Source organism: Anolis sagrei, chromosome 1 (genome assembly GCF_037176765.1).
Source record: "Anolis sagrei isolate rAnoSag1 chromosome 1, rAnoSag1.mat, whole genome shotgun sequence".
In the NCBI taxonomy this organism is placed as follows: domain Eukaryota; kingdom Metazoa; phylum Chordata; class Lepidosauria; order Squamata; family Dactyloidae; genus Anolis; species Anolis sagrei.
In genome coordinates this window covers 340305152-340449330 of record NC_090021.1, presented here as the reverse complement: position 1 = coordinate 340449330, position 144179 = coordinate 340305152, and the positions used below count along the sequence as shown (strand labels likewise).

The window sequence follows — 144179 nt, the reverse complement described above, 5'->3', positions numbered from 1 at the left end:
TCACTATTTTATCGAGACTGGACCTTGCTCTCCTCCCAAGAAGGAAGCATCTCCTGATTTCCTGGCCACAGTCTGCATCTGCAGTAATCTTTGCACCTAGAAATACAAAGTCTGTCACGGCATCCACGTTTTCTCCCTCTATTTTCCAGTTGTCAATCATTCTTGTTGCCATAATCTTGGTTTTTTTGATGTTTAGCTGCAACCCGGCTTTTGCGCTTTCTTCTTTCACCTTGATTAGAAGGCTCCTCAGCTCCTCCTCGCTTTCGGCCATCAGAGTGGTGTCATCTGCATATCTGAGGTTGTGAATGTTTCTTCCAGCAATCTTAACCCCAGCTTTGCATTCCTCAAGCCCCGCACATCCTCGCATGATGTGTTCTGCATACAAGTTGAAAAGGTTGGGTGAGAGGATGCAGCCTTGCCGGACGCCTTTCCCAATCTTGAACCCGTCTGTTGTTCCGTGGTCAGTTCTGACTGTTGCCACTTGGTCCTTGTACACATTGTTCTGTGTCCTAGTCTCCAGGGAAGCAGAAAGGAAGCTTGCTCCCTCCTCCTCCCTCCTCCTCCCTGTGGCTTCCTCTCACATATTTATACATGGCTATCATATCTCCTCTCAGCCTTCTCTTCTTCAGGCTAAACATGCCCAGCTCCTTAAGCCGCTCCTCATAGGGCTTGTTCTCCAGACCCTTGAAGTATCATAGCGATGAAGGTGGAGAATAAAGTTGGGGCAATAATAAACCAGGGTTAACCAGCTCTTTAAGGTGCGTCTACACTGTAGAATTAATACAGTTTACAGGATTAACCACGAGTGAAAATAAATCAGGATTAATGGTGCATCCACACTGTAAAATTAATGCATTTTAAGACAGCTTTGACTGCCAGTGAGGGAGTTTTAAAAGGGAATTTTAATCCTGGGTGTTGTAGTTTCACAAGGACTTGAGCCTCTACTCAACCAACTGCCAACCCCACCTTCCCTGCTTTTTTATGTCTTCTGGCCCTTTAAGAGGGAGTTGAGCCCCGCCCGGCGCATAGGCGATGACGTCGATGGCGTGTCCTCGGCTCATAGGCATATGACCACGCCCCCGATCGTACGCATGCGCGCTCTGCATCCCAGCCAGCGCGAGCATGCGCACAAGAGTTAGTGCGACGTTAGGTCAAGATTGGGAGGGCAAAAAAAATTTATGGTGGTGCTGCGCATGCGCACGAGAGTGAACGGCAGGCCCTCGGCTCATAGGCATATGACCACGCCCCCCCGATCGTACGCATGCTCGGCTTCACCTTTTCGAGCCCGTCTTGCGTCCCGGCCAGCGCGAGCATGCGCACAAGAGTTAGGGCGACGTTAGGTCAAGAAAAAAAAATTAAGGTGGTTCTGCGCATGCGTACGGGAGTGAAGGCGTGGGCCAAAGGAGGGCGTGATCGCGTGAACGGCTTAGTGCGCACGCGCAATTGGAAGAAGAAAAAAAGCCGGCTGCCACTGCGCATGCTCAATCCCGTCCACTCCTTTTTTCGCAAATCGGCCGACAGGGGGAGGGAGGCCTCGGAAGGTGTACGCATGCGCGCGGAAGCGAGGCAGTCAAGCCGGAGTTTGTGAGGAGAAGAGGCGGAGGAGAGGCCGGCTCGGGCCTCGGAGGACCCGCGGCGGCTGAGGTAAGCCCCCTGAGGGGCCCGAGAGGGGAAGGGGACGGTTTCAGAGCCCGAAGAGCGGCCGGTTTGACTTGTCCGCCCCTTCTTTCCCCACAGTGCCGGAGGAGAAGGACTAGGCCGCAACTGAGGCGCCGGGAAGCCACGCCCCCTTCGAGGCCAAGCCACGCCTTCCCCGATGAGGCCACGCCCCCGGCCCGCCCTCTCCGGAGGCCCCGCCCTTCTGCGCGCTCCCTCCTGATTGTGGGCCCAAAACCCATCCATTGGCGCCCCTCTCTTGCCTTGGGGCCCATCACCTCCTTCTCAGGACCCAGAACCACCCCTCTTCCCGTTTTGGTGGTTATTTTGGCTCCTGACCCACGCTTTGGGGGCTCTCCTGGCCTAACTTGGGGCCTAGGACAAGGGGAAAGGGGCATAAGGCTATTTCCCTCCTTCTGCCTCCCTCTCAACGCATCCCCATTCATTGGGACCCCTTTGGAGTGCCTCTCAAAGGGAGAAAGGAGGCCTACTGTCATCCCCCCCATAACTTCCTTCTTTACAGCCCTTTTTTCTCCCTTTTTTGTAGTATCAGATCCATTTCCTCCCTTGTCTCTCTTGCACAAGGGGTTTTGGGGGTCTTTTGGCCCTCCCAGGTGCATCTAAAGAGAGGTTCTCTCCCTTTTGCACCCCCATATCCTTCCGCTTGCACCTCCGTATCCTTCCTCTTGCACCTCCGTATCCTCCCCTTTGCACCCGCCTATCCTCCCCTTCACACCTCCATATCCTCCCTCTTGCACCCACCTATCTTCCCTTTTATAACACTATATTCTCCCTTTTGTACTCCCATATCTTCCCCTTTGCATCCCTCTATTTTCCCCTTTGAACCCCTATATTATCTCTCTTGCACCCTCATATCCTCCCTCTTGCATCCCCCTCTTCCCCTTTGAACCCCTATATTATCCTTCTTGCACCCTCATATCCTCTCCTTTGCACCCTCAAATCCTCCCTCTTGCATCCCCCTATTTTCCCCTTTGAACCCCTATATTATCTCTCTCGCACCCTCATATACTCCCTCTTGCATACCTTACCCTTCCTCTTGCATCCCCCTATCTTCCCCTTTACACCCCTATATTATCCCTCTTGCATCCTCATATCCTCCCCTTTGCACCCTCAAATCCTCCCTCTTGCATCCCCTTTTCTTCCCCTTTGAACCCCTATATTATTTCTCTTGCACTCTTATATCCTCCCTCTTGCATACCCTACCCTCCCTCTTGCATCCCCCTATTTTCCTCTTTGAACCCCTATATTATCCCTCTTGCATCCTCACATCCTCCCCTTTGCACCCCCATATCCTCCCTCTTGCACTCCCATATCTTTGCATTACCCTATTTCCCCTCTTGCATCCCACCCATCCTCCCTTCCTACCCCCCCCCCCAAATCCATCTCTGCCCCTCCCTCCCCCTTCATCGCCAAGCCCGCCCCCGCCTGAGGGTTTGGGGGGCCGTCGGAGGCACCGTTGCCGCCCCCCGTGGATGCCGCCACCCCTCCGCCTGCCACCATGGGCAAAGTGCTGTCCAAGATCTTCGGCAACAAGGAGATGCGGATCCTGATGCTGGGCCTGGACGCGGCGGGCAAGACCACCATCCTGTACAAGCTGAAGCTGGGCCAGGCGGTCACCACCATCCCCACGGTGGGCTTCAACGTGGAGACGGTGACCTACAAGAACGTCAAGTTCAACGTGTGGGACGTGGGGGGCCAGGACAAGATCCGGCCGCTCTGGCGGCACTACTACACCGGCACGCAGGGTCTAATCTTCGTGGTGGACTGCGCCGACCGGGACCGCATTGACGAGGCCCGCCAGGAGCTGCACCGCATCATCAACGACCGGGAGATGCGGGACGCCATCATCCTCATCTTCGCCAACAAGCAGGACCTCCCCGACGCCATGAAGCCCCACGAGATCCAGGAGAAGCTGGGCCTGACCCGGATCAGGGACAGGAATTGGTATGTCCAGCCCTCCTGCGCCACCTCGGGCGACGGACTCTACGAGGGGCTGACGTGGTTGACGTCTAACTATAAGTCCTAATGGCGGCTTTTACGCCAGGGACGGACAGGACTACGGTTGGTCTCCGAGAGGGTTTGGAGGGGCAGAGGAACACTGTGGCTTCCTGAGAAAACAAACAACAATGAATGATTCTTCGTACTTAAACCGTTCAGAAATTCAGCATCCGTAGGATATTAACGAGCGCTCACTTCGCCTCCCGTTTTCCTCCCCTTTTCTCTTGCGCAAAACTTCAATACGATTCTTGCTTGGTGTTACGACGCTCTCATCTTCTGCTGTGAATGAACACAAATACTAGTTTCTACGCCAGACTTCCAGCAACGTGGGATGTGACAGGCAGGAGGCTCACGTTGTAGCTTTGCGAAGTAACCTTTCTCCTGTTTTACAAGCCCTTGTTATGAAGGGTTGGTTCGTTGGAGTCCTGGGGCTGTCACTTCTTAAAATGTATGGTTTCTGGGTCTGTTTTGCTTTGTTTCTTCAACCCCTTCCTCTCCATTATCATCCGCTGTAGATTGGCTTCTTTTTTGCAACCATGGAGAATATGTTGATAGGTCTCTTGTTGTCTAGTAAACTGAAAACTGTTGCTTATGAACAAACTGCAGTCTGTCCTCTTTATGGCAAAAGTTTACAACTTCAGAAGGGAATTTGGAGCTCCTTTATCTGGCCTTAGATGGACCAGGAAGGCAGCGCTTGAAATAAAGGTATGGCTAGGTTGTTGTAGTTTTTTTTCGGGCTCTATGGCCATGGTCTAAAGGCATTCCCTCCTAATGTTTCGCCTGCATCTATTGCAAGCATCCTCAAAGGTAGTGAGGTCTGTTGGAATTGGGAAGCTGGGTTTATATATCTGTGGAATGACTAGGGTGGGGCAAAGAACTCTTGTCTGCTGGAGCTAGATGTGAATGTTTCAACTGAGCATCTTGATTAGCATTTGATAGCCTGGCTGTGCCTGGGGAAATCTTTTGTTGAAAGGTGATTAGATGTTCCTGATTGTTTCCCCTCTGCTGTTTTGCTGTTGTAATTTTTGATTTTTTTTTAATACTGGTAGCCAAATTTTGTTCATTTTCATGGCTTCCTCCTTTCTGTTGAAATTGTCCACATGCTTCTTGTAGATTTCAATGGCTTCTCTGTGTAGTTTGACATGGTGGTTATGAGAGTGGTCCAGCATTTCTGTGTACTCAAATAATATGCTGTGTCCAGGTTGGTTCATCAGGTGCTCTGCTGTGGCTGACTTCTCTGGATGAAGTAGTCTGCAGTGCCTTTCATGTTCCTTGATTTGTGTTTGGGCGCTGCATTTGGTAGTCCCTTCAACCAGAGAAGTCAGAGGAGACCATGAAAATGAACAAAATCTGGCTACCAGTATTAAAAAAACTCTAAAATTACAACAGGGGGAAAACAATCAGGGACATCAAATCACCTCTCAACAAAAGATTCCCCCAAGCACAGCCAGGCCATCAAATGCTAATCAAGGTGCTCAGTTGAAACATTCACACCTAGCTCCAGCGTAGAATCATAGAATCAAAGAGTTGGAAGAGACCTCATGGGCCATCCAGTCCAATCCCCTGCCAAGAAGCAGGAATATTGCATTCAAGACAAGAGTTCTTTGCCTCACCCTGGTCATTCCACAGATATATAAACCCCTTTTCCTAGCTCCAATAGACCTCACTACCTCTGAGGATGCTTGCCATAGATGCAGGCGAAACGTCAGGAGAGAATGCCTCTAGAACATGGCCATATAGCCCGAAAAAAACCTACAACAACCTAGTGATTCCAGCCATGAAAGCCTTCGACAATACAAAGGTATGGCTGCTTCCTAGACTTGGCATTGGCCAGGTAACGAGAGGACAACTTCCGAACATTAGCCGTAGGTGTTAGGAGCCAATTCCCATGCATGATCAAGGATGCAAATTAGCGTCTCTTCCTAAGAGTAATCGTGCGCAACTTAAAACGAGACTGATCTCAAAGCACAGTCCCCTAGACTTGCATCGTAATGTTGATTTTTCAGTAATTGCATCGATTTCCAGTTTAAGCACGCATATATACTTTCATTCCATGATGTGCAGCAATAATTTGCAGGCATCACCATGTCACAAACGTTGCTCTTAAAGTCCTAGGCCTCTTGTCCAAACTTGAATGTGAACGTTTTGTTTTTCCCCGTCGAAACAATTGAGGCAAGACAATAGAATCACAATGTTGAATTCTCAAATCTCTAGGCGAAAGAAATATTTGTAGATTTTTGTTTGTATGAACTGAAGGGGATGGAGGGAGCTTGCACCTGCTTCTGTGTCATCATGACTCAAATAATAAGTTATTCTTAGCATTTATTAAGATGTATCAGAAGGAAGGAAGGAAGGAAGTGACAACTCGGTTTTGCAGGTGCCGCTGGGCTGGGTGAAGCAGCCAACTATTTTTGGACATTGAGGTCCTTCTGCCTCCTGCAAAACCACACTGAAACCCTGAAGGGAAATGTCAGAGGAGCTCCAGCCTTCTGCTCTGATAGTATCGTTATTTAATAATCATCAACAGGAGGCCTAAAGTTCATTAAGCCCTTTAGACAGGTAGCTAAAGAGTGGGGAGGAGAGTGAGCAAACGACGATGAATGTAAACTTCGACATTCTGTGCTTCAAGGGCAAGCGGGGATCTCATTTTGCCATATCGTAGCTTTCAAACATCCGAGTAGTTGTAAGGCATGGGTGGGGGTGGGAGTGGGGTGGGGGTGCGATTGTGTGAATCCAGGTTCGCATAAAACGGTTTCAATCAAGTATTATTAAAACTGGGTGCAAAAATGTAGAGCAGCTGGTTCTTATTCAGCCTTAAGGATTAATTTTGGATTTCCTCGAGGAGTAAGACTCGTTTGAGGAATTTTAGGAATGTATTGCTACAAATCCAGAAGAAAAAAATTGCATTTCTTTTATTATTATTATTATTATTTTCTCTTGAAGGGTATATAAGTTTAAAAAATAAAATTGGGGGGCATTACGCTACGCCCCTTCGGTGTTGATTTTGCTGTTCAAATTGTGGGTTCTCAAGCTTGTACCAAAGATGTTTGAGGGCAATTAAGTAGTGACAAATTAATTTTCTTCAAAGTGCTTAGCATCACTAACCAGAAAAAAAATCAGTGAGGCTCTGATTCTGAATAAGCATGTCGTGTCTTTGCTTGATTATTTTTTTTTATTTTAAAAGAAATAGAATCCCAAATTCAGCAGGGATGTTCACTTTGATCATTTGTTTTAGAGTCAGAGCCACAGTATGAAGAAAGACAGCAGTGGTTCAATAAACAATTCTGCTAAATTACAATAAATCACGTCCTGGTTTGTTCTAAGTATATATCTAAGAATCTTGAGTTTCTGGTGGCGGCGGCGGCATCATTGTTAAGCATAGTCATGCAAAAGAAGTCCGTAAACAGTTAATTATCTTCTGGAATCACTCAAGCCAAGCACAAAATAGTTGCCTAAACTGGAAAACTTGAAGATCTGTTACTGGTTCTCAAACTTTCATGTGAACTTTATTAATCGCGGTAAAAACATGGTGGGGTTTTGCCTTCGGTGTAAGAGTTCGTTGTGTTTCTTTTCCCCTCTGACCGAGGCTGAATCGAATCTTCATATGCGTTAAGTTGGATACATGCCTTTTGTATGTGCTTTGGTTTTGTTCTTCAAGTATGCTGGCTTTGTCAGTGGAAAGGATAAATGCAATTCTGTCTCTGTTTTCCCCCCTTTAAACCTTCCGTTTTGGGTGGAAAACCACAAAGGTGAATGAAATCTGTCGCAAATTTGCTGCAGAACAAAAAAAATCAGTTTCTTTAAGTGGCCTCTTTCAAGGAAACCAGGTTTTTGTCTTCTCTCTGGCTCAAAACAATGGCTTTCGGCCTTTTTTAATTTTCAAACAGCTTGCAGGATCTGAATGCAGTCTGTTTGAATTCCACTTCTTTAAAGGAAAAGAAGAAGAAAAATACCAGTACATCCGACTTATATGTTCACGTGACTCTATAAAGTGCAACTGAATACGTTTTTGAATGGCGTTAAAATTTGTCTGATAAGTGAATGAGTCTGTAGACTGTGATCTCCCTAAATAAAGTAAACAGGAATTTTTGTGTCGCATTATGGTTGTAGTGTTGGTAAAAGAACTAATAATAATAATAATAACAATAAGCAGAAAATAAAACAAATATACAGCACAGCTGTCCTGTTATGTTTGAATGCTGAAGATCTTTTCTGTAGCAGGTGTTCAGGGTTTGCGCAAGGCAAGGCCGAAAGGAGGATGGCAGGGAGCAAAAGGCCCAGGCAATACCTGAAACATCTCACCTGTCTCTTCTCTGGGAAGTCAGGGGAATATTGGGCAAACATGCTGCTTTACGAGTAAGTACGTCTCCCTGTAGTAACACTTGTATTTCTCCTGCACTCCTGAAGAAATCAACATAAAAAGAGTTAGTGCATGGAAGGAAGGATGGCTTGAAAAGTTAAATGATGAGACGGGAGAACAAGCCATATGAGGAGCGGCTTAAGGAGCTGGGCATGTTTAGCCTGAAGAAGAGAAGGCTGAGAGGGGATATGATAGCCATGTATAAATATGTGAGAGGAAGCCACAGGGAGGAGGGAGCATTCTGCTTCCTGGAGACTAGGACGCAATGGAGCAATGGCTTCAAACTACAAGAGAGGAGATTCCATCTGAACATGAGGAAGAACTTCCTGACTGTGAGAGCCGTTCAGCAGTGGAACTCTCTGCCCCGGAGGGAGTGTGGTGGAGGCTCCTTCTTTGGAAGCTTTTAAACAGAGGTTGGATGGCCATCTGTCAGGGGTGATTTGAATGCAATATTCCTGCTTCTTGGCAGAATGGGGTTCGACTGGATGGCCCATGAGGTCTCTTCCAACTCTTCGATTCTATGATTCTACCTGAAACAATACTAATTGAGGGAAATACTCATTAAGACAAACTGTAAATGGTCCAGCAAAAGAGTTGGAACAAATAGATATTTATTATTGACTAGCTGTCCCCTGCCATGCGTTGCTGTGGCTGACTTGGGGGTTCTATTTGGGAGGTTTGGCCCAATTCTATCGTTGGTGGGGTTCAGAATGCTCTATGATTGTAGGTGAACTATAAATCCCAGCAACTACAACTCCCAAATGTCAAGATTCTATTTCCCCCAAACTCCACCAGTGTTCATTTGGGCATATTGAGTATTGGTGAAGAGTTTGGTCCAGATCCATCATTGTTTGAGTGCACAGTGATCTCTGGATGTAGGTGAACTACAACTCCAAAACCAAAGGACACTGCCCACCAAACCCTTCCAGTATTTTCTGTTGGTCATGGGAGAAGTGTGTGCAAAGTTTGGTTCAATTCCATTGTTGGTATTCTCTGTGATTGTAGGTGAACTATAAATCCCAGCGACTACAACTCCCAAATGACAAAATCATTTTTTTTTTAGTGAAGGACATACATTGGGTTGTTAGGTGTCTTGTGTCCAAATTTGGCGTCAATTCATCCAGTCAGTGGTTTTTGAGTTCTGTTAATCCCACAAACGAACATTACTTTTTTATTTATATAGATAGATAGACTAGCTGTACCTGCCACGCATTTCTGTGGCCAACCTTCCCTCTTTCTCTCCTTCTTTCCCTCCTTCTTTCCCTCCTTCCTTCCCTCTTTCCTTCCTTCCTTCCTTCCTTCCTTCCTTCCTTCCTTCCTTCCCATCTTTCCTTTTCTTCTTCTTCTCTCTCTTTCCTTCCTTTCCCCCTTTTCTTTCTCTTCTGCTGTCTCTCTTTTCTTCCTTGTCTTTCCTTCCCTCCCTCTTTCTTTACATCTTCCCCTTCCTTCACTCCCTCTTTCCTTCCTTCTTTTTCTTTTTTCTTTCCTTCTCTCCTTCCTTCCTTCTCTAACATTCCCTCCTTCCCCCTTTTTTCTTTCCCTCCCTCTTTCTCTCCTTTTTTCCTTCTCTACCTCTTTCCTTCCTTCCTTCTCTTTTTGCTTCCATGCTTCCTTCTCCCTTTCCTTCCTTCTTTCTCTCTTTCTTTCTTTCTTTCTTTCTCTCTCTCTCTCCCCCCTTCCCTCCCTCTTTCTTCCCTTTTTTCTGTATTGTCATTTAGCTTTTCGCCATTTAGCTTTTGGGGGCTTCTTAAGTCCCTTCTGCTGTGTTTTTCAGTATTTTTATGAGTGAAGGACATACATTGGGTTGTTAGGTGTATGCCATCCAAATTTGGTGTCAATTCGCCCACTGGTTTTTGAGTTCTGTTAATCCCACAAACGAGCATTATATTTTATTTATTTATTTATTTAGATCAGTGTTTCTCAACCTGGGGGTCGTGAGGAGTTGCCAAAGACCATAAGAAAACACACTATTTTCTGATGGTCATGGGGATTCCATGTGGGAAGTTTGAGCCAATTCTGTCGTTGGTGGAGTTCAGAATGTTCTTTGATTGTAACGAACTATAAATCCCAGCAACTACAACCCCCAAAGGTCAAGATCTATTTTCCCCAGACTCCACCAGTGTTGCCATTGGGGCATATTGAGTATTCTTGCCAACTTTGGTCCAGATCCACCATTGCATGAGTCCACAGTGCTCCCTGGATATAGGTGAACTACAACTCCCAAACTTCCAGTGTTTTCCATTGGTCATGGGAGCCAAGTTTGGTTCAAATCCATTGCTGGTGGAGTTCAGAATGCTCTTTGATGGTAGGTGAACTATAAATCCCAGGAACTACAACTCCCAAATGACAAAATCAATCCTCCCCCAACCTCACTAGCATTCACATTTGGGTGTATTGGGTATTTGTGCCCAGTTTGGTCCAGTGAATGAAAATGCATCCTGCATATCAGATATTTACATTATGAGTTATAACAGTAGTAAAATGACTGTTATGAAGTAGCAACGAAAACAATGTTATGGTTGGGGGTCACCACAACATGAGGGACTGTATGAAGGGGCCACGGCATTAGGAAGGTTGAGAACCACTGATTTAGATAGATAGATAGATAGATAGATAGATAGATAGATAGATAGATAGATAGACACATACACACATAAACACCACTTTCAAATGGGACTCAAAGCGACTCAAACTAAGGAGACGCTTAATATCTAAATAAGCCTTTGGACCACAAAATCACGAGTAAATATGAACACTTGCTGTGCTTTATTCCTTCCAAATTGGAAGTTGCTTTGGTATCTCCTAACCTTCCCGTCCAGCAGTCGGGCTGGAAGCGCGGAGGATACCGTCTTGAGAATGTGATTATTGCCCCCGTTAAATTATGGAAATTAAGAGGAGTTTTATCCCGTGGCGGTTCATAAATTCAAGCCGGCGTTGCAGTAAAAGTTTATGCGTCGTAATACTGTTTGCCATCAAAAGGGCGTTTATTGGTTTTTTTATAGAAGCTTTTTTTATCGCTTGCCATAAACAAACGCTGGGTCTTGAGCTTGTGTTTTGCGGCTGCGTTGTGATCTTGTGGGATGAGAGAGAAAAGAGAACAGGGATTGCAAACCGCAAGTTCACTTTTGAGGCGAGAAAGTGGTTCATCTATTTTTACATTCGATTCCAGACTGAAAAGAGCACGGCTCCCATTCGATGCTACTCTCAGCCCTATTAGGAATCATTGAGCAGAGTGCAGTGTCCCAATGGATATACATTGAAGTTCCTTATGTATGTATGTATGTTTATATACACTGAACATCGAGAAAACCAAAGTGCTGATCCAGCAGTCACCGGCCAACCCTCTCCAATGCCAGAGATACAGCTTAATGGTGTAGCATTAGAAAATGTGGACCATTTCCGCTCCCTTGGCAGCCACCTCTCCACCAAAGTCAACATCGACGCCGAAATACAACACCGCCCGAGCTCGGCAAGTGCAGCATTTTCCCGAATGAAGCAGAGAGTGTTTGAGGACTGGGACATCCATAGGGATACCAAGGTGCTTGTCTATAAAGCTATTGTCCTCCCAACCCTGCTATACGCCTGTGAGACGTGGACTGTCTACAGACGTCACATGCAACTCCTGGAACGATCCCATCAGCGCTGCCTCCGGAAAATCCTGCAAATCTCCTGGGAAGACAAGCGGACAAACGTCAGTGTGCTGGAAGAAGCAAAGACCACCAGCATTGAAGCGATGAACCTCCGCCATCAACTCTGCTGGGCTGGCCACGTTGTCCGGATGCCTGACCACCGTCTCCCAAAGCAGTTGCTCTACTCTGAACTCAAGAATGGAAAATGGAATGTTGGTGGACAGGAAAAGAGATTGAAACCTTAAAATCTCTGGCATAGACACTGAGAACTGGGAAGCCCTGGCCCTTGAGCGCTCCAGCTGGAGGTCAGCTGTGACCAGCAGTGCTGCAGAATTTGAAGAGGCACGAATGGAGGGCAAAAGAAAGAAATGTGCAAAGAGGAAGGTACAACAAGCCAACTCTGACCGGGACCGCCTTCCACCTGGAAACCAATGCCCTCACTGCGGGAGAAGATGCAGAGCAAGAATAGGGCTCCACAGCCACATACGGACCCACAAGGAAACCCATAATGGAAAACCATCTTACTCGTCCAACGAGGGATCGCCTAAGTAAGTAAAGTTATATACAGGCATGGGCAAACCAGTCCTCCCTCCACGTGTTTTAGACTCCAATTCCCACAATTCCTAACAGCCAACAGCTGGGACAACCCACAGTTTGTCAGCATTGAAATATACCAAAATATAATGCATCCGTACCCGAAATATTTCCCTAAACCTAAATGTAACCCTGTGTCTAACCCTAACTCAAGGCATAACCTAGACCAGGGGTCCTCAAACTTTTTAAACTGGGGGCCAGTTCACTGCCCCTCAGACCGTTGGAGGGCCAGACTATAGTTTTTTTTAAAAAAAAATCAATTAAAAATTCCTCTGCACATGTCACATATCTGATTTTGCTGTGTGGAAGGGTTCTTTCTAGCCCTCTTTAGGTAGTAATTCCAGGAGCAGAGAATGGGAAATCTTCCTATTTCTAGTCTGAACAAAATCTGGCTACCAGTATTCAAAAAACTCTAAAATTATAACTGTAAATAAAGAACAACACTCAAACAGGGGAACTCCAGACAAGAAACAATCAGGGCCAGCTAATCACCTCTCAACAAAGGATTCTCCCTAAAAACAGTCAGGCTATGAAGTAGTAATCAAGGTGGCCAATTGAAACATTCATACCTACCTCCAACAGACAAGAGTTCTTTCTCCCACCCTGGATCTTCCACAATTTTCCTAGTTAAAGGTTTTCCCCTGACATGAAGTCCAGTTGTGTCTGACTCTGGGGTGTGGTGCTTATCTGTATTTCTAAGTCGAAGAGCCGGCGTTGTCCGTAGACACCTCCAAGGTCATGTGGCCGGCATGGCTGCATGGAGTGTTGGGGGGGGCTCTCCTCCTCCGTGGGCCAGATAAGTGCCCTTGGCGGGCCGGAAGTGGCCCACGGGACATAGTTTGGGGACCCCTGACCTAGGCCGTAATCTTAATTCCAACTTTTGGCCTGTTTCTAACTTCAAGCAAAAGTCCAATTCTAAGCTAAACAGTTACTCTAACCCTGATTCTGTTACTCCTTCTAACCCTAACCTTGTGTATAATCTAATTCTAACATGGTTGGCAGTGCCTCTCGCACTTGCTGTGTCCTCGCGCAGGAGTTTGTTTGCATGCCTGCTCTGGATCTTCTTCTACCTTTTTTTTGGATTTTTAAGTTCTTTTCACTTTTTTGGTGATTTTTTTGAGTGATGGTCACTCCTTGCTTTAGTAGGTGTCCTGTGGCCAAATTTGGCGTCATTTCGTCCAGTGGTTTTTGAGTTATGCACGTCCCACAAATGAACAATCTATATAAATAAAAATGTAATGTTCGTTTGTGGGATTAACGGAACTCAAAAACCACTGGGCGAATTGACACCAAATTTGGACACGATACACCTACCAAAGCAATCTATGTCTTTCACTCAAAATTGATTTTTTTTTCATTTGGGAGTTGTAGCTGCTGGGATTTATAGTTCACCTACAATTAAAGAGCATTCTGAACCCCGCCAATGATGGAATTGAACCAAACTTGGCGCACAGTTCTCCCATGGCCAACAGAAAATACTGGAAAGGTTTGGTGGGTAGTGTCCTTGGATTTTGGAGTTGTAGTTCACCTACATCCAGAGAGCACTGTGGGCTCAAACAATGATGGATCTGGACCAAACTCTACACGAATACTCAATATGCCCAAATGTGAACACTGGTGGAGTTTGGGGAAAATAGAATCTTGACATTTGGGAGTTGTACTTGCTGGGATTTATAGTTCACCTACAATCACAGAGCATTCTGAACCCCACCATCAATAGAATTGGGCCAAACCTCCCACACAGAACTCCCAAGTGGGCCACAGCAACGTGTGGCTGGGGACGGCTAGTACATTATATATATATATAGAGAGAGAGAGAGAGAGAGAGACTAGCCGTCCCCTGCTACGCATTGCTGGCCCAATTCTATCGTTGGTGGGGTTCAGAATGCTCTGTGAGTGTAGCTGAACTATAAATCCCAGCAAGTACAACTGCCAAATGTCAAGACTCTATTTTCCCCAAACTCCACCAGTGTTTACATTTGGGCATATTGAGTATTCGTGGAGAGTTTGGCCCAGATCCATCATTGTTTAAGTCCACAGTGCTCTCTGGATGTAGGTGAACTACAACTCCAAAACCCAAGGACACTCAGTCTGGTGATCTGGAAAATAAAGTAATGAGAAAGTGTTTTTTTCTAATATATTCTCTCCTGACGTTTCACCTGCATCTATGGCAAGCATCCTCACAGGTAGTGAGGATGCTTGCCAAAGATGCAGGTGAAACGTCAGGAGAGAATGCCTCTAGAACATGGCCATGCAGCCCGAAAAAACCTACAACAACCCAGTATTTCCGGCCATGAAAGCCTTCGACAATATGTTGAATTGGTTGAGTGTGATGAGATATTCATTGCAAAACGATCGCAAAACGTGCTGTAGGGTGTCCTTTCTGCAAAGACAAAGTTTTTGCAGTTAAATAAACTTTTCCATGCTTTTATGACAGAACCAATTAGGAAATTACATTGTGTCACAGAGCGTTATTCTTAATAGGACTCCCGGCAGCAAGAATGCCGCTTGGAAGCAGTAATTCTGGACTGGCTTCTTTCTGAAGCGTAGGCTAGATCTACAATACTATCTAATGCAGTTCAAACTGCATTATCTGGCTGCACAGGTATATATAATGCAGCTTGGACTGGACTGCATTATATGAGTTCACACTGACTATATAAAGCAGTTCAAACTGCATCATCTGGCAGCAGCAAACGGATTCTAGCCAACGTCCCAGACAAGAAAAATGAACAGAAAAATCCTTACTCTTGATAGCAAAGATGAAACATGAACTGTATTCTAAAACCCATACAGTTATACCCCACGGGGCATGACCAAAGCTTGCTGGTTGACCTACATTACCAGCTGCATATAATAATTACCATCATAAGTTTTTTTCAACACACACATACGTTGTTCTGCTACAACTCACTATAACAATGTCAAACTGCATTAATTGTACAGTGGAGAAAGCTTGCTGGTTGACCTACATTACCAGCTGCATATAATAATTACCATCATAAGGTTTTTCTTCAACACACACATACTTGGTTCTGCTACAACTCACTATAACAATGTCAAACTGCATTAATTGTACAGTGGAGAAAGCTTGCTGGTTGACCTACATTACCAGCTGCAAATAATAAGTACCATCATAAGGTTTTTCTTCAACACACACATACTTTGTTTTGCTACAACTCACTATAACAATGTCAAACTGCATTAATTGTACAGTGGAGAAAGCTTACTGGTTGACCTACATTACCAGCTGCATATAATAATTACCATCATAAAGTTTTTCTTCAACACACACATACTTGGTTCTCCTACAACTCACTATAACAATGTCAAACTGCATTAATTGTACAGTGGAGAAAGCTTGCTGGTTGACCTACATTACCAGCTGCAAATAATAAGTACCATCATAAGGTTTTTCTTCAACACACACATACGTTGTTCTGCTACAACTCACTATAACAGTGTCAAACTGCATTAATTGTACAGTGGAGAAAGATTGCTGGTTGACCTACATTACCAGCTGCATATAATAATTACCATCATAAGGTTTTTCTTCAACACACACATACTTGGTTCTGCTACAACTTAGTGTAACAATGTCGAACTGCATTAATTGTACAGTGGAGAAAGCTTGCTGGTTGACCTACATTACCAGCTGCATATAATAATTACCATCACAAGGTTTTTCTTCAACACACACATACTTGGTTCGGCTACAACTCACTATAACAATGTCAACGTGCATTAATTGTACAGTGGAGAAAGCTTGCTGGTTGACCTACATTACCAGCTGCATATAATAATTACCATCATAAGGTTTTTCTTCAACACACACATACTTGGTTGTGCTACAACTTAGTGTAACAATGTCAAACTGCATTAATTGTACAGTGGAGATGCACCCAACGAAATCCGTGGTTGTGTAGATTCAAGCCCACGCTTGTGCTAGAAATAATTGGGAATTCAGTCTGGTTTCTGGCACGTTTCTAAGGGTGCATCTACACTGTGAAATTGATGCTGTTTGACACCACTTTCACTGCTATGTGATCAAGGGAGTTGTCATTTTACAAGTCCTTGAGCCTCACCAAACTGCAAGGATTGCATGGCAGATAAAGTGGTGTCAAACCGCATTAATTCCACAGTGTAGATGCATCCTGAGACTCGAGATACCAAGTTTACTGGAGAAGCAGAACTGGAATCTTGTTGCTGAAGCAGAACTCGAAAGCAAAGCTGAGCTGGGATTCAGATGCAAATGCGGGATTTCCCAATTCGGTTTGCAAGAGGCGGCCTCTCCTGCTCATTCCCACCACTGTTTCCCATCGCTGAGGTTGCCGGGCCCTTGCCTTGAGCAAACAGGAGCCGCCGAATCCGGTGCCAAGTTGCCAAAGCAGAACAAGTCCTTCCAGATTGCAGTTGCCACTTCTTGTCTGCTGCCGGCAAAAGATGTTAATCTAATTATTGCATTAGCTCAGCACCTGCCTCTGAGAAGGGCTGGGCTGGTCCGGCTTCGCAAAGCCTTTGCAGACTCCGAGGTTCCCTCCATCTACACTGGAGAATTAATGCAGTTTGACACCACTTGAACTGCCGTGGCTCAATGCGACGGAGCCCTTGGAAGTTGGAGCCCTTTCACAACATCTTTAGCCTTCCCTGCCTAAGAGTGCTGGTGCTTCTTAACGCAAACTCCCAGGATTTCACTGCAATTAAAGTGGTGTCAAACTGGATTAATTCTACAGTATAGATGCACCCTTATTCTCCGAACAAGAATATATTTCCTTTTCCTGGTTGCCTCTGTGTTTGCATTTACAAGCAAATAACAATAGTAGTTTGTTGTTTATATTGTTGTTGCCTGTTAATAATAATTTCAATAATAATAATAATAATAATAATAATAATAATAATTCATTGCGACACACTCTCAGTTAACCGGCACCCTTTGGGATTGGTAGACATCGTTTCGTTGCTTGAGAGTTGCTATTAAAATAATATATAATAATAATACTTTATATATAACCCACACTATCTCCCTGAGGGAATATAATATACCCCATAATAATAATAATATATTATTATTATTATTTGTAATAATTCAGTGTTCAATATTATTTATTTTAATTATTTTAGCATTATTTTGGTATTATTTCTTTGATTTTTTTGGTCAGTTGCATGAGGGTTCCAGTTAACTGAGAGTCCACTTATTATTGTTGTTGTTATTATTATTATTATTATTTGAAATAATTTAATGTTCAGTATTTTTGTATTATTTATTTTAATTATTTAAGTATTATTTTGGTATTATTTATTTGATTTTTTTTTATCAATTGCATGAGGGTTCCAGTTGACTGAGAGTCTACTTATTATTATTATTATTATTATTATTATTTGAAATAATTTAATGTTCAGTATTTTTGTATTATTTAATTTAATTATTTTAGCATTATTTTGGTATTATTCCTTTGATTTTTGGGGGGAGAATCAGTTGCTTGAGGATTCCGGTTAACTAAGAATCTACTTATTATAATTATTATTTGTAAGAATTCAATGTTCAATATTATTTTAATTATTTTAGCATTATTTTGGTATTATTTCTTTGAAATTTTTTTGGTCATTTGCATGAGGGTTCCAATTAACTGAGAGTCTACTGTATTATTATAATTATTATTATTACTACTACTACTACTATTATTATTTGTAATAATTTAATGTTCAATATTATTTATTTTAATTATTTTAGCATTATTTTGGTATTATTTCTTTGGGAGGTTTTTTTTGAGGGGGGGGTCAGTTGCATAAGGGTTCCAGTTAACTGAGAGTCTACTGTATTATTATTATTATTATTATTATTATTTGTAATATTTTAATGTTCAGTATTTTTGTACTATTTATTTTAAATATTGTAGCATTATTTTGGTATTATGTCTTTGATTTTTTTGGGAGTCAGTTGCTTGAGGGTTTTGGTTAACTAAGAGTCTAATTATTATTATTATTATTGTTATTATTAGGTTCTTGTGGGTTTTTTCGGGCTATATGGCCATGTTCTAGAGGCATTTCTCCTGACGTTTCGCCTGCATCTATGGCAAGCATCCTCAGAGATAGTGAGGTCTGTTGGAAATAGGAAAATGGGTTTATATATCTGTGGAATGGCTGGGGTGGGGCAAGGAGCTCTTCCCTGCTGCAGTTAGGTGTGAATGTTTAGCTGATCACCTTCATTAGCATTTGAAGGCCTGCCTGAGCCTGGGAAAATCTCTTGCTGGGAGGTGTTAATCTGTGCCTGGTTTTTTCCTCTCTGTTGTTTAGCTGTTATAATTTTAGAGTTTTTTAATACTGGTAGCCAGATTTTGTTCATTTTCATGGTCTTTTCCTTTCTGTTGAAATTGTCCACATGCTTGTGGATTTCAATGGCAGGCCCAAAAAAACCCACAAGAACCTAGTGATTCCAGCCATGAAAGCCTTCGACAATACATTGTTATTATTATTTGTAATATTTTAATGTTCAGTATTTTGTATTATTTAATCTACTTTGATTTTTTTGGGTCAATTGCATGAGGGCTCCAGTTGACTGAGAGTCTACTCATTATTATTATTATTATTATTATTAGTAGTAGTAGTAGTAGTAGTAGTAGTAATATTTTAATGTTCAGTATTTTTGTATTATTTATTTTAATTATTGTAGCATTATTTTGGTATTATTTCTTTTTGCATTATTTAATCTACTTTGATTTTTTTGGGTCAATTGCATGAAGGTTCCAGTTGACTGAGAGTCTACTGTATTATTATTATTATCATTATTATTATTATTTTATATTATTGCACTATTATAGTTACCATAATTATATTATTAATAATAGTAATACATAATGCATAATACTTTTACTTGATGGGAACATTTCTGTGGCCGAGCCAAGATTTGAACCCGCGCCCGATCCCCAAAGTCCCCTTGGGAGCATAGCCTGCCTTTTGTATTCCTTTACATACATAGTGGAGCATTTATGGATTGGCGCATGGGGCGCATGGAGGGCTGTGTTCTTTGTCCATGCGCTTCCCGACAATGGCTTTTTCCTCTGTGTTTAATGAGCTGGAAGATGGGAGTAATGAGGCCGAACTTCCTGGCCGGACAAAAGGGCCTTTCTTCTCCGCCAAGAGCAGATCCCCTTCCATGTCGAAAACAGGATTCCTATAAAGAGAGCATCATCATAATCATCATCTCCCATCTCTGCCCAAAGGGCAAAGGATTTGGGATTTGCTTCTTTTGCTTTTCCCTCTTCTCATGCTTTTCATGCCGTGGTGCCGAACGCATTCTTCTTCCTCTCCTTGGTCAAAACAGACATTATAATTTACAAGTTTTTAACGAGGAAGCCCAATCAGCTAAATTTCCTACTTGACAGATGCAACTGTCTTTCGGGCTGCATAGGTCGACAGCAAGCTAGACTATTAATGGTCGAGAGTTTACTCCAACCTGGGCTGGCTTCGATCTCATGACCTTCCTCATTCTTCTGCATGCTGCTGGAAGGTTTTACAGTGTCGTAAATTAGTTAAATTAGTCTCCCCTCATAAAGCGATACCTAAATTTCCTACTTGACAGATGTAACTCTCTTTCGGGCTGCAAAGGTCGACAGCAAGCTAGACTATTAATGGTCGGGAGCTTACTCCAAGTCAGGCTGGCTTCGAACTTGTGACCTTCCTCATTCTTCTGCACACTGCTGGAAGGTTTTATGGTGTTGTAAATTAATTAAATTAGCCTGCCCTTGTAAAGCGGTACCTAAATTTCCTACTTGACAGATGCAACTGTCTTTCAGGCTGCATAGGTCGACAGGAAGCTAGACTATTAATGGTCGGGAGTTTACTTCAACCTGGGCTGGCTTCGAACTCCTAACCGTCCTCATTCTTCTGCATGTTGCTGGAAGGTTTTATGGCATTGTAAATTAGTTAAATTATCCTCCCCTCATAAAACGGTACCTAACTATCCTACATGACAGATGCAACTGTCTTTCAGGCTGCATAGGTCGACAGGAAGCTAGACTATTAATGGTTGGGAGCTTACTCCAAGCCAGGCTGGCTTCGAACTCGTGACCTTCCTCATTCTTCTGCATGCTGCTGGAAGGTTTTACAGCGTCGTAAATTAGTTAAATTAATCTCCCCTAATAAAGCAGTACCTAAATTTCCTACTTGACAGATGCAAACGTCTTTCGGGCTGCATAGGTCAACAGCAAGCTAGACTATTAGTGGTCGAGAGTTTACTCCAACCTGGGCTGACTTCGAATTCCTGATCTTCCTCATTCTTCTGCACGCTGCTGGAAGGTTTTATGGTGTTGTAAATTAATTAAATTAACCTTACCTCATAAAGCAATACCTAAATTTCCTACTTGAAAGATGCAACTGTCTTTCTGGCTGCATAGGTTGACAGCAAGCTAGACTATTATTGGTTGGGAGGTTACTCCAACCCGGGCTGGCTTCAAACTCGTGACCTTACTCATTCTTCTCCATGCTACTGGAAGGTTTTATGGTTTCGTAAATTAGTTAAATTAACCTCCCCTCATAAAGTGGTACCGAAATTTCCTACTTGACAGATGCAACTCTCTTTCAGGCTGCATAGGTTGACAGCAAGCTAGACTTAATGGTCGGGAGCTTACGCCAACTTGGGCTGGCTTCGAACTTGTGACCTTCCTCATTCTTCTGCATGCTCCTGGAGAGTTTTATGGTGTCGTAAATTAGTTAAATTATCCTCCCCTCATAAAGCGGTACCTAAAATTCCTACTTGACAGATGCAACTGTCTTTCGAGCTGCATAGGTCGACAGCAAGCTAGACTATTAGTGGTCGGGAGCTTACTCCAACCCAGGCTGGCTTTGAACTCATGACCTCTCAGTCAGTAGTGATTTAAATGCAGCTGGCTACTAACTAGCTGTGCCACAGCCCAGTCCTATAATTAGAGTAAGATCAAAATATCCTTAAAAGCACTGATCTTGGAAGCTAAGCAGGGCCAGCCCTGGTTAGGAACTGGGTGGGAGACCACCAACAAATGGAAGGTGTTTGTGCTTATATTTCAAGACTAAGCAGCCCACTTTCACTGCCATATAATGCAGTTTGAAACTACATTATACAGTTGGTCTAAACTCCTATAGTGGTGCAACATGAGGCAAGCTGGGTGGCCTTGCACCATTGTTTCCTTTCTAGTCTGACCTACTTTGCAAGGATGTTGTGAGGCCAAAAATGGGAGATCCGCATCAAACTGACCGCATGAGAAGCAGAAGGCTTGGTAGAATATCTCCTTCCCGTTGCAGTTGAATCCGCCTGGAATGATCATAGAATCCTAGAATCAAAGAGTTGGAAGAGACCTCATGGGCCATCCAGTCCAACCCCATTCTGCCAAGAAGCAGGAATATTGCATTCAAATCACCCCTGGCAGATGGCCATCCAGCCTCTGCTTAAAAGCTTCCAAAGAAGGAGCCTCCACCACACTCTGAAGCAGAGAGTTCCACTGCTGAACGGCTCTCACAGTCAGGAAGTTCTTCCTCATGTTCAGATGGAATCTCCTCTCTTGTAGTTTGAAGCCATTGTTCCGCGTCCTAGTCTCCAAGGAAGCAGAAAACAAGCTTGCTCCCTCCTCCCTGTGGCTTCCTCTCACATATTTATACATGGCTATCATATCTCCTCTCAGCCTTCTCTTCTTCAGGCTAAACATGCCCAGTTCCTTAAGCCGCTCCTCATAGGGCTTGTTCTCCAGTCCCCTGATCATTTTAGTCGCCCTCCTCTGGACACATTCCAGCTTGTCAATATCTCTCTTGAATTGTGGTGCCCAGAATTGGACACAATATTCCAGATGTGGTCTAACCAAAGCAGAATAGAGCATGGGGAGCATGACTTCCCTAGATCTAGACACTATGCTCCTATTGATGCAGGCCAAAATCCCGTTGGCTTTTTTTGCCGCCACATCACATTGTTGGCTCATGTTTAACTTGTTGTCCACGAGGACTCCAAGATCTTTTTCACACGTACTGCTCTCGAGCCAGGCATTGTCCCCCATTCTGTATCTTTGCATTTCATTTTTTCTGCCAAAGTGGAGTATCTTGCATTTGTCTCTGTTGAACTTCATTTTGTTAGTTTTGGCCATCATCTCTCTAATCTGTCGAGATCCCTTTGAATCCTGCTCCTGTCCTCTGGACTATTGGCTCTCCCTCCCAATTTGGTGTCATCTGCAAACTTGATGATCCTGCCTTCTAGCCCTTCATCTAAGTCATTCATAAAGATGTTGAACAGGACCGGGCCCAGGACGGAACCCTGAGGCACTCCGCTCGTCACTTCTTTCCAGGATGAAGAGGAAGCATTAGTGAGCACTCTCTGTGTTCGTCCACTTAACCAATTGCAGATCCACCTTACCGTAGTTTTGCCTAGCCCACATTGGACTAGTTTCCTTGCCAGAAGGTCATGGGGGACCTTGTCAAAGAAGGCCTTCCTGAAATCCAGACACGCCACATCCACGGCATCATTCCCCACATCTACCCAGCTTGTAACTCTATTGAAAAAAGAGATCAGATGAGTCTGGCATGACTTGTTTTTGATAAATCCGTGTTGACTATAGCATAGTAAGTTCGGAAGCAAGACTTGCTTTCCAGACCACCCTGCGACTGTGTTGTCGTTTGGACAAAGATGTTGTGGGAAGGAAAGAACCGCTAATTAAAACCTCTTGGCAGAGAGCAGGATGCCTATCATTCCTGCACTAATTGCAATTAAAATGGGGTCCAGAGTTAGGGTGTGGGGGCTTCCCAAGGTCCTGTATCACATGCATAGCTAAGTGCAATAAGATCTCATACTTGCTGAACCCATATTTGTGGTTTCACTTACCCTTTGAGGAAATTATCTCTAGGTGCTTTTCACCTTGAGAACACCCGCCTCATAGGAAACCTGCTACAAAACAGGAGCTTTTTTGTTGAGTTCCAGGGCCAGAGAAGCAGATGGCGGAAACAGAAGAACGGCCTGCCTCAGGGGAGCGTGCTCGCTCCATCCATGTTCAACATCTGCACAAATGACCAGCCACTGCCAGAAGGGACAGAGAGCTTCATCTATGCTGATGATCGTGCCATTACCGCTCAAGCAGGGAGCTTTGAGATGGTTGAACAGAAGCTCTCCGAAGCTCTAGGTGCTCTTCCTGCCTATTACAGGGAAAACCAGCTGATCCCTAATCCATCTAAAACACAGACATGCGCCTTTCACCTTAAGAACAGACAAGCATCCCGAGCTCTGAGGATTATTACCTGGGAAGGAATCCCACTGGAGCATTGCAGCACACCAAAACACCTGGGAGTCACTCTGGACCATGATCTGACCTACAAGAAGCACTGCCTGAATATCAAGCAAAAAGTGGGCACTAGAAACAATATCATACGAAAGCTGACTGGCACAACCTGGGGATCACAACCAGACACAGTGAAGACATCTGCCCTTCCGCTGTGCTACTCTGCTGCTGAGTATGCATGCCCAGTGTGGAACACATCTCACCACACTAAAACAGTGGATGTGGATCTGAATGAGACATGCCGAATTATCACGGGGTGTCTGCGCCCTACACCACTGGAAAAATTACACTGCTTAGCCAGTATTGCACCACCTGACATCCACCGGGAAGTAGCAGCCAATAGTGAAAGGACCAAGGCAGAGACATCTCCAGCTCATCCCTTGTTTGGGTATCAGCCAGCACGTCAACGACTTAAATCAAGACATAGTTTTCTTAGATCTACAGAGACACTCGCTGGAACACCTCAGCAAGCGAGAGTCCAAAAGTGGCAGGCTCAAACCCAGAACCTCAATCAATGGCTGATAACCAATGAGAGACTTCCTCTTGGGCACACAGAGAACTGGGCGACTTGGAAGGCGCTGAACAGGCTGCGCTCCGGCACCACGGGATGCAGAGCCAACCTCAAGAAATGGGGCCACAAAGTGGAATCCTCGACATGCGAGTGTGGAGAAGAGCAAACCACTGACTACCTGCTGCGATGCAACCTGAGCCCTACCACATGCACAATGGAGGACCTTCTTGCGGTAACACCAGAGGCACTCCAAGTGGCCAGATACTGGTCAAAGGACATTTAATCAACTACCAAGCTTGCAAACTTTGTGTTTTGTTTGTTTGCTTGTTTGTTAAAAATGCAATATAACTGTTTGGTTTGCTCCTGACATGATAAATAAAATTTTAAAAATCTCTAGGAATTTGTTAGGTCTGACAAGTGATTCTAAGGCAGGCATGGGCCAACTTGGGCCCTCCCTCCAGGTGTTTTGGACTTCAATTCCCACAATTCCTAACAGCCGGTAGGCTGTTAGGAATTGTGGGAATTGAAGTCCAAAACACCTGGAGAGAGGGCCCAAGTTGGCCCATTCGTAATCTATATAATAGGCAAAGCAAGAACCACGGGTTCAGTGCCGGGCGTGACAAGCTCCCAAAGGACCAAATGAGACACAGATGGGATGAAGGCGAAGAACTGAGGCTTTTATTCTCCTTGGCCAAAGAGGATGTCAGCAGAGCCACTGCTCTGAAAACTGGCATTAGCACAATTGCAAAAATGCAGATTTGTTTATGGCACTTTGACAATGATTCAGAACAAAGAGGCTTTGCCATTTTGGTTGTTGATTGGTCAAGATTGGTGCTGGCTAGGATCCATCATCATCATCATCATCATTATTTGAAACAGAACAAGATGAGTCCACAGCAGACACTCTGCTGGCTGTTGTATTGGATCACACGTCAGAAACTTCCCAAGTGTCTAGGACTGTGTGATGTATCGGCGAATAATGCATGCAGATCCCAATAAGGTGGTCTTCTGGTAATTTTGTCAGTGCCGATTGTGTTTAAGTGCAGGCCAAGGTCTTTAGGTACTGCACCCAGTGTGCCAATCACCACTGGGACCACCTTGACTGGCTTGTGCCAGAGAATTTGCAGTTCAATTTTTAAATCCTCATATCGCGTCAGCTTTTCCAGTTGTTTCTCTGCAATCCTACTGTCACCTGGGATTGCGACATTGACGATCCATACTTTGTTTTTAAACACGATCATGAGGTCAGGAGTCTTGTGCTCCAAAATTCTGTCTGTCTGAATCCAGAAGTCACAGAGGAGTTTGGTGTGTTCATTCTGTGTAACTTTTTCCGGCTTGTGATCCCATCAGTTAGTTGTCGCAGGCAGATGGTATTTGGGGCACAAGTTCCAATAGATCATCTGAGCAAGGGTGTTGTGCCTCTGCTTGTAGTCTAGCAAACAATGCACAAATATCTATAGTAACATAGAAACAAGAATGTATGTATGTGTATTTTATAAGACTCTCAAGAAAGTAATATAAATCAGGATTATATGTTCTCTAATGGAGTCAATTGTCTAGACTTTATAGCATTTAACAGTAATATTATCAGCACATTATAAGTAAATGTAGATTATCTTGTCAACATAGAGAAATGAACAGTAGACTAAAGATAATAAAGTTCATCCTTTCCTGGAGTCGGATTTCAGTGAAGGAATTCAACAGTCTCTGTCTTTATCCTCAAAAGAATTCTTCTTTTGGCAACACAGTCTTAAGGAGTACTTCTTAGGCAACAGAGTCTTCCTTAGGTAACAAAATTTCTACAAGGTCTCCTGGTATGTTTTCCTTGTTTCGAAAAATTATCTTCTTCAGGATGTAGTCTGTTATCACATTATACTTAATGCACTAAATAAAGGAGTAAAAATAACATACACAATAGATACATGAAACTCCCAAAATCACATTTCTAGTGAAACATTCTATAATAACAGTAAAGAAACACGCTACTCTACTTACACTCTCTTCAGTAGTACAGGCTCTGTTCTGGTAGGAGTTCTATAACAATCAATGAGTCATACCTAGGCTACCTCTTAAGTAGAACTACATTTCACAAGAAACAAGTGTATTCAATTTTATCATTTAGTCCTTGTGGAACCAGTGTTTGTAGTTTAAAGATCCAAAAAGATTCTCTTTGCAGAAGGAGTTTTTTTTCATTTGCATTAGGTCTGGGTAATATTTTTTCTAAAGCGCAAAATTTAAAACTATGGTGTGTATGAGCTTTTTCATTGAAATGTACATATAATGAAGAGTCAGTGGACCCATTCCTTATGCGTGAACGATGTTCATTTATCCTGGTTTTAAGGGGTCTCTCTATGTTGACAATATAATTTCTCTATGTTGACAAGATAATCTACATTTACTTATAATGTGCTGATAACATTACTGTTAAATGCTATAAAGTCTAGACAATTGACTCCATTAGAGAACATATAATCCTGATTTATATTACTTTCTTGAGAGTCTTATAAAATACACATACATACATTCTGCGCGATCTTCTTGCAGCAGCTGAGGAAGTGATTATTATTATTATTATTATTATTATTATTATTATTATTTATTTACAACATTTCTACCCTGCCCTTCTCAACCCCCCAAGAGGGGACTCAGAGCAGCTAATACTGGCAACAATTCGATGCCACAATCACAGTAAACAATTTTTTTTTGTCGTGTCAGGAGCAATTTGAGAAAATGTAAGTCGCTTCTGGTGTGAGAGAATTGGCTGTCTGCAAGGACGTTGCCCAGGGGACGCCCAGATAATTTGATGTTTTTATCATCCTTGTGGGAGGCTTCTCTCATGTCCCCGCATGAGGAGCTGGAGCTGGTAGAGGGAGCTCATCCGCCTCTCCCGGGATTCGAACCTGCGACCTGTCAGTCTTCAGTCCTGCCAGCACAGGGGTTTAACCCACTGCACCACATAACAACAATATAAAACAACAATATAAAAACCATAAATACACAGTAGATTAAAAACAATAACATTACTTATGCAGTCATAAAGCTGTTTCCATTATCATAACAATCATATGGTCCAGTTCAATGACTGCATATTGTTGTTTACTGTGATTGCAATCATATGGTCCAGTTCAATGTCCAAGGTGTCATTGCGCCTGGTTCCAAAACCACAATTTCAGTTTTTTCCTAAAGGTAAGGAAGGAGGACATCGATCTAACCTTGCTGGGGAGCAAATTCCACAAACGGGGGGTCACCACCGAGAAGGCCCTGTCCCTTGTCCCCACCAGACGCATTTGCGAGACTGGTGGGACCGAGAGCAGGGACTCCCCAGTAGATCTTAGACTACGAGTTGGAACATAGAGAGAGATACGTTTGGACAAGTAAGCTGGGCCGAAGCCGTATAGGGCTCTATAGGTGAAGACCAGCACTTTGAATTGTGCTCGGAAATGTCCCGGCCTGTCCTAGATCCAAACAAAATGTGGAGGATCAAAGGTTGAGAACCACGAACAGAAAGCTTTCTCTGCAGAAAAGAGACCTTTATTTGGACTGTAAATCCCAGAATCCCCAATCAGCACAACCACTTTTTCACCTTTCTAGTTACGGAAGAGCGAATGCACCCAAGCGGGTTGTTTCCCATTCCCACCGTAAATCTCGCAGCAATTATAGCCTTGCTAGCCACAAGCGGTAACTACTTGCCTGCAAGGATCTGGATTCCCAATAGAGTCCTCCAGGAAGCTCTGGCAGCAGCTGTTCCTCTTCTGCTAGCTCTCAGTGGGCTACTAAAGCGACCGTGGAGGCTAGTAATGTTTGCCGGATAATTTAGGAGTCTGAATGATTGCCGGCTGGTCTCTCGCAATCGGCAGGGTTTCCTTAGCAGCAGAAACAGGCTGAAACTCTCTGTTGGCTGCTATGTTTACAACTCTTCTATGTCTAGCTAAGGAAAATTAAATGCCATTCTGCCTTCAAACAAAGATTATTTGGAAATGGAATTCCTCTAGCACCAGCATGGGCAAATTTGGGTCCTCCAGGTGTTTTGGACTCCAACTCCCAGCATTCCTAATAGTCTCGGGCCCTCTTGGCATGTTTCTCTCTTTCGCCCTCCATTTGTGCCTCTTCAAATTCTGCAGCACTGCTGGTCACAGCTGACCTCCAGCTGGAGTGCTCAAGGGCCAGGGCTTTGTTCAGACCTCTTCACCTGGACTATCATTGTGTCCAATTCTGGGTCACACAATTGAAAAGAGAGATTGACTCTAAGCTGGAAGGAGTCTATAGGAAGGTGACTAAAAGGGCCAAAGATCTGGAGACCATGATTCCCTATGAGGAGCGTCTTAAAGAGCTGAGTCTGTTTAGATGCAGAAGAGAAGACTGAGATGAGACATAAGAGGGACGATGTTTTTTACTTCCTTAGGCGATCCCTCGTTGTCCGAGTAGGATAATCATAGAATCATAGAATCAAAGAGTTGGAAGAGACCTCATGGGCCTTCCAGACCTACCCCATTCTGCCAAGAAGCAGGAATATTGCATTCAAATCACCCCTGACAGATGGCCATCCAGCCTCTGTTTCAAAGCTTCCAAAGAAGGAGCCTCCACCACACTCCGGGGCAGAGAGTTCCACTGCTGAACGGCTCTCACAGTCAGGAAGTTCTTCCTCATGTTCAGATGGAATCTCCTCTCTTGTAGTTTGAAGCCATTGTTCCCTTGCGTCCTAGTCTCCAAGGAAGCAGAAAACAAGCTTGCTCCCTCCTCCTCCTCCCTGTGGCTTCCTCTCACATATTTATACATGGCTATCATATCTCCTCTCAGCCTTCTCTTCTTCAGGCTAAACATGCCCAGTTCCCTAAGCCGCTCCTCATAGGGCTTGTTCTCCAGACCCTTGATCATTTTAGTCACCCTCCTCTGGACACATTCCAGACCCACTCCAAGGGTGGGTCCGCAGGTGACTGTGGAGCCCTATTCTTGCTCTGCATCTTCTCCTGCAGTGAGAGCATTGGTTTCCCGGTGGAAGGCGGTCCTGGTCAGGTTTGGCTTGACGTGCCTTCCTCTTGGCACGTTTCTCTCTTTCGCCCTCCATTTGTGCCTCTTCAAATTCTGCAGTACTGCTGGCCACAGCTGACCTCCAACTGGAGCTCTCAAGGGCCAGGGCTGCCCAGTTCTCAGTGTCTATGCCAGAGTTTTTAAGGTTGGCTTTGAGCCCATCTTTCAATCCCTTTTCCTGCCCACCAACATTCCATTTTCCGTTCTTGAGTTCGGAGTAGAGCAACTGCTTTGGGAGACAGTGGTCGGGCATCCGGACAACGTGGCCGGTCCAGTGGAGTTGATGGTGGAGGACCATCGCTTCAGTGCTGGTGGTCTTTGCTTCTTCCAGCACACTGATGTTTGTCCGCTTGTCTTCCCAAGAGATTTGCAGGATTTTCCAGAGGCAGCGCTGATGGAATCGTTCCAGGAGTTGCATGTGACGTCTGTAGACAGTCCACGTCTCACAGGCATATAGCAGGGTTGGGAGGACAATAGCTTTATAAACAAGCACCTTGGTATCTCTATGTCTGCCCCGAGTCCTCGTTGGGGAGATGGTGGCGGGATATTAATAATAATAATAATAATAATTATTATTATTATTATTATTATTATTATTATTATATCCCGGTCCTCAAACACTCTCTGCTTCATTCAGATAAATGCTGCACTCGCAGAGCTCAGGCGGAGCTCTGCGAGTGTAGCATTTATCTGAATGAAGCAGAGAGTGTATTTCGGTGTCAATGTTGACTTTGGTGGAGAGGTGGCTGCCAAGGTAGCGGAAATGGTCAACATTTTCTAATGTTACACCATTAAGGTGTATCTCTAGCATTGGAGAGCGATTGGCTGATGACTGCTGGAAGTGGACTTTGGTTTTCTCGATGTTCAATGACAGGCCGAGCTTCTCGTATGCTTCTGCAAGAAGCTTCTGCGAAGAGCCATGTATGAATATGTCAAAGGATGCCATCAGGAAGAGGGAAGAGCCTTCCTTTCTGCTTCCCTGGAAACTAGGACTCAATGGAGCCATGGGATCAAATGACAAGAAAGGAGATTCCACCTGAACATTAGGAAGAACTTCCTGACTGTGAGAAGAGCTGTTCAGCGGTGGAACTCTCTGCCTTGGAGTCTAGTTGAAGCTTCTTCCTTGGACGATTTTAAATAGAGGCTGGATGGACTATGGACATACTTGATGGCGTCTGTAACTACAGAATTCGTCTCAGATATTGAAACAGAAACAGATTTTAATTAATTAATGTGATTTAATGTTTTAAATGTATGTAATTATTGCATTTTATTATGTGTACATTGGAGGCATCGAATCGTTGCCGTCTGGAAGCCGCCCTGAGTCCCTACCCAGGGGTTGAGAAGGGTGGGGTACAAATATCTGAAAATAAAAATAAAAATAATAATAATAATAATAATAAATGGCCATCTACCAGGGATGCTTTGATTGTGCTTTTCCTGCATGGCAGGGGGTTGGACTAGATGGCCCAGGTGGTCTCTTCCAATTCTATTATTCTATGGTTCGATGAATCCAGTCTTGGCCAAATCTTGTGCCAAGTCTTGTGCTCCAGCTGCGCCCGTACTTTGGGACGTCAGACTTGGTCATGGTGGTCCATGCTCTCGTTACATCTAGGATAGACTACTGCAACACACTCTACGTGGGGTTGCCTTCCAACTCTATTATTCTATGGTTCTATGAATCCAGTCTTGGCCAAATCTTGTGCCAATCTATTTTCAAGTCTTGTGCACCATCTACGCCAGTACCTTGGGAAGTCAGACTTGGCCACGGTGGTCCACGCTCTTGTTACATCTAGGATAGACTACTGCAACAAACTCTACATGGGTTTGCCTTTGAAGACTGCTCAGAAGCTTCAAATAGTCCAACGAGAGGCAACCAGGTTCATAACTAGGGCAGCACACAGGGAGCACACAACTCCCATGTTATGCCAGCTCCACTGGCTCCCAGTTTGCTACTGGGCACAATTCAAAGTGTTGGCTTTGGCCTATCAAGCCCTAAAAGTTCCCGGCCCAATTTACCTGTTTGAATGCATCTCTCGTGGAGATTAAGATCTTCTGGGGAGGCCCTGCTTTCTGTCCTGCCATTGTCACAGGTGTGATTGGTGAGGACGAGAGACAGGGCCTTCTCGGTGATGGCCCCCCAGCTATGGAACTCCCTTCCTGGTGAGATCAGGTTGCCCCCCTCCCTCCTGTCCTTTAGAAGGATGGTCAAAACTTGGCTGTGGGACCAAGCTTTCGGGACAAGGCAATGAAGCAGCAATAGGAAAGATTACCAGGACAATTAGACTTGACGTGGATGACTAGGATGGTTTTAAATGGTGTATTTTAATATTCTGATAAATGTTTTTTAATGTTTAGTAAGGTAAAGGTAGTCCCCTGACATTAAGTCCAGTCATGTCTGACTCTGGGGTGTGGTGCTCATCTTCATTTCTAAGCCGAAGAGCCAGCGTTGTCCATAGACACCTCCAAGGTCATGTGGCCAGCATGACCGCATGGAGCGCCGTTATGCATGCATAACGCGTTTATGTATGCATATAAGAATTTGTGTCCAGGCATTGATTGTTTGCGGTGTATATGCTGTGCTCTGCTCTGAGTCCCCTTTGGAGTGGAATATAAATGTTTTAAATAAATAATAAATTAATAAATTAATACATCAGGTTTGCTGCTGTTTCCAAGGCTGGAGGCCAGAGCCAGAGGCAATGCTTAGCCAGAGCTCTCTCTCTCTAAATGTGGAATTTCTCTCTCTCTGTCTCTCTTTCTGTGCCCTGGGGCTGCAGGCGTCTGCACAAACCCCCGGCTAATCCCTCAATTGGAAGCGTATGCACACATCCCGATGGTTGCGTGCCAGAACGGGAGAGAGGCCAGCAGGCAGCAGCACTGGACCAACGCAAACTGGACATCTCTGCTTTCTACTGGAGCAACCCAGCTTTCCTTGAACCAGAGCCTGGGGAGGAATCATAGAATCCAAGAGTTGGAAGAGACCCCAAAGGGCCATCCAGCCCAACCCCCTTATTCTGCCAGGCAGGAAGACACCATCTAAGCCTTCCTGACATATGGCCATCCAGCCTCTACTTAAAAGCCTACAGAGAAGGCATTTACAATAAGGAGATAGATTTCCAGGTGGAAGGCTCTTCTCTGAACCCCTTCCACCTCCTCCATCTCCTTCTTGGTTTGCTTTGCCCAGAACTGGACAGGAGATATTTGGAGAAACACGGAGGGTGCACCTACATTGTGGAATTAATGCAGTTTTACATCACCTTAACTGCTATATCCCAAAGCTATGGAATCCTGGGAATTGCAGTTTTACAAAGCTCATAAGTTTCTCTTTTAAAGAGTGCTGGTGCCTCATCAAACAACAACTCCCAGGGTTGGGCCATTGCCGTTCCAGTGGCAACTTCCCCAATCCCAGAAGAACCACCAATGAACAACAACAACAACACAACAACAATGGAGTCCAAAAGGAAGGACTTCCCCAATCCCAGAAGAACTGCCAAGTTCTTCCTTTTGGACTCCATTATTGTTATGTTGTTATTGTTCATTGCCGGTTCTTTTGGGAGAACTGCCAATGAACAACAACAACACAACAACAATGGAGTCCAAAAGGAAGAACTTCCCCAATTTGAAGGCACTCGTTTGCAATATGGACGAGAGAGACCTTTCTCAGCCTTCATTTTCAAGCAAAGACAAGTTTTGGGGATGGAAGGGTGCTAGCATTAGTAGGACGCCCAGGCCTTTGTCCCGCCTGAGCCACATCAACGGATGGGATGCTGAGCCAGCAGGGTCATGGGTGGCCACAAGGCTGCCTTTGAAAGGCTGGCTTCTGCCATTTGTTACATTGAGTACGTGTGCGTGAGAGAGAGAGTTTTCCTATAGTTCAGTGCGGCAGACATGGGTCATGTCCAGCCCAGACGGTCAGAACGGAGCCGGCATTTGCTGCCCATGCACTTTCCTTTCAGTCACCTCGCAAAGGCGGGCAGCGCTTCCCCTGGACAGGATCCATGCCCTGAGAAATGGCACCAGCAGGTTGGACTAGATAGCCTTTGGGGGGTCCCGTCAAACCAGAAATGCTCTCTCTTTTTGGCCAAAATTTATTTATTTGGGGTTCTTTTACCCCGCCCTTCTTACCCCGAAGGGAACTCGGGGCGGCTTACAGAAGCAAAGGCACAATGTGATGCCTGCAGCACAGACACAAAATTACATCAATTCACAATTCACACTAGTTCATGCATTATACCAATAAAATCAATAAAACCAATACAAACCCAATTCCTCCTCTTACATGGTCAGCAATCGCTAACTCATAGTTCTAGTTTTCCGTTCCACTTCATCAATCCTGTTGGTCTTACTCGCCTGATTGTCTTATTTAATTGCCAGATTGCCCAAAGGCCTGGTCCCATAACCACGTCTTCACCCTCCTCCTGATGCCCTGATTTCCCCCGGGAGTGAGTTCCACAGGTGAGGGACCACCACTGAGAAAGCCCTGCTCCTCGTCCCCACCAGCCTCACTTGTGACAGTGGTGGGGTCGAGAGCAGGGCCTCCCCAGATGATCTCAGACTTCGGGGAGGGACGTAGAGGGAGAGATGTTCGGACAGATACACTGGACCGGAACCGTACAGGGTTTTGTAGGTCAAAACCAGCACCTTGAATTGTGCTCGGAACTGAACCGGCAGCCAGTGGAGCTGACACAACAGGTGGGGTGGTGTGCTCCCTGTATGTCGCTCCGGTGAGCAGTCTGGCTGCCGCTCGTTGGACCAGTTGAAGTTTCCGAACAGTCTTCAAGGGCAACCCCACGTAGAGCGCGTTGCAGTAGTCTATTCGGGATGTAACAAGAGCGTGGACCACCGTGGCCAGATCAGACTTTCCAAGGTACGGGTGCAACTGGTGCACAAGTTTTAATTGTGCAAAAGCTCACCCGGCCACCTCCGAGACTTGGGTTTCCAGGCTCAGCGATGAGTCCAGGATCACTCCCAAGCTGCGAACCTGAGTCTTCAGGGGGAGTGGAACCCCATCCAGCACAGGCTGTAACCCTATGCCCTGTTTGGCCTTACGACTGACCAGTAGGACCTCTGTCTTGTCTGGATTCAGTTTCAATGTGTTAGCTTTCATCCAGCTCTCATCCAATGCAAAGCAGAAATATCTGCAGGAAAGGACTATCTCTTGATCAAGCCAAAAAAACACCGACTGCATCTGGCTCCGCAAAGCAGGTTTTCCCTGCCTCTCCTGGGCTTCCTTTTGGCACAGAAGACAGAGAGGGATTTCACCTTCAAACAGGCAGAGAAGAGGCTGCAAGGAGGACACCAAGGAGCCCGCAGGCGCATTGGTTTTAAAGCAACAGAAAAGGGTTTCCTAGAATGGTCGGATCCCAGAGTTGGAAGGGAACCCCAAAGGTACATCCTGCCAGCACAATCCAAGCCCTCCCAACAGATGGCCATCCAACCTCTGCTTAAAAAGCTTCCAGGGAAGTAAACGCTTTTGGCCTTTGGATGGCTCAATGTACACAAACTTTTTCATTGCGCAAAACTATCTCACTTAGGCGATCCCTTGTAGTCTGAGGATGATGGTCCTCCAAGGTGGGTACGTAGGTGACTGTGGAGCCCAATTCTTGATCTGCATCTTCTCCTGCAATGAGGGCATCGAAGATCGGTGTTCTGGCAGTGGGTCAGTAGGTGACTGTGGAGCCCTATTCCTGACCTGCATGTTCCCCCACAGTGAGGGTATCAGTTTCCAGTTGGAAGGCGGTCCCGGTCGGGGTTGGCTTGACGCGCCTTCCTCTTGGCACGTTTTTCTCTTTCGCCTCCATTCGTACCTCTTCAAATTCTACAGCACTGCTGGTCACAGCTGACCTCCAGCTGGAGCACTCAAAAGCCAGGGCTTCCCAGAGTCAGACACAACTGGACTTAATGTCAGGGGAAAACCTTTATCTTTACCTATATATACATATACACATGTACACACAAATACGTACACACATTACTTGCTTACTTACTTACTTACTTAGGCGATCCCTTGTAGTCCGGGGATGATGGTCCTCCAAGTGTAGTGTCCTGGGAGTGGGTCCGTAGGTGGCTGTGGAGCCCAATTCTTGACCTGCATGTTCTCCCGCAGTGAGGGCATCGGTTTCCAGGTGGAAGGCGGTCCCAGTCACGCCTTCCTCTTGGCACGTTTCTCTTGCCCTCCATTCGTGCCTCTTCAAATTCTGCAGCACTGCTGGTCACAGCTGACCTCCAGCTGGAGCACTCAAAAGCCAGAGCTTCCCAGAGTCAGACACAACTGGACTTAATGTCAGGGGAAAACCTTTATCTTTACCTATATATACATATACACATGTACACACAAATACGTACACACATTACTTGCTTACTTACTTACTTACTTAGGCGATCCCTTGTAGTCCGGGGATGATGGTCCTCCAAGTGTAGTGTCCTGGGAGTGGGTCCGTAGGTGGCTGTGGAGCCCAATTCTTGACCTGCATGTTCTCCCGCAGTGAGGGCATCGGTTTCCAGGTGGAAGGCGGTCCCAGTCACGCCTTCCTCTTGGCACGTTTCTCTTGCCCTCCATTCGTGCCTCTTCAAATTCTGCAGCACTGCTGGTCACAGCTGACCTCCAGCTGGAGCACTCAAAAGCCAGAGCTTCCCAGAGTCAGACACAACTGGACTTAATGTCAGGGGAAAACCTTTATCTTTACCTATATATACATATACACATGTACACACAAATACGTACACACATTACTTGCTTACTTACTTACTTACTTAGGCGATCCCTTGTAGTCCGGGGATGATGGTCCTCCAAGTGTAGTGTCCTGGGAGTGGGTCCGTAGGTGGCTGTGGAGCCCAATTCTTGACCTGCATGTTCTCCCGCAGTGAGGGCATCGGTTTCCAGGTGGAAGGCGGTCCCAGTCACGCCTTCCTCTTGGCACGTTTCTCTTGCCCTCCATTCGTGCCTCTTCAAATTCTGCAGCACTGCTGGTCACAGCTGACCTCCAGCTGGAGCACTCAAAAGCCAGAGCTTCCCAGAGTCAGACACAACTGGACTTAATGTCAGGGGAAAACCTTTATCTTTACCTATATATACATATACACATGTACACACAAATACGTACACACATTACTTGCTTACTTACTTACTTACTTAGGCGATCCCTTGTAGTCCGGGGATGATGGTCCTCCAAGTGTAGTGTCCTGGGAGTGGGTCCGTAGGTGGCTGTGGAGCCCAATTCTTGACCTGCATGTTCTCCCGCAGTGAGGGCATCGGTTTCCAGGTGGAAGGCGGTCCCAGTCACGCCTTCCTCTTGGCACGTTTCTCTTGCCCTCCATTCGTGCCTCTTCAAATTCTGCAGCACTGCTGGTCACAGCTGACCTCCAGCTGGAGCACTCAAAAGCCAGAGCTTCCCAGAGTCAGACACAACTGGACTTAATGTCAGGGGAAAACCTTTATCTTTACCTATATATACTTGAAGTCCCCAACATCCGGACTTACCATCTGTCCTCTACTAGGTAGAGAGCCTTCTCGATTGTGGCCCCTTATTTATGGAATGCCTTGCCAGTTGAAACCTGAACCATCCGAGAGCTACGTGCTTTTCGGAAAGCCTGTAAAACCTTTCTTTTCCGACAAGCTTTCAATGGGTGAATAACTTGGGATTATGTCTGTTCTCGTTTTTATTGTATTTTAAAGTTGGTTGTATTGTTTTGATCTACTGCTGTAAACCGCTCCGAGCCAAATTGGGAGTGGCGGCATACAAGTCAAATAAATACATACATACATACATACATACATACATACACACATGCACATACAAATACGTACACACATTACTTACTTATTTACTTACTTACTTACTTAGGCAATCCCTCGTAATCCAAGGATGATGGTCCTCCAAGTGTAGTGTCCTGGGGGTGGGCCCGTAGGTGGCTGTGGAGCCCTATTCTTGACTTACATCTTCTCCCACAGTGAGGGCATCGGTTTCCAGGTAGAAGGTGGTCCCAGTCACGCCTTCCTCTTGGCACGTTTCTCTCTTTCGCCCTCCATTCGTGCCTCTTCAAATTCTGCAGCACTGCTGGTCACAGCTGACCTCCAGCTGGAGTGCTCAAGGGCCAGGGCTTCCCAGTTCTCAGTGTCTATAACAGAGTTTTCAAGGTTGGCTTTGAGCCCATCTTGAAATCTCTTTTCCTTCCCATCAACATTCTGTTTTCTGTTCTTGAGTTCAAGGTGGAGCTTTTACTTAGGCAATCCCTCATTGGCCGAGTAGGATCGTCTTCCAAGGTCAGTGTCCTGGTGGGTCCGTAGGTGACTGTGGAGCCCTATTCTTGACCCGCATGTTCTCCCATAGTGAGGGCATCGGTTTCCAGGTGGGAGGCAGTCTTGGTCGGGGTTGGCTTGAAGCTCCTTCCTCTTGGCATGTTTCTCTCTTTCGCCTCCATTCATGTCTCTTCAAATTCTGCAGCACTGCTGGTCACAGCTGACCTCCAGTTAGAGCACTCAATGTCCAGGGCTTCCCAGTTCTCAGTGTCTATGCCAGAGTTTTTAAGGTTGGCTTTGAGCCCATCTTTCAATCTCTTTTCCTGCCCACCAACATTCTGTTTTCCGTTCTTGAGTTCGGAGTAGAGCAACTGCTTTGGAAGACAATGGTCGGACATTCGGACAACATGGCCGGTCCAGTGGAATTGATGGCAGAGGAGCATCGCTTCAATGTTGGTGGTCTTTGCTTCTTCCAGCATGCTGACATTTCTCCGCTTGTCTTCCCAAGAGATTTGCAGGATTTTCCGGAGGCAGCGCTGATGGAATCGTTCCAGGAGTTGCATGTGATGTCTGTAGACAGTCCATGTTTCGGAGGCATAAAGCAGGGTTGGGAGGGGAATAGCTTTATAGACAAGCACCTTGGTCTCCCTACGGATGTCCCGGTCCTCAAACACTCTCTGCTTTATTCGGAAAAATGCTGCACTTGCAGAGCTCAGGCGGTGTTGTATTTCAGTGTCGATGTTGACTTTGGTGGAGCTGTCCTCTGCATGAATCAACACTGTCTGACTCATTTGACCGGAACATGTTCAAAAATCCCATCATCTTCCTCATCCTGAGCAGGTTCAGAAAGCTCAAACTGAGCCACAACACCTGCCACGTGTTGCTGTGGCCCAGTCTGTGTATATGTGTTTTGCGTATGTATATATGTGTTTTTGTGTATGTATATGTGTGTGTGTGTGCCATGAATGACTTTTCAATAACTTTGAAGCACGAATACGAAATGCATAATTGCATGGAGTACGAAAGGTAGAATCACACCAAGTGAAGCTTTTAAACAGGGGCTGGATGGCCATCTGTCGGGGGTGATTTGAATGCAATATTCCTGCTTCTTGGCAGAATGGGGTTGGACTGGATGGCCCATGAGGTCTCTTCCAACTCTTTGATTCTATGATTCTAAGTGCGAGATGCACAGTCACACTAAACATGCAAAGCACAATAGCACAGATGTCCGACATTCACCTGGAAAGCGCAGAAGGCTGAAATCATTGGGAAAGGACTCGGGATCCAGCTTCCCTTCCAAAAACATACCCAAAATAGACTAGGCATGGGCAAACTTCGGCCCTCCATGTGTTTTGGATTACAACTGCCACAATTCCTAACAGCCGGTAGTCTGTTAGGAATCATGGGAGTTGCAGTCCAAAACACATGGAGGGCCGAAGTCTGCCCATGCGGACTTCCACCTAAACAATAGGAAGAACTGCATTACCATCTGTTGAGAAAGTTTGGATTGTGTCCTCTTGCCTGGCAGAATATGGGGTTGGACTGGATGGCCTTTAGGGTCCCTCCCAACGGTCAGGTCCCACGACGTGCACGCGATGCTTTGTCAGCCCAGCTGCGACTTTCAGAGCCCAGCGTCTTGCACCACCAGCTTTTAATAGCATCAGCTTATTAGCCGTGACCTTGACGAGCGACGGAAAGCCTTTGCTGCTCCAACTGCATAGTTGGAAGGATAGCTCAGCAGCCTCTCTCCTCCCATCTACACTGTAGAGTTAACACAGTTCAACACCACTTGCACAACTATTTTAGTCCTGGAAATAAGTGGCCAGTGTAGATGAGCCCTAGCTTGCAAGGCAGCAATGGGGAGTCTAGTGGAGTCTCCTTCCTTCTCTGGAGGTTTCTAAGCAGAGGCTGAATGGCCATCTGTTGGGAGGGCTTCGATTGTGCTTTACACATTCATGCATTTCTAGGTGCATTTTTTTACTTTTTTAGCCATTCTCAGCTGCATAAATATTTTTTCAGTGCCTTCAATGTGCTCCTCCTGAGAATTCACTAATGGTGTTTTTTACACTGTGGAATGAATGCAGTTTGGCACCACATGTACTTCCATGGCTCAATACTATGGGATTCTGGGAGATGTAGTTTCCCAATGTGCCCCTCCTGATAATTCACTAAAGGTGCATTTACACTTTGGAATGAATGCAGTTTGGCACCACATGTACTTCCATGGCTCAATACTATGAGATTCTGGGAGATGTAGTTTCCCAATGTGCCCCTCCTGATAATTCACTAAAGGTGTGTTTACACTTTGGAATGAATGCGGTTTGGCACCACATGTACTTCCATGGCTCAATACTATGAGATTCTGGGAGATGTAGTTTCCCAATGTACCCTTCCTGATAATTCACTAAAGGTGCGTTTACACTTTGGAATGAATGCGGTTTGGCACCACATGTACTTCCATGGCTCAATACTATGAGATTCTGGGAGATGTAGTTTCCCAATGTGCCCCTCCTGGTAATTCACTAAAGGTGCATTTACACTTTGGAATGAATGCGGTTTGGCACCACATGTACTTCCATGGCTCAATACTATGGGATTCTGGGAGATGTAGTTTCCCAATGTACCCTTCCTGATAATTCACTAAAAGTGCGTTTACACTTTGGAATGAATGCGGTTTGGCACCACATGTACTTCCATGGCTCAATACTATGAGATTCTGGGAGATGTAGTTTCCCAATGTGCCCCTCCTGATAATTCACTAAAGGTGCGTTTACACTTTGGAATGAATGCAGTTTGGCACCACATGTACTTCCATGGATCAATACTATGAGATTCTGGGAGATGTAGTTTCCCAATGTGCCCCTCCTGATAATTCACTAAAGGACACTTTGGAATGAATGCGGTTTGGCACCACATGTACTTCCATGGCTCAATACTATGAGATTCTGGGAGATGTAGTTTCCCAATGTGCCCCTCCTAGTAATTCACTAAAGGACACTTTGGAATGAATGCAGTTTGGCACCACATGTACTTCCATGGCTCAATACTATGGGATTCTGGGAGATGTAGTTTCCCAATGTACCCTTCCTGATAATTCACTAAAAGTGCGTTTACACTTTGGAATGAATGCGGTTTGGCACCACATGTACTTCCATGGCTCAATACTATGAGATTCTGGGAGATGTAGTTTCCCAATGTGCCCCTCCTGATAATTCACTAAAGGTGCGTTTACACTTTGGAATGAATGCAGTTTGGCACCACATGTACTTCCATGGCTCAATACTATGAGATTCTGGGAGATGTAGTTTCCCAATGTACCCTTCCTGATAATTCACTAAAGGTGCGTTTACACTTTGGAATGAATGCCGTTTGGCACCACATGTACTTCCATGGCTCAATACTATGAGATTCTGGGAGATGTAGTTTCCCAATGTACCCTTCCTGATAATTCACTAAAGGTGCGTTTACACTTTGGAATGAATGCCGTTTGGCACCACATGTACTTCCATGGCTCAATACTATGAGATTCTGGGAGATGTAGTTTCCCAATGTGCCCCTCCTGGTAATTCACTAAAAGTGCGTTTACACTTTGGAATGAATGCGGTTTGGCACCACATGTACTTCCATGGCTCAATACTATGAGATTCTGGGAGATGTAGTTTCCCAATGTGCCCCTCCTGATAATTCACTAAAGGTGCGTTTACACTTTGGAATGAATGCAGTTTGGCACCACATGTACTTCCATGGCTCAATACTATGAGATTCTGGGAGATGTAGTTTCCCAATGTACCCTTCCTGATAATTCACTAAAGGTGCGTTTACACTTTGGAATGAATGCCGTTTGGCACCACATGTACTTCCATGGCTCAATACTATGAGATTCTGGGAGATGTAGTTTCCCAATGTACCCTTCCTGATAATTCACTAAAGGTGCGTTTACACTTTGGAATGAATGCCGTTTGGCACCACATGTACTTCCATGGCTCAATACTATGAGATTCTGGGAGATGTAGTTTCCCAATGTGCCCCTCCTGGTAATTCACTAAAAGTGCGTTTACACTTTGGAATTAATGCGGTTTGGCACCACATGTACTTCCATGGCTCAATACTATGAGATTCTGGGAGATGTAGTTTCCCAATGTGCCCCTCCTGATAATTCACTAAAGGTGCATTTACACTTTGGAATGAATGCAGTTTGGCACCACATGTACTTCCATGGATCAATACTATGAGATTCTGGGAGATGTAGTTTCCCAATGTGCCCCTCCTGATAATTCACTAAAGGACACTTTGGAATGAATGCGGTTTGGCACCACATGTACTTCCATGGCTCAATACTATGAGATTCTGGGAGATGTAGTTTCCCAATGTGCCCCTCCTAGTAATTCACTAAAGGACACTTTGGAATGAATGCGGTTTGGCACCACATGTACTTCCATGGCTCAATACTATGGGATTCTGGGAGATGTAGTTTCCCAATGTACCCTTCCTGATAATTCACTAAAAGTGCGTTTACACTTTGGAATGAATGCGGTTTGGCACCACATGTACTTCCATGGCTCAATACTATGAGATTCTGGGAGATGTAGTTTCCCAATGTGCCCCTCCTGATAATTCACTAAAGGTGCGTTTACACTTTGGAATGAATGCAGTTTGGCACCACATGTACTTCCATGGCTCAATACTATGAGATTCTGGGAGATGTAGTTTCCCAATGTACCCTTCCTGATAATTCACTAAAGGTGCGTTTACACTTTGGAATGAATGCCGTTTGGCACCACATGTACTTCCATGGCTCAATACTATGAGATTCTGGGAGATGTAGTTTCCCAATGTACCCTTCCTGATAATTCACTAAAGGTGCGTTTACACTTTGGGATGAATGCGGTTTGGCACCACATGTACTTCCATGGCTCAATACTATGAGATTCTGGGAGATGTAGTTTCCCAATGTGCCCCTCCTGGTAATTCACTAAAGGTGCGTTTACACTTTGGGATGAATGCAGTTTGGCACCACATGTACTTCCATGGCTCAATACTATGAGATTCTGGGAGATGTAGTTTCCCAATGTGCCCCTCCTGATAATTCACTAAAGGTGCGTTTACACTTTGGGATGAATGCGGTTTGGCACCACATGTACTTCCATGGCTCAATACTATGAGATTCTGGGAGATGTAGTTTCCCAATGTGCCCCTCCTGGTAATTCACTAAAGGTGCGTTTACACTTTGGGATGAATGCAGTTTGGCACCACATGTACTTCCATGGCTCAATACTATGAGATTCTGGGAGATGTAGTTTCCCAATGTGCCCCTCCTGATAATTCACTAAAGGTGCGTTTACACTTTGGGATGAATGCGGTTTGGCACCACATGTACTTCCATGGCTCAATACTATGAGATTCTGGGAGATGTAGTTTCCCAATGTGCCCCTCCTGATAATTCACTAAAGGTGCGTTTACACTTTGGGATGAATGCGGTTTGGCACCACATGTACTTCCATGGCTCAATACTATGAGATTCTGGGAGATGTAGTTTCCCAATGTGCCCCTCCTGATGATTCACTAAAGGTGCGTTTACACTTTGGAATGAATGTGGTTTGGCACCACATGTACTTCCATGGCTCAATACTATGGGATTCTGGGAGATGTAGTTTCCCAATGTGCCCCTCCTGATGATTCACTAAAGGTGCGTTTACACTTTGGAATGAATGTGGTTTGGCACCACATGTACTTCCATGGCTCAATACTATGGGATTCTGGGAGATGTAGTTTCCCAATGTGCCCCTCCTGATAATTCACTAAAGGTGCGTTTACACTTTGGAATGAATGCGGTTTGGCACCACATGTGCCAAACCACATGTACTTCCATGGCTCAATACTACAGATTCTGGGAGATGTAGTTCCCCAAGGTCCATTGCCTTCCCTGGGTGCATCTACACTGTAGAATGAATGCGGTTTGGCACCGCACACACTTCTATGGCTCAAGGCACTTCTATGGCTCAAGGCTATGGAGTCCTGGGACTTGTAGTTTTGCAAGGCCTTCAGCCTTCTCTTCCAAAATGACATGGACTTGTCAGAATCCCCCTTTTATTCCGGGGATGTACCCAAGCTCCGGCATTGTTTGGAGCTTGGGTACATGGCAAATACCCAATAATAGAAAAGACAATTAGGAAACGAGGCAGACAGCAAGCCGGTCAGTGTTGTTCCAGAGAATGCGTGTCTGTCTGTGTATATGTAAACAAACATGTTTTCTTGTTTGAGTTATTCTTAACAACGAATGCAGAAGACTGTAGACAGGCAGGGGCAAACTTGGGCCCTCCGGGTGTTTTGGACTCCAACTCCCACAATTCCTAACAGCCTATCGGCTGTTAGGAATTGTGGGAGTTGGAGTCCAAAACACCCGGAGGGCCCAAGTTTGCCCATGCCTGCTTTAGGTAGTAATAGACAGCAGGAATTGCCTGTATGAATGGAAGAAGCCACAGTTGCCTTGAGGATACAGGACGTTGTCTGCTCAACAGTGGAATGGACTTCCTTGGCAGGTGGCCGGCTTTCCTTCGGAGACTTTGACAAAGTAACAGAATGGACATCTTTCGGGAGTTCTTTAGATGTCTTTTCCCGCATGGCGGAATAGGGTTGCAATAGATCTGGCCTGGGCCAACTTAGGCCCTCCCTGCAGGCTAAACATGTCCAGCTCTTTAAGCCGCTCCTCATTGGGCTTGTTCTCCAAAACCTTGATCCTTTCAGTTGCCCTCCTCTGGACACATTCCAGCTTGTCAACTCTCACATATTTATACATGGTCATCATGTCTCCTCTCAGCCTTCTCTTCTGCAGGCTAAACATGCCCAGCTCTTTAAGCCGCTCCTCATAGGGCTTGTTCTCCAGACCCTTGATCCTTCGAATCGCCGTTCTCTGGACACATTCCAGCTTGTCAACTCTCACATATTTATACATGGCTCCTTGATCCTTTCAGTCGCCCTCCTCTGGACACATTCCAGCTTGTCAACTCTCACATATTTAACATGGCCATCATGTCTCCTCTCAGCCTTCTCTTCTGCAGGCTAAACATGCCCAGCTCTTTAAGCCGCTCCTCATAGGGCTTGTTCTCCAGACCCTTGATCCTTCGAGTCGCCCTCCTCTGGACATATTCCAGCTTGTCAATACTCACATATTTATACATGGCTCTCATCATGTCTCCTCTCAGCCTTCTCTTCTGCAGGCTAAACATGCCCAGCTCTTTAAGCTGTTCCTCATAGGGCTTGTTCTCCAGACCCTTGATCCTTCGAGTCGCCCTCCTCTGGACACATTCCAGCTTGTCAACTCTCACATATTTATACATAGCTATCATGCCTCCTCTCAGTCTTCTCTTCTGCAGGCTAAACATGCCCAGCTCTTTAAGTCGCTCCTCATAGAGCTTGTTCTCCACCTTGATCCTTCGAGCTACCCTCCTCTGGACATATTCCAGCTTGTCAATACTCACATATTTATACATGGCTCTCATCATGTCTCCTCTCAGTCTTCTCTTCTGCAGGCTAAACATGCCCAGCTCCTTAAGCCGCTCCTCATAGGGCTTGTTCTCCAGACCCTTGATCATTTTAGTCGCCCTCCTCTGGACACATTCCAGCCTGTCAACTCTCACATATTTATACATGGCTGGCTATCATGTCTCCTCTCAGCCTTCTTTTTTTTCTTCTTTTTTCTTCTATGTAATTTTGATGATGTTGCTTGTTGTTTATGTTTTAGTTGTATTTTGATGTAATTTGTTGTTTGGGCTTGGCCCCATGTAAGCCGCTCTGAGTCCCCATTGGGGAGATGGTGGCAGGGTATAAATAAAGATTATTATTATTATTATTATTATTATTATTATTATTATTCAGGCTAAACATGCCCAGCTCTTTAAGCCGCTCCTCATAGGGTTTGCTCTCCAGAACTTTGATCCTTTGTGTCGCCCTCCTCTGGACACATTCCAGCTTGTCAACTCTCACATATTTATACATGGCTATCATGTCTCCTCTCAGCCTTCTCTTCTGGAGGCTAAACATGCCCAGCTCTTTAAGCCGCTCCTCATAGGGTTTGCTCTCCAGAACCTTGATCCTTTGTGTCGTCCTCCTCTGGACACATTTTAGCTTAGAGTCAACATCTCTTTTCAATGGTGGTGCCCAGAATTGGACACAGTTCACAGAATTGGACACCCATGAGAGCCATGTTTACATGAGAGCCATGTTTACATATCGGAAGGGATGTCTCATTGAGGAGGAAGGGTTCATGCTTGTTCTCTGCTACTGGAGAGACTCGGACATAACGGAATCATGGACTCAGATGGCTGGAAAAGAGTTTGGTGGAGTCTCCTTCCTTCTCTGGAGGCTTTTAGACAGAGTCTGGATAGACTTGGACTGTGCATTTCTTTATGGCGCAATGGGGTCTCTTCCAACCAGAGGCGGCCCTAGGTAATTTTCAATGGTAAGCAAACAGTATTTTGGCGCCCCCCCCCCCCCAACCAATCATTGATATATATTTTCTGTTTGTCGTGGGAGTTCTGTGTGCCATATTTGGTTCAATTCCATCATTGGTGGAGTTCAGAATGCTCTTTGATTGTAGGTGAACTATACATCCCAGTAACTACACTTGCCGCACTTGCTCCCTTGCCTGGCCCGCTTTGGGTCCGGAGGCGTGCCTGAAGACCCCAGCATGTGCACCAAAAGTCACCTCTTCTTCTGACTTTCTCCTCAGCCATTGGGACCAAGAGAGAGAGAGAGAGAGAGAGAGAGAGGTGGAGATGCCCACCTTTCCTGAAGGTAGGCACAAAAACAAAGGAGGGAGCGGAGGTGGGAGATACCTCCAGCCGGAGGGGCTCTCTCTCTCTCTTTTGGTCCCAATGGCTGAAGAGAAAGTCAGGAGAAGAGGAGACTTTTGGTGCACACGCTGGGGTCTTCAGACACGCCTCCGGACCTGAAGCGGGCCAGACGTGGCGGCTCCGCCCCTTGGCCCACCTGCGGATTGGGAAGAGGAGAGGAGGCGGGTGGAGCGCCCGGGGATCGGGAAAGGGAGCTGGTCATGGGAAAGAATTCGAACGCGGAGAACGATTGAGCGCCGGCTCTGCTCGCGCACCCGGTGGCCAGGTGGAGCAGGAACGAGAGGGGTGAGGCGAGGCTCAAGGGCCCGGCCCCTTTGGGAAGAGGATCGCCCAGCAGCGAGAAGAAAGCCAAGGCTCCCCCTGGACTGCGAGGGCTGTTGTGAGCTGAGGGGCGCTCCTCAAGTGGCAATCGAGGGGCATTTACAGAGGCGCCTCTGCACCCCTGGCAAAAAAAAGAGTTCTGCGACTGCTTACTTCGCGTAATGGACGAGCCGCCCCTGGCTGGATAGACTTGGACTGTGCATTTCTTTATGGCAGAATGGGGTCCCTTCCAACTTTAGGATTCTGTGAAAGGGAACCAAGATAACACCGAAAGCATAATGCACATCCTTGACTCTCCCGTTCTCGGCAGGAACAGGCGAGCGCCCTCCAACCAACTGGTTTGACTTCCTCGGGTCCAAAAGGAGACAAACGCTCCCTTGTCTCTTGTGGGGCCTCCTGCCCTGGATTCTGGGAGGACCGTTCGAAGGCCGGCCAGAGAGGCGTGAGATCATCCCTTGGGTGTCCTCATGCCTCGCTTCCAAGCACCAGCGGCGCAAGGCCAGCTCCACAAGGCAAGCAGATGGCACCGCTTTCCAAAGGGAGGGCTTCCCAAGCAACACATCAAAAGCACTTGGCAGCTATTCTCTTGGTTCATTCACAACTGATTTTATACTATATAGAATCTGAGCATGAAGGGAAGGTGAGGCTGCAGGTAGAAGATACACTCCGCTGCAGCCTCCATCCATGCACACTCTGCAGAATTAATGCAGTTTGGCAACACTGAAATACTTTAAATCCCTCGATTCCATGGTATAAGGCTTGGCCATGGTATTCCATGCACTGGTTACATCCCGTACATCCCGTATAGACTACTGCAACGCTTCTACGTGGGGTTGCCTATGAAGACTGCTCGGAAGCTACAAATGGTCCAACGATCAGCAGCCAGGATGCTAACAGGAGCGGCACTCAGGGAGCATGCTACTCCTCTGTTGCACCAGCTCCACTGGTGGTGGCATACAGGGAACATACAACTCCTCTGTTGCGCCAGCTCCACTGGCTGCCAGTTTGCTGGCTTTAGCCTTTAAAGCCCTAAACGGTTCTGGCCCGACCTATCTGTCTGAACGCATCACCCCCTATGAACCAACTAGGACATTAAGATCGTCCGGGGAGGCCCTGCTCTCGATCCCGCCAGCCTCACAAGCGCGGCTGGTGGGGACGAGAGACAGGGCCTTCTCAGTGGTGGCCCCCCGGCTGTGGAACGCCCTTCCCGCAGACATTAGATTGGCCCCCTCCCTGCTGGCGTTCAAGAGAGTAAAGACCTGGCTCTTTGAACAGGCGTTTAATTAAGCAGTGCAACCAACTGATTGATCTTGGAACTTGGAATAATGGACGAGGAAATCGGATTATGACTTTACTGATGAGACATGATGGATTAGTTATATAGATGTATTGATGTTATATTGATGTATTGATGTATTGTTAGATTGATGTAGTTGATGTAGTTGCCTTAGTTACTGTTTTAAATGCTAATGTTGTGCACTTTGTATATTGTCCTGGCTGTAAACCGCACTGAGTCGCCTACGGGCTGAGAGAGTGCGGTATACAAGTAAAGTAAAGTAAATAAATAAATAAATAATAAGGCCTTGTAACAACTCCCAGGATCCCATAGCCCTGAGGCAGGGCGGTTCAAGTGGCACCAAACTGCATTATTTGTACAGTGCAGATGCACCCATCGAGTTGGAAAGCGCCCCAAGGGTCATGAAGGTGGCTTCTGCTTTAAAACCTGCGACGAAATAACGTTCTCGAAGGGCCCATTCCATAGTTGAACAGTCACAGGAAAGTTTTCTTAATAATAATAATAATAATAATAATAATAATAATAATAATGTTTATTTATACCCCACCACCATCTCCCCAATGGGGACTCGGGGCGGCTAACATGGGGACAAGCCCAAAAATAGTACAACGAAGTAAGATACAAAACAGCAGAAAATTAAACATAACAAAATACACAACGTAACAAAAGAAAATAGAAGACAATGCAAAATAACATAAGAAAATCAATCACAAAGGACGGGCCAAATGTTATTAAGCTTAAGGTTAAACAGAGGGTGCCTCCAGGCAACAAAGGCCAGGCTACCTCTAGGTCAGTGGTTCTCAACCTGGGGGTCGGGACCCCTGGGGGGGTCACGATGGGGTTTCAGAGGGGTCGCCAAAGACCATCCAAAAACGTAGTACTTTTCTGTTGGTCATAGGGGTTCCCTGTGGGAAGTTAGGCCCAATTCTATCATTGGTGGGGAACAGAATGGTCTTTTATTGTAGGTGAACTATAAATCCCAGCAACTAAAACCCTCAAATGTCAAGGTCTATTTCCCCCAAACTCCACCAGTGTTCATTCACATTGGGCATGTTGAATATTCATGGCAAGTTTGGTCCAGATCCATCATTGTTTGAGTCCACAGTGCTCTCTGGAAGTAGGTGAACTACAACTCCAAACCTCAAGATCAATGCCCACCAAAACCTTCCAGTATTTTCTGTTGGTCAAGGGAGTTCTGTGTGGCAAGAGTGGTTCAATTCCATTTTTGGAGTTCATAATGCTCTTTGATTGTAGATAAACTATAAAACTATAAATCCCAGCAACTACAACTCCCAAATGACAACATCAATCCCTTGCCAACCCCACTAGTATTCAAATTGGGGCAAATCATGTATTTGTGCCAAATTTGGTCCAGTGAATGAAAATACATCCTGCATATCAGATATTTATATTATGATTCATAGCAGCAGCAAAATTGTAGTTGTGAAGTAGCAACAAAAATAATATTATGGTTGGGGGTCACACAACATGAGGAACTGTATTAAGGGGTCACAGCATTAGAAAGGTTGAGAGCCACTGCTCTAGGTGGATACCCCCTAACTGATTGACTTTGCAGAGTCATAGCTTCTCAATGCTACACAAGCTTGTTGTGTTGCAGTTGGTTGGGAGTCAGCTGCATTAAAATCACTACTGACTGAAAGGTTGTGAATTCAAAGCCAGCCCGGGTCAGAGTGAGCTTCTGACCATTTGTCTAGCTTGCTGTCAACCTTTGCAGCCCGAAAGACAGTTGCATCTGTCAAGTAGGAAATTTAGGTACTGCTTTATGCGGGGAGGCTAATTTAACTAATTTATGATGCCATAAAACTCTCCAGCAACATGCAAAAGAATGAGGAAGTACTCCATCGGTGTCACAAGTGGACGGTGAAGTGACAGCTCCCCCGGTGGCCAGCATTCAAAGCATACCCTCATGAAGCTGGAAAGTTAAATAGCCTCTGTGTTTGTCTATATATGTTGTGTGTCTATGACATTAAATGTTTGCCATGTATATGTGTATTGTAATCCACCCTGAGTCCCCTGCGGGTGAGAAGGGCAAAATAGAAATACTGTAAATAAATAAATAAATAAAAATAATGGCAACATTTTGCTGTGGTTCAGCGTGATTCTGGGCCTGAGATGATGTTTTCTGATGATGAGGATGATGGGATTCAGATTCCTGGCTCTTTTTCTGTGCCTCAGATTCCTGAGCCTGCTCCTAGATCTTTTTCTGAGGCTCCCACAGACAGTGCAGAGTCAACAGAGCAGTTCTCAGAAGAGAGGAATGCCAACGAATTAGATAGTGAATAGGTGGAGAGGCCTTTGCCTTCCCACGCTGATAGTGAAAGTACAGAAAGCCTCGGTAGTGAGCTGACCCGGCAAGCACGGCTTGAGTTGTGGGTCAGGAGGAGTTCACGCCTGGCTAGCAGATGAGAAGCCAGCTTGGGGAAAGGTCATCGCAATGCTTTCATGTTGGTGAGAGTGTGATGTTTTAATGTTAGCAAAAGTATTTAGGCTTCTTGTGAACAAAGGGAAAGTGTCAGTTCAACGTAGCTTTTTAGCATGGAAGCATCATGGAATATCTTTGGAAGCAGCACGCTTTGGGTTTTTGCATCGTGATTCTTGGGGCTAGTGTTTGTATCATGGACTCTGTTTTGACCTCTGCTTAAAGGATTGTGCCTTTTGTTTTTACCTGAAGATTCATGGAACTGTATTCCGCATTTAACCAAACTCTTTGGAACTTTGCATTGCTTATGCTTTATTTTGACTTGGATTTTTTCCTCAATAAACTATAATCCTACAGCTCTTGTGTGGTGGTATTTGGGAGCAAGGCGAAGCTTACTCTGAGTTGCAACACATTTGCACTTGCTTTAAACAGACTAGACTTCTCCCACCCTGGACATTTCCAGTTGCCTCACTGTCAACAGACCTCTGAAGATGCCAGCCAGAGGTGGGAAAAACATCAGGATAAAATGCTACTCAAACATGGCCATACAGCCTGAAAAACTGACAGCAGCTCAAGGTTCTTATTGCAAGTTGAAGCCACTGGTTCATGTCCCTATCTTTGGAGCTTACCACCTCTTTCTCAATGGGATGTCCTTCCAAATATTGAATCAGTGCTCTCATGTCTCCAGGCTGAAAGATCCCCAAGATGTCATTCAGAGGAATTGCCTTTCAAACCTTTGACCATTTTGATCGCCTTCTCTGGACCATCTTGTTCCATCTTGTCCATATCCTTCTTGGATTCCAAGCAACATCTGGCCGAAGCTCTTTTCGTCTCAGAAAACCTCACAGCATGTTCATACCAGGGTCTCTATAAATCGGAAATGCCTTGAAGGAACACAATAACACCCATAGCAACTACAATTATGGGCCAACTCGGGCCCTCCAACTGTTTTGGACTTCAGCTTCCTCCATTCCTCCAGGAGTGGTGGGAGCTGAAGTCCAAAACACCTGGAGGGCCCAAGTTGGCCCACACCAGATCTATTGGAACCCTATTCCATCACATCTAAAGAACTTCTGAAGATGCCCATCCAGCTACTTTGTCAAAGTCTCCGAAGGAAAGCCATTCCACTGTTGAGCACCTCTTGGAGCCAAGAAGTTTTTCCTAATGTTCAGAGGGTGGACCATCTTTTCTTGTTATTTGAATGCATTGGTTCATAATCAGGAGTGGAACTAACACCATTTTTTTCATATTAGATCTATATCCCTTCTCTGCAAAATGGTCTTCTATTGCCCTCCTGTGGATGGAGAAACTCACAACCAAATGACCACACCGGTTGATCTGGAGACTGGATGGGTTTCCAAGTCAAGATATGAAGTCTCGTTGGAGGCTGTTTCTATAGCAGGCTTGGGCCAACTTGGGTCCTCCCTCCAGGTGTTTTGGACTGCAACTCCCACAATTCCTAACAGCCTACTGGAGCTATAGAGGTCTCTGCCTTGGTCCTTTCAGTATTGGCTGCTACTTCCCGGCGGATGTCAGGTGGTGCAATACCGGCTAAGCAGTGTAATTTCTCCAGTGGTGTAGGGTACAGACACCCCGTGATAATGTGGCATATCTCATTAAGAGCCACATCTACTGTTTTAGCGTGGTGAGATGTGTTCCACACTGGGCATGCATACTCAGCAGCAGAGTAGCACAGCGCAAGGGCAGATGTCTTCACTGTATCTGGTTGTGATCCCCAGGTTGTGCCAGTCAGCTTTCGTATGATATTGTTTCTAGCACCCACTTTTTGCTTGATGTTCAGGCAGTGTTTCTGATGTTCAGGCAGTTGGATGGGAACTTTTTGCTTGATGTTCAGGCAGTGTTTCTGATGTTCAGGCAGTTGGATGGGAACTGCCAATAGGGCACTTTTGAGGCGCCGCCCATAGAAGTAGTCACTCTTTCAGGCACCCACCTTTTGCTTGATGTTCAGGCAGTGCTTCTTGTAGCGTGGTGAGATGTGTTCCACACTGAGCATGCATACTCAGCAGCAGAGTAGCACAGCTCAAGGGCAGATGTCTTCACTGTATCTGGTTGTGATCCCCAGGTTGTGCCAGTCAGTTTTTGTATGATATTGTTTCTAGCACCCACCTTTTGCTTGATGTTTAGGCAGTGCTTCTTGTAGCGTGGTGAGATGTGTTCCACACTGAGCATGCATACTCAGCAGCAGAGTAGCACAGCGCAAGGGCAGATGTCTTCACTGTATCTGGTTGTGATCCCCAGGTTGTGCCAGTCAGTTTTTGTATGATATTGTTTCTAGCACCCACCTTTTGCTTGATGTTCAGGCAGTGCATCTTGTAGCGTGGTGAGATGTGTTCCACACTGGGCATGCATGCTCAGCTGTCCTCTCCTGGTCTGAACTGCACAAACTATCACTCATTCATGATAGTAAGCTCCCACCATCCTACAACAGCAGGAGATGGCACCGAGGTTATAACCCAGACCTCTTATTTGTGAGCGACAGCATTGTACAGCAATGCACTAAATCAGTGGGACCACCAATCCCAAACACACAGCACCGACCAACTATAAGGCCTCAGGAAGTTCGATTTAAACAAAACTCATGAATAATCAAATCTGCAAAAAGTAAAAACAATCAAATCCACAAACTACATTGCGGCCGCCCTATCTCCTACAGACGCAGGGGCATCTCTCAAGGTGTATTTATTTACTTGCTTGGTTTGATATCCTGCCCTCTTTCTCCCTCATTGAAGGACTCAATGCAGCGCAACTTCCCCTCGCGCAGCACTGCAGCCCTGCCTTGGCACCCAGCTCCCTTCCCTGCAGAGCTTCAGGTCTCTGGTTAGATAATCTCGGAACTAGGTCAGGAAGGAAGCGGTGCCGGCTCCAAAATGTGCCTTGTAGCTCGGCTGGGGATGGTCCACAATCCCTCGTGGGCATTTCCCAATGCTTCTCAAAGCCCTGCGGACCCCACCTCCCTTTAAGCTTTCAGCCAAAGAAGTGATTGCTCTTAAATTGCCAAAAGTACTACCAAAGCAAAAGTGATTTATTCTCCTTACCTGTTACAATCCCATTCTGTTTACAATACCCTCCAGAAAAAGAGCTGAAAATGCAGGCTAATCTCAGACCCAGTGGCTGATTTGTATTCAAAATGTGAGAGCATCACTTGCCCTAATGACTTCCCTGACCTCCCAATATTTGCTCACCTTGGGTTGTTGTAGGATTTTTCGGGCTGTATGGCCATGTTCTAGAAGCATTCTCTCCTGATGTTTCGCCTGCATCTGTGGCAAGCAGCCTCAGAGGTTGTGGGGACGCTTGCCACAGATGCAGGCGAAACATCAGGAGAGAATGCCCACTTGGTTCAATGTTTTGTTATCTACTTTATACTGTGTTTACACCTTGTACCATTTTTAAAATTTATTTTGTTGCATTCTATTTGATGTATTATTTTATGATTTTTGTGTTCTTTTGCTTTGTTGTAGGTTTTTTCCCGGGCTATATGGCCATGTTCTAGAGGCATTTTCTCCTGACGTTTTGCCTGCATCTATGGCAAGCATCCTCAGAGGTAGTGAGGTCTGTTGGAACTAGGAAAACGGTTTTATATATCTGTGGAATGACCAGGGTGGGACAAAGGACTCTTGTCTGCCGGAACTAGGGGTGAATGTTTCAACTGACCACCTTGATTAGCATTTGATGGACCTCACTACCTCTGAGGATGCTTGCCATAGATGCAGGCGAAACGTCAGGAAAAAATGCCTCTAGAACTAGCCATATAGCCCAAAAAAAACCTACAACAACCCAGTGATTCCAGCCATGAAAGCCTTCGACAATACATTTTTGTTATTGTTGGGCTTGGGGAGACGGAGGTGGGGTATAAATAAATGGAGGTGGGGTATAAATATTATTATTATTATTTGAAACACAACAAGATGAGTCCACAGCAAACAAGCTCACTCTGCTGGCTGTTGTACTGGATTACACATAAGACACTTCCAAAGTGTCTAGGACTGTGTGATCTATTGGTGAATAATGCATGCAGGTTCTAGTAAGGTGGCCTTTTGCAGCTGGCAGATGGTAATGTTGTCAGCACCGATTTTGTTTAAGTGCAGGCCAAGGTCTTGAGGCTCTGCACCCAGTGTGCCAAGGACAGTGTGATGTATCAGCGAATAATGTGTGCAGATCCCAGTAAGGTGACCTTCTGCAGCTAGCAGATGATAATCTTGTCAGCACTAATTGTGTTTAAGTACAGGCCAAGGTCTCGAGGCCCTGCACCCAGTGTGCTGATCACCACTGGGACCACCTTGACTGGCTTGTGACAGTTGAATCTTTAAATCCGCATATTTATTATTTATTTTTAATATAATAATATTAAATATCATCATCATCATTGGGACTGTAGCGCAGCTGTCTGAGTGTCAGCTGCATTAAGATCACTTCTGACCAAAAGGTCATGAGTTTGAAGCCAGCCTGGGTAGGTGTGAGCTTCTGACCAATTGTGTAGCTTGCTGTCGACCTCTGCAACCCGAAAGACAGTTACATCTGTCAAGTAGGAAAATTAGGTACCACCTATGTGTGGGGAGGCTAATTTAACTAATTTACGAGACCATAAAAAAGACTCCAGCAAAAGCATGTGGGGAAGTACTTCATCAGTGTCGCAGATGGACGATGAAAGTGACAGCTCCCCTGGCGGCCAGAAAAGTTAAATAGCCTCTGACTGTCTGTCTGTATCTGTTGTGTGTCTTTGGCATTGAATGTTTGCCATATATGTGCACATTGTAATCTGCCCTGAGTCCCCTGCGGGGTGAGAAGGGCGGAATATAAATACTGTAAACAAATAAATAAATATTATTATTATTGTTATTATTATTAATTATCCTCCTCTGGACACATTCCAGCTTGTCAACATCTCCCTTCAGTTGCGATGCCCAGAACTGGACATCGTGTGATTCCAAGTAAAATCTGTCCAAAGCGGAATAGATAACATTACAGACAGAACGCAGTGAAGTGATATGACCACAGTCCTCTTTATAATACCTTTGTCAAATAAGTAAGTAGTATCAAAAGAGATCATTATTTTAAAAAGGGTGGTTGGGTGATTAGTAAACAGTAAGCACTCATTTGAAGCTGTGTGCTAGGTATCAGTGCTCCTTTGATTCCCAAGTCTTCTGCGCTTCTACCACCAGCAACCATGCCAAGAAACAACCCAAGAGAGCCCTGAGCGGGGGATTTCAGCTCTTTCAAGAAAACCAACTGCGAGTGTCGTCTCAGCGGGAGGCTGAACGCTGATCCACTTTTGCCGCAGAAACGTCCTGCAGAGAGCCCGCGAGGCACTCTCCGTCGCGCCTCCCCTCGTCTGCCAGGCCACCAGAAAACAACATCAAAGGTGTCAGGATGAACAGTTCTGGAAAATGTTTAAAAATTAATACCTTTGCTGAAGCAAACATGTGTACGCTTGCTTTTTTATTATTTCGATTTCATAACAAGGTTTTCTAACAAACTGTAAGAGAATTCCCTCCGGCCTTGTTTTTTCTGTCTAAACCAGTCATGGGAAAAACTTTAGCCTTCTGAGTATTTATTATTATTATTATTATTATTATTATTATTATTATTATTATTATTATTATTACTGTACTTGTATACCGCTGTTTCTCAGCCTAAATTGGCGACTCAACGTGGTTTACAACAAAATACAACAATCAACAGTACTCAGTTTAAAAACCATAAAAAACAACATACACAATACACAATATTGGCCCATCAATAACAATCCAATGGATCTCTTAACTAAAATCGCAATCCAATTTCATCGTCCATATTACCAATCCTTTAGTCATCAAATTCATTGCACCGAATTAACCGAATGCCTGTTCGAACATCCAGGTCTTCAATCTTTTTCGAAACACCATCAACGAGAGGGCTGATCTTACCTCCATGGGAAGGGCGTTCCAGAGCCGAGGGGCCACCACAGAAAAGGCCCTGTCTCTCGTCCCCGCCAGCCGCACCTGTGAAGCAGGCGGGATAGAGAGCAGGGCCTCCCCAGAAGATCTTAGGGTCCTGGTGGGCTGATAGGCCGAAATACGTTCGGATAGGTAGGTTGGGCCAGAACCGTTTAGGGCTTTAAAGGCCAACGCCAGCACTTTGAATTGAGCCCGGTAGCAAATCGGCAGCCAGTGGAGCTGGTGCAGCAGAGAAGTTGTGTGCTCCCTGCGCTCCGCTCCTGTTAGCATCATGGCTGCCGCCCGTTGGACTAATTGGAGCTTCCGGGCCGTCTTCAAAGGCAACCCCACGTAGAGAGCGTTGCAGTAGTCAAGACGGGATGTAACCAGAGCGTGGACTACCGTGGCCAAGTCAGACTTCCTAACAGCCTCAGGGCTTTTCTGGATTACTGTAATGCACTCTACCTGGGGCTGCCCTTGAAAACGGCCCGTAAATTTCAACTGGTACAACGGGCGGCGGCCAGGTTGTTAACTGGTGCTTCTTACAGAGAGCAGTCAACCCTTCTGTTTAAGGAGCTCCATTGGCTGCCATTCATTATCTGGTCCCAATTCAAGGTGCAGGTTCTTACCTACAAAACCCTGAATGGTTTGGGTCCCGCCTACCTGCGTGACTGCATTTCTGTGTACGAACCCACACGATCTCTTCAATCATCTGGAGAGGCCCTACTCACGCTCCCACCTGCATCACAAGCGCAATTGGTGGGGACGAGAGAAAGGACCTTTTCGGTGGTGGCCCCTCGACTCTGGAACTCATTTCCCAGGGACATCAGACATGCCCCAACTCTGGCAGTCTTTAGGAGGAGCCTGAAAACATGGTTGTTCCAGTTTTCCTTCCCTGAATAAGGAAAACCCTCAGCAATATGCCCTCAAAATGCACTTTACCACTGATTTAGGATTGACTGCATTTCCTCATCTCTCTTTGAAAACCCTATCCCAGTTATATCCTACCTTGTTCATGACCAACATTATTTTTTAAATATTAAATTATTACATTTGGCCCAGCCATAGGTTTTTAAATGCTTGTTGTCATTGTTATTGTCTATTGTTTATTTTTGTTTATGAGATTTATTTTAACTGTTTGTATTGATTGTTTTTTATTTCTTTTACTGTTGATGTACTTTGGGCTCGGCCTCATGTAAGCCGCACCGAGTCCCTTGGGGAAATGGTAGCGGGGTATAAATAAAGTATTATTATTATTATTATTATTATTATTATTATTATTTCTCAGTTGCTTAGGCTACCCCCTCAAGCCTCCTCTATTGAATGTTTTGTCTGTTTATAATGCGTAGTTTATTTCCTGAAGTGTATGTTTTCTTTGGTTTGCAGTTTCCTTAGCTCTACGTACTTGAGGCAGTGGGAGGGGCTGCAGACCATGTGACTATTTAGAATACAGTCACAGAGAACACTTCTGTAACTGCTACCTAATACTACAACAACAACAACAACAACAACAACAACAACAACAACAAAACTATCTAGTTCAGGGGTCCACAAACTTTGTAAACAGAGGGCCAGATCATAGTCTCTCAAACTGTTGGAGGACTGGATTGAATGAATTCCTATGCACACTGCACATATCTTATTTGTAGTGCAAAAAAAACCTCACTTAAAAACAATACAGTAATTAAAATGAAGAACAATTTTAACAAATATAAACTTATTAGAATTTCAATAGGAAGTGTGGGCCTGCTTTTGGCTGATGAGATAAGATTATTATTGTTGTTATATGCTTTCAAGTCGTTTCAGACTTAAGTTGACCCTAAGCGAGGGCCGGGTAAATGACCTTGGAGGGCCGTATCCAGCCCCTGGGCCTTAGTTTGAGGACCCCTGATCTAGTTAATCAATAGGTTATGATCCTAACAGGTTGTAATTCCCAATGGGTTATGATCTTAAGAGGTCCTAATCCCAATATAATACCATAAATTTCTTGATTACTTTTGAAAATGCTATGTTTATATTATAATGTCCTCACGTTGTTTTTACAATTGTTTTATATTTATTAGTAACCGCCTTGAGTTCCTATATCTGGATGTTTTGGACTTCAACTCCCACGATTCGAAACAGCTGCAGGCCTTTTCCTTCTCATCCGCTTAAGCTACCCCCTCAAGCCTCCTCTACTGAATGTTTTGTCTGTTTATAATGCGTCGTTTATTTCCTGAAGTGTATGTCTTCTTTGGTTTGCAGTTTCCTTAGCTCTATGTACTTGAGGCAGTGGGAGGGGCTGCAGACCATGTGGCTATTTAGAATAGTCACAGAGAACACTTTTCTGAGATTGTGTTTATTGTAATGTTATTTTTTTATTGTATTAATATGTTTTTTTCTCTTTCTTACGTAATTTTCATGCTGTTGCTTGTTGCTTATGTTTTGGTTTTATTTTTGCTGTAATATGTTGTCCGGGCTTGGCCCCATGTAAGCCGCTCTGAGTCTCCTTTGGGGAGATGGTGGCGGGATATAAATAACGATTATTATTATTATTATTATTATTATTATTCTGTAACTGCTACCCAATACAACAACAACAACAACAACAACAACAAATCTACCTAGTTAATCAATAGGTTATGATCCTAACAGGTCATAATTCCCAATGGGTTATGATCCTAACAGTTCCTAATTCCAATATAATAGCATAAAACGGTTGATTATTTTTGAAAATGTTGTTTAACATCTATATGTGACCACTTGCTCAGCTGGTTCGAGGTTTTGGGCTGCAGTGTTACCAGTACGCCGATGATACTCAGTTTGTGGTGAAGATGGAAGGCTGACCGGACTCTGAACCCGATTATTTCCATCAGTGCCTCGAGGCCGTGACTGGATGGCTGCGTGCCAGCAGGTTGAGGGTGAATCCAGCAAAGATGGAGATCCTGTGGCTGGATCGACTGGGCAGTGGGGACATCCAGCTGCCTACCCTGGAGGCGCTACGCCCGTCACCATTGGTCAAGAGTCTGGGAGTCCTTTTGGACCCTCTGCTGAGGATGGAGGCCCAGGTCTCCGCCGTGAGCAGAACCGCCTTTTTTCACCTGCGGCAGGCTAGACGGCTGGCCCCCTCCCTGTCCAGGGACGACCTAGCTACGGTGATCCAGGCCACGGTCATCTCAAGACTGGACTACTGTAACGCCTTCTATATTGGCCTTCCTCTGTCGGTGATCCGGAAGCTCCAGTTGGTACAAAATGCAGCTGCTCAGCTTCTTGCGGGAATTCCGATGAGATGCCACATCACACCAATCTTACTACAGCTGCATTGGTTACCCATTGAGCACCAGATCACTTTCAAAGGGATGGTACTCACCTTTAAGGCCTTGCATGGTCTGGGGCCAATGTATCTGAGGGATCGCCTCACCCCCTACCAACCCCAGAGATCCCTCCGTTCTGAGGACCAAGATCTATTGGAAGTCCCCAGTGTCAAGACCTTGCGTCTAACAGCAACCAGACGCAGGGCCTTCACAGCAGTGGCACCATCGCTCTGGAATACTCTGCCACCTGAAGTCCGTGACGTGCGGGACTTATCAGCTTTCTGCAGGGCATGTAAGAGATACCTGTTTCGACAGGCCTTTGATTTTTGATATTGCTGTTTTTAAATGGTTTTGAATTGTTTTTAAATTGTGTTAGATTTTAGCCTGTTCTTGTAAGCCGCTCCGAGCCCCAGGGGAGTGGCGGCATATAAGTTCGAATAATAATTAAATAAAATGCTACATTTATATTAGAATGTCCTCACATTGTTTTTACAATTGTTTTATATTTATTAGTAGCCGCCTTGAGTTCCTATATCAGCAGAATGGGGAGATAAAAATAAAGTCAACAAACAAAATAAGTGGCTGAGGGGGGAAAGGAAGGGGCTTGAGGCTGTTAGGAATGGTGGGAGTTGGAGTCCAACACACCCAGAGGGCCCAAGTATGCCCATGCCTGGTTGAAGCTCTTCTTCTCCAGAACAATCACAGCTACCACCTACCGTTACTTTCCTTCGGATGGTAAAGATGTGGATGTCCTCACTGCGGTACTCCTCGTCGTGCTCTTCCAGGGGAACTTTTTCCAACTCAAAGTCCTTCTGAAGGAGCTGCGATTTAAAATTGCATCAGAATCAAATGCTGTTTTTTTGGCCTCATTCTGGCATGTGCCTGACTGCAGCAGGGAGGTGATGCTTGCACTCAGGATGATTTGAATTTGACCTGGATTTGATTGTTTTTTCAAAGTGGGAAGGGATTCCGGGGGTGGACAAGTTGAGTGTTTTTTGTTGCATACAAGGCTGTCTCCAGTAAATGAAAATGTATCAAAATTGTCCCCAGATTTTAAAAAATGGGATAGAAATTGTAATCTTTGAGAGGGTTTGAGAGGTGAAATCTTAGGGAGAGTTTGAGAGGTGAAAGAAGTACCCACGTATCCTCTCTTTGAAAGAGAAGACTGGTTTTTGAGTCCTGGAACACAACTTCTGGGGCCTGGATCCTTTCTCTCCAAGAAGGAGGGCTTCCCTATGACATTTTTGTAAAACCTGGCCAAAGAGCTCACCTCAAAATACCTTTTCTCCACCTCTGGGTTTTTCCCCATTGTCCTTTCTTCGTAGCAGCAAAGGATGCAGGTATCAGGGCCAGAGAGGTCCTTCAAGGTCTTGAGCAAAGGCTCCAGGGACTGCGCAGAAAAGAGGACATTAGGTTCCTGACAAAAATATTAAAAATTAACTAGTTTTGGTTACAAAAATGTGAGTCAAGCACTGAAAGGGTTAAATGGATGCAGTGACCCAGAGAAGCTGCAATTCAATATGAGCAGGTGTGCCTGCTGCTTAGTAACGCCTCAGCCTGAGAGAGCGCTCAGTGTGAGAGAAGCATCTCTGTGTGAGAGATCACTTCAGTGGGAGAATAGACCTCATTGTAAGTTGGCCTATGAGGTAGGCCTCATTATGAGAAGGCTGCTGTGTGGGAAACTCCAGTGTGAAGGTTGTATTTTATTTGTGTTATGGAAACAATGGCTTCAAACTACAAGAGAAGATATTCCACCTGAACATGAGGAAGAACTTCCTGACTGTGAGAGCCGTTCAGCGGTGGAACTCTCTGCCCCGGAGTGTGGTGGAGGCTCCTTCTTTGGAAGCTTTTAAACAGAGGCTGGATGGCCATCTGTCAGGGGTGATTTGAATGCAATATTCCTGCTTCTTGGCAGAATGGGGTTGGATTGGATGGCCCAGGAGGTCTCTTCCAACTCTAGGATTCTATGATTCAAGAATCAGTTTTATAAGCAAGCCAGTGCCTTAAATCAAGAAATAGTTCCCTAAGATCTACAGAGATACTTGCAGGAACACCTCAGCAAGCAAGAGTCCAAAAGTGGCAGGCTAAAACCCAGCACTTCAATCTGAATGAGAGACTCCCCCCTGGGCACACAGAAGACTGGGCAACTTGCAAGGAAGGCACTGAAGAGGCTGCGTTCTGGCACCACGAGGTGCAGAGCCCACCTTAAGAAATGGGGTTTCAAAGTGGAGTCCACAACATGCGAGTGTGGAGAAGAGCAAACCACTCCTACTACAATTTATTTAATTTATTTAAAGCATTTATATTCCGCCCTTCTCACCCTGAAGGGGACTCAGGGCAGAGCGCAACATATAAACGGTAAACATTCAATGCCGAAACATACTAGACCATACACATACAAAAGCATTAAAATAACTTATCCTGATGTTAAAATCCACTGGTCTCAACAACCATATTGAATTTGGTTGGCATACTAAGGATTCCCATCACTGCCTCATTGCACAGTCCCAAAGGCTCGGTCCCACAGCCACGTTTTTATCATCCTTCTAAAGGACAAGAGGGAGGGGGCTGACCCGATCTCATTAGGAAGGGAGTTCCATAGCTGAGGGGCAATTACTGAGAAGGCCCTGTCTCTCGTCCCCACCAAATGCGCCTGTGATGGTGGTGGGACAGAGAGCAGGGCCTCCCCAGAAGATCTTAATCTCCGTGGTGGTTCATAAGGGTAGATGCGTTCGGACACGTAAATAGGCCAAAGCCAGCACTTTGAATTGTGCCCGGTAGCAAACTGGCAGCCAGTGGAGTTGGCGTAACATGGGAGTTGTATGCTCCCTATATGCCACCCCAGTTATTAACCTGGCTGTCTCTCGCTGGACTATTTGAAGCTTCCGAGCAGTCTTCAAAGGCAACCCCATGAAGAGGGCGTTGCAGTAATCTAACCTAGATGTGATGAAAGCATGGACCACCGTGGCAGCCTGAGCCCTGCCATATGCACAATGGAGGATCTTCTCACAGCCACAATAATAATAATAATAATAATAATAATATCAACAATCTTTATTTATACCCCGCTACCATCTCCCCAAGGGGACTCGGGGCAGCTTACATGAGGCCAAGCCCAACAGAGAAGGCTGAGAGGGGATATGATAGCCATGTATAAATATGTGAGAGGAAGCCACAGGGAGGAGGGAGCAAGCTTGTTTTCTGCTTCTCTGGGGACTAGGACGCAATGGAGCCATGGCTTCAAACTACAAGAGAGGAGATTCCATCTGAACATGAGGAACAACTTCCTGACTATGAGAGCCGTTCAGCAGTGGAACTCTCTGCCCCGGAGTGTGGTGGAGGCTCCTTCTTTAGAAGCTTTTAAACAGAGGCTGGATGGCCATCTGTCAGGGGTGATTTGAATGCAATATTCCTGCTTCTTGGCAGAATGGGGTTGGACTGGATGGCCCAGGAGGTCTCTTCCAACTCTTTGAGTCTATGATAATACAGCAATACAAACAAACCACATCAGAGATACTTCAAGTGGCCAGCTACTGGTCAAAGGACATTTAGCAGAATTCCAAGTTTTAACTTTGTTTGTGTTTTTAAATACATTAAACTGTACTCTAAATTCGCTTCTGACACAATAAATAAAAAGTTTGGGGGGATGCCCCAAATTCAATTCAGATCAGCTGCCAGGTAGATTATTCCTCGTCTCCACCTTAAACGTCATCTAAACCTCACAGAAACTGGAAATGTTGTTCTCAGATGAATTATTCAAAACTTACTGGCAAGTGGGATAAAAAAACAAACAAACGGGTATTTGGATGCCTGACTAGAAAGGAAAACAAGCAGGGGAGAGGGCTGCAAATGCTATAAATCAGGATAGAAATCACATTCTTCTCCAGGTATGCTAGATGCCAACTACATTGGGCTGGGTTCTGCCAGGGCTGCTGTGCATTTGGGATGCTGTCTGATTCCCACCCTGGCCAGAAAGCATCTTTTCAACCCACAAGACACCAAAATAGAAGGGGAGAGAAATAAATAACTCACCTCTTCATAGTAGATACAGTCTGCCATCAGTATGTAATCAGGCGGAGGAAGAAAATCTGTTACATCTTCACCCCTAGTTAGGAAACAGACATGGATTCATCTCTTGCAAGCACAGTTATTGATCCAGTACAGAGGCCTCCAGTGACTTCAACAGACTGTGGCTCATCATGCCCCGTATTACCCAATGTTGGTGACATGAACACAGCCACACTGAAGCATATATATTCTTATATGCACCAGAATTGTGGCGCAGCTGACTGGGAGTCATCTGTATTAAGATCACTACTGACCAAAAAGTCATGAGTTTGAAGCCAGCCCGGGTCGGAGTGAGCTTCCAACCAATTTGTGTAGCTTGCTGTCGACCTTTGCAGTTGCATCTGTCAAGATGGCCAATGCAAGCGACAGCTCCCCTGGCGGCCAGAAAAAGTTAAATAGCCTCTGTGTATGTCTATATACATTGTATGTCTAATTGGCATTGAATGTTTGCCATATTTGTGTACATTGTAATCCGCCCTGAGTCCCCTGCAGGGTGAGAAGGGCGGAATATAAATGCTGTAAATAAATAAGTAGGAAGTTTAGGTACTGCTTATGTGGGGAGGCTAATTTACGACGCCATAAAAATCTCCAACAAGCATGCAAAGAATGAGGAAGTACTTCATCAGTGTCACAAATGGACGGTGAAGCAACAGCTCCCCTGGTGGCCAGAAAAGTTAAATAGCATCTGACTGTCTGTCTATATCTGTTGTGTGTCTAAGCCAGCCCAGGTGGGAGTGAGTGTCCGACCAATTTGTGTAGCTTGTTGTCGACCTTTGCAGCCCGAAAGACAGTTGCATCTGTCAAATAGGATATTTAGGTATCGCTCATATGGGGAGGCTAATTTACGACGCCATAAAAATCTCCAGCAAGCATGCAAAGAATGAGGAAGCACTTCACCAGTGTCACAAATGGACGGCGAAGCGACAGCTCCCCTGGTGGCCAGAATACCCTCATGAAAAAGCTGGAATGTTAAAAAGCCTCTGTGTGTCTGTCTATATAAGTTGTGTGTCTATGGTATTGAATGTTTGCCATGTATTTGTACATTGTAATGTGCCCTGAGTCTCCTGCGGGGTGAGAAGGGTGGAATATAAATGTTTTGTCTGTTTATAATGTGTTGTAATGTGTATGTCTTCTTTGGTTTGCAGTTTCCTTAGCTCTATGTACTTGAGGCAGTGGGAGGGGCTCAAACCATGTGACTGTTTCGAATACACAGAGAATACTTCCGTAACTGCTACCCAACAGGTTATTATCCTAACAGGTCATAAACCATATCCCAATATAACAGCATAAATTGCTTGATTACTTTTGAAAATGCTACATTTATATTAGAATACTAGCCGTCCCCTGCCACGTGTTGCTGTGGCCCACATGGGGGTTCTGTGTGGGAGGTTTGGCCCAATTCTAGTGTTGGTGGAGTTCAGAATGCTCTGTGATTGTAGATTAACTATAAATCCCAGCAACTACAACTCCCAAATGTCAAGATTCTATTTCCCCCAAACTCCACCAGTGTTCACATTTGGGCATATTGAGTATTCGTGTAGAGTTTGGTCCAGATCCATCATTGTTTGAGTCCACAGTGCTCTCTGGATGTAGGTGAACTACAACTCCAAAACCAAAGGACACTGCCCACCAAACCCTTCCAGTATTTTCTGTTGGTCATGGGAGAACTGTGTGCCAAGTTTGGTTCAATTGCATCGTTGGTGGGGTTCAGAATGCTCTTTAATTATAGGTGAACTATAAATCCCAACAACTGCAACTCCCAAATGACAAAATCAATTTTTTGAGTGAAGGACATACATTGGGTTGTTAGTGTCTTGTGTCCAAATTTGGTGTCAATTCATTCAGTGGTTCTTGAGTTCTGTTAATCCAGTGGTTCTCAACCTTTCTAATGCCGCGACCCCTTAATACAGTTCCTCATGTTGTGGTGACCCTCAACCATAACCCTAACATTATGAATTGCCATGTAAATAATGATCTGCAGGATATATTTTCATTCACGGGAACAAATTTGGCACAAATATCTGGTATGCCCAAATTTGAATACTGGTGGGGTTGGCGGGGGATTTATTTTGTCATTTGGGAGTTGTAGTTGCTGGGATTTATAGTTCACCTATAATTATAGAGGATTCTGAACCCCACCAACAATGGAATTGAACCATTGGCACAGAAAATTCCCATGATCAACAGAAAATACTGGAAGGGCTTGGTGGGCATTGACCTTGAGTTTGGGAGTTGTAGTTCGCCTACATCCAGAGAGCACTATGGGCTCAAACAATGATGGATCTGGACCAAACGTGGCACGGATACTCAATATGCCCAAATGTGAACACTGATGGGGTTTGGGGAAAATAGACTTTGACATTTGGGAGTTGTAGATACTGGAATTTATAGTTCACCTACAATCAAGGAGCCTTCTGAATCCCACCAATGATAGAATTGGGCCAAACTTCCCACACAGAACCCCCATGACCAACAGAAAATACTGTGTTTTCTGATGGTCTTTGGCGACCCCTCTGACACCCCTTCGTGACCCCCAGGTTGAGAAACACTGTGTTAATCCCACAAACGAACATTACATTTGTATTTATATAGAAGATGTAGTTTGTTATTGTGTGTTTATTATGTTGTATTATTTTGGGCTTGGCCTCATGTAAGCCGCTCCGAGTCCCCTTTGGGGAGATGGTGGCGGGTTATAAATAAAGTGTATCATCATCATCATCATCATCATTATTATTTGGTTTGCAGTTTCCTTAGCTCTATGAACTAGAGGCAGTGGGAGGGGCTGCAGACCATGTGACTGTTTAGAATACAATCACTGAGAACACTTCCGTAACTGCTCTCCAATAGGTTATGGTCCTAACAGGTCGCAATTCCCAATGGGTCATGATCCTAACAGGTCCTAATCCCAATATAATAGCATAAATTGCTTGATTACTTTTGTAAATGCTACATTTATATTAGAATGTTTTCACATTGTTTTCAGCATTGTTTTCCATTTATTAGTAGTCGCTTAGAGTTCCTACATCGGCAGAATGGAGAGATAAAAATAAAGTAAACAAACAAAATCACTGAATACCACTACACCACACTGGAATCGCCAGGTGCAAATTAAAAGTGTTTGCTCTCTGAAGAGCTCATGAGGCCCATTTGGGATGTCCTCACTTCAATTAAACCTGGCCGTTGTCAACCAAAACTGTTTTCTTTTACAAAAAAGAAAATAAAAAATGATCCTGTAATACAGGAATGGTCAAACTTGGGCCCTCCAGGTGTTTTGGACCAGCTCCCACAATTCCTAACAGCCTCAGGCCTCTTCCTTTTCCCCCTCAGCCGCTTAAGCGGCTGAGGGGGAAAAGGAAGAGGCCTGAGGCTGTTAGGAATTGTGGGAGCTGAAGTCCAAAACACCTGGAGGGCCCAAGTTTGACCATGCCTGCTGTAACATTTTTGAGACTAACAATGAGTAAAAGGTTAGTAGCACAAATGTTTGCAATCTCAGTCTACTTGGCCACGTTTATTGCGTGAAGCCCTTATGGATAGACATTTCCAATCCCTTGGGGGAAGATATATTGCAAAATGAGAAGTCCATACGAACCATTTCAGTACCTTGGCCTGAATAGAACCTGTGAAAAGATGCTGATTATTCTCAATGTTCATCTTTAGCAAGTCCTGAACTTCTTCAAGATCTGTGACGGTAACATTTGCCCTGCAAAAGAAGTGACAATCAGAGGATCAATTTTCTAATTTAAATTTGGAGACCCTTTATTATTATTATTATTATTTATACCCTGCTTTATCTCTTGGGAAGGAGACTCAAAGCGGCTTAAGATGAAGGCATCAGCATACAATTTAAAATATACAAATATGCAAACATTAAAACAGGATTAAATATAAATATTTTAAAAATTCTCAGTTTAAAAAACCATTAAAATATCTCTCCTTGCTTCTGCCTTACCCTCGAAATGTGATATAGCGTCCCTACTTCGTGGATTTTCACTTCGCGGGTGGTCCTGGAACATAACACCCGCAATAAGTGAGGGAACACTGTAGATCAATAGGTATCACTTCTGTGTGAAGGTAACGGTGATCCATGCAGTCATGTTGGCCACATGAACTTGGAGGTGTCTACGAACAACCCCCAGAGTCAGACACAACTGCCCTTAATGTCAGGGGAAAACCTTTACGTTATAATACTTTGGAATGGGACCCCCAGCATATTATTGTTGATGTCATGTATCTATACTTTTGAACAATTTCCCCAGCACATTATTATTATGTATCTATACTTTTGGATGTGACACTCAGCATATTGTTATTATTATAGTTATTGTTATGTATGTATACTTTTGATCAGTTCCCCCACCACATTATTATTATGTATCTATACTTTTGGATGTGACACTCCGCATATTGTTACTATCACTGTTGTTGTTATGTATCTATACTTTTGAACAGTTCCCCCAGCACATTATTATGTAGCTAATATACTTTGGATGTGACACTCAGCATATAGTTATTATCACTGTTGTTGTTATGTATCTATACTTTTGATCAGTTCCCCTAGCACATTATTATAATGTAGCTACACTTTTGCATGGGACCTGCAGTATATTATTTATTATTGTTGTTGGTATTATTTTTCCATATTTTGGATAATAACCACAAAAGCCATATTTCATTATTATTTTATGAATGTATATTTCATACATACGATATACATAACCATCTGCATTAAATCACTACTGACCAAGAGACCATGAGTTCAAAGCCAGCCTGGATCACTCCTGACAATTAATAGTCTCGCTTGCTGTTGACTTATGCAGCCCAAAAAACATTTGCATCTGTCAAGTAGAAAATTTAGGTATTGTTTTATGCGGAGAGGCTAATTTAAATAATTTAAAACACCATAAAATGTTTCAGCAGCATGCGTAAGATTGAGAAAGTACTCCATCAAGGATTCCATGTCACAAGTGGACGGTGAAGCAGCAGCTCCCCCTGTGGCCAGAATCGAGCATACCCTCATGAAGCTGGAAAAGCTGGAATGTTAAATTACCACTGTGTATGTCTATATATGTTGTATGTCTATGGCATTGAATGTTCGCCATGTGTATGTTCATTGTAATCCACCCTGAGTCCCCTGCAGGGTGAGAAGAGTGGAATATAAACACTGTAAATTTATTTATTTATTGTGTCAGGGCAGCCAGTCAGTTATATTACATTTCTAACAGAACAAAGCAAGCAAACAAACAAACAAACAAAGAAGATAAAAAATGTGTGAGTTTGGTAGTTGATTAAATGTCCTTTGACCAGTATCTGGCCACTAGGAGTGCTCCTGGTGTTGCTGCAAAAAGGTCCTCCATTGTGCATGTGGCAGGGCTCAGGGTGCATTGCAGCAGGTGGTCAGTGGTTTGCTCTTCTCCGCACTCGCATGTCGTGGATTCCACTTTGTGGCCCCATTTTCTGAAGGTTGGCTCTGCATCTCGTGGTGCCAGACCAGTCTGTTCAGCGCCTTCCAAGTCGCCCAGTCCGCTGTGTGCCCAGGGGGAAGTCTCTCAATCGGTATCAGCCATTGGTTGAGGTTCTGGGTTTGAGCCTGCCACTTTTGGACTCTTGCTTGCTGAGGTGTTCTAGCGAGTGTCTCTGTAGATCTTAGAAAACTATGCCTGGATTTAAGTCGACGTTTTGGCTGATACCCAAACAAGGGATGAGCTGGAGATGTCTCTGCCTTGGTCCTTTCACTATTGGCTGCTACTTCCCAGCGGATGTCAGGTGGTGCAATACCGGCTAAGCAGTGTCATTTCTCCAGTGGTGTAGGGCACAGGCACCCCGTGATAATGCGTCATGTCTCATTAAGAGCCACATCCACTGTTTTAGCGTGGTGAGATGTGTTCCACACTGGGCATGCATACTCAGCAGCAGAGTAGCACAGCGGAAAGACCACATGCGCAGTATGGAAGCGCCGTCTTTGCCAAACCAGGCCTCCAAGTCAGCAGTGCCCACAACACTGAAAACAGTATCGAGGTTATAACAGTAGAGCTTAATACTGTAAATAACATAAAATAAATAAAATGGGCTTCCCTTTATCACGGCACAGACAGTTTCCCCATCTGCATGGCCAATTGGGTGTCTGCACTGTTGAATGGGTGCAGTCTGATAGCCCTTTAATTGTCATGGCTCAATGCTATTAAATAATGGGAGCTGTTTGTTGCACTTTCCTTGTGCTCCTTCAGAATGTATTGGACTCCTTGAATCTGTACCACAGCTATGTTTTTTTCTCAGCCATATTGTTTTGATGTTGTTTACAACTGCGATTGTTTTATATGTTATCTGATCCTTTTAATTGGTTGTGTTTTATGTGTAGTTTTTGGGCTTGTCCCTTGTAAGCCGCCCCCGAGTCCCTTTGAGGAGATGGCTGGCGTGGTATAAAAATAAAGCTATTATTATTATTATTATTGCTTCACAAGCCCTTCAAGGGGTTGAGGCCTCAACAAACAACAGATCCCAGGATTGAGTTATGGCAGTTCGAGTATTATTCTGTGGTCCAAAGTAGGCCTCCATCCGCCGCGGCCCTCGATTAGTCCCTCCGCCCGCCCTCGACGCTCCCGAGCCCGGCTGCGCGCCCTACCCGAGGCAGGCGGCCATGAGGCCTACGAGGCCCGTGCCGGCGCCCAGCTCGAGTGCGGCCTTGCGGCGGAGGTCGAGTGAGGCCTGGGCGGGGCTCTTCTTGGCCAGGAAGCGGGCCAGGACCAGGGCGGCGTCCCACACCACGCAGCCCGTCCCCCCGGCCGAGCGCTGCGCCACGCGGAGGACCAGGCCCGACTCCGGGGGCCCCCAGAGCAGCGCCCGCTCGAAGAACCCGGCGCTTTCGGGAGCAGAAGACATAATGAGGCCTACTTCCGGTGAGGGGGAGAGGAAAAGGCCAGGCAGAAGGCCTCTGAGGGGAAAGGGGGCCGGAAGCCCCGCCTCCTTTCCCCTCACAAGCCTACCACTTGGCGCCCCGCTTTGAGATGATAAGCGGCTGAGCTGCCATGGCGACAGAGCGAGGCATTCTGGGTCTTGTAGTTCAGCGAAGCCTGGGCGAGGAGGCTAAAGCCTGCTGCCTGAACTGTAAGTGCAGCATTGTCACCAGGCTAATTGTAACATTGTAATTATGTAACAAAATATTTTTGTTCCTGATTCGAAAGCATTATTCCTATTTGATTGTGCAGTCCTTACTTTGAAATTGTATATAATAATTTCCTATAATAATAATAGATAATATAATACAATGCAATATTAATAATACAATATAATATATAATAATGTATAATAATAGATAATACTATAATGTAATGCAGTATTAATAATACAATATAATATATTTAGAATATAATATATTTAGAATAAAACTAAAGAGATCAGGGAAAATACACAGACCAGTTAGATATGATCTCACTAACATTCCTAGCGAATATACAGTGGAAGTGAAGAACAGATTTGAAGGACTAGATTTAGTAAACAGAGTCCCAGAAGAACTATGGACAGAAGTCCGAGACATTGTTCAGGAGTCAGCAACAAAGTACGTCCCAAAGAAAAAGAAAACCAAGAAGGCAAAATGGTTGTCTGCTGAGACACTGGAAGTAGCCCAAGAAAGGAGGAAAGCAAAAGGAAACAGGGATAAGGGGAGATATGCCCAGTTAAATGCGCAATTCCAGAGGTTAGCCAGAAGAGATAAGGAACTATTTTTAAATAAGCAATGCATGGAAGTGGAAGAAGACAACAGAAGAGGAAGGACAAGAGACCTCTTCCAGAAAATTAGAAACATTGGAGGTAAATTTCAGGCAAAAATTGGTGTGATAAGAAACAAAGATGGCAAGGACCTAACAGAAGCTGAAGAGATCAAGAGAAGGTGGCGAGACTATACGGAAGATCTGTATAGGAAGGATAATAATATTGAGGATAGTTTTGACGGTGTGGTGAATGAATTAGAACCAGACATCCTGAGGAGTGAGGTTGAATGGGCCTTAAGAAGCATTGCTAACAACAAGGCAGCAGGAGACGACGGGATCCCAGCTGAACTGTTTAAAATCTTAAAAGATGATGCTGTCAAGGTGATGCATGCCATTTGCCAGCAAATATGGAAAACACAAGAATGGCCATCAGACTGGAAAAAATCAACTTATATCCCCATACCAAAAAAGGGAAATGCGAAAGACTGCTCAAACTTCCGTACAGTGGCCCTTATTTCTCATGCCAGTAAGGTAATGCTCAAGATCCTGCAAGGAAGACTCCAGCAATACATGGAGCGAGAGTTACCAGATGTTCAAGCTGGGTTTAGAAAAGGTAGAGGAACCAGAGACCAGATTGCCAATATCCGCTGGATAATGGAGAAAGGCAGGGAGTTTCAGAAAAACATCTACTTCTGCTTCATTGACTATTCTAAAGCCTTTGACTGTGTGGATCATAATAAATTGTGGCAAGTTCTTAGTGGGATGGGCATCCCAAGCCACCTTGTCTCTCTCCTGAGGAATCTGTACAAGGACCAAGTAGCAACAGTCAGAACTGACCACGGAACAACAGACTGGTTCAAGATTGGGAAAGGCGTACGGCAAGGCTGCATACTCTCACCCAACCTTTTTAACTTGTATGCAGAACACATCATGCGATGTGCGGGGCTGGATGAATGCAAAGCTGGGGTGAAAATTGCTGGAAGAAACATTAACAACCTCAGATATGCAGATGACACCACTCTGATGGCCGAAAGCGAGGAGGAGCTGAGGAGCCTTCTAATCAAGGTGAAAAAAGAAAGCGCAAAAGCCGGGTTGCAGCTAAACGTCAAAAAAACCAAGATTATGGCAACAAGAATGATTGACAACTGGGAAATAGAGGGAGAAACCGTGGAGGCCGTGACAGACTTTGTATTTCTAGGTGCAAAGATTACTGCAGATGCAGACTGTGGCCAGGAAATCAGAAGACGCTTACTTCTTGGGAGGAGAGCAATGTCCAATCTCGATAAAATAGTAAAGAGTAGAGACATCAGACTGGCAACAAAGATCCGCCTAGTCAAAGCCATAGTATTCCCTGTAGTAACCTACGGATGTGAGAACTGGACCTTCGGGAAGGCTGAGCGAAGGAAGATCGATGCTTTTGAGCTGTGGTGTTGGAGGAAAGTTCTGAGAGTGCCTTGGACTGCGAGAAGATCCAACCAGTCCATCCTCCAGGAAATAAAGCCCGACTGCTCACTGGAGGGAAAGATACTAGAGACAAAGTTGAAGTACTTTGGTCACATCATGAGGAGACAGGAAAGCCTAGAGAAGACAATTATGCTGGGGAAAGTGGAAGGCAAAAGGAAGAGGGGCCGACCAAGGGCAAGATGGATGGATGGCATCCTTGAAGTGACTGGACTGACCTTGAGGGAGCTGGGGGTGGTAACGGCCGACAGGGAGCTCTGGCGTGGGCTGGTCCATGAGGTCACGAAGAGTCGGAGACGACTGAACGAATGAACAACAATATTAATGTATAATAGATAATACTATAATGCAATGCAATATTAATAATACAATATATAATAATAATAATATGGATAATAGATAATACTATAATGTAATGCAATATTAATAATACAATACAATATAATATAATAATGTATAATAGATACTATAATGCAATGCAATATTAATAATACAATATAATAATGTATAATATAATATAACAATGTGTAATATATTAATGTATAAGAGATAATACTATAATGCAATGCAATATTAATACAATATAATTTATTATAATATTAATGTATAGTAATAGATAATACTATAATGAGAAATAATAATGTAATGCAATATTTGGGAGCCCCCGGTGGCGCAGTGGGTTAAAGCACTGAGCTGCTGAGCTTGTTGATCGAAAGGTCGCAGGTTCGATTCCGGGGAGCGGCGTGAGCTTCCGCTGTCAGCTCTAGCTTCTGCCAACCTAGCAGTTCAAAAACATGCAAATGTGAGTAGATCAATAGGTACAGCTCCAGCGGGAAGGTACCGGTGCTCCATGCAGTCATGCCGGCCACATGACCTTGAAGGTGTCTACGGACAACGCCGACTCTTTGGCTTAGAAATGGAGATGAGCACCGCACCCCAGAGTCAGACATGACTGGACTTAATGTCAGGGGACTACCTTTACCTTTACCTTAATGCAATATTAATAATATAATATAATAATGTATAATAATAGATAATAATATAATGTAATGCAAAAAGGTAGAAAAGGTAGAGGATCGAGAGACCAAATTGCCAATATCCGCTGGATAATGGAGAAAGGCAGGGAGTTTCAGAAAAACATCTACTTCTGCTTCATTGACTATTCTAAAGCCTTTGACTGTGTGGATCATCATAAATTGTGGCAAGTTCTTAGTGGGATGGGCATCCCAAGCCCCCTTCCCTCTCTCCTGAGGAATCTGTACAAGGACCAAGGAGCAACAGTCAGAACTGACCACGGAACAGGAGACTGGTTCAAGATTGGGAAAGGCGTACGGCAAGGCTGCATCCTCTCACCCAACCTATTCAACTTGTATGCAGAACACATCATGCAAGGATGTGCGGGGCTGGATGAATGCAAAGCTGGGGTGAAAATGGCTGGAAGAAACATTAACAACCTCAGATATGCAGATGACACCACTCTGATGGCCGAAAGCGAGGAGGAGCCGAGGAGCCTTCTAATCAAGGTGAAAGAAGAAAGCGCAAAAGCCGGGTTGCAGCTCAACATCAAAAAAACCAAGATTATGGCAACAAGAATGATTGACAACTGGAAAATAGAGGGAGAAACCGTGGAGGCCGTGACAGACTTTGTATTTCTAGGCGCAAAGATGACTGCAGATGCAGACTGTGGCCAGGAAATCAGAAGACGCTTCCTTCTTGGGAGGAGAGCAATGTCCAGTCTCGATAAAATAGTGAAGAGTAGAGTCATCAGACTGGCAACCAAGATCCATTGCCTAGTCAAAGCCATGGTCTTCCCTGTAGTCACCTACGGATGTGAGAGCTGGACCTTCGGGAAGGCTGAGCGAAGGAAGATCGATGCTTTTGAGCTGTGGTGTTGGAGGAAAGTGCTGAGAGTGCCTTGGACTGCGAGAAGATCCAACCAGTCCATCCTCCAGGAAATAAAGCCCGACTGCTCACTGGAGGGAAAGATACTAGAGACAAAGTTGAAGTCCTTTGAATGCCACATCATGAGGAGACAGCAAAGCCTAGAGAAGACAATGATGCTGGGGAAAGTGGAAGGCAAAAGGAAGAGGGGCCGACCAAGGGCAAGATGGATGGATGGCATCCTTGAAGTGACTGGACTGACCTTGAGGGAGCTGGGGGTGGTAACGGCCGACAGGGAGCTCTGGCGTGGGCTGGTCCATGAGGTCACGAAGAGTCGGAGACGACTGAACGAATGAACAACAACAATGCAATATTAGTAATACAATATATTATAATAATGTATAATAGATAATACTATAATGTAATGCAATATTAATAATATAATAAATGTATAATAGATAATACTATAATGTAATGCAATATTAATAATACAATATAATATAATAATGTATAATAATAGATAATACTATAATGCAATACAATATTAATAATACAATATATTATAATAATGTATAATAGATAATACTATAATGTAATGCAATATTAATAATATAATATAATAATGTATAATAATAGATAATACTATAATGTAATGCAATATTAATAATATAATATAATAATGTATAATAGATAATACTATATGTAATGCAATATTAATAATACAATGTAATATATTAATGTATAATAGATAATACTATAATGTAATGCAATATTAATAATATAATATAATAATGTATAATAATAGATAATACTATAATGTAATGCAATATTAATAATATAATATAATAATGTATAATAATAGATAATACTATAATGTAATGCAATATTAATAATATAATATAATAATGTATAATAGATAATACTATAATGTAATGCAATATTAATAATACAATATATTATAATAATGTATAATAGATACTATAATGTAATGCAATATTAGTAATATATTATAATAATGTATAATAATAGATAATACTATAATGTAATGCAATATTAATAATATAATATAATAATGTATAATAATAGATAATACTATAATGTAATGCAATATTAATAATATAATATAATAATGTATAATAGATAATACTATATGTAATGCAATATTAATAATACAATGTAATATATTAATGTATAATAGATAATACTATAATGTAATGCAATATTAATAATATAATATAATAATGTATAATAATAGATAATACTATAATGTAATGCAATATTAATAATATAATATAATAATGTATAATAATAGATAATACTATAATGTAATGCAATATTAATAATATAATATAATAATGTATAATAGATAATACTATAATGTAATGCAATATTAATAATACAATATATTATAATAATGTATAATAGATACTATAATGTAATGCAATATTAATAATATAATATAATAATGTATAATAATAGATAATACTATAATGTAATGCAATATTAATAATACAATACAATATAATAATAATAATAATAATAATAATGTATTATAATAATAGATACTTACTTACTTACTTACTTAGGTGATCCCTTGTTGTCCAAGTAGGATAGTCTTCTAGGATCAGTGTCCTGGCGGTGGGTCCATAGGTGACTGTGGAGCCCTCTTCTTGACCTGCATCGTCTCCCGCAGTGAGGGCATCGGTTTCCAGATGCAAGGTGGTCCCGGGTGGGGTTGGCTTGATGTACCTTCCTCTTGGCACATTTCTCTCTTTCGCCCTCCATTCGTGCCTCTTTGAATTCTACAGCACTGCTGGTCACAGCTGACGTCCAGCTGGAGCGCTTAAGGGCCAGGGCTTCCCACTTCTCAGTGTCTATGCCAAAGTTTTTAAGGTTGGCTTTGAGCCCATCTTTCAATCTCTTTTCCTGTCCACCAACATTCCATTTTCCGTTTTTGAGTTCGGAGTAGAGCAACTGCTTTGGGAGACGGTGGTCGAGCATCTGGACAATATGGCTGGTCCAGCGGAGTTGGTGGCGGAGGACCATCACTTCAGTGCTGGTGGTCTTTGCTTCTTCCAGCATGCTGACATTTGTCCACCTGTCTTCCCAAGAGATTTGCAGCATTTTTCAAAGGCAGCGCTGATGGAATCGTTCCAGGAGTTGCATGCGACGTCTGTAGACAGTCCACGTCTCGCAGGCGTATTGCAGGGTTCGGAGGACAATCGCTTTATAAACAAGCACCTTGGTATCCCTACGAATGTACCAGTCCTCTCTGCTAAATTCGGAAAAAAGCTGCACTTGCAGAGTTCAGGCAGTGTTGTATTTCAGTGTCGATGTTGACTTTGGTAGAGAGGTGGTTGCCAAGGGAGAGGAAATGGTCAACATTTTCTGATGTTACACCATTAAGCTGTATCTCTGGCATTGGAGAGGGATTGGCTGGTGTCTGCTGGAACAGCACTTTAGTTTTCTCGATGTTCAAAGACAGACCGAGCTTCTCGTATGCTTCTGCAAAGGTGTTTAGAGTGGCTTATACGTCTTCTTCTGAATGCGCGCAGAGGACATTGTCATCACCATACTGGAGTTCTATAACAGATGTTATTTCAACCTTGGTTTTGGCTTTCAGTCTGCTGAGGTTAAACAGCTTGCCATCTGTCTGATAGATGATTTCCACTCCGGTGGGAAGCTTCCCATCAACAAGGTGAAGTATCATAGCAATGAAGATGGAGAATAAGGTTGGGGCAATAACATATCCCTGTTTAACACCAGATTCCACCTTAAATGGGTCACTTTGGGAGCCATTGTTGTCCAAAACTGTTGCCATCATGTCATCATGGAGGAGCCACGCTGCGGTTCACTGTGTCAAATGCCTTTGCAAGGTCAATGAATGCCATGTACAGAGGTTGTTTTTGTTCTCTGCATTTTTCTTGGAGCTGTCGTGCAGTGAAGATCATGTCCACGGTTCCTCTGGAGGGGCGGAAGCCGTTCTGGGATTCTGGGAGGGTGTCTTCTGAGAGGGGCAGAAGGCGGTTTGCAAGGATTTTCCCAGCGGAGGTTACAAGGGAGATACCTCAATAGTTTCCGCAGTCTGTTCTTTCCCCTTTTTGAAGAGGGTGATGATGGTGGCATCCTTGAAATCTGCTGGGATTTTCTCGGTCACCCACATTTTTTCTATGAGCTGGGGGAGTTGTTGTGTCAGCTCAGGTCGTCCCTCTTTAAATATTTCAGCAGGGATCCCATCAGGTCCGCTGGCTTTGTTATTTTTTTTGTTGGCTGATGGCATTGCTGACTTCTTCCAAACTAGGCAGTGCTGCAAGCTCATCCCTGGTTTGTTGTTGCGGGATTTGTGAGAGGACCTCTCCGGCCACATTGGAGCTGCGGTTCAGGAGGCTTTGGTAGTGTGGAATGTCCAAGGTGGATACACAATGCTACTCAAGTATATATAGGTTGCTTACCTATAACCGTCGTTTCCTGAGTGGTCACCTGTGAATTCGCACATATGGTATTTTCTGCGCAGGCGCAAGAAATACTGTATGTGCGATTCACAGGGACCACGAAGGGAAAATTCTGTTAGTCATGGGAGTTTTGTGTGCCAAGTTTGGTTCAATTCAATCACTGGTGGAGTTCAGAATGCTCTTTGATTGTAGGTTAGCTGTAAATCCCAGCAACTACAACTCCCAAATGACAAAATCAATTTTTGAGAGATGGTCACTCGTTGGCCTGATATGTGTGTTGTGTCTAAATTTGGTGTCAATTTGTCCAGTGGTTTTTGAGTTATGTTAATCCCACAAACGAACATTACATTTACCTGCTAAATTATTATTATTACATTTTCCTGCTAAATTAGGCATGCGCCAACTTGGTCCCTCCCTCCAGGTGTTTTGGACTTCAACTCCCACAATTCCTAACAGCCTACCGGCTGTTAGGAATTGTAGGAGTTGAAGTCCAAAAAAACCTGGAGGGAGGGACCAAGTTGGCCCATGCCCATCTAAAATCTTTTGTTCTATTTGAATAGAATTGCAAATCAATGAGATTGAAGAAGATTCCTTGACAAGACAAAAAAAGGAAACCCACACAATGTGACCAAACTTTCTTAAAAATTAAGACTGGATTGATTTATTAATCTGGTTAAGAACTCTTGATAGTAAAAGCACAGTAAAAGGCCACGGACCGTTCCAAGAAAAAAGGCTTTCAGATTCGACAGTACTTGGAACCAAAATGAATTTCCTCCGCCGCAGAAAAACGGTTCCAATTTTGGTTCCAATTGTTTGAAAAGTCTTGGATTGGGTTCCCTGGAATTCGTTGAACTGAACAATCAGATTTCCAGAAAAAACGCCACCGCGATGAAGAATCTGAATTGAGAACGTACATGATTTTTTAGAGTCCTGAAGGCCGCATTTCCCTCCACAAAAGACGCCGGGAAAACGCTCAAAACAGTGTACAGCGCACGGGAGTAAAAAGATCGCAGACAGAGTAGGCCACGGAGCCACAGAAATGCATACAGGTCATTAATCTGTAAATATACAATATAAACAAACTGTACATCATATGGCGTAATAGCTTTGTTCGTCGAAAACAGCAGGCAACCGCTTGAGCTTAAGACACCTCCGCTCGCCCAAATGAAAAAAGGCACAACTGAACCTGACACATGCTAAATACTTTCTTTTCCTTTTCTCTTTTGGATAAATAACTGAGTGAGGCAGGATTCGCTTCCTTTTGTCTCACGTAATAACCAAAATGTGATATTTTCTTTTGTCTTTAGGAACTCGTGCTTTCTTCTCTTCAGCAGCAAAATCAATAGAAATTAAGACACAGAGTTCTTGTATGTTTTTCAGGCTGTATGGCCATGTTCCAGAAGCATTCTCTCCTGATGTTTCGCCTGCGTCTATGGCAGGCATCCTCAGAGGTAGTGAGGTCTGTTGGAAACTAGGAAAATTGGGTTTATAGCTTCTAAAAAACGCTGAGCTAATTGGGAGATGCCCTAGCACCTCCTGTGTTAGGGCATTCAGCTAGGATAGCTGCTAAAAACACTGTGCTAATTGGGAGACACCCTAGCACCTCCTGTGTGGGGAATTCAGGGCTATTATTATTATTATTATTATTATTATTATTATTAACTATATTTATATACCGCTTTTCCCAGCCCTTGGGCAACTCAAAGCGGTTTACAGTAGTTATGGTTTGTCCAGGATGTGAGAAAGAACTCTTGTCTGTTGGAGGAATAAAATGTTAGGGATTCCTCATCTTCAGAAGAGGAAGGGGAACAGGGAAGTGCTCAGGAATTGGAGGGAGAAGAAGAATCAGATGAGGAGGGTTTGAAAGTGCCCGCATTTCTAGAGAGACGAAAAGAGACACAGCACAGACGGCGCTCAGCTAGGATAGCTGCTAAAAACACTGAGCTAATTGGGAGACACCCCAGCACCTCCTGTGTTAGCGTGTTCAGCTAGGATAGCTGCTAAAAACGCTGAGCTAATTGGGAGACGCCCTAGCACCTCCTGTGTTAGGGATATGCTAGGATAGCTGCTAAAAACGCTGAGCTAATTGGGAAATGCCCTACCACCTCCTGTGTTAGGGCATTCAGCTAGGATAGCTGCTAAAAACGCTGAGCTAATTGGGAGACGCCCTAGCACCTCCTGTGTTAGGGCGTTCAGCTAGGATAGCTGCTAAAAACGCTGAGCTAATTGGGAGACGCCCTAGCATCTCCTGTGTTAGGGCGTTCAGCTAGGATAGCTGCTAAAAATGCTGAGCTAATTGGGAGATGCCCTAGCACCTCCTGTGTTAGGGCGTTCAGCTAGGATAGCTGCTAAAAACGCTAAGCTAATTGGGAGACGCCCTAGCACCTCCTGTGTTAGGGAGTTCAGCTAGGATAGCTGCTAAAAACGCTGAGCTAATTGGGAGATGCCCTAGCACCTCCTTTGTTAGGGCATTCAGCTAGGATAGCTGCTAAAAACGCTGAGCTAATTGGGAGACGCCCTAGCACCTCCTGTGTTAGGGCGTTCAGCTAGGATAGCTGCTAAAAACGCTGAGCTAATTGGGAGACGCCCTAGCATCTCCTGTGTTAGGGCGTTCAGCTAGGATAGCTGCTAAAAATGCTGAGCTAATTGGGAGATGCCCTAGCACCTCCTGTGTTAGGGCGTTCAGCTAGGATAGCTGCTAAAACGCTGAGCTAATTGGGAGACGCCCCAGCACCACCTGTGTTAGGGAGTTCAGCTAGGATAGCTGCTAAAAACGCTGAGCTAATTGGGAGACACCATAGCACCTCCTGCTCCTGCGTGGGGAATTCAGGGCTATAAATCAGAGGCAGGAGCAGTCAGCTTTCGCTGGTAACAACGACCCTGATACCGATGTTTTCACTTCAATGAAATCTGCTTTGTGTCTGCTGCTTCATTGCCCGCTTTCTGATGGAAGACTGTGTTTCTTTTGGGACTTTGTAAGAGACTTTGATTTGTGTCTGGATTAAGACTTCCTTGTTTTCTTTTGCACTTTCCAATTGCATTTGCTTATCCTTTGTGTCAAGTAAAGCATTTTTCTTTTACTTACAACACTGTCTAAAGGCTGTTTCTGGAGGGCAGCCCAGGACATGTAGCTACTTTGTGCTTGGTGTTCACACAGTGTTTCCTAAATATTAAGGTGACACCAAGACAGAAACCATGAAAATGAACAAAATATGGCTACCAGTATTTTAAAAAACCTCTAAAATTATAACAGGAAATAAAGAACAAAACTCAAAAACAAGGGAACTCCAGACAAGAAACAACCAGGGACAGCTCATCACCTCTCAAGAAAGGATTCCCCCAGGCAGTAACAAGCCATCCCAAAAACCTGTCAGGCCATTTAATACTAATCAAGGTGGCCAATTGAAACATTCACACTTAGCTCCAACAGACAAGAGCTTTTTCTTCCACCCTGGACATTCCGCAAATATATAAACTTTATTTTCCTAGTTTCCAACAGACCTCTCAACCTCTGAGGATGCCTGCCACAGATGCGGGCGAAACATCAGGAGAGAATGCTTCTGGAACATGGCTATACCGCCCGAAAAACCTACGACAATCCAGTGATTTCGGCCATGAAAGCCTTTGACAATAAATTAAGACACAGTCTCTATTAACTTTCCAGAACAGCAGGAAAGTCTCAGAGAAATCTATTTTTCCCCCTCCTGATTTCAGAAACATGATGGGTGGGGATCCTCACCCCTTGCAGACAGAAACCACTGGGGAGTATCCTATGGAAATCAGCAGGTCAGACTGACAGGCTGGGGAGAGAGCGGATGAGCTCCCTCTGTCAGCTTCAGCTCCCCACGTGGGGACGTGAGAGAAGCCTCCCACAAGGATGGTAAAATATCAAACGTCCTTGCAGACGGAGAATTCTCTCACACCAGAAGTGACTTGCAGTTTCTCAAAGTCACTCCTGACACGGGAAAAAAAAGTAGGCTAAATGGTCTTAAGTTTCCCTTCCAATCGTCCGGATGCTTCCTGGAAAGGAGGCACTTCCTGCTGGATTGTTAAGAAATTTAGATGTGTGTTTTGTGTTAAAAAAGGCCGCTTGTGCTCCGGTCTCGAGGTTAAAAAGTAGGAACAAAACACCGGCAACCCCTTTTTTTTTAGTTTTGGGCTCAGTGCAACGAACGGGATGTCAGTCGAAAACAAGCGTAGTGTGTGTCGTTTACAGTGCAAAAAATTAAAAAATAAAATCTGTGTTCTCCCAACTGGCAAAACCGTTGGCGCTGAGGAGGAGTTGGAGGAGGCAGTGGTGCTGCTGCTGGTCCCTTGATGCAAAAAAGGCCGGGAAGCAGGGTCAAGGCGGCGTTCTTACTCGAGAACCCCGATGGGCCAGCACAAGCGTCGCTCGCCACAGCACTCGGAGACGCTCACCGCCCGTTTTGGAATAAATTAAAAAAACAACAACAACCACAACGAAAACAAGGAAACGGGAACTCTATACAGCTACGATGCTTCCAGTGTCAAAGACTCCTGTGTCGAGCGGCGGTCATTGAGGCGCCTCGGCGTTCTCGAGCAAAGAGTGTCTGTGCAAAGGAGGGTGGGAGAACTCTCGCTTGTAAGTCTTTGGCGGCAGTTTGGGGAGCTGCGGGCTGGAGTTGTGGCGCGGCGGGACCGGGGGCGGCGGGGGCTCCGGGCTGGGGTTGGGGCCGGGGCTGAGCCCGCACCAGCGGCGCAGGACGCGGGGCGAGGGGGTGCCGGGCGGCGTGCCGGGGGAGCCGGGGCACGAGCCGCCCTCCCGCAGCCGGTCGGGGTCCCGGTGGAAGCGCCCCAGAGGCGGCTGCTGGAGAAGGAAGGAGGAGCAGTTCACAAAGTGCTCCGGGGGCCGCAGGGGCACCGGAGGAGGGGTGTCCGGGAGGGGGTCCCGCGGAGGGGGAGGGGGCGGAGTGGGGCTCGGCGGCAGGGGTTGGTCGAGGGGGCCACAGGAGAGTGCCGGCACGCGGGGCTGGATCTTCGGAGGAGGAGGCTGCCGCGGCGGGATGGCGGGGGGACCCTCTTCCGATTTGGAGCCGCCCTGAAACAGAGAGAAAGGATGAGTTGTTGAAGGTTTTCACAGGCAGAATCATTGGGGTGTTGCGTGCTTTCCGAGCTGTATGGCCAATGTGTTCTAGCAGCATTTTCTCCTGTCATTTTGCCATTAAAATAATGAAAATGTAGTAATAAGAGTTATAATAGAGAAAAATAATAAATGTAAACAATAAATGTAATAACAATAATAAAGTAAAATAATGAATGCAATAATAATAATAATAATAATGACATAGAGTCGCCCTCGGGCTGAGAACAGCGGTATAGAAGTGGAGTAAATAAATAAATAGTAAAATAATAAATAACCTTGACTCGAGTATAAGCCGAGGGGGACCTTTTCAGCCTAAAAAAGAGCTGAAAAACTAGGTTTATACTTGAGTATATACAGTACTTATTTCACCCAGGGTTTTATCAATCTTATTCTGTGCATTTGGCCCGCCCACCGTGCTTTTATTTTATTTATTCATCACGTTATTTTGCATCTATTTATTTCATTTCCTGTTGTTTTATGTTTTTTATTTTAATGTTATTATTTGCTATTTGAATTTTATTTTATTTTGTTGTACTGTAATTCTGGGCTTGGCCTCATGTTACCCGACCTGAGTCCCCTTTGGGGAGGTGATGGTGGGTTACAAATAAGGTTTATGATGATGATGATTATATATGTTTCATAATACATCTCATGGACACAATTTTTTTTGGTAGGAGGCAAAGTTTTGATTATACTGAACTATCAAAAATCAAAGGTGTCACTATATCTTGGCCAACTGAGATATCTGTGATCCCAGATGTCTTCACCGGGATCACAGCCAGACACAGTGAAGACATCTGCCCTTGCGCTGTGCTACTCTGCTGCTGAGTACGCATGCCCAGTGTGGAACACATCTCACCACGCTAAAACAGTGGATGTAGCTCTTAATGAGACATGCTGCATTATCACAGGGTGTCTGCACCCCACACCACTGGAGAAATTACACTGCTTAGCCGGTATTGCACCACCTGACATCTGCCAGGAAGCAGCAGCCAATAGCGAAAGGACCAAGGCAGAGACATCTCCAGCTCATCCCCTGTTTGGGTATCAGCCAGCACGTCAACGACTTAAATCTAGACATAGTTTTCTAAGATCTACAGAGACACTCGCTGGAACACCTCAGCAAGCAAGAGTCCAAAAGTGGCAGGCTCAAACCCAAAACCTCAATCCATGGCTGATACCAGATGAGAGACTCCCCCCTGGGCACACAGAAGACTGGGCGACTTGGAAGGCGCTGAACAGACTGCGCTCTGGCACCACGAGATGCAGAGCCAATCTTAAGAAATGGGGCCACAAAGTGGAATCCACGACATGTGAGTGTGGAGAAGAGCAAACCACTGACCACCTGCTGCAATGCAACCTGAGCCCTGCCACATGCACAAGGGAGGACCTTCTTGCGGCAACACCAGAGGCACTCCAAGGGGCCAGATACTGGTCAAAGGACATTTAATCAATTACCAAACTCACAAATTTTGTATTTTCTCTGTTTGTTTGCTTTGTTCTGTTAGAAATGTAATATAATTGACTGGTTGCCCCTGACACAAGAAATAAAAAAGCCAACTGAGTGGACACTTGTGGATTTTTGAGGATTGGAAGGGATGCTTACCCTGTACCACTTAATCTAACTCGGTGGGCTTAAATGTTCTAGCAAAATGAGAGAAAAATAACCTCAAAAAAGCACATTTTCACTACCTGCACCAATCCCCTTGTTGTGAGGCGAGGTGCACAGCACATAGAACCCAGTGGAAGAAAGGTGCAATATAAACGTAGCTAATAAATAAGTGAGCCAAGGAGAGAAGAAGCCAAATCTCACATGGCCCCGAGATCCCTGTTCTGTTCACGGCCTACAAGCGTGTTTTCCCAGCCAGATTCTCTCAGGCAGGAGATCTACCTTTGAGTTTGAAGGATCCTGATCCATCTTCTTGCGCGGCGGCAGAGGAGGAGGCACCAGGGGCTCTTCGCTCAGTTTATGCAGACTCCCACAGGAACTGAAGAATGTTTCTGCAAAACACAAGGGAGGGAGCGAGAAAGAATGAAAAGAGAGCAGATCAATATTCTGCTGCTCTTCTTCATCACTGACTGCATTTTCTTCCCAACAATCCTGAGTCACTGGGTTGTTGTAGGTTTTTTCAGGCTATATGGCCATGTTCTAGAGGCATTCTCTCCTGACGTTTCGCCTGCATCTATGGCAAGCATCCTCAGGGGTAGTGAGGTCTGTTGGAAGTAGGAAAATTGGGTTTATATATCTGTGGAATGACCAGGGTGGGACAAAGGACTCTTGTCTGCTGGAGGCAAGTGTGAATGTTTCAACTGACCACCTTGATTAGCATTTGATGGCCTGGCAGGTTTTTTGTGTGGCTTGTTAGTGCCTGGGGCAATCTTTTGTTGAGAGGTGATTAGATGGCCCAGATTGTTTCCTCTCCGTTGTTTTGCTGTTGTAATTTTAGAGTTTTTTTTAGTACTAGTAGCCAGATTTTGTTTATTTTCATGGTTTCCTCCTTTCTGTTGAAACTGTCCATATGCTTGTGGATTTCAATGGCCACACCAAAAAATTGCCAGGCTATCAAATGCTACTCAAGGTGGTTAGTTGAAACATTCACACCTAGCTCCTAGAGTTCTTTGTCCCACCCTGGTCATTCCACAGATATATAAACCCGTTTTCCTAGTTCCAACAGACCTCACTACCTCTGAGGATGCTTGCCATAGATGCAGGCGAAACATCAGGAGAGAATGCCTCTAGAACATGGCCATATAGCCCGGAAAAACCTACAACAACCCAGTGTTTCCGGTCATGAAAGCCTTCGACAATACAATCCTGAGTCAAAAAACCCTGCACTATTTCAGCATTTCTGATGGAGGAATGCAGCGTGTCTGTATCAAATATCCGAGGGGGTGTTTTGCAGAAGGTAAGCTTATTTTTTGTTGCTCTGCAGAAATAGGATCTGGACCAGTGGGCTAATATTACAAGGAGGCCTCTCAGGGATTCCTGCACTGGCAGAGAAGGAGGGCGGGCCCTTTCAGTCCTTCCCGTCTGCAGGCGTCTAAGGTTCGGTCCATCCTTTTAGAAAAACAAACTAGCAGAAAAACATCTCTGTCACACAGAGTAAGACTTTAAAAGACTTGAGCAAAGAATAAAGAAAATGGAAACATCTTTTTTCCTTTTTATTTTCAGTTTTCAAAGGGCATGGCTCTTTATCACAGAAGAAAACAACATAATTGGTTTCTTACTCTGCACACAGGAGTAAAATGATCTGATAGTGCAGGAACGGGCAAACCAAGGCCCAGGGGCTGGATGTGGCCCCTTGGGCTCCTTTCTCAGTCCCTTCCTTCTCTCTTTTCTTCCTTCCTCCTTCCCTCCCTCCCTCTTTCTCCTTCCTTCTTTCCTTCCCCCTTTGTCTTTCCTTCCTTCTCTTTCCTCCCTCCTTCCTTCCCCTTTTCTTCCTTCTTCCATTCCCTTCCACCATTTCGCCTTCCTTCCTTCTCTTTCCTTCCTCTTTCCCTCCCTCCCTTCCATCCATCCATCCATCCATCCATCCATCCATCCATCCTTCTCTTCCTCCCTCCCTTCTCTTTTTCCTTTCTTGTTTCCTCCCTCCTTCCCATCCCTTCCTTCCACCCTTTTGTCCTTCCTTCTCTTTCCCTTTCTTCCTTCCTTCGCTCCATCCTTCACTTCCTCCCTCCCTCCTTTTTCCTTCCTGGTTCCCTCCCTCCTTCCCATCCCTCCCTTCCACCCTTACATTTGTCCTTCCTTCCCTCTTTTTTCCTTCCTTCCATCCTTCTCTTCCTTCCTCCCTCCCTTCTATCTTTCCTTCCTTCCTTCCTTCCTTCCTTCCATCCATCCATCCATCCTTTTCTCCCTCCCTCCCCTCCCCTCCCTTCCACCCTTCCTTCCCTCCCTTTTGTCTTTCCTTCCTCCTTGCATCCCTCTTTCTCCTTCCATCACCGGGCGGTGTGCGGCCCCCAAGTGCTAGTGTGAGGCCCCCAAGTTAGAAAGTTTGCCAGGCCTGTGATTGTGTGTGTGCCCCCTTGTTATTATCCAAAAGGCTTGTGGGGTTTGGCAGGGGACGCTGGCATACTCACTTGATTGTGGCAGAAGGACAGGAGCAAAGATGCTGTTGTTGCTACCTGTGAAGAGAGACCAGAAAAGGCATCGTTTACATGGGCCAGGCGCTAACTGCATCTAACACAACAGCATTATCCTTGCCTTAACACATGCAAAGCCATACTTCACTGCTTACTAATCTGGTGCCTGTTCAGGAAAAGACACCTGCCAGTCACTGGACAACGCAAAGGATGACCACGGATGATTTGGAGACTTGCCTCACGTTATACATTCTTTTAGGCCAAACACATGTCTTGTTAGAAATGGCAACCTTCTACAAGCCTCCTATACTAGTTATTTGTTATGTATGCAATTGAGATTGCTTACGGTATTGTGTGTATATGTTGGTATGGAGTTTTCCCCTTAACTCTATGTTGTTAGAGGTTGTGGGAGGGGCTACAGACCATGTCACCCAGATCTTAGAATGTTCAGTCTGTTAAGTTAGTTAGAAGCCAGTTGAGGTTTGCGTAAGAAGTCAGTTGAACTGGCTCATGTACGTTATGTTACAGTAAGTTGTAAAAGGATCAACGCCAAGTGTGTGTGTGTGTGTGTTAAAGAAAACCTTATACTGTTAATCATTATGTGCAGCTGCTAACCTAGGTCAGGTAGTAAATTTGAGCCACACCTGGTGGGGTATAACCCTGAGCCCTGCCACATGCACAATGGAGGACCTTCTTATAAAAAACACCAGAGGCACTCCAAGTGGCCAGCTAATGGTCAAAGGACATTTAATAGAATGCCAATTTTTCAAACTTTGTGTATATGTTTTTGAAGATACATTACAACTGTACCCATGGTTCGCTTCTGATATGATAAATAAAATACCAATTATTTTATTTGCAATTTTTCAGTTTCATGAGGGCCCTGTGCCTCTAAACCTCAGGAAAGGGGAGGGCGGACTGTATTAATGGGGTGGCGGGGCGGGGGGGGGGGAGAAACAAGAGAAAAATGGGCTTGGAGTTACTGGCAGAGTGGACATCTAAGGCAGGCATGGGCCAACTTGAGACCTCCAGGTGTTTTGGGCTTCAACTCCCACAATTCCTAACAGCCTACCGGCTGTTAGGAATTGTGGGAGTTGAAGCCCAAAACACCTGGAGGTCCCAAGTTGACCCATGCCTGATCTAAGGCCTAAGCACACGAGCCCAATAAAACCCACCAGTAAGAAGAAACTTGACTGCTGTGGAGGTGGAGGACACTTTGTCCTCCTCCGTCCTCCCTTCCTCAGCTCACAAATTGTTCTATTTCTAGTTTCAATAAAGAGGAAGCCCCTGAGACACGCACCGTAAGAGCTGTTGAGGTCATTGTCTAGAAACACGTCCGAAGAGGCTGAGACGGGCGGAGTGGACGGCACGACTGGGGAGGTGGGGGCCGAGGCCGCAGACTCCTGTTCCGCTTCCGTGATGCGACTGAAGCTGATCTTGTAGGGCTCCTTCTCCAGGGGGGTGGGGTGGCCCCGCAGAGTGCCCGAAGTGGAGCCGTGCCGGCCCGCGTTGGGCCTGATTCCGGGAGACTTCAAGGAGTAGGTGGTTTTCCTGGGCTAATAAGAAGAACAAGAGAGAAAGGGAGATAGAGAAAGAGAGAAAGAAAGAAGCAACTCGCTTTTACTTCTTGTTTAGTATTTCCTGGGCTGCTTTGACTTGCTGATCTCTACAAGGAAACAAATCAGAGCCAAATCTAGTTTAATCATACTAAATCACTATCCAGGAGACTCAAGGCAGCTTACAAACTCATTTAATACTAAATAGCCTATTTATATAAAAAAGGGCTTGAATGTAGACATTCACTTAAAGCAGGCATGGGCCAACTTCAGCCCTCCTTCCAGGAGTTTTGAACTTCAACTCCCACAATTCCTAATAGCTGATAAAGTTGGCCCATGTCTGGCTTAAAGCATTTTTTTAATTTGTTTATTTACTGTTTTTTTTACCCCTATCTCCACCTCAAAGGGCAGCTTCCAAACTGGCAATAATTTAATGCTGCATTAAGACATAAAAAACATACAAAATACATTGTGCATTTAAATATATTTAAATACGCTGCTAAAAACAAAGCACATAATCATAATCCACAGTAATATATAATACATTATTATACTAAATTATATATGTTATCATAGAATATATTACATTTATATGTGTTATAATATTATATATTATATTAATATATGTTGTAATATAATACTATAATTTTATAATATTATGATTATATTATATATGTTATAATAGAATATATTATATTTATATGTGTGTGTTATATTATTATTATATATTATAATATAATTATTTTCATTTTATGATATTATTATATTATATATGTTATAATAAAATATATTACATTTATATGTGTGTGTGTTATATTATTATAATATTTAATATATTAATATGTTGTTATATTGTTATATTATTATATTATACTAGCGGTCCCCTGCCACGCGTTGCTGTGGCGCAGTCTGGTGATCTGGAAAATAAAGTAATAGGAAAGTGTTGGTTTCTAATAGATGTAATTTCTTTATGACTGTGTTGATGTAGAGATTGTCTGGTTTGCCTACGCTGGAACATGCAACATAGAATTGTCCTCCTTTAGGGGTCCCTTTCAAATCTTTGATACTGCATCTGCCATATACATATATGTGTGTGTGTGTGTGAATGGCTGGACGGCCCTTTGTCAGGAGGGCTTTGATTACGTTTTCTTGCCCTGGACCTTAAGGCAGCATTTCTCAACCTTTGGAAATCAAGACCCTCAGTAATTATAAATGAACTATAAATCCCAGTAACTACAACTCCCAAATGTCAAGGTCTATTTCCCCCAAACTCCATCTGTGTTTATATTTGGACATATTGAGTATTCGTACCAAATTTGGTCCAGATCCATCATTGTTTGAGTCCACAGTGCTCTCTAGATCAGTGGTTCTCAGCCTGTGGGTCCCCAGATGTTTTGGCCTACAACACCCAGGAATCCCAACCAGTTTACCAGCTGTTAGGATTTCTGGGAGTTGAAGGCCAAAACATCTGGGGACCCACAGGTTGAGAGCCACTGCTCTAGATGTAGGTGAACTACAACTCCAAAACTGAAGGTCAATGCTCACCAAACACTTTCAGTATTTTCTGTTGGTCATGGGAGTACTGTGTACCAAGTTTGGTTCAATTCCATTGTTGGTGGAGTTCAGAATGCTCTTTGATTGTAGGTGAACTATAAATTCCAGCAACTACAACTCACAAATGAAAAAATCATAATTTTTGAGTGATGTTCACTCCTTGTGTTGTGAGACATTTTGTTGCCAAATTTGGTGTGATTTCGTTCATTGGTGCTTTTGTTTTTAAGGTACTCATTATGACCAGAGCATTTTTATATATATAGATATAATAGAATATATTATATTTTAGTAGTAGTAGTAGTAATAATAATCTTTGTGTGTGAATGTGCCTTCAAGTCACCTATTCCTACTGACTTATGGCAACCCCATACATTGCACAGGATTTTCTTAGGAACGTGGATTTTGCCAGGTCCTTCCTCTGAAATACAGCCTATGACACCTGGGACTTCTATCTAAATACTAAGCAGGGCTTGCCTTACTTAAGTGTCTAAAATCAGGTAGGACTTTTGAGGTATTTTTATTTACTGCAAATTGCTTGTTTCCTTCTCTCTCTCTATTTAGTGAAACTGGAATATATACATTTCCAATCAACCCCTATCTATCTATCTATCTATCTATCTATCTACCTACCTACCTACCTACCTACCTACCCACATTCTCCTGGAGAGGTTACACCTTTAAACACGGCCTAAAAGTATTTCCAACGACGTGCAAGACTTACGTATCGAGATGGCTGCTTACAATTCCGAGGCTCAATCTCCTGCGATTTGTTGAACAAGTAGTCCGTGAACTCCTTCTCGGGGATGTTTCCCATGGGGTTCAAGTTTTCAAAAAAACGCTGGAATGACCAAAATAATACTGCCGATCAATCACAAGGCAATAAAAGAGGGAAGAGGCATGGCAAGAAAAAAGATGGAGTGGACTTCAAAATCTTTGGTCTCCTTTCCACTCTTAGAAATCAGTTCTGAATGTCCTGAGGGTCTCTTTCCTTCTGAAGTTTTTGTGCAAGCAGATGCTCAAAAATAACTTCCTTCTGAAGTTTTTGTGCAAGCAGATGCTCAAAAATAAATATTTTGGTAATATTTATATTACCAAAATATTTATTTTTGAGCATCTGCTTGCACAAAAATCTCTTGATCCTTAGCTCACGCATCCCTTTGAATTGTCACTAAATGGTGTGAGTTTCGGTTCTGGAAATTTCTAGAGTTACATTCCAAATAGGTATTTACACACCATAGACAACGTACAAATATAGTAATAATTTCACATGTTGTAAAATTATATAATGTTTATATTATGTTATTATGCAATGTGTGGTTACTTTCCATGATTTTTCATAGCCCCTCAAAAAGGCATATACAGATCCATGGATTCTGTATTTTGAGTGTAGTACAATATAGTAATATATAATACTAATATTGTGCTAATATTGGCCTGCATCAATAGGAGCCTAGTGTCTAGATCTAGGGAAGTCATGCTCCCCATGCTCTATTCTGCTTTGGTGAGACCACACCTGGAATATTGTGTCCAATTCTGGGCACCACAATTCAAGAGAGATATTGACAAGCTGGAATGTGTCCAGAGGAGGGTGACTAAAATGATCAAGGGTCTGGAGAACAAGCCCTATGAGGAGGGGCTTAAGGAGCTGGGCATGTTTAGCCTGAAGAAGAGAAGGCTGAGAGGAGATATGATAGCCATGTATAAATATGTGAGAGGAAGCCACAGGGAGGAGGAGGGAGCAAGCTTGTTTTCTGCTTCCTTGGAGACTAGGGCGCGGAACAATGGCTTCAAACTCCAAGAGAGGAGATTCCATCTGAACATGAGGAAGAACTTCCTGACTGTGAGAGCCGTTCAGCAGTGGAACTCTCTGCCCCGGAGTGTGGTGGAGGCTCCTTCTTTGGAAGCTTTTAAACAGAGGCTGGATGGCCATCTGTCAGGGGTGATTTGAATGCAATATTCCTGCTTCTTGGCAGAATGGGGTTGGACTGGATGGCCCATGAGGTCTCTTCCAACTCTTTGATTCTATGATCAGTTGGGAGCCCCTCCCCACAGCAACAATATAGTAATATATAATACTAATATTGTGCTGTGCTAATATTATAATATATTGCATACACATATAATATTGATAATCATATTATAATGCAATACAATATAATACTAATAATAATACAATATAATAATTGCATCTTATATATTACATGTAACATTACCAATAATATGGCAGTATAGTGGTATAGTACAATAATACTAATACTAATATTGTGCTATGCTAATAATAATAATATAATATATTGTATGTACATGTAACTTGTAAGCCTCTCTGAGTCACCTTCGGGGTGAGAATGGCGGCATATAAATGTTGTACATAAATAAATAATATTATATATTACAAGTAAAATTACTAATAATATTACAGTAAAGTGGTATAGTACATATTCCAGTATAGTGTTGCAGTATGGTAATATGGTAATATATAATACTAATATTGTGCTATGCTAATAATATAATATATTGTATGTACATATAACTTGTAAGCCTCTCTGAGTCCCCTTCGGGGTAAGAATGGCAGCATATAAATATTGTAAATAAATAAATAATATTATATATTACATGTAATATTACTAATAATATTGCAGTATAATGGTATAGTGCAATATAGTAATATATAATACTAATATTGTGCTATGCTAATAATATAATATATTGTATGTACATATAACTTGTAAGCCTCTCTGAGTCCCCTTCGGGGTAAGAATGGCAGCATATAAATATTGTAAATAAATAAATAATATTATATATTACATATAATATTACTAATAATATTGCAGTATAATGGTATAGTGCAATATAGTAATATATAATACTAATATTGTGCTATGCTAATAATATAATATATTATATGTGCGTATAACTTGTAAGCCTCTCTGAGTCCCCTTTGGGGTGAGAACGGCGGCATATAAATATTGTAAATAATTAAATAATATTATATATTACATGCAATATTACTAATAATATTGCAGTATAGTGGTATAGTACAATATAGTAATATAGAATACTAATATTGTGCTATGCAAATTATATAATATATTGTATATACATATGACTTGTAAGCTGCTTTGAGTTCCCTTTGGGGTGAGAGAGGGTAGAGTATAAAAATAGTAAATAAATAAATGGATAAATAAATTCTGCATCCTCGGATTCAACCATACGGGGATTGAAAATATTATTTTTACAGAAATTAAAAAAAAAAACCAACAAAAAAACCCCAAACCATTTCACTACCCCATTGGATGGAATAGGACTTGAGCACCCACAGATTCTGGTATCCATGGGTGTTCCTGGAAATAAACCCCAGGGGATACCAAAGCCCTGCAGTACAGGCCAAAATGCACTGGGCTTTCTATTTATAATTCACTGCCCGGTGGCGCAATGGGTTAAACCGCTGAGCTGCTGAACTTGCTAACCAAAAGGTTGCAGGTTCAAATCTGGGGAGCGGCGTGAGCTCCTGCTGTTGGCCCCAGCTTCTGCCAACCTAGCAGTTCAAAAAGAGACGAATGTGAGTAGATCAATAGGTACCACTCCAGTGGGAAGGTAACGGTGCTCCATGGAGTCATGCCGACCACATGACCATGGAGGTGTCTATGGACAACGCCAGCTCTTCAGTTTAGAAATGGAGATGAGCACCAAGAGTCGGACACCTTTACCTACAACTATTGAGCAACCGCTTTGAGTCCCACTAGGGGAGAGAAAGGCGGTATATAAATATGGTAAATAAATAAATAAACTTGAAATGCATTTCCAGTTCGTTTTGATGAGGGACTCCTCAGTTTTTGCCTCCTCCCTGCTTTTGAGGCTTCAGCAGAACTCCCACATACGTGTTTCCTTTCCTCCCCAGAAAGCAAGAAAGAACAAAAGCACGCTCCATTTACCCGGATCTCTGGCTCGACGCGTAAACAGTAAGGCTGGTTCTGATATTGCTGGATTTCTCCTGTGATTTCTGCTACTTTCCGTCTCTTACTGAAGTTGATTAATCCTTTTCCTTCTCTCTTAAGGAAGTCAGGATTCCCTTCTTCGGTCTTTAGAATATTAGTTAAGTATATTCCTAATTGAGACAGGGAGAAAAAGGGCACTTTAGATTCATTTAAGCCATATTTTCCCCCTATTATTATGCACATTTCAATAAAAAAAACCCCTAAAGCCCTTCCTTTCAAAGCTCAATTCTGGATTGTTAACTGTATCTGAAACATGCAGGCATATCTCAATTGACAATGCCTGGCTATTGCAAAAGCTCCTTTTTACGTAATTTTTTTATGTCCAGCCAGTCCTGTTGCTCTCCAGAGCAGGAATTCCCTCTGACTTTAAACACCACACAGTTGAGTTAAAATAGCAAGCAGTTTATTGAGGGTAATAAAAGCCAAACCAATAAAAAGTAATCCACAGTAAAAGGTAAATCCAATTGATTAGGCAATAAGAAAAGCAATTAATCCAAAGAGGAATAGTCCAAAGAAGTTCATGAAACTAGAGGCTTGATTTCAAAAGCAAAATAACAGCAAAGGCACTTAATAAAGGAATCAAACAAAGACAAAGGTACAGGAACTTGGCATGAAGAACTTATGGTGAATCCAACATTGCTTCGTCTGAAGCCACACTCAGTACTTGGCACTTATATGTCTACTTTGTTTCCCAAACAGCTAAGAACAGATTTTTCCTCATTTTGGTTTCACTTCTCGCTTCTGCTCTAATCTGACTGAGCGTCTTAATTTCTGATTTGTTTGTCTTTGCTGGCTAAAAGCACTTCTGCTGTCCAAGGCTTCATTAAAATCTGCACCTGCAGATAACTGACCAGGTGTACAGCCTTTCCCAGGCTCGAGACCTTGAGAATCCCTTTGCAGCAAGACAGGTGTCTCTAAGCCATCAACTGAACTACATTCAGGCCCCACATATCTAAAACCAAGCCCGGGAAACTGACCATCATCCCCATTCCCTTCAGGAACATCTTCATGAACAGCATCCCCATTCCCATCAGAGGAATCAACTTGAATATGAACAACATTGTCATTCCCATAATCCAAACCAACCTGCTCAATAGACACAATCACAGGCTGAACAGGCTGACATGCAACAAGACTCTATTCTTCTTCATCCTCTGTCTAGGGCAGTGGTTCTCAACCTAGGGTCCCCCGATGTTTTTGGCCTTCAACTCCCAGAAATCCTAACAGCTGGTAGACTGGCTGGGATTTCTGGAAGTTGTAGGCCAAAAACATCTGGGGACCCCAAGTTGAGAACCACTGGTCTAGGGAGATGCTTGACATTGCATTCCTCTATATCAGGCATGGGCAAACTTGGACCTTCCAGGTGTTTTTGGACTTCAATTCCCACAATTCCCAACAGTCTACTGCCTAACAGGTCCTCACTATCACCTGTGGAGCCCCAAGAGCTCTGTGGAGTACACTTGGAGAACCCCTGCCTTAGACTAACAAGTGGGAATCAAAGGCAAGATGTATTGTCGAAGGCTTTCATGGCCGGGATCACTGGGTTGTTGTAGGTTTTTCCGGGCTATATGGCCATGTTCTGGAGGCAATTTTTCTCCTGACGTTTCGCCTGCATCTATGGCAAGCATCCTCAGATGCTTGCCATAGATGCAGGCGAAACGTCAGGAGAAAAATTGCCTCCAGAACATGGTCATATAGCCAGGAAAAACCTACAACAACCCAAAGGCAAGATGGTATTGATAACATATTACATCAGTAGTTCTCAACCTGTGGTTCTCCAGATGTTTTGGCCTTCAACTCCCAGCAATCCTAACAAGCTGGGAAACTGGCTGAGATTTCTGAGAGTTGTAGGCCAAAACACCTGGGGACCCACAGGTTGAGAACCACTGTATTACATGTTATCAATACATCGATGCAGAAATAGCCATTTCTGAGATTAGACTAACATCAGGAAAAAAAATTAATTTATCTATCTATATATAAATGCTCTGTTAGTTTTGAGGGACATCATAACTCAAAATCCGCTGGACGAATTGACACCAAATTTGGCCATAAGACACCTATTAACCCAAGGATGACCATCACAAAAAAAATAATTGTCATTTGGGAGTTGTAGTTGCTGGGATTTATAGTTAACCTACAATCAAAGATCATTCTGGACTCCACCAATGATGGAATTGAACCAAACTTGGCACACAGAACTCCCATGACCAACAGAAAATACTGGAAGGGTTTGGTGGGCATCGACCTTGAGTTTTGGAGTTGCAGTTCACCTACATCCAGAGAGCACTGTGGACTCAAACAATGGTGGATCTAGAGCAAACTTGGCACAAATACTTCATATGCCCAAATATGAACACAGATAGACTAACCATCCCCTGCCACACATCTATATCAATAATGTTCGTTTGTGGGATTAACATAACTCAAAAACCACTGGATGAAACAACATGAAATTTGACCAGAAGACACCTAACGGACCAATGAGTGACCATAACTCATAAAAAAACAGAAAAACACAGTGGAAAGGACTTAAAAAACCCCAAAAACCTAAATTATGATATAGTGCATGCGCGGAAATAACTCCCCTGGCTCAAACCCCCTCCTGCGTTTGGGAAAGAGCTGGCCATACCAGCTTTGAGAGCCAAGCATGCATGCACGGGAAGGAAGAAGAGAAAGTAGAAGGGACAGAAAAAAAAGGGGGGGGGATAAGGAAGGAAAGTGGTAGAGAAGGAAGGAACCAGACTGAGGTCACAGCAAAGTGTGGCCAGGGACAGCTAGTGAAAAATAAAAAATATATAGAATTTTTTTATTCTTAAAAAAAGGTTTATCACATCTGCTATTTTCCCCATACCACCACATTAATTTTTTTTAAGTCTTCAGCACAGAATCCTCATCTCAAAAGAGCATATAAAAAGCATCAGGGCACAAAGACATAACTTTATCCTTCTTCTCATGGTTTAAAAGCTGTGCATCAACATGTTACCCAAGTCTATCTTCTCTGTGAGCGTAACTTACCAAAGAAAGGCACGCAGGGTGGGTTGATTGATTTGAGCTTAGCAAGGTATTTTTTAAAGTGATCTTGGCTTAATTCCACTGCTTCATCCAGAATCTTCTTTTTCCTCTCCTGCAGCGCCTGATTGGATGACGAGAGAAACAAAAGCCACATGTCTGAACACTTTGCAAAATATTCAACAGTTTATTTACTTACGACATTTCTATCCTGCCTTTCTCAACCCGGAGGGGACTCAAAGTGGCTTTACATGCAGGCAACAATTCGATGCCTTAAAACACAATGTACACTTAAATAAATATTGATATAGAATTTAAAAAGTACATTAAAAACAATTAAAACATTTACAAGCAATACATTTAGAGTTAAACATGTAATCCACGAGCGTAATCTGGACCATTCCAATGGTCACTGCACATTGTTCCAAGTCTATCTATTGAACAAGTTCTCAAAAGGCTTGGTCACAAAGCCACGTTTTCACTCTTTTGCAGAAAGCCAGGAGGGAGGGGGTTGATCTAATATCCCTGGGAAGGGAATTCCACAACCGAGGGGCCACCACTGAGAAGGCCCTGTCTCGTCTCCGCCAATCGTGCCTGCGAGGGAGGCAGGAACAAGAGCAAGGCCGCCCCAGATGATCTTAAACTCTTTGGTGGTTCATAAAGGGAGATACGTTTGGACAGATAAGCTGGGCTAGAACTGTTTAGGGCTTTATAGGCTAAAGCCAGCACTTTGAATTGTGCATGCTAGCAGATTGGCAGGCAGTGGAGCTGACCTAACCGGGGTGGGGGGGTGGGGGTTGGTATGCTCCCTGTATGCCGCTCTGGTGAGCAATCTGGCTGCCACCCATTGGACTATTTGGAGCTTCCGAACAGTATTCAAAGGCAGCCCCATGTAGAGTGCATTGCAGTAGTCTATTCGGGATGTAACCAGAGCGTGGACTACCGTGACCAAGTCTGACTTCCCAAGATATGGGTGTAAGTGGCGCTCAAGTTTTAATTGCCATGATAATTTTTAAAAAAATGCAATCACAATGCCCACTCTCCACATACAAATGCAAGGCTGTTCTAAATTTCAGCTGTCATGTAGTGCTGCTAATTGTATTTTTCAAATGACATTTCCAGCACTAACAGACCCAACCAAGGCTTACCTCAAATGTGTGATCTAATCTGTAGACGGAGACAGAGTTCATTGCACTGACGATCTCCAGCACACCATTAAAATTATTCAGGTCTTGGAAAACCTGCAAGATTTCTATAATCCTGCTTAGCACCGCCACTCGCTCTTCGAAGTTTGTCATTTCCACGATGCACCTATTTTTTACAGAGTAGAGAAAAGGAAGAAGGGACAAAGAGAGGCACAAAGAGATTTTTGCTTTTTTAAAAAAATATCATACATGCATTTCTGTAATATCTCTACACTTGTGTTGATTTAAAACCATCCAGTTCCGCATGATGCAAAGCCACCACTTACTTTTCAAACCAAAGCGTAAGATTCGTTGTGTGCCGAATCATTTTCAGTAGATTTGGAGAGTTGATTTCCTTATCCTCTTTTGTCCACACGCTCCCCACAAGTTCAGATGGCTGCACAGCCCTGGAAACAGAAGGCAACAGAGGTCTATGAGGTACAAGAAGCTGAAGCAATTGAGGCATTTAAGGGACTGATAAATGGCAACCTGGAAGGGCCAATGTTGTATGTCAGCCTGTTCAGCCTGTGATTGTGTTGGATGATCATGTTGATTTGCACAATGGGAATGGGGATGTCACTGGGTTGTTGTAGGTTTTTTTGAACTATATGGCCATGGTCTAGAGGCATTCTCTCCTGACGTTTCACCTGCATCTATGGAAGGCATCCTCAGAGGTAGTGAGGTCTGTTGGAACTAGGAAAATGGGTTTATAATATCTGTGGAATGACCAGGGTAAGACAAAGGACTCTTGTCTGCTAGAGCTAGGTGTGAATGTTTCAGCTGGCTACCAGTATTAAAAAACTCTAAAATTACAACAGCAAAACAATAGAGGGAAAACAATCAGGGACATCTAATCACCTCTCAACAAAAGATTGCTCCAGGCACTGGCAGGCCATCAAATGCTAATTAAGGCGGTCAGCTGAAACATTCACACCTAGCTCCAGCAGACAAGAGTCCTTTGTCACACCCTGGTCATTCCACAGATATATAAACCCTTTTTCCTAGTTCCAACAGACCTCACTACCTCTGAGGATGCTTGCCATAGATGCAGGCGAAACATCAGGAGAGAATGCCTCTAGAACATGGCCATACAGCCTGAAAAAACCTACAACAACACAGTGATTCCGGCCATGAAAGTCTTCGACAATACATTATACCTTTATATCCTGGGATGGGGCAACTTATAATAAGTCAACGCATATGCAATTAATAGGGTACCATTCAGTCTGGTTGGATTCTGATCTCGTGAAGGTTGGCACAGCTTGAATAATGTCAACATGATCTAAGGCAGACAGGACAGCCTGCTGGATAGATGATTTTACTTTGCTAAAAGGAATACTGGCAAGGCTTCTCAAAGTACTGGGCACCACACAAACAATTTCAAAGAATCAGACCTTTCCCATAATTTGTATATGATTCAGGTGACGGACCACCTTGATTAGCATATAATATATTTTTTTAGTAGAACAATTACTTTCAAAGTAAGGACCGCACAATTAAACAGGAAATAACACTTTCAAACCAGGAACAGAACATTTCTCAAATTGTGTTACATAGTGTTACTCAAAATACAACTTGCACAAGGAAAGCGCTCTGGACTTCACCTAACATGACACAGGCCAACAAAACGGCGGCTTACCGGTAGAGATCGGATTCCAAGAGGGTCAGCTGCCGCGCGATCTCGATGGGGTGCAGCGTCAGGAGGTCGAACGTTTCAAGCTGGCGGCTGATGTGCCACTCGATGGGGGGCAGTGGGCTTTCAAAGGTGATGTTGTGGCTGACGCCGTTGGCATGCGCCTGCTTTTTCCTCCTGATGATCTTAGCAATGGATTCCACCCACTTCTTCATGGATTTGCCTAAAAGACATTGACAGGATCAGCAGGAAGTCTGGGCAGATGCTTTGAAGCAGGCACGGGCAAACTTGGGCCCTCCATTATTAATCAGTAGCAGGAGGAGTCAGCTTTCTCTGGCAACGACCCTGACACTGATGTTTTCGCTCCAATGGAATATGCTTTGTTTCTGCTGCTAGGAACTTAGTTCATCGTCCGTTGTCTGATGGAAGACTGGTATTTCTTTTGGGACTTTGTAAGAGACTTTAATTTGTGTCTGGATTAAGACTCCCGTGCTTTCTTTTGAACTTTTCAATGGCATTTGCTTCTCCTATGTATTTGCTGAAGTAAAGCATTTTTCTTTTACTTTCAACATTGTCTAAAGGCTGTTTTTGAAAGGCAATTCAGGACATGCGGCTACTTTGTGCTTGGTGTTCACGCAGTGTTTCCTAAATGTTAGTGTCTGGTCTAAGGTGACGCCGAGATATTTAGGGTGGGAAATGATAAATGGAAACACGAAAGACAGGCATGCATTAATACATTAGGCATGACACTGGGCAGAGTCTGCCTAACCAAAAAGCAACCTGGACAATTGCTGCCAGTGCTTCTCAGTCTACTTGAGGCCTGGCAAACAGCACCAATTCTGTGCCCATTGAGTACCAACTGTTTCCCTCCCAGAAACTCACAAGAGACCGCTAGCCAATGCGGAGCACGGCTATAAATGTTTAAAGGTGAACTTTTTCTGGAGGAAGCAAAGTACAAACCTAAGAACTCCAGAGAGCCTTAGATCTCTCTCGCCCAGTGCAATGTTTTCCTTTGTTATAACAGAAAGCGGATTAGAGAGGAAACTGACATCACGTGACTGGCTCGAAGCACTTGTAAATACCATTGTCTTCTGACATTACAAGCAGGTCCAGCCCAAGGGAGCTCTCAGGGCTTTATGAGAGATCCTCCAAGGCTCTACAAGCCAGCTGGGAATAAGGATCTGAGGAATTCAAGCCACATACCTCTTACAGTGGAAATAAACGTTTCCAGTCTATCGAGGAGCTCCTGATCTCGTTCAAAGTCGTAATAATGGTGCTCCACCCAGTGCCGAAAAACATTGAGTATCCTGGGGAGGGAGTTAAAAAAAAGATGAAGGAAAAAAATGCCACTGTTTTAGTTTTTGCAGATCTAAACAGAGGTCTTGGAGTGTTGTGTGCATTCCAGGGTGCACGGCCGTGTTCTACCAGCATTTTCTCCTGATGTTTCGCTTGCATCTATGGCTGCCATATTTAGAAGAGAGAAAGTATGACCATCAGGGGTCCGCTGGTGGCACAGTGGGTTAAACCGCTAAGCTGCTGAACTTGCTGACCGAAAGGTTGGCAGTTTGAATCTGGGAAGCAGGGTAGCTCCTGCTCCTAGGCCCAGCTTCTGCCAAGCTAGTAGTTTGAAAACATGCAAATGTGAGTAAATCAATAGCTACTGCTTCTGCGGGAAGGTAACAGCGCTCTATGCAGACATGCTGGTCACAGATCCTCTGAAGATGCCATGCAGAGATGCAGGCAAAATGTTGTCCAATATTGTGTCCAATTCTGGGCACCACAATTCAAGAGAGATATTGACAAGCTGGAATGTGTCCAGAAGAGGGCGACTAAAATGATCCAGGGTCTGGAGAACAAGCCCTATGAAGAGCGGCTTAAGGAGCTGGGCATGTTTTGCCTGAAGAAGAGAAGGCTGAGAGGAGATATGATAGCCAGGTATAAATATGTGAGAGGAAGTCAGAGGGAGGAGGGAGCAAGCTTGTTTTCTGCTGCCCTGGAGACTAGGACGCAATGGAAGAATGGCTTCAAACTACAAGAGAGGAGATTCCATCTGAACATGAGGAAGAACTTCCTGACTGTGAGAGCCGTTCAGCAGTGGAACTCTCTGCCCTGGAGTGTGTTGGAGGCTCCTTCTTTGGAGGCTTGTAAACAGAGGCTGGATAGCCATCTGTCAGGGGTGCTTTGAATGCAATATTCCTGCTTCTTGGAAGAATGGGGTTGGACTGGATGGCCCATGAGGTCTCTTCCAACTCTATGAGTCTATGAAATGTCAGGAGGAGAAAACGCTGCTAGGACACGGTCATACAGCCTGGAAACCACACAATACTCCAGTGATTCGGCCATGAAAGCCTTCGACAATCCAGAGATAGTCTTATTGTCCAACCAACAATAAAGCAGACGAGGTGGAGGAGGTGAGGCTTCCTGCTTTGCTTGAACACAGATGAATCTAGAAGCCACAGAACCGAACAGAAACCCCTGAAGTTCTCCAACATGTCAAACTCCCAAGAGACCACACCCAGGACTTTCAGAAGGGAAATAGAAAGAGGACAGGAGAAGCTGGCATTTATCAATGGGCTGAGTCCTATTGCCACCATCATCTTTCAGGCTCCCCAAGGCCCATTTTGCCACAGCAAGGACAGAAAAGAGAAGAACCTAAAACATGGTTCCACAGAAACAATAACATGATTTCAGCTGGGCTTTTTTTTTAAAAAAAAGTGTTGCAAGCTCTTTGAAGTCTCTTGCTGGGAAGGAAGTAGGGTGTACATTTATGAAAGAAATAATAACAAATAGAAATCAATAGAAGATAAGGCTTGAGTGTGCTTTGTGCTTTCCCCTGGCCACGATCCCACTCCTGGATATTTCCCACCTGATGTGACAGGAAAAAAAGGGAGCTCAAACCTGAGTTGCACTGGCTGGACGTACTCCTTGCGAAACCGCTTAAGGTCTGCGCTGATGGGTTGCTCTCCCTTCTCAATGGCCAGCCGATCGGCTTCTGTGGGCTCAGGCTCTGGGATCTCAAACCTAGTAATAAGAATAAGAACAATAAAGTTGGAACACAAACAACAGGAGCCCCATAAGACCAAGAAAGGAGAATGGCATTAAAACACACTCTGGTATATATTGTCACTAGCTCTTCATATTCACAGATTTCATGCCCATGGATCCAAACACTGAATATTTAAAAAAAAAAAAACACAAAGCAAATCCTAATTTTGCCATTTTTCACAAGGGACACCATTTCACTACTCCATTGTACATAATGGGACTTGAGCATCTATGGATTTTTATATCCAAGGAGGGTCCTGAAAACAAATCTCTGTGGATACCAAGAACCCAATATAATATTTTTCATTTATTATTATTTTGCTGACACAAAAACACAGTATGTCACAGCAAACGAGATCTATATGCTGGATTTCGTATCACAAAATCACAAGTCAAACACTTCCCAAGCATCTAGGACTGTGATTATTATTATTATTATTATTATTATTATTATTATTATTATTATTATTTTACTGACACAAAAACGCAATATGTAACAGCAAACGAGATCTATATGCTGGTTTTTGTATCACAAAATCACAAGTCAAACACTTCCCAAGAGTCTAGGACTGTGATGACGACGATTATGATTATTTTACTGACACAAAAACACAGTATGTCACAGCAAACGAGATCTATATGCTGGTTTTCGTATCACAAAATCACAAGTCAAACACTTCCCAAGAGTCTAGGACTGTGATGACGATGATGATGATGATTATTATTATTTTACTGACATAAAAACACAGTATGTCACAGCAAACAAGATCTATATGCTGGATTTTGCATCACAAAATCACAAGTCAAACACTTCCCAAGTGTCTAGAACTGTGATGATGATGATGATTATTATTATTATTATTTTACTGACACAAAAACATAGTATGTCACAGCAAACGAGATCTATATGCTGGATTTCGTATCACAAAATCACAAGTCAAACACTTCCCAAGCGTCTTAGGACTGTGTGATGTATTTTCAAATGATGTGCACAGATCCAAGTCAGGTGGCCTTTTGCAGTTGACAGATCGTGATTTTGTCGATGTTTATTGTTTCCAAATATAGCACTGAATGAACATAGCACTGAATGAAACATGCAGAATAATCACAGGATGTCTTAAACCTACACCTGTTGATAAAGTCTACAAGCTAGCTGGCATTGCCCCCCCCCCCCCCCCCAATGTGCGACGGGAAGTTGCTGCTAAATGTGAGAGAAAAAAGGTTGAACCCTGTGAAAGCCCCCCACTAGACCAGGAAATCCCAACTGGATGCCCCCCACAAGGGAGGGTCTTTCTCCAGGGGCAAAGCAAGAATGGGCAACTTGGAAGTCCCTGAACAGACTCAGAAGGGGAGTGGGCAGATCAAAAGACAACCCGGCAAAATGGCACGACCTAAAAGATTTCCACACCTTGTGTGACTGTGGAGCAGAACAGACAACTTTGCATCTGTATGCTTGTCCACTATGCCCTGCCTCATGTACAGAGGAAGAATTGTTGGGGGCTACAGACAACGCCACTGCTGTTGCCCGTTTTTGGTCAAAAGATATTTAGCCACCTGCACTCCTTCTATTTTTATCAGTTTTATACTAATTTATGCAATGCCGAAGGCTTTCATGGCTGGAATACTGGGTTTTTGTAGGTTTTTTCGGGCTATATGGCCATGTCCTCAGAGGATGCTTGCCATAGACGCAGGCAAAACGTCAAGAGAGAATGCCTCTAGAACATGGCCATATAGCCCGAAAAAACCTACAACAACCCAATTTATTCAATGCTTTTGATACGAAATAAATAAAGTTTCCAAATTATGTTGTTGTTGTTGTTGTTGTTGTTATTATTATTATTATTATTGCACTATATACAAAAGTATAAGCCGAGTTTTTCAACCCTTTTTTAGGCACTGGATTTAGGAACATGAAAGGCACTGCAGACTTCTTCAACCAGAGAAGTCAGTCATAGCAGAGCACCTGATGAACCAACCTAGAAATGCTGGACCACTCTAACAACCACCATGTCAAGCTACACAGAGAGGCCATTGAAATCCACAAGAAGCACGTGGACAATTTCAACAGAAAGCAAGAAACCAGGAAAATGAATAAAATATGGCTACCAGTATTTTAAAAAAACTCTAAAATTAGGACAGTAAATTAAGAACAATACTCTGAAAACAGGGGAATTCCAGACATTACACAATCAGGGCCAGCTAACACCTCCCAACAAAGGATTTCCCCAGACAGGAAGCAGCCAGGCCTTGAAGCTGCAAGGCTTTGCAATGCTAATCAAGGTGGCCAATTGCAACATTCACACTCGCCTCCAACAGACAAGAGTTCTTTCTCCCACCCAGGACATTATTCCACAGAGATATCAACCCCACTTGCCTAGTTTTCAACAGATCTCACAAACCCTGAGAATGCCTGCCATAGATGTGGGCAAAATATCAGGAGAGAATGCTTCTGGAACAGGGCCATACAGCCCGGAAAACTCACAGCAACCCAGTGATTCTGGTCATGAAAGCCTTTGACAGCACATTGGTAACCTAATTTTGGCAATGCAAGTTTTGCTTTCAATATAGTCTAAAATGTGTGCCAAACCACACAATCCTATGAGAACAAATGACTTAATTGAAGCTTTTAATGGATTGTTGGAGACTTGGAAGCTCTTAGAGAAATGTGTTTGGAGCTGCCGGCATTTAAAGTAACTGCTGTGTGCCACTGAAATTGAGGCTCCGTCCTGGAAATGCAACTAAACCAAACCAAAGACAAAGCAAGAAGGCGGGTCATTTCACTCACCGTTCTATCAACAAACTTAGGAGTTCTTGAGGCTTACAAAAGGAGCGATACGTGGTAAGAAAGGTACGTACAAAATTAGGATCTAGAAAGGGAAACAGGAATGAGAGTGAGAAAGTAGGATGCAAACACTATAAACATACAAACAAACAAACAAACAAACAAAGAATTTCTGATTGGCCTTTCATGAACCAGCCCCTTCTTGTAGGCCAGAAGTGGAGGACTGCAGCAAGTTCAGGGGTCACTTTTATGTCCTGAGACCCCTTCAGTATTAAATTAGGCAACCCAAAGTGGGTGTTTTTGATGTTAAACAGTACAAGGTCCCTATTCTGGGAAAATGGTAATAATAATAATAATAATAATAATAATAATAATAATAATAATAATAATAATATAGTAAGACAGGCGTGGGCAAACTTTGGCATCTCTCCAGGTGTTTGGACTTCAACTCCCACAAAGGAAAGGCCGTGAGGCTGTTAGGAATTGTGGGAGTTGAAGTCCAAAACACCCAGAGGGCCAAAGTTGGCCCATGCCTGATATAAAGGGATAAACTGAACTAGAAATAAATATATATTGATAACAATATATAACAATAATACTTATAGCCTGTTATTTCTTAAATATATAGCATTAACAACAGCAATAACAATACTTATAGCCTGCTATCTCTTAAATATATAACAATAACAATATTTATAGCCTGCTATCTCTTAAATATATAACAACAGCAATAACAATGCTTATAGCCTGTTATCTCTTAAATATATAACAATACCAATAACAATACTTATAGCCTGTTATCTCTTAAATATATAACAATAATAGCAATAACAATACTTATAGCATGCTATCTCTTAAATATATAACAATAATAGCAATAGCAATACTTATAGCATGCTATCTCTTAAATATATAACAATAGCAATACTAATAGGCTCCTATCTCTTGAATAGATAACAGTAGCAATAACAATACGTATAGCCTGCTATCTCTTAAATATGTAAAAATAATAATACTTATAGCCCACAATCTCCTAAATATATAAATATAACAATAGCAATATCAATACTTATAGCCTGTTATCTCTTAAATATATAACAATAATAGCAATAACAAATAACCTGTTATCTCTTAAATATATAACAATAATAGCAATAACAATACTTATAGCCTGTTATCTCTTAAACAATAACAATGACAACAATGCTTATAGCCCACTATCTCTTAAATATATATCAATAATAATAACAATGCTTATAGCACGCTATCTCTTAAATATATAACAATAACAATGGCAATAACAATGCTTATAGCCCACTATCTCTTAAATATATAACAATAACAATACTTATAGGCTCCTATCTCTTAAATATATAAAAATAATAATACTTATAGCCTACAATCTCCTAAATATGTAACAATAACAATAGCAATAACAATGCTTATATCCTGCTATTTCTTAAATATGTAACAATAACAATAGCAATAACAATACTTATAGGTTGCTATCTCTTAAATATACAACAATAACAATAACAACAATGCTTATAACCCACTATCTCTTAAATATATATCAATAATAATAACAATACTTATAGGCTCCTATCTCTTAAATATGTAACAATAGCAATAACAATACTTATAGCCTGCTATCTTTTAAATATATAACAACAACAATACTTATAGCCTGCTTTCTCTTAGACCAGTGCTTCTCAAACTGTGTTCCTCCAGGTATTTTGGACTTCAGCTCCCAGAATTGTGGGAGTTGAAGTCCAAAACACCTGGGGGCATGCCGATGTTTGCCCCCGCCTTCCCAAGCCCCACAAAGCATGTAATCCAGGTACCTGCATACATGTGGTAGGTGAGCCTCTCAATGAGTTTCACCACGGTGCCGCCTTTGATCAGGGGGATCCCATTCCTGCTCTGGAGGTTGTCCTCGAAGACGATGTTCTCCTCGGAGTCTTCCACCGCAAAGCGATAGACGCTGGGGCTCGGCAGCCGGAGGGGCTGCTCGTTCTCCTCCTGCAACAACACGGCGTCCAACATGCGGTCCAGGGTGCTGCGGTACTGGAGGGAGATCAGCGCCGCCATCCAGTTGTTCTTCTCTTCGGCGGACTTGGCGGCAAAGATGAAGCTGCTCTCATCCTTCGGGACCAGTTCGAAAGCGTTCCTGTATTCGCACGTATCGTCCTTATCTACTATGTGGACTTTCCTCATGACGATTTTCTCCTTGAGCCGGTACTCTGCGTTGCTGTAACCCGGGAGCCGCGACTGGCCGTGGTTGGCTTTGCAGCTGATCATCAAGCCGTCGAAGAGGAAGACGTGCCGCTCGTGCTTGGCCCCAACTCTGGCCAGCGTCCCCTCCATGATGAATTCGTTGCAGCACTGGCCGATGTCTTTGCCTTCCCACCCGTCAATGTTTTTCTGGATCTCGTTCATCTTTTTAATGGCCAGGTGCTTGCTTCGGACTTGGCGGGTGTAGAACCAAAACACTGGCTCCCTAAAAAACACATTTTTTTTATTAAGCATATAGCGTTTCCAACATTGGCAAGCTGTAAATGGGAAACAACGATCCAGGATCAAATCACTTTTGATTTAAATGACGTATCCTCACCAAGCTGGTCACTACTTTACATGGCTTTTCATGGGAAACTATTTTCGAAAGCAAAGTATACCAAAGAACAGAACAGTCTAACAGGAACATCACAAATATTACCTTTTTGTAATACATCTTGCTTTAACACTGAATATGTGGTTAAGGAGAAGCTAGAACAGGCACGGCCAAACTTCAGCCCACCAGGTGTTTTGGACTTGAACTCCCACAATTCCTAACAGTAAGCTGTTAGGAATTGTGGGAGTTAAAGTCCAAAACATCTGGAGGGAGGGCTGAAGTTTGTCCATGCCTGAGCTCCACAACAACTTGATTAAGAACAGACACTCTAGTCTGTTCTTAATCAAGTTTTTGTGGTTCAGACAGATGAAGATGAGGGGATTGGGGTTTCAGAGTCTGGGAGAGGGGTGGATGGTTCGTTCTATGCGGGAAATTAGGAGATTTTAGAGCAAGACTCTGTCTGTGAGACAGGACTTGAAACTGGAACTGTTTTGGAGTCCAGCAGATAGGGAGATTACCTTTTGCCAACAAGAAGCTTAGCAACCCCTGAAAAAGACCTAGCAGACCAAATCAGCTCCTCTGAAGGAACAGATGGGCTAGAGAGGGATTGATCTTAGGGAGAAAAACATCAAGCTCAGGAAGTCCAAAAGACTCCATGAGAAAGAAGCGCAGAGAAAGTTTCACAAGCCAGAAAGTCAAGGTCAAAGAAATGCCTTCCTGTTTTGCGGCCCTTAAATTAGAGAGCATCTGGTTGAGAATTCAGATCAGGCAACGCTACGTAATAGTAAGGATATCAAGTCCTGTTTCCAGTTCATGTTTTAGTCTAAGTTCCTGGGAATTTCGATTCATGTTTTGAGAAATTCTTATAGCCTTGGTTCTTCTGGATTCATGTACAAGTTTTGATTCTTGTTTGCTTGGATTATGCTCATGTTATGATTGTTTTCCTGTACTATTTGGATTATTGCCTTTGAAGTGTTTTACTCCTCTTCAGCTTGGTTGGGTTTTTACTTATTGCCTACCTTTTATTTATTTATTTGCTGAATTTGTATACCGCCTTTCTCAGCCTATCGGCGACTCAAGGCGGTTTCCAACAAAACAGTATACACAGTATCATAGAACATTTTAAAACATTTCAATTACATAAACCACAACAATAAAAACAACATCATTAGCATCTCCTTATTGTCAAGCGTTGTCTAGTTCCATTGTCAATCGTCCATTCCTATGGCATTTATCCATATCCGTTACTCTGTGTTTGAGAACGCTTCCTCAAACAGCCATGTTTTGACTTGCTTCCGAAACGTGAGGAGGGAGGGAGCAGATCTAAACTCTCTAGGGAGGGCGTTCCATAGCTGGGGGGCCACCGCTGAGAAGGCCCTGTCTCTCGTCCCCGCCAAACATACCTGAGACGAAGGCGGGACCGAGAGCAGTGCCTCCCCGGACGATCTCAAGGTCCTTGATGGTTTTCTGATTATTTATTTATTTACTTCACTTGTATACCGCTCTTGTCAGCCATCAGGCGACTCAGAGCGGTTAACAACCAGTATCAGCAACATGGTACAAAAATCATTAGTCATTTAAAACAGTAATATCAATTAATTAGCATCAAAAACATCAATACAATACAGTAATACAACAATACAGCAAAACAACAATCCATCACGTCTCATCAATAGAATAAGCATCCGATCTCGTTGTCCATTAATCCATATTTCAGTAATCAATCAATTGCACTGTTTAGTTAAACGCCTGTTTGAAGAGCCAGGTCTTCACTCTCTTCCGGACTGCCAATAAGGAGGGGGCTGATCTAATGTCTGTAGGAAGGGCGTTCCACAGCCGGGGGGCCACTACTGAGAAGGCCCTGTCTCTCGTCTCCGCCAGGCGTGCTTGTGAGGCCGGCGGGACTGAGAGCAGGGCCTCCCCAGACGATCTTAACGTCCTTACCTGTTGGATTTTACCTTTCTTATTCCTTCTGGTGGTTCCCCCCTCCCCCCTTTTACATGTATTCTCTTCAACAAACTGTTTTACTAATGCTTTTGGATTCCTGGTTGGTGGTAAGGGCAAGGTGAACTCTGGCTGGGGTGCAACACAAGTAAGCTCATATGATGCCTATGCTTAAAGAGAATGCCTTTTTTAAACATTAAGGTGTAAAATCCTGTTGGGTTTCCGATGGCATTGCAATGCACTTTCCTATGCCACATGTATGGAGGAAAACGGTGGTAGCCACGAGGAAATGTAGTTCCCAGTTTTCAATTTTGTTACATCATCTTATTCACATATATGTTTAAAATGAGTATAGCTGTTATATGTTGTTAGCTGCTGATCATATGTTGTTATATGTTGATCACCTGGGAAGGAATCCCACTGGAGCATTGCAGCGCACCCAAATACTGGGAGTCACTCTGGACCATGCTCTTACCTACAAGAAGCATTGCCTGAACATCAAGCAAAAAGTGGGCGCTAGAAACAATATCATACGAAAGCTGACTGGCACAACCTGGGGATCACAACCAAACACAGTGAAGACATCTGCCCTTGCGCTGTGCTACTCTGCTGCTGAGTATGCATGCCCAGTGTGGAACACATCTCACCACGTTAAAACAGTGGATGTGGCTCTTAATGAGACATGCTGCATTATCACGGGGTGTCTGCGCCCTACACCACAGGAGAAATTACACTGCTTAGCCGGTATCGCACCACCTGACATCCGCCGGGAAGTGGCAGCCAATAGTGAAAGGACCAAGGCAGAGACATCTCCAGCTCATCCCCAGCACGTCAACGACTTAAATACAGACATAGTTTTCTAAGATCTACAGAGACACTCGCTGGAACACCTCAGCAAGCGAGAGTCCAAAAGTGGCAGGCTCAAACCCAGAACCTCAACCAATGGCTGAAACCAAATGAGCGACTCCCCCCTGGGCACACAGAGGACGGGGCGACTTGGAAGGCGCTGAACAGACTGCGCTCTGGCACCACGAGATGCAGAGCCAACCTTCAGAAATGGGGCTACAAAGTGGAATCCTCGACATGCGAGTGCGGAGAAGAGCAAACCACTGACCACCTGCTGCAATGCACCCTGAGCCCTGCCACATGCACAATGGAGGACCTTCTTGCGGCAACACCAGAGGCACTCCAAGTGGCCAGATATTGGTCAAAGGACATTTAATCAACTACCAAACTCACACATTTTGTATTTTCTCTGTTTGTTTGCTTTGTTCTGTTAAAAATGTAATATCATAGAATCATAGAATCAAAGAGTTGGAAGAGACCCCATGGGCCATCCAGTCCAACCCCATTCTGCCAAGAAGCAGGAATATTGCATTCAAATCACCCCTGACAGATGGCCATCCAGCCTCTGCTTAAAAGCTTCCAAAGAAGGAGCCTCCACCACACTCCGGGGCAGAGAGTTCCACTGCTGAACGGCTCTCACAGTCAGGAAGTTCTTCCTAATGTTCAGATGGAATCTCCTCTCTTGTAGTTTGAAGCCATTGTTCCGCGTCCTAGTCTCCAAGGAAGCAGAAAGGAAGCTTGCTCCCTCCTCCCTGTGGCTTCCTCTCACATATTTATACATGGCTATCATGTCTCCTCTCAGCCTTCTCTTCTTCAGGCTAAACATGCCCAGCTCCTTAAGCCGCTCCTCATAGGGCTTGTTCTCCACACCCTTGATCATTTTAGTCGCCCTCCTCTGGACACATTCCAGCTTGTCAATATCTCTCTTGAATTGTGGTGCCCAGAATTGGACACAATATAATTGACTGGCTGCCCTGACACGAGAAATAAAGCTGCACTGAGTCCCCATAGGGGAGTTAGCACAGGATACAATATTACACTTTATTATTGTTATTTCTCTAGGACCCCCTAGGTCCTTCAGTGTGAATTTATGGTTGATCTTTGACAGAGGTTCACCACAGAATCATGCTGGAGGGCTTAGAATGTCCTACAGAGGAGTTCTCTGATCAGAAATAATTCTTTTGCAGGGATCTTGCACTCCTAACCCCAGCAAATATGCAAGCCTTGTTGTCCTGCCCTCTTTTCACTACTGCCACAAGTTCTTTCACTATGATAGTCCTTGCTGCATAGCAAAGGGACCCAATGCATGAAATTGTGCTCACAGAATGAAGCAAAGGCCTTGGCTACAACTTCCCTTCTTGGTAGGCCCAAATGTTATCTAACTTGCTACTGCTTCTAAAAGCACCAAATTCTAGCCCATGTATCCAATGCTTTCGGCTGATTTTCTTACCCGGGCCGGCGTCGAGGTGAGTGTTTGTTGTATATACGTTCCATGCTACACTGGAGATTCAAGAGCGCTGTGATGGCTTGCTTCAGGCACTCACAATCTTCTTGGTCTTCACTACATTCTTGCAATTGCTGAAAGGACAAAGGCATGAGTTCCATCAGGCATGAGCTACTCCTGAGGCAAATAAAGAAGCACATAATATTCCAAGAGAGAGCCAGAGTAGTGTAATAACTAAGAGAGCTGGACTAGAATTCTGGAGGACAGGGTTTGCAGCTCTGCTCAGCCATGAAAATCCTTGGAGTGTTCACACTCTTTCAGCCTCAAAGGAAGGCAAGAGACTCTCTGCAATGTGAAGGAAACGCTGTGATAGGCTTGCCTCAGAGTTGCCACAAGTCAGAAATGACTTGAAGGCACGGAACAAGGTGGAAACGACATAGAACCAGCTGTGTGTCTGAGGCTGCAGATCAGGCATGTGCCAACTTGGACCCTCCAAGTTCAATTCCCACAATTCCTAACAGCCATTGAAGTCCAAAACACCTGGAGGGTCCAAGTTGGTGCAAGTTACACTCCAGGCCTGGAAACACCTATGACCACCGCACCACACAAGAGTCCAGGAATAGAAGCAAACAGTTTATTGTAGAAACATATAAAAATCAAGAATAAGAAAGGAAGATACATAATCAAAAAAAAAAAAAAGTTCAGCAACAAGGTTCAGCAAAAAAGGTTCAGCTTGGTGATAACCAAGCAATAACCCAAATATCTCATAAAGTTCAAGAGGTGACAAAGTCCAGGAACAGCCAGAAATCACAGATACAGCGTAAGTCCACAATCAAGAGGTATAACTAATAAAACATGAACAGGAGCACATGAACAGGAGCATAGAATACTTCCAGGATATTAAACCCAAAATCAAAGTTTGACTTGAACAAGGAACAAGAGAACTCAGGCCTAGCTTCTCACTCTAACACAGCACTGTCTGAACTGATCTTAAGAGAACAACTGGTTTAATAGACACCCATGAAATCATTTCGTTTCCCATGAATTTCCTTCACGGGTTTCCCATGAAATCTGTCATGTATCATGCTCCGCAGTTGATGGTGGTTGGTGGTGGCAGACCTAGCAGTTGGTGATGGAAGTGTTAATGTAAGTCTTAGTTCTAAAGGGTTGAATAATCTCTAAGTAAGTGTTTATGGGTGAAAGCAATTAAGGGTGGAGGCATGCAAGAGATAGGTTGCAGCTGAGTGTTCCTGGATATAAGGAGCTAACCTTGGGAATGATCTTTTGGAGAAAAATATTTGTCTTAACTTGGATGCTGCTGGTTTTCCTCCAGGTTTTTGGATTTTCGGCGTCCTGACCTGTCTCCTGAACTCTTGGAACCCTGAAACCTTGAATCTTTGGACTGGCTTTTGACTACGGTATAGACTCTTCATCCCTGGACTTTGCTCATTGAACTCTCAGCATTTGACCCCTGGACTGGATCCTTTGACTATGGTGTAGTGTTTGCTTAGTTCTAAAGGGTTGAATAATCTCTAAATAATGTTTTATGTTCTGTGGCTGAGCGCTATCTTTATGTTTTATATTTTGGACTATTAAAACAGCCACAAAGTAAGTGCCGTTTTAATTAAACTGTTTCATATAAACTGGGTGTTTGCTTGATTCACCTCTGCCTGGCATCATGACATAATCTCTCTGAATGACACAATCTATTTTCAGCTCTAATTTGTGAACGAAGACTTTTGTTGATCTCCATAGCTACAGGTGGATTCCCATGCAAGCCCTCTTTATCGCTGAGCTCTTCACTCAATTCCTTGTCTGCTGTTGCAACTTCTGACTCCCCTGACAGCCCTTGAGGCACTGCCCTGTCCAAGCCAACTTTCTTACAGAGGGAACCATAATTTTCCAGACCTGAATTTCCTACACTTGAGAGCCCATCGCTTTGTGCCATAGGAAAGCTCGCAATCCTCTCTAAATCATCCGTTAAACCATCAGCCTTTGGTGGCTGATATAAAACATTCACATGCCTGCTGTAGATCTTATTATTCAGCTCTGTAGTAAATATTTTTCTTTGACTATGACACTGTCTATCATATTACTTTCCTCAGTACCAGTTAACAGGCAGAAGAGTATGCCTATTTACACAATTATAGCTCTGAATAGAATGGCTAGAGTCATGTGGTTTTTGAAAATAAAATGTGGGTTGCTGTGAGTTTTTTTGGGCTGTTTTTTGGCCATGTTGCAGCAGCATTTTCTACTAACATTTCACTTGCATCTGTGGCAAGCATCCTCAGAGGTTCTGGTAGTATACACTCCACTTGTTTCACTATCAACAGAACCTCTGAAGAAAGAAGGTGGAACATTAGCAGAAAATGCCAGTGGAACATGGCCATAAAGCCCGGAAAATCACAGCAACCCAGTGATTCTGGCCATGAAAGCCTTCGATAACATATATAATGTGGTGCCCAATAAAGCAAGATCTCTGAGCAATTAAAATTACAGCTAATCTGCATGACATGTGAGGCTTGCAAATAAAAACAAAGCATCTTAACCTTTTTTGAACTGCAAACAGAAGAGGAACAAGTCCTACGGAAATGAACTAATGCAGCCGAGTATAATTTGAAGCAAGTTGTATTTATTTTGAGAGGGATTCTGTAGAGAAGGACTATCAAACTTCAGACCTCACTAAATAAGTTTGGACTCTTAGCCTTCTCTAATTTCCCTGGACACTTTGGACTCCACCTCACGACCCCAGCCCAAATAAACAGAAATGAGGCAAAAGGTGTGACACTCTTCCCTGCCCATCTATTTGGTAAAGTTCCAAACTCCTACTTAAGTTTGAACGATTCCCTTGAGTTCTGCTTTATTCTGAAGAGCATCTGTTTACCTGTAATACTTCAAAGTAGTGCAAACAGTGGTATACGGGAACCAACATCAGGCGTGGGAGGACATACTGAACTGCTTCTTTAAAGCCATCAGCAATCGACTGGAGGAGAAAGAAAGACTTATTTCAGCGGTTGCCATTTGAAAGATGGGAAAGAACACAAGCAACATTCAAAATTGTACCAATTTTATAACCAAGTTGCTTCCTGTGGGACAGACTCAAAACAGCAGGTTTTTCAAGATGACTTTCAGAGTGGTACAATGGGCAAAGTACGTCAAGGTATTTTTCTGAACATCTGAACCAGTTAAAACTGAACATTTGACACTCTTTGTGATATTATACATTTTTCTCAGGAGGAGGCGGTGGTTCACAGTATCATAGGCTGCTGACAGGTCTATGAAGACAGCTCCTGTGATGTATAATATCACAAAATGTATAATATCACAAAGGACGACCACCTCACCCACCTCATAGGAAACCTGCTACAAAACAGGAGCTTTTTTGTTGAGTTCCAGGGCCAGAGAAGCAGATGGCGGAAACAGAAGAACGGCCTGCCTCAGGGGAGCGTGCTTGCTCCATCCATGTTCAACATCTACACAAATGACCAGCCACTGCCAGAAGGGACAGAGAGTTTCATCTATGCTGATGACCGTGCCATTACTGCTCAAGCAGGGAGATTTGAGATGGTAGAACAGAAGCTTTCTGAAGCTCTAGGTGCTCTTACTGCCTATTACATGGAAAACCAGCTGATCCCCAACCCATCTAAAACACAGACATGTGCCTTTCATCTCAAGAACAGAGAAGCATCCCGAGCTCTGAAGATCACCTGGGAAGGAATCCCACTGGAGCATTGCAGCACGCCCAAATACCTGGGAGTCACTCTGGACCGTGCTCTTACCTACAAGAAGCACTGCCTGAACAACAAGCAAAAAGTGGGTGCTAGAAACAATATCATACGAAAGCTGACTGGCACAACCTGGGGATCACAACCAGACACAGTGAAGACATCTGCCCTTGCACTGTGCTACTCTGCTGCTGAGTACGCATGCCCAGTGTGGAACACATCTCACCACACTAAAACAGTAGATGTGGCTCTTAATGAGACATGCTGCATTATCACGGGGTGTCTGCATCCTAAACCACTGGAGAAATTACACTGCCAAACTGTTGCCCTGACTTGCCTTCGGGTTGAGAAAGGCGGGATAAAAATATTGTAAATAAATAAATAAATAAAAACAACAAGCAATGTTGGCCTCCGAAGAAAGCTCCCCAAGTTTCACACATCCAACAAACCCCTTCTCAAGTTCTTACTTGGTGCCTTGTCACTTCTGATTCAGGAAAATGTGTCCCTGCCATTCCTGCCCACACGTCTAAATACACACAAACATACACATATACTCACCTGGAAATGTAAAGCCACGGCAGGTTTGGCCATCAAATGATTAAAATGTTCATGATATTGCGGAGAAAGGATGTCCTGGGACAAGGTTTCATATGGGTCAAAGGCCTGTTCCTAGGAAAGGAGGGCAAATATTCCAGGTTAACTTGCACCTTGGCTGAAAGGAACGATACCTTTATATCCTGGGATGGGGCAACTTAGAATAAGTCAACGCGTATACAACTAATAGGGTACCGATTGGATTCTGATCTCGTGAAGGTTGGCACAGCTTGAATAATGTCAACATGATCTAAGGCAGACAGGACAGCCTGCTGGATAGATGATTTTACTTTGCTAAAAGGAATACTGGCCAGGCTTCTCAAAGTACTGGGCACCACACAAACAATTTCAAAGAATCAGACCTTTCCCATAATTTGTATATGATTCAGGTGACGGTTCGATTCAAACATAAGATAAGGTTGAGAGATCCCTCATCCCTCAGTGTCCAAGTTGCTCCACCTTGTGTGACTGTGGAGCAGAACAGACAACTCCGCATCTGTATGCGTGTCTTCAGTGTCCTGCCACATGTACAGAGGAAGAATTTTTGAGGCTACAGACAATGAGGTTGCTGTTGCCCGTTTTGGTCAAAATATATTCTATTCTATTTTTATCAGTTTTATACTAATTTATGCAATGCTTTTGATACAAAATAAATAAATAAATGTCCAAGAATTCTTTTGTTTCCCATAACATAATCAGATTGCTGGCTGTAAAAACTCCAGAGGTTTTTCTGGCTCAAGTTATTAATGCACCCAGTTAGTGAAAAAAAGGAACTGAAAGAAGGGACTCTTGGGTGCAAGGAGAGGAAAAGCTTGCAAGTGCATTCCCAGTCACCAAACCCAGTCACCAAACTGCGGTTTGCTTTTAATTCGCAACAGAGCCAAGAGCCAAACTTATGTCCTTTGCTAACATTGTGTAGACATACAATAATAATAATAATAATAATAGTAATATAACGTATTATTTATATTCACTGTTCAGCAGTGAATAGGCGACTCCACTTTTCTGCTGAATATTATCTTTGATTAATACTGTATCTGTGAATGTTTCACCTTGTCTCCTGTGCTATTCTAATAATAAAATACAATGTAATATAATATAATATATTGTATATACATATATTTATAATATTATAATGTAATGCAATATAATACTAATAATATATTATAATTATATATTTATATTACATGTAATTTTACTAATAATATTACAATGTAATGGTATAGTACAACAAAGTAATATTTAATACTGATATTCTACTATGCAAATAATATAATATATTGTATGCTAGCTGTACCCGCCACGTGTTGCTGTGGTCAGACATTTAAACAGAATTAAATATAACCAGTATTTTAAAAAATCGCAGTTAAAGACCATTAAAACATAGGTTTTTTAAATCCTTGTGTGTTATTGTTGATATGCGAGTTATATTAATTGTAGAGGGCGACTAAAATGATCAAGGGTCTGGAGAACAAGCCCTATGAGGAGCGGCTTAAGGAGCTGGGCATGTTTAGCCTGAAGAAGAGAAGGCTGAGAGGAGATATGATAGCCATGTATAAATATGTGAGAGGAAGCCACAGGGAGGAGGGAGCAAGCTTGTTTTCTGCTTCCTTGGAGACTAGGACGCAATGGAACAATGGCTTCAAACTACAAGAGAGGAGATTCCATCTGAACACGAGGAAGAACTTCCTGACTGTGAGAGCCGTTCAGCAGTGGAACTCTCTGCCCCGGAGTGTGGTGGAGGCTCCTTCTTTGGAAGCTTTTAAACAGAAGCTGGATGGCCATCTGTCAGGGGTGATTTGAATGCAACATTCCTGCTTTTTAGCAGGGGGTTGGACTGGATGGCCCATGAGGTCTCTTCCAAGTCTTTGATTCTATGATTGTTTTTGCTTATTGCATTTTGTTTTACTGATGTGTTGTCGGGCTTGGCCTTATGGAAGCCGCTTCGATTCCCCTTGGGGAAATGGTGGCGGGGTGTAAATAAAGTTTTATTACTATTATTTTTAACTGCTGTTTTTAAACTGGTTTTAATTTTTGAACAATTTAATTATATGTTTTACCTTTTGTCTTTGATTTTTAGCAATGCCTGTGTTGTATATCGTTGTTCACTATGTGTAAAGGTGTTCAATGTTTGCCTCATATGTATATGAGTCCCTCCGGGGAGATAAAAGCTGAATATAAATAAAGTGTATTATTATTGTTATTGTTATTATTATTATTATTATTATTATTATTATTATATTTTGAGAGACAGAAATGTTTGTAATTAAGTATTTTGTAATTAACTTGACCAACTTTGGCTACTATTTACTATTACAGGTGGATTTTTTTTTACAGGAATCATTATTTGTTCTGATGCAGACAGCAAAATGTCTAGGGACATCCATAAACATGTACATTGCTCAATCCTGGGGGAAAGTGGGGTTTAAATAAATATAATAATACATGCATAGATACTCTAGCGCAGCTTCTACCTGAGGAGAGAATACAAGCTGAGCAGCTTTGCCAACTTACCTCTGCGAGATCCTCAAAACAGCTGCCAACCAGCGGGTGAGGGCTGCTCTCATCGGTCATTTCCACCGTGTCCTCGATTAACCCCAAGAGCTTCACTGTCAGCTCATGGATATCTGTGATGTTGCTAAAAATCATGTCAATGTCCTGAAGGAAAAACATATTTTGAATACAGCTCTGTTTTGCTCCACCACATTTTCAACATTCAGCAACTTTATTAAAAACTAGCTGTACCCGCCAAGTGTTATTGTGGCCAACCTTCCCTCCCTCTTTCTCTCCTTTCTTTTTCCCTTCCCTTCCTTGCTTCCTTCCTTCCCTTTTTTCTGTCCTTCTCTCCTTCCTTCCTTCTCTTCCTCTTCCCTTCCTTCCCCCCTTTTCTTTCCTTTCCTCTTTCTCCCCATCCTTCCATCTCTACCTATTCTTGGACTGCAATTCCCAGCAGTCCTCCTAATCCATCTACCTACCTAGCTACCTCTATCTAATCTATCTATCTTCTTTATCTGGAGGATTGCTGGGAGTTGCAGTCCAGGAATAGGAAACCAGAAATATGCTGGGATTGGGATGCTCTCAAAAAAATCCAAGAAGAAAACTTGAAGCTTGGAAGCAGTGCATTTGGATCATCCTCCTCTTCTAATGGGCCTGGTCTAGGGGATGCTGGGATCTGTAGTCCGGAAGAGAGTGTGGATATGCTATTGTGTTTTGTTTGCCAGGGGAGTCATCTTTGCGCATGCGTTGTAGTGTCTTTTTGCAATTTTTGGGTTTTTAAGTCCCTTCCGCTGTGTTTTTCGGTGTTTTTATGAGTGATGGCCACTCGTTGGCCTGAGAGGCGTCTTGTGTCCAAATTTGGTGTCAATTCGTCCAGTGGTTTGTGAGTTATGTTAATTCCACAAACAAACATTACATATTTATTTATATAGATTCTACAAGGCCCTTAAATCAAATGAGAAGGAAGACTGAAGAAAACACAAGTAGGTGCAAGGTAACTGCAACTCTTTTTTCTACTTTCCAGTTCCAAGCACAATTCAAAGTGCTGGTTTTGACCTATAAAACCCTATACGGCTCCGGCCCAGCATACCTGTCCAAACGTATCTCCTTCTATGTCCCACCTCGGAGTTTAAGATCTTCTGAGGAGGCCCTGCTCTCAGCCCCGCCTCTATCACAAGTGAGGCTGGTAGGGACGAGGGACAGGGCCTTCTCAGTGGTGGCCCCTCACCTGTGGAACTCACTCCCTGGGGAAATTAGGTCATCAACATCCCTCCTCTCCTTCAGAAGGAAGCTGAAAACATGGATATGGAACCAGGCCTTTGGGTAATCTGGCAGACTGACAAGGTAATGACGACCAGAATTTTGGGAAGGACTACGGCAATGCTGAATGGACTTACGGATTTTAGAACTCGGTGAACGTTGGCCACTAGATTGGCTTCTTAGTTGTTATTGTATTAATTGACTGTTTTAACTATTGTGGTTATTGTTGTTATGTATTTTATCTGTTGATTTGTTGGCATCGAATTGTGCCAGTTGTAAGCCGCCCTGAGTCCCCCCTCGGGGGTTGAGAAGGGTGGGGTAGAAGTGCTCGAAATAAATAAATAAGTAAATAAATACTTCCCTCTCTGCCAATCTAGGTGTTTCCAGATAGAATCCCATTGAGTTTTGGTGCATTTTTGTTTCATAAAAAAGTGAGTGGAGGGGGAAGGTGTTTCACTAAGGAACACATCTTTTTCTCAAGGCTCTTGCAAAACATGGCCATGTTCCGCACTAAATAAAAGCACCTTTGGGAAGCAACACATATCTTGTCTCTTAAGGAAAAAAGGGTGCATTATGATTCAGAGTTGATTACACTGCTGGGAGTTCATTGTGGTTTTCACACATTAATTTTTAATCAGTATTTTTAGTGTTTTTCAGAATGATGTGAGTCACTCTGGTCACAACTTTGGATGTAAGAAGAAGAAAAACATTCCTTAATTTTATTGTAAACCATTTCCTAACAGCAATGAACGCAGGTGGCCACATGGCTCTGCTAGGAAGTCAGTACTGCAAATACAGAAATTCTCTCCCCCTTATAAACAAGCTTCCACTCCAAGACTGCAGACCCTCTTTTTGTTCTTTAGAGAAAAGATTTTGGGAAGAGGATGCTTCCATTTTTTCCCCCTCCTCTGCAAATGTTTTGAACCCAAAATAGTCTTAGGAGAAAGATGACTTACATTTGGCGTGAATAATTTCCTGTTGGACATAAATGCTTCTCGAAATACTTTAATGATCAGGTTCAGCTCCCGCAGATACTGTCTTTCGTCGGCGATCTCGCTCCGGACGAGGTCGTAGTAATTGAGTTCCCCAGAAGAAGAGGGCTCTTCCTCACAGAGAGAAACCAAGCCGATGTCATCCTGATCAAACATATCCATCAACACCTAAGAAGGAGGAAGGCATTTGATATAAACAATCGAATCTATATAAATAAAAATGTAATGTTCATTTGTGGGATTAACAGAACTCAAAAACCGCTGGGGGAATTGACACCCAATTTGGACATGATACACCTAACAACCCAATGTATGTCCTGCATTCAAAAAAATCAAAGAAAACAAAAAGCAGAAATGACTTCTAAACTGCATGTCCACAAAGGAGAAACCTCCATGCCCACAAGAAGACCCATGGCCATGCCCCCTCCTCCTCGCGGGGGAAACAGCCATTCGTTAAAGCATGAGGAGGCAGGCGCGTGTGCATGCCCCCCCCCACACACAAGCGAGAGTGGGCACCATGGGAGTGGAGGGGGAGGCTTGCCGCATGGAGCCCCTTCTCTTTCCCTGCTATGTCAGGAGGACGGTCTCCTCCTCCTCCTCCTCTCCCTTTTGGAAGAGGAAGGGGTGGATGAGTGGCAGCGGCAGCAGTGGAGCCCCCAAGCATGGAAGAAAGGGAGGAGGAGGAGAAGGCGAGGAAGGTCAACGCTGCTTGAGTGAAGGACCTTCCTTCTCTCCCTCACTCCCTTTCCTCCCTCCCTCCCTTTTTTTCCTTTTCTTCCTTGCTTACCCTTCCTTTCCTTCCCCCTCCTTCCTTCCTGTCCCTCCCTCCCTCCTTCCCTTCCTTTTCCTTCCTTTCCTTCTTTCCCTCCTTCCTTCCTTTCCTTCCTCCCTACCTCCCTTCCTTTCTTCCTTCTCTCCCTTTTGTCATTTCCTTCCCCTTCATTTCCTTCCCTCCCTCCTTTCTTCACCCCCTCCTTCCTGTCCCTCCCTCCTTCCTTCCCTTCCTTCTCCTTCCTTTTCTTCTTTCCCTCCTTCCCTTCCTTCCTGTCCCTCCTTCCTTCTTTCTTTCCTCCCTCCCTTCCTTTCCTCCTTCTTTCCCTTTCGTCATTTCCTTCCCCTTCATTTCCTTCCCTCCCTCCTTCACCCCCCTCCTTCCTTTCCCTCCCTCCTTCCTTCCTTCCTGTCCCTCCTTCTTTTCCTTCCTTCCCTTCTTTCCCTCCTTCCCTCCCTTTTTCCTTCCTTCCTGTTCCTCCTTCCTTCCTTCCTTTCTATGTTAAGATATAAATACAATATTAAATGGAAGGGACACTCAAGAAGTAACAAGAGAAGGAGGGAAAGAGGGAAGGAAGGAAGGAGGGAAAGGGGGAAGGAAGGAAGGAGAAAATGAAAGAAAGAAGGAAGGAAAGAAAGGTAGAGAAGCAAGGAAGGAGAGAAAGAAATAAAAAGTGAAAGGAAAAAGAGAGGGAAGGAAGGAGAGAAGGAACGAAAGATAGAAAAGAAAGAAAGGAAGGAAGGAAGGAAGGAAGGAGAGAAAGAGGGATGTAACCAAAGAGCAAAGAAAGGGAGGAAAGAAACAGGTATGGAAAAAAGAAGAGAAATAGGAAGGGAAAAAGAAAGAGGAAAGGAAAGAAAGAGGGAAAGAAGGAGAGAAAGGGGGAGGGAAGGTTGGCCACAGCAACGCGTGGCGGGTACAGCTAGTGTTTCATGATAAAATGTGAAATCACTGCTTAAAATAAAAGCAAGGAACTGAACAGTATTGCAGCTTACACTCTGTAAGGAAAAGGATTTATACCGCCATTGGGAAGACTCTGATGATTCAGACGTGTGGGCTGACGGCTTACATAGAAATGAAATAAGGCATTGTAAACAATGGCCAGGCAGTAGTCATGAAGCAAATTAGCAGCGCGCACACACACAAACGGTGCCTCTGGCTGCATCTGAAGCATTGGCAGGCCGTCCAGAGGGCTCAGCACCTCACCTTGTCAGCACACATGGACACTTTAATGTCCTGTTGGGAAATCTCAAAGTGCCGTATGTTGAAGACATAATTGCCAGCCAGTTTTAAGATGTCAGCAGAGATATATTCCAGGACTGCCACGATGTAAAGGGACACTTGATAATCTATTTTATAGCCAAGAACTTCCTGAAAGTTAGAACAAAAACAACACATGAGCAGTCACATTTATTCCACTTGTATTTGACCTCAGATAACTGTTGTGTTATATTACATTATGTTTCTAATGTATTACATATTAATTGATATGACTTTTTATCTATTATACTTGCCGCATTTAAGCAAAAAGTGGGTGCTAGAAACAATATCATACGAAAGCTGACTGGCACAACCTGGGGATCACAACCAGATACAGTGAAGACATCTGCCCTTGCGCTGTGCTACTCCGCTGCTGAGTATGCATGCCCAGTGTGGAACACATCTCACCACACTAAAACAGTGGATGTGGCTCTTAATGAGACATGCCACATTATCACGGGGTGTCTACGCCCTACACCACTGCAGAAATTACACTGTCTAGCCGGTATCGCACCACCTGACATCCGCCGGGAAGTGGCAGCCAATAGTGAAAGGACCAAGGCAGAGACATCTCCAGCTCATCCCCTGTTTGGGTATCAGCCAGCACGTCAACGACTTAAATCCAGACATAGTTTTCTAAGATCTACAGAGACACTCGCTGAAACACCTCAGCAAGTGAGAGTCCAAAAGTGGCAGGCTCAAACCCAGAACCTCAACCAATGGCTGATACCAAATGAGAGACTCCCCCCTGGGCACACAGAGGACTGGGCGACTTGGAAGGCGCTCTGGCACCACGAGATGCAGAGACAACCTTCAGAAATGGGGCTACAAAGTGGAATCCTCGACATGCGAGTGTGGAGAGGAGCAAACCACTGACCACCTGCTGCAATGCAACCTGAGCCCAGCCACATGCACAATGGAGGACCTTCTTGCAGCAACACCAGAAGCACTCCAAGTGACCAGATACTGGTCAAAGGACATTTAATCAACTACCAAACTCACAAATTTTGTATTTTGTCTGTTTGTTTGCTTTGTTCTGTTAGAAATGTAATATAATTGACTGGCTGCCCCGACACGAGAAATAAATAACCGCATTTAGTTTCACCCTTGGTTTTGGTTGAGTATATTGAGTTTATTTCATTTTATGTTTCTGCCTTGATTGACTATTTGTTTTGGTTATTTAATTTTTGCCATTTTTTTTTGTAAACCACCCTGATTCCCTCCAGAGAGAGAGGGCATGTCATAAATAAAATTATTATTGTTGTTGTTGTTGACCAAAAGGAAATGGAGGTGGCAGTGGCGCAGACTCTAAGAATGGCAATTATGAGGGAAAGGGGCCAAGCATGAATACTAGCAGTTCGAAAACAGTAATGTGAGTAGATAAATGGGTACTGCTTTGGCGGGGAGGTAATAAAAGGCGCCCATGCGGACATGCTGGTGAGTCAATCGGGAGTGTTGAAAGACAACAAAGCTCCTCGGCATGGAAGGTGCAGCAACAGCACCCCCTGGTGGCTGGAGTTGAGCACAGCCTCCAGGTGCCTGAGATGGAAAACGATGGGAAGCCTTTACCTCTGTTTATTTACAATCTGTCTTTGTATACCGTATATAGTCGAGTATAAGCCGACCCGAATATAAGCCAAGACACCTAATTTGACCTCAAAAAACTAGGAAAATGTATTGACTCAAGTATAAGCCGAGGGTGGGAAATGCATCTGCGAATGGTAAATTTCAAAATAAAAATAGATACCAATAAAATTATATTAATTGAGGCATCAGTAGGTGAAATGTTTTTAATATTTACATGAAGCTGTAATTTAAAAGACTTTCCAATTCTGATTAAACCATCATTCTAACCTTCTTCAATGTAAATGTACCTACGTATCCTTCCAATAATAATAATAATAGAGTAAAATAATAAATATAATAACAATACTAAGTAGAGTAAAATAATAAATGCAATAATAGAGTAAAATAATTAACAATAACAATAACAATAGAGCATAATAATAATAATAATAATAATAAATAGAGTAAAATAATAAATGCAATAAAAATAATAATAGAGTAAAATAATGTAAGTCCAATAATAATAATAATAATAAATCTAATAAAAATAATACTAATCTATATATATAAAAATGTCGTTAGTTTGTGGGAGAAACATAACTCAGAAACTACTGGGCAAATGAACACGAAATTTTGACACAATACACCTAACTGTCCAATGAGTGTCCATCATTCCTAAAAACACTACCCCCCCCCCAGCGGAATCGACTTAAAAACTCAAAAAATACCCCCATATACATATACACATACAATCATATACATATACACATGCACACACACATACAGACACACGCATACAAAAGCGCACACAAATATACACATACATACACACAAATATACATATATACAAACATATACACATGCACACATACATACACACACACATATATATGTATACACATGCACACAAATATAAATATACAGATACATGCACATATATGCATATAGACAAGCACACACATATACACAATATACATATACACATATAAACACAAAATACATACACATGTATACAGATATACAGACATATGCACACACATACATACACCCACCCACACACACATATATATGCAAACACACATATATACACATATACACAAATATATACCCACAGAGAACACATATACACATACTGAGTCACAGCAACGCGTGGCAGGGGATGGCTAGTTACAGAGTAAAATAATAAATAACATTGACTCGATTATAAGCCGAGGGGGGCTTTTTCAGCCTAAAAAGGGGGCTGAAAAACTAGGCTTATACTCGAGTATATACAGTAATTGGCTATTGAATGTTTGCTGTCTATGTGTACTATAATCCACCCTGAGTCCCCTTGGGGAGATAAGGCAGAATATAAATAAAGTATAACAACAACAACAACAACAACTACTACTACTATTTTATTTTTGTATCCCGCCACTATCTCCCTGAAGGGACTTGGGGTGGCTTACATGGGGATAAAATATACACAATACAAATCCAGACACAACATCATAAAAACATAATTCATCATAAAGCAACCAGTAGCCGAGCATTGTGGACATTGTGGACGATGCAAGGGCTTGTGCAATATAACTGCAAGGACAGGGCAGATATTATTATTACTTGTGTACAAGCAGTTTACATCTGCCTGCTGAGAAGAAGAAGGTGAAACCCAACTGATCTTTAGTGCTCTGCTTAGGACACAGAGATCAGCGCCTTCTGATTTCCTCTTTCAGCATTAACTTCTCTTATTTGAACGCGGGGCAGTGTTTTTATCTGCCTGGGTTTCGTAAACTCCAGAGAAGGAAGAAAGGCTTTGAATGAATGTTGCAATGCAAGCTAGCTGCAGGGAATGCAGTTTGCATTTGACTACAGAAAATTCATTTTAATTGTTTCATCATATATCCCATGGGCAGAATTCACTGGAATTCAGAGAACAGAATAAAAATGGTACACTAATAATCAGAAGGTTTTTTTGAAAGGTCAATGGGGTGCCACGTACCTTTAAAAGGGGGTGTATTTTTTCCACTGGCAGCAGGAGAGGGTTTCTTCTCTTTCGCTTCTCAATGGCGGATTGTGCGTCTGCAATGGCCCACTTGTCAATCGGGTGAGGAAAGGTCTTCTGAACTCGCTCCTGTCCAAAGGGAAGACAGGGATTTAAAGGTTGTGGCTGGAACCTCAAGAACAGGGGTCCTCAAACTAAGGCCCGGGGGCCGGATACAGCCCTCTAAGGTCATTTACCTGGCCCTCACTCAGGGTCAACCTAAGTCGGGGTTGGGGAGATGGTGGTGGGGTATAAATAAAGATTACTATTATTATTATTATTATTTCTATCAGAGGCCATTTCTTTCTTTGGAGTGGCATGCCTCTCCCTTAAAAAAAAACTACAATAGTTGCATGTAAAAAAAAACCTTTTGAATGTAAATTATTTTTAATTAAATAGAAAGCCACTTAATTCCTTGTCTTGAAATGTTTCTTAATGCTGTGGTTCCCAACCCAAGACCTAAAATAAAACCTGCAGCTGGGGGTGCATGCCACTGTTGGAGGAGAGTGAGAGAGAGAAGGAGAGGGAGAGAAGGAAGAAAGGAGGCTGGCACCATAATAATAATAATAATAATAATAATCCTTTATTTATACCCCGCTACCATCTCCCGCAGGACTCGGTGCGGCTTACAAGAGGCCGAGCCCAAATACATCAGAAACAAAAAACAGAACAACAACAATATAACAATAAATAACTCATAGCAATGCAAAACAATAACAAAAATATCACCACTCTTGTGATTCCTCAGTGCCGTTGGAGGACAGCAAGAAAGAGAAAGATAATCCCCTGAAATTGTTGCTGCTGTCGTGATGATGATGATGATGATTAGCTCCCATTACCACACAAGAGTTGTAATGGGAAAAAAAGCCCTTTGTAAGACCCTGTTAAGTCCCCCCAAGTAGTAGTAGATGTAGTAGTAGTTATTATTATTATTACTGTTATTTTAAAAATATTTTATTATTTCCATCTTATTTACATAAAAAGAGTGGGAACAATAGGTCTCTGTGAAGTAAAGTAGGAAAATAAGGGAGTGAAGTCCCGTGTAGACTACTGCAATGCCACATGTGGGGGTTGCCTTTGAAGACTGTCTGGAAGCTTCAACTGGTCCAACGCACGGCAGCCAGGTTGCTAACTGGAGCGGCTCTCAGGGAGCGTACAACTCCCGTTGCGCCAGCTCCACTGGCTGCCAGTTTGCTACCGGGCACAATTCAAAGTGCTAGCTTTAGCCTATAAAGCCCTAAATGGTTCTGGCCCAACCTACCTGTCTGAACGCATCTCCCCTTATGAACCATCGAGGACTTTAAGATTGTCTGGAGAGGCCCTGCTCTTGGTCCCGCCATAACCACAAGCATGGCTGGTAGGAACGAGAGACAGGGTCTTCTCAGTGGTGGCCCCTTGGCTATGGATCGCCCTTCCTGGGGAGATCAGATCGGCTTCTTCACTTCTAGCATCCCGGAAGAAACTTAAGACATGGCTATTCGAGCAGCCATTCGCGAATACTGAGTAACGGACATAAGAACGGAACAACTACATGATGGGACTGGACATTGTATTAATGAGTACTTATTGAATTATGATTATTACAGTGTTATGATTTTATTGATGTTAACATTTTTATATTGTAATTGTGTTTTTGGTGCACTGAATTTTGACTTGTAAACCGCCTTGACTCGCCGGAAGGCTTAGAGAGGCAGCATACAAATATAGTAAATAAATAAATAAATAAAGTGAATATAGGAGGAAAGTGCTTCCGGGATCTCCCAGGATGTTGCACTTACTCGTCTCCCCCCCCCCTTGTCTTTGTTTGTTTTGTCGTCGGATTCATATTGATACTTCCTTTGAGTTTCGGTTACAAGTTTCTGATATATATTTCTCTGTTATTACTATTATTAAAGCCATTGGGGACAATTTCTTGGGTCTCACATGCCGCTATTTATTTATTTATTTACAATATTTCTATCCCGCCCTTCTCAACCTCCGAGGGGGGACTCAGGGCGGCTTACAAACCGGCCACAATACGAAACCTCAATATAATACAAATATAAGCACAAATAGCAACAGTTTAAAACAGTAAATAAAACATTAAGTTAAAAACATGTTTGTATTTTTTTTCAACCCTCAGCCCCCTCCCCTTCTTCTTTTTAAACACAAGTGTTAACAAAATCCACGGATAATAACACAGCTCAAACAAAAAAAATGGTTTTTTTTTCTTGGTGTCTTCCTTTTTAGGCCTATTCCTGGGGTTATTTGGGGGTGCTGGTTCAAAAAATTGCATTGGATAGACCACATCAGCTCTAGATTATTAAATATAGTTTTCTGTGGCGAGCAGATGGTGACTACTGGATGGCATATGTTCTGCACCAGAAACTAGAGCTGATGTGGTCTATCCAATGCAATTTTGACCAAAAAAAATCATAACCCTTTAGGTACTAATGCTGGAGAATGGCTCCTGGTCAAAAAAAGGTTAATTGTTAATTGCTTACATCTGCAACCACATTGTGGACACATGAATTCTATGATACTTCCCCTCTCCCAGCATCGTTTACCACAGATTATGATAGAGGTTTTTCAGTTCCTTTTCCCCATATAAGCATGTTTTTATAATAACAAACTCCGGTTGATTCCCTTCCTTATATTGCATTGCGTACCTCGACATCTTGGACAGTCCTTGGCTGGGCAACGCAGAGCTTGTTTAGCAGCTGAAAGATGAGCTCCTCGATGTAGCAGAGGGAGTCCTCCTTGGCTGAGAGGTTGGGATGGACCTGCTGCTGAACCTGCGGGAAGATTTCCATGTATTTTATTTAGTTGGGTAAAGGATTGAAGGCAACAGGGCGAGGGTGACATGTGCAATCAATGGTTCCAAATGGTTCTAAAGCACTTACAAAACTAAAGTTCTGGTGGTGAAAACTAGGGGGCGCTGGTGCTTTGCTTCTACCGTGTTGCTAAAGTTCTGGTGGTGAAAATTTCAGAACTCTAACAAAACTTTCAAAATTTCATTATAAATGGCAGTTCCTAATTGGTTATGTCATAGAAATCATCAATAATGAAATAATAATAAAATAAAATAAAATAATAAATACTTTACATTACAATGTGTGCACATAACCACATAAATACACATATACACAAATATATGCACACACATACACACACACACAAAACATATATACACGCGTTGCTGGGCCACAGCAATGCGTGGCTGGGGACGGCTAGTCTTTAATAAGGAATCTTCCACTTTTTCCTAGAAAACAGGAATGGACACAGCGCATAACCTTCTGATTTAGATCGCCAAACCTATAATGACACAAGCTATCTAGAGCTCTAACACGTCAGCTCTTAACTAACTCAGAGATGTAAATCTTGTAGTTTGTTTACAAAATCTCTTACATTAGAACAAATGCAATGATTTCTAGGAGCCCCCAGTGGCGCAATGGGTTAAACCGCTGAGCTGTGGAATTTGCTGACCGAAAGGTTGCAGATTCAAATCCAGGGAGCGGGGTGAGCTCCCGCTGTTAGCCCCGGCTTCTGCCAACCTAGAAGTTCTAAAACATACAAATGTGAGTAGATCAAAGGCCTGCTTAAATAGCCATATCTTCAGCTACCTATGAAACTATTGCATAATTTACTGGTAGTAACGAGCCCCCAGTGGCACAGTGGGTTAAACTGCTGAGCTGCTGAACTTGTTGACCGAAAGGGCGCAGGTTTTAATCTGGGGAGCGGGGTGAGCTCCTGCTGTTAGCCCCAGCTTCTGCCAACCTAGGGTTTGAAAACATAGAAATGTGAGTACATCAATAGGTACTGCTCTGGTGGGAAATAATGGCACTCCATGCAGTCATGCTGACCACATGACCTTGGAGGCGTCTACGGACAATGCTGGCTCTTTCGCTTAGAAATGGAGATGAGAACCAACCCCCAGAGTCGGACACGACTGGACTTCATGTCAGGGGAAACCATTACCTTTACCTGATGATTTCAAATAATTTATTTGCAATTTATTTGTAATTTATGACATTTCCAACAAACTCTTAAAGCAATGGGTCAGAGCTTTCCTACAGGCACACTAGGAAGACCACTGGATCAAATTAAATAATGAAAATAAGAAGGTTATTTCATTAATGTATCATACCTGAGGTTTGGGTTGAGTGTACCCACAACCGCACTTCTGAGTCTCGCATCAACATCTTTCTTAATTTATTACCTTCTTTGTTATTGAGGTGTTATCCCATGAAGGGGAAAATGCCACTGTTTTACATTCCCTTATTTGCATAGTTTTCCTTTAACAAATTACTTCATCCATTTGTATCCCTGCCATCTGTATTTAACTCAGCTTACTCAGCTATCAAATTTTAGGCCTCAGGCAGATGAAAAATTCCATACAAGAAAGATCTTTCCTAAGTGTAAGTAGTAGGCCTGGGCAATCCATGGTTCTAAATGGTTCCAAAGTACTTACAAAACTAAAGTTCTGGTGGTGAAAATTTCAGAACTCTAACAAAACTTTCAAAATTTAATTCTTATTTCATTATTGGCGATTTTTATGATCGAACCAATTTGGAACTGCCATTTATAATGAAATTTTGAGATTTTTGTTAGAGTTCTGAAAGAGAACGCCTTTCGACCAGCTAGTGTCACTACTGAACCCAATAATAATAATAATATTAATAATAATAATAATAATACTTTATTTATACCCTGCCCAAGGGGACTCAGGGTGGCTTACATGAGGCCAAACCCTACAATACAGTACAGGAATGCTAATAACAACATACAACGACAGTAAAATAAAAATAAAATACAAAAAATAATATAATAAAACATCAAACAATATAAAAATCACAATTAAACACAGAAAATAAATCTCAGTGGGCAGGGCCAGTAGCAAGGAATTTAAAACACTGGGTGAGAAGGCAATGTAATGTATCTGGACAGGGGATCAGAGGGACGAAAGTAGGGTTTAATTGCACTAGCTGTTGCACCCTCGAGCAGGAACAAGGCCCTCTAATCATTAATCACACCACACCTTGAATGAAGGAAGAATCCTTTTTTATTAAAGAATAACTGGAGTCAATAAAAGAGATGATTATAAAATAGGTAGAAGTCCAAAAGCAAAAAGCCAAATAAAGCAGCAATATTAGTGTCCAAACACAGGAATAATAACAATGTCCAAAAGGCTTGCAGAAATAATCCAAATGCAGTAAATAACCAAAAGCCTTCAATACAAAAACCATGAACAGACTAGCCACTGCTAATCCACTTGAAAAGCTAGATATATCCTTAGAGACAAGGTCACTTGAAACAGGAGCTTCCAGGAGACTTGAGCTTGATTCCAAACGATGCCTGATCTGAAGAAGATTCTCTAAGGGCCCAATTTAAGTCCCAAAAACTGGTTTCTACTCCCCCCAGTTTTTGGCCTTAACTGCTGAATTCTTTCTGACCTGCGTAAACATTGGGCCTCTCGATGGCTCTGGCTAATTTCCAGAGGGCGACTGGTCTTATCTATCTCCTCATTAACACCACCAGGTGTCAAGCTATCTTGCAAACTCGAGCCTGGAGAAAGGAGTAAACTTTCTTCCCTTGCTCTGACAGAAACTTTCTCATGAGAACTTAGCCTTTCCCCTGACCCCTCTTGATCAGTGTCTGCAGTAACCTTATTGTCCAAAGTGTCTCCATTTTGCACCTCGTCCTCATTGATCACATCAGGGTCAGTATCCAAATCTGACCCAGAAACATTAGGAGAGGGAACACAATCACAGATTCAGGCTCAAACACTGGCTGAGTCCCAACACTAGTAGGTAAAAAGTAAAGTGCTTCCAAGGGCATTTTTGCAGGGTTTGGTCACGTCAGGGCTTATAATAACTCAAGAGTCCACAAACCAGGCCAAGGACAGGTGATTCTGGCAGTTGCATGATAAAACGAGTACCTGATTATCAGTTGTACCAAAGTATCAACATCCCTCCTCTCCTTCAGGAAGAAGCTAAAAACCTGGATGTGGGACCAAGCTTTCGGCTAAGCTGGCAGATGGACAAAGACAACCAATAATGACCAGAGTAGGAAAGGACAATGACGATGCTAAATGGCTTACGGACTTGGATTTGGTGAACACTGACCACAAGATGTTTTATTGCTGCTAGTATACTGTCTGATGGTTTTAATTAGTTATAACTGTGATATTATGTGGTAAATTTGTGTATTGTATAGTGTAATTGTTAGGCATCGAATTGTGCCTTTTGTAAGCCGCCCTGAGTCCCTCCTAGGGGGTTGAGAAGGGCGGGGTAAAAGCACCCCAAATAAAAAAATAATAAGCTGATTCTATATGTAAGTTAAAAAAATCATTTGATATGCGCTAATAAAAAGGAATGGCCTGTTACCACTGGCATCTACATTGCAAATTTCAGTGTCCATATTTTAAGGGATTTTTTTATTTCCTCGTAACTTCCTGCTTTATTTTCAAACATATTTAACGATGTACTGGAAGTTACCTAACCTCCTTCTCACGCATAATTTTACACTCCGGCAAATACATGTTGCAAGAACACCTGCTTGTGCAGTTCACCCTCTGAATAAAAAGGAGCAACATATGTTTTGGGCATGCAAATCAGTACACAAAAGAAAGTAACTGGTGCGAAACATATTATATTTGATTTCAGAATGGAACAAAATGCAGCAGAAATTGTAACCAAGCTATATCACGTATGGGCAAACTTGGGCCCACCAGGTGTTTTGGACTTCAACTCCCACAATTCCTAACAGCCTACCGGCTGTTAGGAATTGTGGGAGTTGCAGTCCAAAACACCTGGAGGGCCCAAGTTTGCCCATCCCTGATGCATATTCTAGCATACTTAATATACTACAAAAAAAATTGTAGCAACATAGGCAATTTTCAAATTATAGAGGAGGGGGCAATAAATTTCTCATAGTAGTGCTTTCACAGAAATTATATCCATCTATATAAATAAAAATGTAATGTTTGTTTGTGGGATTAACATAACTCAAAAACCACTGGACGAATTGACACCAAATCTGGACCCAAGGCACCTATCAGGCCAACGGGTGACCATCACTCATAAAAACACTGAAAAACACAGCAGAAGAGACGTAAAAAGCCAAAAAACAAAAAATATGTTTGCATGTGCCACACATATACACAAACATACACATATACACAAATATATATACATATCTATACGCATATATACAAACACAAAACACATATATACAGACTGGCCTACAGCAACACGTGGCAGGGGATAGCTAGTATATCCTAAATATTGGAAGCCGGATGCTGTTATTTTTCTCAATTTTTAAATAAATTGTTTTGGAGGCAAGACTACGGGTGCCTCTACTGCCCTGGCTCAATGCTATGGAATTTTAGGATTTGTTGTTGCAAGCTCTTTGACAGAAAAGATGAAAGGCCTTATAAAACTGCAACTCCTTTGATTCCATAGCATTGGGTCGTGGTAGTTAAAGCGAAGCCCAACCGCATTCATTCTACAGTGTAGGTGCATCCTGCATTATAGTAAAAGAAAAATGAGAACGTGCCTAAGGACAATGTCAAATTCAGAACCACACAGCAGCCTCTTTTGGGAATTTTGTCAAATATTGAACAACGTGGTACATCATTAAGCCCCATGCCTAGCTGAACTGGAATTTGGAACTGCCCAAAAAGTGATACTGCCATTTCAAAAACAAGACTGCAACGAAGTCTGTTATGCAGGCAAAAAAACCATTAAAGCAGTGCAACCTGTAGCCTTCCTGCACTAGGACTTTCATCCCTGTCCTCTGTCAGCCAATCCCTCTCCAATGCCAGAAATACAACTTAATGGTGTAAAATTAGAAAATGTTGACCATTTCCACTCCCTTGGCAGCCACCTCTCCACAAAAACCAACATCAACACCGAAATTCAACACCATCTGAGCTCTGCGAGTGCAGCTTTTTTCCAAATGAAGCAGAGAGTGTTTGAGGACTGGGACATCCGTAGGGAGACCAAGGTGCTTGTTGATAAAGCTATTGTCCTCCCAACCCTGCTCTACGCCTGCGAAACGTGGACTGTCTACAGACATCACATGCAACTCCTGGAACGATTCCATCAGCGCTGCCTCCGAAAAATCCTACAAATCTTTGGGAAGACAGGCGGACAAATGTCAGCGTACTGGAAGAAGCAAAGACCACCAACACTGAAGCGATGGTCCTCCGCCATCAACTCCGCTGGACCGGCCACGTTTCCCAGATGCCCGACCACCGTCTCTCAAAGCAGTTCCTCTATTCAGAACTCAAGAACGGAAAGCGGAACGTTGGAGGACGGGAAAAGAGGTTTAAAGGTAGGCTCAAAGCCAACCTTAAAAACTCTGGCATAGACACTGAGAACTGGGAAGCCCTGGCCCTTGAGCACTCCAGGTGGAGGTAAGCTGTGACCAGTAGTGCTGTAAAATTTGAAGAGGCACGAATGGAGGGTGAAAGAGAGAAACGTGCCAAGAGGAAGGCGCGTCAAGCCAACCTGACCGGGACTGCCTTCCACCTGGAAACCAATGCCCTCACTGCAGGAGAAGATGCAGATCAAGAATTGGGCTCCACAGTCACCTATGGACCCACTGCCAGGACACTACACTTGGAGGACCATCATCCTCGGACTACGAGGGATCGCCTAAGTAAGTACAGCCCTCACAGAGGGAGTTCCAAGAACAAATGAGCAGCCATATATTGCCTATCCTGCAACATACAGACGTAACTGCTTCAGAGGGGGAGCATGGAGGCGTGTCATTCTCATCATAACGACAGTGATGTTTATGTGTACACAGCACAGGCAAACACGAGGAGGGGGTGTGTCATGCAAGGCAAAGAGTACAAGAGAATGCATAAGCATAAGTACTATGAACATAGGACAGCCATGGGCAAACTTCAGCCCTCCAGGTGTTTTGGACTTCAACTCCCACAATTCCTAACAGCCGGTAGGCTGTTAGGAATTGTGGGAGTTGAAGTCCAAAACACCTGGAGGGCTGAAGTTTGCCCAGGCCAAGAATAGGATGATCTCTTAACCACACAAAGGCATGGTTTGATAATAATGTGCTTAGAGGTGTGTGCATACCGCATGAATTTGGAATAATCCGTTTCCAATTGAGTTTCTTGCTCACAAATATTTCCGTTTCATTTCTATCTCATCCTGAGTTTTTACCATTTTATCTTGTTCGTGTGGCCCACTCATTGTGATTGTGATGTATCTCTCACTGTATCTTGTACTGTTTTATTGCATTCTTATGTTTTATTTATTTTATTGCGATGTTTGTTTTGTTGATTTTGGTTTTATTCTGTTGTAATGCACTACTAACGGCGCTCCATGCAGTCATGCCGGCCACATGACCTTGGAGGTGTCTACGGACAACGCTGGCTCTTCGGCTTAGAAATGGAGATGAACACCACACCCCAGAGTCAGACATGACTGGACTTAATGTCAGGGGACTACCTTTACCTTTACCCTAATGCACTACTGGGCTTGGCCTCATGTTAGCCGCCCTGAGTCCCCTTTGGGGAGATGTTGGCGGAGTATAAAGATTATTATTATTATTATTATTTGTATGGAATGAGAAAACAAACAACTGCGAGGGGCTATACCGGCAAGCAAGGGTAGATAATTATTATATTTTTTTTAATTAAAAATTTTAATTTTACATTTGGCCAAGCCATAGGTTTTAAATGCTTATTGTGTTACTGTACTGCTTATATTTTATTTTTGTTTATGTGATGTATTTTAACTGTTTTGTATTGTTTGTTTGCTATTGTTTTATTATTGATGTGTTGTGGGCTTGACCTCATGTAAGCCGCACCGAGTCCCTTGGGGAGATGGTAGCGGGGTATAAATAAAGATTATTATTATTATTATTATTATTATTATTATCACTCTGGACCTTGCTCTGACCTACAAGAAGCACTGCCTGAACAACAAGCAAAAAGTGGGTGCTAGAAACAATATCATATGAAAGCTGACTGGCACAACCTGGGGATCACAACCAGACACAGTGAAGACATCTGCCCTTGCGCTATGCTACTCTGCTGCTGAGTACGCATGCCCAGTGTGGAACACATCTCACCACACTAAAACAGTGGATGTGGCTCTTAATGAGACATGACACATTATCACGGGGTGTCTGCACCCTACACCACTGGAGAAATTACACTGTCTAGTTGGTATCACACCACCTGACATCTGCCGAGAAGTAGCAGTCAATAGTGAAAGGACCAAGCAGAGACATCTCCAGCCCATCCCCTGTTTGGGTATCAGCCAGCACGTCAACGACTTAAATCAAGAAATCGTTTTCTAAGATCTACAGAGACTCTCGCTGGCACACCTCAGCAAACGAGGGTCCAAAAGTGGCAGGCTAAAACCCAGCACCTCAATCAATGGCTGATACCCAATGAGAGACTCCCTCCTGGGCACACAGAAGACTGGGCGACTTGGAAGGCGCTGAACAGACTGCGCTCTGGCACCACGAGATGCAGAGCCAACCTCAAGAAATGGGGCCACAAAGTGGAATCCTCGACATGCAAATGTGGAGAGGAGCAAACCACTGACCACCTGCTGCAATGCACCCTGAGCCCTGCCACATGCACAAGGGAGGACCTTCTTGCGACAACACCAGAGGCACTCCAAGGGGCTAGATACTGGTCAAAGGGCATTTAATCAACTACCAAGCCTGCAAATTCTGTGTTTTGTCTGTTTGTTTTTTGTTAAAAATGTAATACAATTGTCTGGTTGCTGATGACATGATAAATAATAATTATCATTTTTATTATTATTATGTACAAGAATTATGGAACACACATAGACTAACACTTCTGAGTGTAGAATACTTGAAAAGGCATGTTTTAATTTCTTAGTGTCTGCTAAGAAGTAATAATGACAGCAACAGGCATGTAGCACGATTTTACGGAAGTACAAAAACAGAGGTCTTAAACCGATATGTAGAATGGTATGGTTTGATTGCAGCATGTGCATAGTACTGGCAAGCAGTAACTTGCATGTTTACGAACACAACGGAGACAGAGCATTTGCAATCAGTCTGGACACTGCAGTTTATGGAGATGGATGTGATCATGTGAGATATCAGAAGGGACTGTCTCCTCCATAAGTGCCCTCTCTTCCTCAGAAGCACTACTCATTACTGCTATTTTAGGAATATTCATGACAACATTATCTAAATTATGTCATAATCTGGAGTAAAGCACGCATGTGACGTTGCCAAAGGAGACTTCTACAATAGGCAAAACTGCATGTTTGGTGCTTAGATTGCCATTTGGTGGTATGTATGTGTGCATGTGTTTATGTATATGTATGTTTATTTGTGCATGCATGTGTATATGTATATGTGTGTGTATATATATATATATGCATGTATGTATGTGTATATGTATGTGTGTATATGTGTGTGCATATGTGTGTATGCATGAGTATATGTATGTATGTGTGTGCATGTGTATATGCCTGTGTACATATGTGTGCATGTGTTTATGTATGTGTCTGTTTATTTGTGCATGCATGTGTATGTTTATGTGTATATATATGCATGTATGTATGTGTATACACATGTGTATATATGTGTGCATGTGTTTATGTATGTGTGTATATTTATTTGGGCATGCATGTGTATATGTTAATGTGTATATATATGCATGTATGTATATGTATATGTATGTTTGTGCACGTGTATATGTATATGTGTGTACGTATGTGTGCATGTGTTTATGTATATGTGTTTATGTATGTGTGTTTATGTATGTGTGTGCATATGTATATGTGCATATATATGCATGTGTATATGTATATATGTGTGTATATGTGTGTGCATGTGTATATGTCTGTGTGTATGTTTATTTGTGCATGCATGTGCATATGTATGTGTATAAATATATGCATGTATACATGTGTATACATGTTTTTATGTGTGTGTGCATGTGTACATGTATATATGTGTGTACGTATGTGTGCATGTGCTTATGTATGTGTGTATGTTTATGTGTATATATATGTGTGTATGTGTATATGTATATTTGTGTGTACGTATGTGTGCATGTGTTTATGTATGTGTGTTTGTTTATTTGTGCATGCATATGTATATGTGTGTGCATGTATATATGTGTGTATGTGTGCATGTGTTTATGTATGTGTTTATTTGTGCATGTATGTGTATGTGTATATGTGTGTGTACATATGTATGTATGTGTTTATTTGTGCATGCATGTGTATATGAATATGTGTGCATGTATGTGTGCATGTGTTTATGTATATATATGTGTGTGTGCCTTGAAACAGTTTCCCCTTTGGCTTAGCATTAAGATGACTGTATTACCCGAATCTAATGGGCAACCTAATGTTGGCAGAGCCCCCGAAAGGCGTGGCCTATGATAAGGGGGCGTGGCTTCCAAAAGGGGCGGGGCTCCCGTGAGAGTAGGGGTCAGAATGGCCTGAGAGGGGGAGGGGGCGTTCCCTAGCGGAGGGGGCGTGGCTTCCGAGAGGGGGCGTGGCCTCTGAGGGAGGAATGAGGGAGCCGAGGGAGGCCCGCGAGTGCGCATGCGCGGGCCTGGCGGGGAGGGGAGGGGGCAAGAGCGAGGGCCGCACTGACCTTCCTGAGGGCCGGCACGAGCAGCCCCCGCCACTTCTGCCCGTTCTCCTCGCCGAGGAACTCGTAGGGGGGCGGCTGTGGCGGCTGCATCGCCCCCCCGCCCGCGTCGCCGTCCCCCTCAGCCGACGCCGCCGCTGCATCCGACCGCCGCCTCAGTCGCAGAGCTACTACTGCGCAGGCGCAACACGGGCCGGCTGTTTCCAGGCAGCGCGCCCCCTCGCGGCCGGAGAGGGGAAAGGCAGCGCTTCCTCGGCCAGGCACGAAGCATTCTGGGAGTTGGAGTCCAAAACACCTGAGGAGGGGAAGGCCTAGTTTGTGGCAGCCTGGCAGCCATTTAAAAATGGAGTTTCTGGAGCAGAACCACGACTTTCAAAGTAAGGACAGCACAGATAAAAAGGAAACAACACTTTCCAGCCAGGAATAGTATTCCTTTTTCAGGTTTTGTTACTTATTTAATGTTGTTACTATTGATATCAAGTATAGGCCAACTTGGGCCTTGCAGGTGTTTTGGACTCCAACTCCCACCATTCCTAACAGCCTCAGGCCCCTTCCTTTTCCCCCTCAGCCGCTTAAGCGGCTGAGGGGGAAAAGGAAAGGGCCTGAGGCTGTTAGGAATGGTGGGAGTTGGAGTCCAAAACACCTGCAAGGCCCAAATTGGCCCTGACCTGATTTATATGCTGCTTGTTCTCTCTGAAAGACACCCAAAGCGTCAAAAAGTGCTAAAATCAACACCATATGCCATTCAAAACCTAAAAACTATAAACACTGAAGTAGAATGAAAGCTAGAACCATTTATTTATTTGCTTTACTTCTATACCACCTTTCTCAGCCGAAATGGCGACTCAAGGCGGTTTACATAGTAAAGGTTAACACAACAACATCAAAAAGCACATTATACAAACCTATCAAGTCAAAAACAATCATTATCATAGACGTGCGCCTCAGCAAACAAATCAGAATCCGTAATCATAATCCATTATACCAGTTCCTATGTTCAGTTGTACCATCTTACTGTATTTCATTGCACTATTTAGCCAAACGCTTGTTCGTAAAGCCAAGTCTTGACCTTTCTCCGGAATGCCAGCAGTGAAGGGGCCTGTCGGATGTCTACAGGTAGGGTGTGCCACATTATTTCTGAAAAAAGAAATAATTAAACTGTGAAAACCTATTTTGAATACACACAGCCATCATTCCAATAATAATAATAATAAACACTGAAATAGAATGAGAGCTACAACTATCTGAAAAAAATTAAACTGAAAATTTATTTTGAATACACACAGCCATCATTCCAATAATAATAATAATAATAATAATAATAAACACTGAAATGGAATGAAACTGTGAAAACCTATTTTGAATACACACAGCCATCATTCCAATAATAATAATAATAATAATAATAAACACTGAAATAGAATGAAAGCTACAACTATCTGAAAAAAATAATTACACTGTGAAAACTTATCTTGAATACACACAGCCATTATTCCAATAATAATAATAATAATAAACACTGAAATAGAATGAAAGCTAGAAATATCTGAAAAAACAATTAAACTGTGAAAACTTATTTTGAATACACACAGCCATCATTCCAATAATAATAATAATAATAATAATAATAAACTCTGAAATAGAAGGAAAGCTAGAAATATCTGAAAAAACAATTAAGCTGTGAAAACTTATTTTGAATACACACAGCCATCATTCCAATAATAATAATAATAATAAACACTGAAATGGAATGAAACTGAAAACCTATTTTGAATACACACAGCCATCATTCCAATAATAATAATAATAATAATAATAAACACTGAAATGGAATGAAAGCTAGAAATATCTGAAAAAACAATTAAACTGTGAAAACTTATTTTGAATACACACAGCCATCATTCCAATAATAATAATAATAATAATAATAATAATAATAAACACTGAAATAGAATGAAAGCTACAACTATCTGAAAAAATAATTACACTGTGAAAACTTATCTTGAATACACACAGCCATTATTCCAATAATAATAATAATAATAATAATAAACACTGAAATAGAATGAAAGCTAGAAATATCTGAAAAAACAATTAAACTGTGAAAACTTATTTTGAATACACACAGCCATCATTCCAATAATAATAATAATAATAATAATAATAATAATAATAAACTCTGAAATAGAAGGAAAGCTAGAAATATCTGAAAAAACAACTAAGCTGTGAAAACTTATTTTGAATACACACAGCCATCATTCCAATAATAATAATAATAATAAACACTGAAATGGAATGAAACTGTGAAAACTTATTTTGAATACACACAGCCATCATTCCAATAATAATAATAATAATAATAATAAACACTGAAATAGAATGAAAGCTAGAAATATCTGAAAAAACAATTAAACTGTGAAAACTTATTTTGAATACACACAGCCATCATTCCAATAATAATAATAATAATAATAATAATAATAAACTCTGAAATAGAAGGAAAGCTAGAAATATCTGAAAAAACAACTAAGCTGTGAAAACTTATTTTGAATACACACAGCCATCATTCCAATAATAATAATAATAATAATAAACACTGAAATGGAATGAAACTGTGAAAACTTATTTTGAATACACACAGCCATCATTCCAATAATAATAATAATAATAATAATAATAAACACTGAAATAGAATGAAAGCTAGAAATATCTGAAAAAACAATTAAACTGTGAAAACTTATTTTGAATACACACAGCCATCATTCCAATAATAATAATAATAATAATAAACACTGAAATAGATTGAAAGCTAGAAATATCTGAAAAAATAATTAAACTGTGAAACCTTATTTTGAATACACACAGCCATCATTCCAATCTATATAAATGAAAATGTAATGTTAGTTCATGCTACCATCAGAACTCAAAAGCCACTGGACAAATTGGCACCAAATTTGGACACAAGACACCTAACAGTCCAATTTATGTCCTCCACTAAAAAAAAACTGATTTTGTCATTTGGGAATTGTGGTTGCTGGGATTTATACAATCAAAGAGCATTCAGAACTCCACCAATGATGGAATCGAACCAAACTTGGCACACAGGACTCCCCTGACCAACAGAAAACACTAGAAGGGTTTGCTGGGCATTGACCTTGGGTTTTGGAGTTGTAGTTCACCTACATCCAGAGAGCACTGTGGACTTGGATGGATCTGGACCAAACTTGGCACAAATACCCAATATGCCCAAATATCAACACAGATGGAGTTTGGGGGAAATAGGCCTTGACATTTGGGAGTTGTAGTTACTGGGATTTATAGTTCACCTACAACCAGGGAAGAGGGGCTGACCGAGGGCAAGATGGATGGATGGCATCCTTGAAGTGACTGGACTGACCTTGAAGGAGCTGGGGGTGGTGACGGCTGACAGGGAGCTCTGGCGTGGACTGGTCCATGAGGTCACGAAGAGTCGGAGACGACTGAACGAATGAACAACAACACAACCAAGGAGCACTCCGAACCCCACCAACGATAGAATTGGGGCAAACTTCCCACACAGAACTCTCATGACCAACAGAAAATACTGTGTTTCCCGGTGGTCTTTGGTGACCCTTCTGACACCCCCTCACAACCCCCCCCCAGGGGTCCCAAACCCCAGGTTGAGAAATGCTGCCTTAAGGTCATCCAGTCCAACTCCCTTCACCATAGCAAGATAACATAAAGCCCTCCTGACAAAGAGCCCTCCAGCCATAGATATAGATAAATATATATGATTCACACACACACACACCCATGTTTATGACAGATATAGTACCACCTCCCTGGTGACACCCCCCCCCCCCCCAAGGTCTTGAGTTCCCAAGTTGAGAAATGCTGCCTTAAGGCCATCCAGTCCAATTCCTTTCACCAGGCCAAGAAAACATAATCAAAGCCCTCCTGACAAAGGGCCATCCAGTCATTCACACACACACACAGATGCAGTATCAAAGATTTGAAAGGGACCCCTGAAGAAGGGCAATGATACGTTGCATATTCCATAAAGACACTCTCCACATTTACACTGGCAA

At 43.4% G+C, this 144179-nt stretch overlaps 3 protein-coding genes across 3 annotated transcripts; 1 reads left to right on the top strand and 2 right to left on the bottom strand.

Annotated features, from left to right (window-relative positions):
* Positions 1 to 1504: 1504 nt before the first annotated feature.
* On the top strand, positions 1505 to 4275 carry ARF6 (ADP ribosylation factor 6). The gene is made up of 2 exons (XM_060752786.2): positions 1505 to 1644; positions 1738 to 4275. The coding sequence occupies exon 2, from the start codon at positions 3176 to 3178 to the stop codon at positions 3701 to 3703; it is 528 nt and encodes a 175-aa protein (XP_060608769.1). The 5' UTR covers positions 1505 to 1644; positions 1738 to 3175; the 3' UTR covers positions 3704 to 4275.
* A 50961-nt stretch (positions 4276 to 55236) lies between these two features.
* VCPKMT (valosin containing protein lysine methyltransferase) lies at positions 55237 to 70458 on the bottom strand. The gene is made up of 6 exons (XM_060752801.2): positions 70148 to 70458; positions 67118 to 67228; positions 63493 to 63565; positions 60731 to 60850; positions 60177 to 60281; positions 55237 to 55632 (listed from the first exon to the last, which is right to left on the bottom strand). Exons 1-6 carry the CDS (start codon positions 70402 to 70404, stop codon positions 55618 to 55620), a joined length of 681 nt encoding a protein of 226 aa, XP_060608784.2. The 5' UTR covers positions 70405 to 70458; the 3' UTR covers positions 55237 to 55617.
* An 8201-nt stretch (positions 70459 to 78659) lies between these two features.
* Positions 78660 to 140295, bottom strand: SOS2 (SOS Ras/Rho guanine nucleotide exchange factor 2). The gene is made up of 23 exons (XM_060752839.2): positions 140116 to 140295; positions 130155 to 130280; positions 127465 to 127596; positions 123864 to 124028; positions 121850 to 122053; positions 119652 to 119795; positions 117102 to 117212; positions 115703 to 115801; positions 112825 to 112952; positions 107818 to 108473; positions 105977 to 106058; positions 103045 to 103167; positions 101350 to 101453; positions 100153 to 100369; positions 98801 to 98920; positions 98478 to 98640; positions 97336 to 97453; positions 94255 to 94427; positions 91044 to 91160; positions 88513 to 88768; positions 87210 to 87254; positions 85021 to 85130; positions 78660 to 83084 (listed from the first exon to the last, which is right to left on the bottom strand). Exons 1-23 carry the CDS (start codon positions 140203 to 140205, stop codon positions 82560 to 82562), a joined length of 4008 nt encoding a protein of 1335 aa, XP_060608822.2. The 5' UTR covers positions 140206 to 140295; the 3' UTR covers positions 78660 to 82559.
* Between the last annotated feature and the right edge of the window lie 3884 nt (positions 140296 to 144179).

Bases quoted from the DNA above. Each gene is read 5' to 3' on its own strand.
- SOS2 (XM_060752839.2), bottom strand. From the start codon at position 140,205: ATGCAGCCGCCACAGCCGCCCCCCTACGAGTTCCTCGGCGAGGAGAAC. The intron at 87,255-88,512 runs GTGCGTGTCTCA...CTCTCTTCACAG, and splicing joins TGACCTCAACAGCTCTTACG to GTAGCAACAACAGCATCTTT. The intron at 85,131-87,209 runs GTGAGTATGCCA...TGTGTTTTGCAG, and splicing joins TGTCCTTCTGCCACAATCAA to AAACATTCTTCAGTTCCTGT.
- ARF6 (XM_060752786.2), top strand. From the start codon at position 3,176: ATGGGCAAAGTGCTGTCCAAGATCTTCGGCAACAAGGAGATGCGGATC.
- VCPKMT (XM_060752801.2), bottom strand. From the start codon at position 70,404: ATGTCTTCTGCTCCCGAAAGCGCCGGGTTCTTCGAGCGGGCGCTGCTC. The intron at 67,229-70,147 runs GTAGGGCGCGCA...CTTCTTTTGCAG, and splicing joins CTCATGGCCGCCTGCCTCGG to GGCAAATGTTACCGTCACAG. The intron at 63,566-67,117 runs GTTCGTATGGAC...TTTCCTAACTAG, and splicing joins CAGGCCAAGGTACTGAAATG to GGGTGAAGATGTAACAGATT.